At 39.1% G+C, this 144,179-nt stretch overlaps 9 protein-coding genes and 1 pseudogene across 10 annotated transcripts in view; 9 read left to right on the top strand and 1 right to left on the bottom strand.

The window, feature by feature from the left end:
• The window catches only part of LOC310650050 (olfactory receptor 12D2-like), a gene marked incomplete at both ends in the record, with an annotated part of 6,140 nt that extends 5,116 nt beyond the window's left edge, over positions 1-1,024 (top strand). The window contains one exon of the mRNA XM_083378887.1: positions 943-1,024. Within this exon, the coding sequence (XP_083235013.1) occupies positions 943-1,024 (82 nt within the window). The remainder of the gene's footprint in view (positions 1-942) is intronic.
• Positions 1,025-3,303: 2,279 nt separating this feature from the next.
• On the top strand, positions 3,304-4,245 carry LOC310650049 (olfactory receptor 12D1-like; the record flags this gene model as incomplete). The annotated part of the gene is made up of 1 exon (XM_083378886.1): positions 3,304-4,245. One exon carries the CDS (start codon positions 3,304-3,306, stop codon positions 4,243-4,245), a length of 942 nt encoding a protein of 313 aa, XP_083235012.1.
• Positions 4,246-6,023: 1,778 nt separating this feature from the next.
• Positions 6,024-6,967, top strand: LOC310650048 (olfactory receptor 12D2-like; annotated as a pseudogene). Its single transcript has one exon. The product of its transcript is annotated as an olfactory receptor 12D2-like (transcript).
• Positions 6,968-27,959: 20,992 nt separating this feature from the next.
• Positions 27,960-28,901, bottom strand: LOC310650047 (olfactory receptor 12D1-like; the record flags this gene model as incomplete). Its single annotated transcript, XM_083378885.1, has 1 exon — positions 27,960-28,901. The coding sequence occupies one exon, from the start codon at positions 28,899-28,901 to the stop codon at positions 27,960-27,962; it is 942 nt and encodes a 313-aa protein (XP_083235011.1).
• A 16,348-nt stretch (positions 28,902-45,249) lies between these two features.
• LOC310649223 (olfactory receptor 12D3-like) lies at positions 45,250-137,357 on the top strand (the record flags this gene model as incomplete). The annotated part of the gene is given in 4 exon segments (XM_083377528.1): positions 45,250-45,311; positions 45,766-45,836; positions 136,424-136,599; positions 136,602-137,357. Coding segments are annotated over 2 exon segments (930 nt in total). The 5' UTR covers positions 45,250-45,311; positions 45,766-45,836; positions 136,424-136,425.
• On the top strand, positions 45,768-79,001 carry LOC310650046 (uncharacterized protein; the record flags this gene model as incomplete). The annotated part of the gene is given in 6 exon segments (XM_083378884.1): positions 45,768-46,395; positions 46,398-46,556; positions 71,040-71,452; positions 72,567-72,691; positions 73,746-73,825; positions 78,064-79,001. Coding segments are annotated over 6 exon segments (2,343 nt in total).
• Positions 91,847-92,785, top strand: LOC310649227 (olfactory receptor 12D1-like; the record flags this gene model as incomplete). Its single annotated transcript, XM_083377532.1, is given in 2 exon segments — positions 91,847-91,930; positions 91,934-92,785. Coding segments are annotated over 2 exon segments (936 nt in total).
• On the top strand, positions 100,849-101,799 carry LOC310649226 (olfactory receptor 12D2-like; the record flags this gene model as incomplete). Its single annotated transcript, XM_083377531.1, has 1 exon — positions 100,849-101,799. The coding sequence occupies one exon, from the start codon at positions 100,849-100,851 to the stop codon at positions 101,797-101,799; it is 951 nt and encodes a 316-aa protein (XP_083233657.1).
• LOC310649225 (olfactory receptor 12D3-like) lies at positions 116,141-117,079 on the top strand (the record flags this gene model as incomplete). The annotated part of the gene is made up of 1 exon (XM_083377530.1): positions 116,141-117,079. The coding sequence occupies one exon, from the start codon at positions 116,141-116,143 to the stop codon at positions 117,077-117,079; it is 939 nt and encodes a 312-aa protein (XP_083233656.1).
• LOC310649224 (olfactory receptor 12D3-like) lies at positions 127,678-128,613 on the top strand (the record flags this gene model as incomplete). Its single annotated transcript, XM_083377529.1, has 1 exon — positions 127,678-128,613. The coding sequence occupies one exon, from the start codon at positions 127,678-127,680 to the stop codon at positions 128,611-128,613; it is 936 nt and encodes a 311-aa protein (XP_083233655.1).
• Positions 137,358-144,179: the final 6,822 nt, after the last annotated feature.

The following is a 144,179-nucleotide window of genomic DNA, read 5'->3' as shown; positions in this document are numbered from 1 at the left end:
CCTTTGCAAAAAAACAAATAAACAACCAAGCTCAGAGACCCCTCATTTCAACCCTGAACTAAAAATATTCTCCTTTTTTGGTACAACCTTACTGTGTGTCTACAAGATTCCATAGCTAGGATGCACTCCAGGACTTTAATATGAAGTAAGTCCTTTACATCTTCACTTAAGTTTACATCCATGTCCTCTGATTCTATAAGATTGTGTTAACAGTGGCATAGTAATCACATGTTGTTGCTGATATTGGGGAAGAAATAACAAGAAATAATAATTTTAGCTATGAAAACTGAGAATTATGGATACTTATCCTAATTCCAGATTGTTCCTGGGTTATATCTGAATGTGTTTTCAACAATTATAATTATATAAGAATTATTTCTGTTTTTTTAAAAATACATTTACTCTGATTAATATCCAAAATGTCTAATAAAATGAAGAAGTAGGATTTCAAGTCAGAAGTTAAATTATAGTTAAAAAGTAAACAAGATAAATACAACCATTTCTCCAGAGAGCCAATTAGCCATTTGTTTTCTAAATAAAGAAACTCTCTCATGACTCCTGAATTAGAAAATATTCCAAGATTTAAATTACCTCCACAGATATTCCTTTCTCCTAATATATCTCATGTTTTAAAGAGTCACCAGTACTGATAACGTGGTGTTTTTAAACAGAACAGAGACAATACAATTTCTTTTAATTTCAGCAGTAGAATAGAAACAACAATGTCTTACTGTGATTCTCTGAATGCATTGATTTATGAATGAACAAAAAATTCAATCTATCGAGGTATGAACTATAAGAGCAAATCATTTCTTACTTAAGGCTGCTTACTTAAGACTGCTTACAACTCTTTGATTCCCCCCCCCATTGTGAAGGTTTACACTTTTCATTTTATATGATTCACATGTTCATTGATGTCTTTTCTTTTATTTCATATTGTAGAAAGAAAGGAATCAATCATAAGCTAAAAGCATTTTGTTGCCATTTAGAGGAAGAAAACAATGGAGTAGAAACCTCAATTTAGGTTTTGTAGACTACAAGTAACTGAGGGTCTTCAGAAATATATGTATGGATGTGTGTTTGAGTGTGTGTGTGTGTGTGTGTGTGTGTAATTTCACTTCATAAACTTGCATAAAACTGCAAGTTTTATGGTGGAGAATCAGAAAAACAGATATGGTAAGCATAAGCTTGTAAACATACAGTAGAAAGAATGTAAACTGATGAAGTCCACCACTTTCTGATGCTCTCTTTTCCAAAAGTCCATAGTAAAGAATAAATTTTCCAACTGTTCAGTAACCTTATTAGATCTTAAACTGCAGGTTAGTTCACAGAGGTTAATGGATTATAACATTGAATTCCACTTTGCTAAAAACTTTTCCTGAGCAGCTATTTGCATTAAAAATGTGTTTATACTGCTAGAGCAAGGGTGTTAAACTTGCAACATTATGTGATGTGTCGTGATGTATCATGACTTTTTTTACATTGCCGGCAATGGGGTGGGTGAGATTTCGCTATAACGCATCTGGCCTGTGGGCCGGCAGTTTGACACTCCTGTGCTAGAAGAATGATTTGGAAAACAGGTGTTTTCTTTAACTATGGGATCATTCACTGGATAAGATGAGAAAAAAATGTCAGCACGAACCCATAACCATAGATTGTAACTGTAAACCAAGAATACAGTGTTGAAAACTCAACTTTAGCTTCCTTACTGAGCTTGCTTGAGATGATGGGCATGGGTTATTACCATTATACCTCATCCATTCAGGCAGAGGAAATCTTAGACAGTGCAAGAAGAAGGCAAAAATCAGAAGACACATCATTCTGAATGCCACCACTTAAGATCAAATGTTGATTAGAGGATATTCTGCAAACACAGCAGTTGTCCACTTTTGGGGATATGTGTGTGTGAAAGAGAAATAAGAGAGGTTTGATAATCAAAACTATGACATAGTTTTAAGGTTAAAAATAAATGCTGGAAGTCATATTCAACATAGGTAAATTGTAGAGAACATTTTCATTTCCTTCTGCTGCACGTTTGAAGAGCACACTAAGAGCTGTGGTTTGAAAATTGCACAAGGAAGTTATGATCAGTATCTCATCTAGAATGGACCTTTTTATTATTATTTCACATATTTAAACTCAATGTGGTTGAGTACAAAGAGTAGAAACTGCTGGGGGACATTGGACTGACCACTTTCTTTTGATTCTATACTAAAAAATCAAAAGACATTTATCTGGTAACACATCTTCATTCTGTATCTGTCTTTCTCTTCTTCTCCCTAAATTTTAATAAGAAAGGAAAATGTAAAGATTTTATTGGAAAAAAATACAGAAAATGATGGACATTTTATAAACATTTAGTGAAATTATTATGGTTGCACTGGTATGTTTCAAATGAGCAGAATTAAAGTAGACAATTATTTGTAGAGAGCCAGTTTTGTGTAATAGTAAAGGATTAGATTAGATTAGAAACCAGGAGATTGTGTATTCTAGTCCTGCCTAAGGCACAAGGCTGGGTGGCCTTGGGCCAGTCACTTATTTTTAGCTTTATGACTGAATTTTTGTAACACATTGCACATTGGGCCTCCCTTGAAGACAATCTGGAAGTTGCAGCAGCATAAGCAGTAATGGGAGGTTTCCACTTCTGAAATCTTACTAAGAAAACTGCAGAGATTAATCCAGGCACTTGCCAGAAATTATTTGAAGACAATAATAATAATAATAATAATAATAATAATAATAATAATAATAATAATAATAATAATAATAATAATAATGATGATGATGATGATGATGATGATGATGATGATGATGCATCAAGAAATTGCAGCTTCCTGCAATAACTCCAGCAAAGCTACAAAAAACTGTGCTACTTGGAACATCTTACATTTTAAGGAGATACCTGGTTGATACCTAGGATGCTGGCAGCAACCCGTGTCAACCATTAGTGCCAGTCAATTTCAATGTTCAGTTGACTGAGGTTCATGTTTAATGAATAATAATAAAACATATGTAATATTACAAGCATTCATCCTACTTATATATCAGTTATCTTCCTTAGCTATGATTTCAATTTTGTCTAATGAGAGTATTCTATTTATAATAGTATATGAATACTATAATATGCTAGTATTCTATAAGAATACTAGTAATGTTTATTATTCATCATAATTCAGGTAAGAGAAAGAGTTTCAACATTTATACCCATCAGAGCACAGCCATTTTCTTTAAAAGTGTCTCCTTCTGCTATGGAACTATTTTCCAATATTCACGGTGTTTTGTTTTGTTTTCATTCATACAGAAATGGAAAATTGGACGGAGGTGTCTGAATTCATTCTCCTAGGTTTAACAAATGACCACACACAACAACAGGTTCTCTTCACAGTTTTCCTACTGCTGTACCAGACTTCCCTGTTTGGAAATGGAGCCATCTTAGTAGTTACTTTTGTTGAACCACGATTACACACCCCCATGTATTTTTTCCTAGGGCATCTGTCATTTTTGGATATATGTTGTTCTACAGTAATTGTCCCAAAAATGTTGACTGGGTTCATAACAGGGCAACAAACTATTTCCTTTGTTGGCTGCCTCACTCAGCTGCATTTCTTTCACTTCCTGGGCAGCAGTGAGGGCGTGCTTTTGGCTGTCATGGCATTTGACCGTTATGTAGCCATATGTAATCCTTTGCGCTATACCATTATCATGAATAAATTGACTTGTGTTATGCTAGTTGGGGCCACCTGGGCCACTGGTTTCTTTCATGCCCTGATGCATACAGTGGTGACCTCCCAGGCATGGTTTTGTGGTCCTAATCTTATCCAGCATTTCTTTTGTGACATCAAACCTCTCCTCATGTTGGCTTGCAGCAGCACAGTTCTAAACCTCACACTTCTTAATGTTGTCACTAGTGGTATTGCTCTGACCTCTTTCTTCCTTACTCTCTTGTCCTATCTTTACATTGTCACATTCCTCTTTTTCAAAACTGGGTTGTGGCAGAACCTTTGGAAAGCTTTCTCCACCTGTGCTTCCCACCTGACAGTTGTGGCTCTTTTGTACATCCCTGTTATTTTTAATTATATTCTTAGCTCTGCTGCTGAATCTTCTGAAAGAGAGATGAGCATGACTCTGCTGTACAGTGTCTTCACTCCAGTTTTAAATCCTTTGATTTATACTTTGAGAAATCAAGAGGTCAAATTTGCTCTAAGAAAAATCCTATGGAAAAAAGCTCCTTCTAGAGGGACATAAACACATAGAGGAATGTTACAGATGTAACATTAGAATTTCTTTGAATGGGAAAACTCAATTTTTGGAAGTCTCATTGGAAACATGAAAAGTATGTCACCTTCAGTCCCTGAAGCTGGTTGGGCCTTCTCGAACCAATCTCCCACCAACAATCGCTCACTTACCTTTCAAAGATCTCCAGAATTCAATATATCAGGAAAGGAGAAGAGACTGAGTTATGCATCATGCAGAAGCCACACTCACCCCAGCTCTGGCAATGTTAAAAAAGTTGTGATATGTTGCAACACGTCACACGACATGGCACGTTTGACACCTGTGCTCTATTGTATATTCTGAAATAAATTTTGTATACAACTCATCCTATTTTGCTGTGTCCCTTCAATTGTTTTTTCAAAAGTTTGAGCAAAGAATGGAATGGTTTCAGAAGGCATTCATATTTCACCAATGCCCATTCGAGGGATACAACAATTTGCTTCTGTTCAGATCCTTGGTAATTTTCCTTTATTTTTCATATTGGAGTACTTTAATTATTATTATCTCCCCTGAGTTTTAATCAGCTATATTTTCCAAATCTGTTATAGCATATATATGTCCCAAGACTCAAAAAGCTCTGTTAAATTAGTGTTGTTAAAAGGTATTGTAGAAAATGACAGTGGCTTTTTTGTATATTTAATTTTATTAAATATAAACAGAGGGAAACATTTTGATTGTGTTTATTTGCATATGTGTGAATGACTACGTACAGAAAACCATGACCTATCCTGGTAGGAGCTGAAAATTCTACCTATCCTTCATGTTCACAGAATTGTAATTGCCTTGAGCATGACCAGCATGCAGATTGTTTGGAATTGCTAAGAAAGAGAATATCTGCAGAATCATTCATGTTGCCATGTGTCCCCAAGGGAAAGATGAGATATGAATATTATAAACTAATAGATATTCTTTCCTTTAAGTTTCATCTAATAATTCATCCATAGCATAGTATCTACTGAAAATGGTTGGCAGAATATATCTTCATGCATAACATACAAAGCTGTTACCAAGAAACTGAGTGTTACCCTTTTTATCCCTGAACCACAATTGCTGATAGATATGAAGAAAGATTGCACAAAAAGTTGAGTTTATTATATCTATCTAGGGGAACTTAACTCCTATATTTTAAAAGTTTGTAAATAGTAAGAAAGAGCCCTTGTTATTTGCATCACAGTTTCCCATTTACAATGTAATCTTCAAATCCTTGAAATGGACTATAAAAATAATTGATGTACAGTAGAGGGACACAACATTTACAAGTCTATTGCATTAAATAAACACACATGCAAACAAGCACAACAAATCTAACAGCAAATGTAGGAAGTCATAAACTTTTGTACAGAGTGAATTTGAATATCTCTGTGTGTCTTTACTCTCCCTTTATCTTTACTTCCTTTTATATCACAATCTTAATTTTGACAATGAAACAAATTTGGATAAAATGAATCCTTCCGTGATCTGTACCATGCACTCATAAGAAAAAAGACAAAAAGTAGAAAGCAAGCAGGTCACTTCCTTCAATTTCATTTTACAGTAAATGAAATTAATTTTAGACAAACAAGCAAACAAGAACCTAACCCCAAAACAAAACAAATCTAATATATGAAAAAGTAAAGTTTTTGAAGCGAGTGAATTTTAATAAGGTGTCACGACTGAATGTCAAATACTGTTTAGAAAATAATTTTACATTGCTGTATCTAGCACTGTGATGCTTTTTCAAATAACTATTATTTTTCCTATTTATAGAGATGAAGAACTGGACAGAGGTATCTGAATTTATTCTCCTGAGTCTAACAAAGGATCATAGGCTGCAACAGGTCCTCTTCACCCTTTTTCTGCTTTTCTATATAGCCTGTTTATTAGGAAATGGGGCCATCCTGGGAACCACCCTAGCTGAGCCTCAGCTCCACACCCCCATGTTTTTTTTTTTCTGGGGAACCTTTCTGGTTTGGATATATGCTACTCAACAGTGACAGTACCAACAATGCTAAGTGGTTTCCTTAGAAAGAATCAGTCGATCTCCTTTACTGGCTGCCTCACTCAGCTGCACTTTTTCCACTTTCTGGGCTCTAGTGAGGGTATGCTTCTAGGCATCATGGCATGTGACCGTTATGTTACTATCTGTAGACCATTGCATTATACTCTCCTAATGAATAAATGGACTTGTCTTACACTAATTGGGACCATGTGGGCAACTAGCTTCTCTTATGCCTTGATGCATACAGTGGTGACCTCTCATCTATGTTTCTGTGGACCTAAACTAGTCCCACATCTTTTTTGTGACATCAAACCCCTCCTTAAGTTAGCCTGCAGTAGTACAGCACTCAGTTTTATTTTGCTGAATGTTGTCACTGGTTCTTTTGCTTTCTGTTTGCTCTTTTTCACTCTTCTCTCCTATTTTTACATCATCTCCTTCCTCTTTCTCAAAGTCCAATCATGGCAGAATCGTTGGAAAGCCTTTTCTACCTGTGCATCCCACCTGACTGTTGTGGCAATGTTCTACATTCCAGTATTGTCCAACTACATACTTGCTTCTGCCAGTGGTTCTTCTGAGAAAGACCTTATCATCTCTTTGTTATATACTGTAGTTACACTAGTTTTAAATCCTCTGATTTACTGTTTGAGGAATCAAGAAGTCAAATCTGCTATAAGGAAGATTCTAACTGAAAACACCCTATTTAAAAGGACCTGAATACTTCTACTTTTGGAGAACATAAGAAATAGTGATGAGCATCTTCAGAGCAGTTTAATTGTTTTGTGTGGCTCCTTTCTACAAGACCAGTTCCAATCAGTGTTAACAAGGAGTGATAATTCCAGCTTTGTATTCTCATTGCTCCTTTTTAATATATATATGAAACCACTGGGTGAGATCATCTGACACTCTTGGATGATGACACACAGCTTTACATCTCCACCCTGGCGAACCTAACAATGTTGTGGCTCCCCTTTTTCAGTGCCTAGAGGCTGTAAAGATCTCAATGAGGAACAACAGGCTTAAGCTTGCACCTGGAAAGACAGTGGTGTAAGACCCAGTATATAACTAGATCCACAACTCCTATTCAATTTCAATTCAGAATATAGCTGGAATGGACCTTGGAGGACTTTTAGTCCAACCCTCTGCTCAAGCAGGAGACCTATACTATATCAAACAAGTATCTGTCCAATATCTTCTTTAAAACCTCCAGTGATGAAGCACCTACAACGTCTGAAGGCAAGCTGTTCCACTTTTTAATTTGTTCTCACTGTGAGGAAGTTTTTCCTTAATTCCAGGTTGCTTCTCTCCTTGATTAGTTTCCATCCATTGTTTCTTGTCTTGCCTTATGGTGTTTTGGATAGTAAGTTGACATATACTATTTATAAATTTTCCGCTGAGGCCCTGACCCTCAGGAACATTCTACCACTAGAGGTCAAAAACGTTTGCACCCTTTTGTTTCTTCCGGTGGCTCCGCGGCGACGGAGACAGCCTTCCCGGGCTGCCCGCGGCTCAGCTGTGTGTTTTTTCGCCCGAAACAGCGCCGATCAGCTGTTTGGGCGAATTTGAAGCCCCCTCCTCGGGAGAAGAGGAGGGGGTGAGGCCCCAGGTAGGGGTCGAGTTCTCCGGGGCCGCCTGAGCTTGGAGCTTGGGCGGCTGAAGGATTGAACTCCCCCGAAGCCTGGGTTGCTCCCAGCTGGCCAGCGTCTCTGCTCCGGATTTCTTGGAGCAGAGCCAGGCGTCTGCGACCACCCCTGCCTGAAGAAAGGACTATGGATTAAAGGAGCAGGCAGAGCGGTACAAGAGGAAAAGGTGAAGAGGATTATTTTATTATACTCTCGAGCTTGATGGACTTTTTAAACTTTAAGTGAAAGTGCGTCACAATTGAAAAGTAAAAGATGGTGGCTAAACCTCCCCCTAAAACTCTTCGGAGTGGTGGATCTTCTCCGGTGCAACAATCATCATTACAGGCGTTGCACCCTCCTGATGTACTGACACCGAAGGACTTACGAGATGCTTTGGATAAACATGCCCAGGTACTTTTGGAATCAATTAATCAATCAATGGGTGATAAATTTGCACAGATGGAGGAGAAATTGGAGAAACTGGAGGAGAGAATGGAAGAGAGGATGGAACAGAAGTTCAACGTGATGAAGGTAGACATTTTGTCTTCAGTGCATAAAGTGGCGGAATGTGTGGAAGATTTAGATGAAAAAGTGGATGATCTGACTCAAAAGAATGCAATATTAGTAGTTAAAGTACGGGAGAATGAAAATTTAAGAGACAAAATGGAAAGGGAGTTAAGCCTTGCCCAATATTATCAGATGCAGTTTGCTGTTAGAATCAGAGGTTTAAAAGAGAACATTAAGGAAGATTTAAAGCAGCTGGTTTCTGAGGCTTTTGAAGTGGTATTGGACCAGCCAGCATCTGAAATAAGAGCAGCTATGGATAAAGTGTTCCGTGTAAACTCATGGATTGCCAGACAGAGAAAGTTGCCTAGAGATGTGGTGGTTTACTTTGCAAAAAGAGAAATCAGAGATGAAGTTATACAAGCTGCCTATGATGCTAAAGTTGTGATTGCTGATCAAGAAGTCTTGGTTTTAAAAGAAATCCCTCCAAAGATTTTAAGGAGAAGGAAGGACTTTACATTTCTTGTGCAAGAGCTCAAGCAACAAGACATAAGGTTCAGATGGGAGATTCCAGATGGGCTGATGGTGATGTATGAAGGCAAAAGGTATCGGTTGATTACTGTGAAGCAAGCACGTGATTTCTACAATACTGTTTTAAAAGCAACCCCATTAACACTTCTGGAAGCTGCAAAGGGATCTGGAGAAGGAGAAGGAGAACATCAAGAGGATGAAACAGAGGAAAATGGTGCTGGAGGAGATCAAGCTATAACTTCTTTGGATGATCCTAGAGAGCAAAGGGTAACGTGTGCTGCTTTAAAAAGAGCAAAGAAAATAAAAGAACAAGACCAGCAAAAGTCTTCAGAATCTTCACAACGTACTCATAGCCAAGCAGTGGGAGGAGCACGGCCTAAAGAAGATAGTCCTATCAAAGCAGTGCTTCAAGAGCTTTGGGAGGATATGCATGGCAACTAAATTTTTGACTTGGAACGTTAATGGACTAAATTCACCACAGAAGAGAAAGAAAGTTTTTCAATATTTAAAACAATTCAAGAAAGATGTTATATGTTTGCAAGAAACGCATATTAGGGCTATGGACCAAAAGTTTTTATTGAACTCAAGACTGGGTATGCACTTTGTTGCCTCTGCAATGAATAAGAAAAATGGAGTGGTTGTTTATATTAAAAGTGCCATAACAGCGGACTTAATTGAAGCAGATAAGCATGGAAGATACGTACTGATAGACTTGTTGCTAGAAGGCAAAAAGACGCTTCTAGTTGGACTGTATGCCCCTAATCAACAACAACAACAGGCTGACTTTTTTAGTTTACTTTATACAAAGCTTACCCAGTTGGATTATAAATCTTTTATTTTTATGGGGGACTGGAATGGTGTTATGGATGTACAGATGGATAAGGCTGGAGCTTTTAAGCGCATTCCAAGTCATGCTAGACTGCCTAAATCTTTTTTTGAAATGAAGGATGACTTGGAACTGCGAGATATTTGGCGTGAGAGACACTTGCAGGAAAAGGATTATACTTTTTATTCTGATAGACACCAATCTTTTTCGAGGATTGATTTTATTTTGGTGACTAATGACTTTTTTTGAGGACTAAAAAGGTGAAGATTTGTGCAAGAACTATTTCTGATCATAGTCCAGTTTGGTTAGAGATTGATAAGGAGAAAAGAGACAGGCGCTCGTGGCGCGTAAATGAGAATTTGTTTAGAAATCAGAGAAATGTGGAAGAATGCAAACAGCGGATGAAGGATTTTTTTGAAACTAATATGAATAAAGGTACTTCTATGGATATGGTGTGGGATGCTAGCAAGGCATACATGAGAGGGGTGTTGATATATATGAACAACAAACATAGACGTGCTGTGGAAGTTAGGAGGAAAGAACTGGAGAATGAAATAAAGGAAAAAGAAAAGGCTTTGATTTTGAACTCAGAGGATGTGAAGACTAAGGAGGCTATTAAATTGTTAAGAGGACAATTTGATAAATTAATGGCTGACCAAGTGGCAACCAATCTGCAGTTTGCCAGGCATAATACTTTTTGCAACGCTAATAAACCAGGTAGATGGTTAGCTTATAGATTGAGGAAAAAACAAAGGGCTTCTAATATAGACAAGATTGAGCATAAAGGAAGGGTTGTGTTTCAACAGGACCTTATCAAGGACGCTTTTGTGGATTTTTATTCTAAATTATATGCTAAGGAGAAAATTAATGAAAAAGACATTGATATATATCTGGAAAATGCTAGCATCCCGGTTCTTACGCAAGTACAAAAAGAGGGGATTAAACAACTGATCACAGAAGAAGAAATTTTTACAGCAATTAAGGAATTGAAGGTGGATAAAGCACCAGGTACGGATGGCTTGACTGCGGCCTATTACAAAAATTTACAATTAGAAATGATAAAACTGTTAAAGGAACTGTTCCAGACAATCCAGAGGGGGGGAAAGGTGCCACCGTCTTGGAGAACAGCTTTTATCTCTTTGATTCCGAAGGAAGACCAAGATGCTACTCAAGTTAAAAATTATAGACCGATATCGCTTTTAAACACAGATTACAAGATATTTGCTAAGGTTTTGGCTAATAGACTGATGAGGGTTCTGCAACAGGTGATTCATGGGGATCAAACAGGGTTTATTAGTGGTAGGCAAATGAAAAATAATGTGAGGCATATAGTTGATGTGTTAGAGTTTTTGGAAAGGAACAACCAGATTGCTGCGGTGCTAATTTTTTTAGATGCTGAAAAAGCTTTTGATCAATTGAATTGGAAATTTTTGTTGAAAGTTTTAGATAAAATGGATTTTGGGGAAATTTTTTTACAACCGATTAGGGCATTATATCAAAAACAAACTGCCCGAATTATAGTTAATAATAGTTTGACAGAAGCATGTAATATTGAGAAGGGCACAAGGTAAGGGTGTCCGTTATCGCCCTTGTTATTTGTGTTAACATTAGAGATATTATTGGTTAAAATTCGGAATTTGGAAAAAATTAAGGGGGTTCAAATTGGAGATCAGGACTACAGATTGAGAGCATTCGCAGACGATCTGGTTGTTACAGTGACCCAGCCAGAGAATTCTGTTGTGGACCTGATGGAGATAATAACACAATATGGGAAGGTTTCTGGATTTAAGGTTAATGTACAAAAAACAAAAATTTTGGCCAAAAATATGACAACACCGCAAAAGGCCCTTTTAGAAGGTTTAACTGGATTTGAGATTGTTAAAAGGGTTAAATATTTGGGGGTGATTTTGTCGCCCTCTAATACAAAGCTATATAAAAATAATTATGAAAAACTATGGGGGAAAATTCAAAAAGAATTGAAGAGTTGGGAAAAATTGCAATTGTCTTTGTTGGGACGGATTGCAGCAGTAAAAATGAATGTCCTGCCTAAATTTTTATTTTTATTTCAAATGATACTGATTCTTAAGAAAGATTCTAATCTGGAGGAATGGCAGCGAGGTATCAATAAATTTGTGTGGGCAGGGAAAAAACCACGAGTTAAACTTAAGATTATGCAGGATACTCGTGAGAGAGGTGGCCTTAAATTGCCTAATTTTAAATTATATTATGAAGCTGCTGCATTAGTAGGAATAAGTGACTGGATTAATTTGACGCAAGGGAGGTTATTAAATCTTGAGGGCCACGATTTGTTGTTTGGCTGGCATGCATATTTGTTGTATGATAAGAAGGTGGACAATGTGTTTAGGGTGCATATTTTAAGACAGGCATTGCTGAGAGTTTGGAAGAAGTATAGACATAAGTTAAGTTGCAAGATACCATTGTGGGCAATTCCAAAACACGCAATAGAAAATATACATGCTGGCTTCAAACATGATCTGACTACGTACAAGGAGATTCTCAGTTTGGAAAGAAACGTTTGGTGTTTGAAATCATATAGCCTCTTGCGAGAAGAGAAGGTTGTTCAAAATTGGTTTCAATATACTCAGTTACGGGCCAGGTGGAAAGAAGACCAGAAAAATGGATTTACAATGACTGATGAAAATTTGATAAAGCAAATTAGGAATCAGGGACCAGCACATATCAAACGGATATATCTTGCATTGATAGAGATTGACTCAGAAACAGAGCTTGTTAAGGATTGTATGATAAAATGGGCCCAAAACATCCAGGAAGTTATCACAATGGACACGTGGGAAAAGATTTGGGTGAGGAACGTAAAATTTACACAAGCTCAAAATCTAAGAGAGAATTTTTACAAAATGTTTTACAGATGGCATTTAGATCCTAAAAAGCTTGCAAGTATGTATCCGAATTATCAGCCTAAATGTTGGAGGTGCGGTGATGAAGATGCAACATATTTTCATATATGGTGGACATGTAAAAAGGTTAAGGCTTTTTGGATAAAAGTCTGGTGGAACATGCAGAAGATTTTTAAACAGAGGATAAAGTTTTGTCCGCAGCTTTTTTTGTTGGGAATAATTGCAGATGCTACAGTTGTGGACATTAAGTTGATGCTGAACTTAATTACGGCGGCAAGACTTTTGATAGGCCAATATTGGAAGAAAGAGGAACTGCCGACCATAGAGGAGTGGACTTTAAAGGTTTCCGACCTGGCAGAGATGGCGAAGATTTCGGCCTATTTGAAAGATCATTCAAAGAACGCTATATTATGGAATGGAGAAAATGGATTGATTTTATCCAGAACAAGTATAGGGTTAAGAAGTTTTATGTAGCATTTGAATAAGTCTTCTTTCGTTTTTTTTTCTTTTCTTATCTTAATTTCTTTTTATACATATTTAATATTATTAAGGTTTGTTTTATCCTATATAAGCTAGAGAGTGATGGATTTTAGAGTTTATAATTGTTAGTATATGATTGTTTATGATTGCTTTTTATATATATACCTTGTACTTAGCTCTGGGAAGTCGGGGGGAGGGGGGGAGGGGGGGAGGTAGGGAGGGGGGAGGAGGGAGGGGGAAGGGGGGATTCTTAAAGGAAAACTGTATTTTAAAACTTTTCAATAAAAAAAACACGTTTCCACCCTTTTGACTTTCTGGAAGGGTATTAATATGGTTTTATCAGTTGCCTTAAGGGCCCTAAGGGGCAAACACTGCTGGAGGTAGTTGATGGGATCTCATCTCCATGCCATCTATATCTCACTCTTTACTTTTGTATAATTTTAAATTTTTAATTTGCATTGTTTTAATATTTTAATTATTTTTTCTATATGTCTTTTTATACTCTGCAAGCTTTATAAGGGAGATGGGCCGCATTAAAATTTAATAAAGAAATACTGTTAAATACAATACATTCTTCAGAATTCTATTTTACAATAAAGATATTCTGTTGGTAACTCATGCAACAGATAATATTTGCCACTGTAGAACATTATTGTGGAATCTTATAGGCTTTGATTCTAGTTGCTTCTATTTATGGGACAAATAGAGAAAGATACAAAGAAAGTGCAATGTCGCGTGGTCGCACACAGAGACGGACACTCAGCTGGGTAGTAACTCTTTATTTGAGGTCAGGAACGAAGCTGGGGAAAGGTTTTGCCTGGCGTATCTTTATACCTGCCCAGGTGAATGCCATCCAATGGATTCAACCCTGGGCTTCCCGCCAGTGCAGGTGGCCAATAGATTTAAACCCTGGCTTCCTGCCAGAGCTGACCATGCCCCCGGGCTGTCAGGCTTGTTTGAACCAGGCTTTCCCGCCAAAAGGAGTTATAGCCTGGAGCTGTCCAGCCCCCTGATGTGCTGACATCCTGTGTATGCTTTTAGTCGCATACACTACACCCCTTTCTCCATAGTGAGGGTTTATCCCCTTTCCATTCCTTCTTACTAACTATATACAATTTTATTAACTATGTACAATTTGTTACATTACAATATGTTACATTCTATTATTATTTTGACATTTCCAACTTCCTCATCCCTTAGGAACGGACATAGTCAGAGAGATAGCTTGGAGCCTTGTGGGCCCTGCTTGACCATCTTAGGACTGGTTCACTCGGTGGTGCAGTGCTGTCTCCTGGTTCTTCTGGTTGCTGTAGAGGTGGTGGATTGTGGTGTGTGTGTGTGTGTGTGTGTGTGTGTGTGTGTGTGTGTGTGTTGTCATTCCAGGGAATTGTGTGTTGCTGGGGTTTAACTGGCTGCTTTGATAGTAATGCTGTTCCCTTTCTTTGTTTGGGTTCAGTGTTTCCCTGTCTCCACTGCTGGTGTCCTGCCTGGCGTAGTGTTGCCCTTGTGACCCTCTGGCAGCCCTCCTGTATGCTTGTGTAGGTGATTCCTCCTCTGTGTCAGACCCCAGTGTGTCCTCAAAAACCCTTTCAGGAGCCCTCTTCCTTAGCTGGTCCAGATGCCTTTTCCACAGGAGTGGAATGCTCCACCCTTACCTTGTAGGATTTATTTATTTATTTATTTTAATTCCATTTATATCCCGCCCTTCTCCGAAGACTCAGGGCGGCTTACAAGCTTAGCAGTAGACTTCATTCTATGTATATGCCTGCTTATTAGGGCTTTCACACACACACCCCAAGCGGCATTATTACAAAGTCAGCTTAATTGCCCCCAACAATCTGGGTCCTCATTTTACCTACCTCGGAAGGATGGAAGGCTGAGTCAACCTTGAGCCTGGTGAGATGCGAACCTGCACTAATTGCAGGCAGCTGATGTTACTTAAGGAGGCATTAGCCCACTGCTCCACCAAGGCTCTTGGATAGGGGTCCTGTTTGGTCTAGTATTACCCCTGGCATCCATGGGTGACCTGAGCTATAGTTCCTTGCCCAGATGGAATCCCTGGTGTTGAAAACTTTCCTGATATTAGGGGTCCCGACATCTGCTGCTACTCTGTCTGGGTGTAGCCTGTCCAGTGTTGTTATCAGACTGCCCCATCTGAGTTCAGCTGGGCTCTTGCCAGTTGCGGAGCAGGGTGTTGCATGTTGGTGAAGAAGAAAGGTGGCCAGCCGTTGCTTCCATTCCCCCTGAACAATGTGCTTGAGGGCATCCTTGGTTGTGAGCACAAATCTTTCTGCCAACCCATTACTGGCTGGGTGGAAGGGGGCTGAGGTGGCATGTCAAATTCCAAAGGACCTCAGGAACACCTGAAAATCCGACGAAGTAAATTGTGTTCCATTATCTGACACGATTACATCTGGAAGACCATGGGTTGCAAACAGCCCCCTTAATGCCTGAATGGTTCCTGCTGAGGTCATGTTGCCCACAGGCACCACCTCCAGCCATTTAGAATGGCTGTCTACCACTACCAGGAATGTGTGTCCTTGGAATGGGCCCGCATAGTCTATGTGCACCCTGGACCATGGGGTGTGTGTTTCCTCCCACTTGTGAACTGGTGCATGTGGCTGTTCAGGCCATGACCTCTGGCATATATAGCACCTAGCTACTAACCCTTCTATCTCCTTGTCTAAACATGGCCACCACAGGTAGCTCCTTGCCAGAGCCTTCATCCTTACTACTCCTGGGTGGCCCTCGTGCAGTGACTGAAGGACTCTTTCTCTTAGCCCTTTGGGAATTATGACTCTAATCCCCCACAAAAGACATCCCTTGTGTGTTGATAGTTCATGTCTTCTGGAAAAGTATGCAATGAACTCTTGCCCTGGTGATTTGTCCTGCCACCCACTGCTCACCCACGATTGTACCCTGCTCAGGACTTTGTCCTTGGGGGTCTCTGTGGCTACGTCCTTAGCGTTGAGGGGGCATTCTGGCAGCTCCTGTATTTCCAATATTTGGACAGCAGGTACGGGGTCTGTCTCAGTATCCCTTAGGGGAAGTCTGCTGAGGCCATCTGCGTGCCCCATCTCTTTGCCTGGCCTGTGTACCAGCTTGCATGAATATGCTGACAGAAAAATGGACCAGTGTACCATCCTGGGTGACAGAATTTGTGGTGTCTGCTTTTCAGTTGTGAACAACCCTAACAGTGGCTTATTTATTTATTTTTTATTTTAATTCCATTTATATCCCGCCCTTCTCCGAAGACTCAGGGCGGCTCCATGTATATTAGGAAGTCCCTACCATACAGGTAATCATAGAACTTCTTTACTCCTACGACCACTGCCAGTGCCTCCTTATCGATCTGTGTGTAGTTCCTTTCTGCAGCTGACAAGGTCCTGGAGTAGTATGCGATGGGGGCTTGAGTTCAATCCTCCTCTAAATGGCTGAGGACTGCCCCAATCCCATAAGGGGATGCATCACACGCAATACAGATTGGCTTGTTTTCCCTGAAGTGTGTAACCATGGCATTGCCTGCTAACAGGTTTTTTTAGTCTGTTGAATGTGTTTGTGTGTGGGGCAGACCAGACCCAGGGTGATTGTTTGTCCAGCAACCTGTGTAAGGGCTCTGCTATTCCTGCTTTGTGTGGCAGGAATGTGTGATAAAAGTTGAGCAGGCCCAAGAATGCCTGCAACTCTGACTTATTCTGTGGAATTGGGGCTTCTTTGATTGCCTTGACCTTGGATGCAGATGGATGGATGCCTTGAGCATTGATCCTGATCCCTAGGAACTCTGTCTAACCCCTTGGAGCTCCAGATGGCCTCAGATCTCCGTTCCTTTCATCACAACCTTAAAACATGGCTTTTTCAACAGGCCGACCTGGGCTGATGGAAGGGAGGCCAAAAAAAAAGAAAAGAAAAGAAAAGAAAAGAAAAGAAAAGAAAAGAAAAGAAAAGAAAAGAAAAGAAAAAGAAAAAGAACAGGGAGTCTATTTTTTCTGAAACAAAGTCTCCAAGGTCCTTCAAAGGAATGTCTGGGCATACAGCCAAGTTTCAGGCATAGATATCTTCGTTGAGGGAGGGTGGATGTAGTTTTCAAATTTTGCCAGTAGATGGCACTAACTGTCCATTCCCACCCATTTTGCTGAGAGAGATGAAAAGGATATATAAATATATAACTTTTGATTTTAAAAGGTTTAAAAAATATAAGTAAAAAGTAAAAATAAAAAGAGAGGGAAGAAAAGGGAAAAATAGAAGTTGTGATGGCTTTCAGCAAAAATGCCCAGTTCTGTCAAAACATAAAGCTTCCCAAACTTTTATGTCACAGACAGCCTTGTAACAAGGTGAAATTTTCACTTAGACAAAAGCTTAAACCACCGCTTATAATTCAGGAGGGAGAGGATGAAAGGAAGAAATTCCACCCCCTCCTTAATAGTAAGGGCTTCATTTTCAAGGGCTAGAAAGGTGCTTTCCACTAAAGATCTTGGCTTGTAGGAAGAGTGAAAGGAAAATTTTCACCCAGATCAGCTGATTGCTCTTTCAATTGCCATTCTTCTGTCTCCGCTAAACAGCTGCTAATGGTGGTCCACCTTTCTTCCTGCTGGTTTCAGGGGCTTTGTTGGCACCAGCAGTCTGGCTACCACCTAGCCACAGTCCTCAGACATTCGCCCATTGGGGGCGAATGTAACAGGTGCTCACTCTGTTATGCAGCACTCAGGATTCGACCCGCCAAACTGCTGATCATCTGGTCGACAAGCTCAGTGTCCTAACCCACTGAGCCACCACGTCCCTTATAATCCATATATTTGGATACAAAACCCTAACTATAACAGTGGTATAAGCATTTTAGAGATGTGGTGGCTCAGTGGGCTAGGATGCTGAGCTTGTCGATCAGAAGATTGGCAGCTTGGTGGGTCGAATCCCGAGTGCTGCGTAGCAGTGAGCACCTGTTACTCGTCCCAGCTTCTGCCAACCTAGCAGTTCGAAAGCACGTAAAAAAATGAAAGTAGAAAAATAGGGACCACTACGGTGGGAAGGTAACAGCGTTCCGTGCGCCTTTGGCATCTAGTCATGCCAGCCACATGACCACGGAGACGTCCTCGGACAAGCGCTGGCTCTTCGGCTTTGAAACGGAGATGAGCACTGGCCCCTAGAGTTGGAAACGACTAGCATGCATGTGCGGCGGAACCTTTACCTTTACCTTTATAAGCATTTTAATTGATCCATGAAAATTAACAATATAGATAGGATTAAATAAATATACAACTGGCAGAATCTAGAAGTACCACAGTGTCATTGAACAGAGTGCAGGATTTTCAAGTTATCTTGAAAGTATCATATCATTCAGAGCAAATTTTCCTAATGCTGCAGTCTGAAAAGTGTCAGGTGTTCTCTGTGTGTTTTGGAATGAAACCAAAGTTGAGCAACCTTCTTCCTAATCAAAAAGGCCAGTCATGGCAGAACCACTGGAAAGTCTTCTCTACCTCTGCATCTCATATGACTGATGTAGCTATCTTCTACATTCCTTTAGGGTCCAACTACATGCTTGATTTTGCCAGTGATTTTTCTAGAGAAAGACTTTGTTATCTCTTTGTTATAACCTGTACTTACACCAGTTTTAAATCCTTTGATTTACTGTTTGAAGAATCAAGAAATCAAATCTGTTATAAGGAAGATTCTAACTCAAAACATTCTGTTGAAAAAGGCCTGATGATTTCTACCTTTAGAAAATATAAGAAATGGGGATGAGTATCTTCTGAGCATTTTAATAGTTTGTCTGATGAAATATGATATGTTTCTTCACAATCCCCATTTTATAGTTAGGTTCCTTTGATAATTCATGCAATAGACAATATCTTTCATTGTAGAATATTATTGTACAATTTAATAGGCTTTGAATATTCTTGCATCTATATAGAGACAGAGAGAAAGTCACATACACAAAAAATGCACACAAGAAAGAAGAAAAACATTACATATATAAAAATTTATAGCTGCCAGTTGTTTAGATGGTGTTGGGTTTCCTATATATCAAAAATTTCTCAAGAACCTAGTATATGTGTGGATCTAAAGTCATTTGGCCTTTTGTAATTGATAAATGTAATTTCGCCAATGCACAGCTTTTCTAAATGGCAAATAATGTTCTGATAACCACTGGAACAACTATGGCTAGGTTTTCTATAATGTTACAACTTTTATTCTTTGTATTGTATTCCATTGTTTTTTGGTATTGCCACATCAACCATTTGGGAACCTCATACAAAAACTCATAAGGATTTCAGACAACTTAATAAAACAATGCATAGTACAGTGATGGTGTCCAAACTGCATAGTACAGTGATAGTGCCCAAACTGCAACCCAAAACCCACTTATTTATTGCAAGGTGCCAGGGCTGCATCAGCATTATGGTGTTCTCAGGGAGAGCGGGGGTGGGGGCGTGGCTCACTAGGTGGGCATGGCTGCTGGCTAGGCATAGCTGCGGTGGTCACAGCTACAGAGTTCACGGCAGACTGGGTGGGCATGGCCAGACTTGACCTGGAACAGGATGGTGGGGTCCAGTCCCTCGCCATCTCCATGGCATCCCCAGGGGGCCAACACCACTTGCTCGCTCACTTCCAAATGCCATATGCTCGCTACTCTGGCGAACTCTGCTGGGGTGATGGTGTGCATGTCCACAGAGAGGGCTCTGAGTGCCGCCTCTGGCATAGTCAAACAATTAGTTTCTGTAATGCCACATGGTAGCAAAGAAATTATAAATATTAAATTTCAAGGATCCAGGCATAACTTTACCTCCTGGAGCAACTTGGAGAACAAAAGTACATTAAGTGATCAGCACAGGAAGAAGAGTTGCATAAGAGCAATCCAGTCTAAGACCTCTGACACTTCTCAATTCCAGGCTGTGACCAAAGTCTCAGTCAAGATGCCAACAGATTATCCAGAAATGTAATAGCCCTATGCACCTCACAGTTAATTTATGGTATGTTGATCTGGCATTCAGCAGCAGCAAACAGAGCTTGGCACCACTGAGGATCCAGTAATCTTGCCTAGAGTTGATTTGAGTGCAAAATTCCTCTCAAACAACAATCCCAACATTGCTGAGAATGGCCTGACCCTGGATCCTGCCATATGGGCTCTCCCAATACAATGTTTATGTTCATTCTCTGTAAAATATTTTTTTCACAAAAGGACATATTCCTGGTAGTTGGTAACTAGCAGGAATTTACAATTGTTGAAGTGTTCCAGATTCACATGATCACCACTTGAAATTTTCCCAGCCAGCTTCTGATAAGTATGGTCAATATAGTAAACTAGATTTGCTTATTTACATTTCAATTTTTTTGAAGTATATTTGAAAATTATAGTAAAATAAAAGTAACTTTTCTGTCTATATTTAAAGAAATCAATTGAGAATAATATTTATATAAATTTAATGAGTTGGAGAAAATTAAGCATAAAGGCAGAAAAATATTGCCTTTTCTGATAATAATATACTGTAGTGTATATAGAATAATTGCATATAGAAATGTTTATTATTTTCCATTATAATTCTATTTTATTCTAAAAAAAAGAGGGATGCAGCTAGCATTTATATGGAATTTCACATCAAGCAAGAATTTAAAGGAAATATAACATGTCTTAAAAGTTTTATCTTTATGTGACTTTAAAGAAGTTATCAATAAGAATAATGGTTTCTCCACGTTGAATTTTTTTATATACACTACTTTATTTATTTATTTATTTATTTATTTATTTATTTATTTATTTATTTATTTATTTATTTATTTATTTATGGGATTTGTATGCCGCCCTATCTCCCAAAGGACTCAGGGCGGCTAACAACAATAAAAACACAAAATACAAACATTAAAAGGTATTAAATCAAATTATCCCATAAATAGACCAATTAAAAACATAATAAAACAAAATTAAGAAAACCTCCCTTCCATCAGTCCAGGTCGGCCTGTTGAAAAAGCTATGTTTTAAGGTTGTTGTCAGGACCCACCCCAAACCACGTCTTAGGAAGACAAAAACTCTTGGAGTCAGGATTTTAGTCCAAAAGAAATCTTTACTATGGCGTGCTCGGTTGTAGGAAATGAGACAGGGCTTAATATTTCCACGATGTAAACCCTTATAAAGAGTTCCCGGTTTAACCCCCCTTAATCCCCATTTGGTCAGTCCCCCCCCATCCTTCCTCTCGTATCATCCATCTCGTGGGAAAGAGGAAGTTAGGACCCTTTTGTTTATTGCTGTCTACCGTGACAAAACCCAGATGCTAACCCCCCCTTTTGTTTCCCCAGTTCAAAAGGCTTCTCCTTTCCTTTGAAATGCCTATTGCCGGTTCAATACACATCTATCCTCTTCTCTTCGGGAGATGACAGAATCCATGGGATAATGTTTGAAACATTCCATTTATGAATATGATATAAATGGATTCTGACAGTCCGCTCTCCTTAGAAGAAGGATGTGTCCATCTGTAGGGGGAGAAAAGAAAAGAGAAGAAAAAATAACATGTGTAAATGTTAACTCGGTTTGTTTGGATATTCTGTATGAAATCTCTTAAGCAGCTTTGGTGCTTTAACGTGGTGTTTGCTGACCCATTCATTTTCTGAGGAGGGGAGGTGTTTCCAAGCCACTAGATATTGAGTTGTTCCATGATGTCTCCTGGAATCCAGAATTTCCTTCACCTCGAAATGTTGTTCTCCTTCCACCATGATGGGAGGTGGTGGTGGTGGAATTTTTGTTCGTAGGGGAGATTGTTGTTCTCTCTTTATTAGACTGCAGTGAAAGATTGGGTGTATTCGTCTAAGATTTTTAGGTAGTTCTAATTCAACTGTTACTGGGTTTATGATTCTTTTAATTGGAAAAGGTCCAATGTATTTTGGTCCTAGTTTTTTACAGGGTTGGAGAGACTTAAGGTATTTTGTAGACAGATATACCATCTCTCCCACCTTGAACGGTGTGGGATCAGATCTTTTCTTGTCTGCCTGTGTCTTGTGTGCTAATCTAGCCTCTGTTAATGCTTTTCTGACAATAGGCCAGGTGTATTGTAACTGAGCAATCCATTCCTTTAGTTCTGGAATTACCGGTTCTTTTGGGGTTAGGTCAGGTATGGGGTTGAAGCTCTGGCCTGTGGCTACTTGAAAAGGAGTGTAACCTGTGCTGGAGTGAATTGCGTTGTTATATGCCACTTCTGCGAAAGGCAGCAGGTCTGTCCAATTGTTCTGCTGAAAATGTACATAACATCTTAAATATTGTTCAAGTACAGAGTTAGCCTTTTCTGCTTGCCCATTACCCTGAGGGTGATGACTAGATGTCAGTCCTTGGGTGGTTCCTAACAGAGATAAAAATTCCTTCCAGAATGCTGAGGTAAATTGCACCCCCCTGTCAGATATGATGCGTAGTGGTGCTCCATGCAATCTGTAAATATGTTGTACAAAAAGTTTTGCTAATGTTTTTGCAGTAGGAATTTTTGGGCAAGGTATGAAATGGACTTGCTTAGAGAACAGATCAGTAACAGTCCAGATAACGGTGTTTCCGTTGCTTTCTGGTAGTTCCACAATAAAATCCATGGCTATTTCTTTCCATGGGGCTGAGGGATTCGCCACTGGTTGTAACAGTCCTGGCGATTTCCCTTGTAACCTCTTGGCCATTGCGCAAATTTGACAGCTACCCACATAGCTTTCTATGTCCTTTTTCATAGATGGCCACCAAAATTGCCTTTTAGTTAAGTGTAAGGTTTTTACAAAGCCAAAGTGTCCTGCTGATTTTGTATCATGGCACAGTTGCATGAAATTGATTCTCTGTGTGGCAGGTATATATAGCTTCTCCCCCACCCACGGCAGTCCATCTTTAATTGTGCACACATGTTTATTTTTCTGGAACCATTCATCACTTTCCAAAGATTTCCTGAATTCTATTCCAGTTTGGCTATCTACCTTCGGTTTCATTTTTTCTTGTGCCCTGGTGGTGACTGGTGCTGCCAGTTGTTGTTCCGGTACAAGTGGTTTAAAGTCAGTAACTCTTGTGCTGTTATATTGGGGCATGCGGGATAATGCATCTGCCAGGAAGTTCTTTCCCCCCGGTAAGTGTTTGAGAGTGAAATTGAATCGGTGAAAGTGTTGGGACCAGCGGGCTTGCTTAGGAGTGAGCTTCCTGGGCGTTTTTAGTGCTTCTAAATTTTTGTGGTCAGTCCAGACTTGGAAAGGTATTTTATTTCCTTCCAAAAATTGACGCCAAGTTAATAATGACCACCTTAATGAGAATGCTTCCTTCTCCCATATTGGCCATCGTTGTTCAGTTTCTGTAAGTTTCCTGGATGTATATGCGCAAGGTTGCAACGCCCCCTCATCATTTTCTTGTAGTAATACGGCTCCGACTGCTACGTCGCTCGCATCTGCCTGTATTACAAAAGGTTTGTTGGGATCTGGGTGTTTAAGTACAGGTTCCGCAGAAAAGAGTCTCTTTAGCCTCTCAAATGCTGCTTGACATTCCATTGACCATTTCAGAGGCTGGCTGGGTTTCACGGGTGACCCCCCCTTCGTTTTCAACAAATTTGTGAGGGGCATGGCTATTTGGCCAAATGCAGGGATGAATTGGCGGTAGAAATTTGCAAACCCCAGGAAACTTTGCAATTGCTTCCGTGTGCGGGGGGGTGCCCACTCTAGTACTGCCCTGACCTTCTCTGGGTCCATTTCGATGCCCTCTGGGGATATGCGATATCCCAGGTAGTCGATTTTTTCCTTATGAAATTCACACTTCGATAATTTAGCATATAAATGGGCAGCTCGCAATTTCTTCAGGACTGCTCTGACTAGTTTGATATGTTCCTCTTTGGTTTCTGTGAAGATAAGGATGTCATCGAGGTAAACCAGGACCCCCTTATATAGGTGCTCTCTCAGTACGTCATTAATTAATTGCATAAAGACTGCGGGGGCCCCTTGCAGTCCAAATGGCAATACTTTGAATTGATAGCACCCCATTGGGCAGTTGAATGCAGTTTTCCATTCGTCTCCTTCCTTAATCCTAATACGGTAGTATGCTTCCCTCAGGTCTAGTTTGGTAAAGATCTTTCCTTTCGATAGGTGGGATAGCATATCCTTCATTAGGGGAAGGGGGTATAGATTACATTCACTAATTGTATTTAGGTTCCGGTAATCTACAACCAAACGAAAGGAACCATCCTTCTTCTCCCTGAACAGAACCGGGGCGGCTACTTTGGGTTTGGCGGGCTCAATAAATCCTCTTTCTAAGTTTTTCTTTATGAATCTTTCCATTTCTGCCATTTCCCTTGGGCTCATGGCATACATCCTGGGTTTTGGGAGTTTTGCCCCAGGTTTGAATTCTATGGTGCAGTCTGTGGGGCGGTGGGGGGGGAGCTCATCTGCTCTTTCCTCACTGAAAACCTCAGCCAGGTCCCTGTATTCCTCCGGTATCTCTGTTAGCCCCTTCTCTTCCCCCACTGCTGCTTTTTCCTCCCTCTGAGCTGTCTTCCGAGGTGTCCACCGCCCCTGCAGTGTAGGCCGGAGTCCAATCCCAGGTTTTGGCAGAAATTGTGGACTCTACAGCCTCTGTCCCCTTCATGGAAGATTCTTTTGGGTTGCCTTGAGACTTCCCCAGCTTTTTGGAAGATGGTGCCTCTGTTTTGCGTGGAGGGGCTTTCGAACGACATTCTGCAGCACGGTGGCCCTCTCTCCCGCAATTGAAACATCCCTTTGATTTTTTAGCCGTGGCCGGTGGGTTTTCCCCCTCACGTGTTTGCTCGAGTGGCAGGCGGCCCCATGGTTTTCCTCTGCGTTGTCTTTTCAATAGGTCTATTTCCACTTCCTCTGCCAGGACATACCAGTCATCGAGATGGTAGGGGTCTCCCCAAGGCAGGCAAGCGTCATACAGGTCGTAGTTTAGACCGTCTTTGAAATGGCTGAGGAGGATGTCTTCTGGCCAGTTCAGCTTGCTGGCGATGGCTCGGAATTCTTGGGTATATTCGGCCACTGTTCTCCTGCCCTGCCTCACCGTCTTGATTCTCTCCCGGGCCTTCCGGTCAGCCAAAGGGTCCTCAAATTGTCGCCTCAAGGATGACATGAATCGGTTGAAGTCGTTGAGTTCTGGGGCGTTGGAGTCATGCAGGTTCACCACCCAGTCTGCGGCCATCCCGTCCAGGGCAGATTGCACAATTCGGATGCGTGTTTTGTCACTGGGGATGTCCCGTCCGTACTCTTCCATGTAGCTGAGGACTTGGGTTAGGAAAAATCCCAGTCGTGATGGCTCCCCCTTGAATTTTGCTTCCAGGGGTGGGAATCTTTGGCTGGATCGTTGTCTGCGCCGCGGAGTGTATCGCTCCTCATCTCGATCCCCATCTGTGGGTCTGGGGGGGGTACCGCTGAGTCAGCGGCTCCTGTTCCATTGGACAGCCCTGGGGTTTCAGGTGTTGGGTCCCTTCCGTTACCCCTCCAGTTGCGACCCCAGGTGTTGTGGTTTCCAGCTCTCTCCTCCCTTAGTGAGCTCAGGGTTGTTTTCATCAAGTCAATAGCTTTTTCCAGAATCCGCTCTTCCTCACTGGCGTGCAGGGAGTTCTCCATCTCTTGTTTCCATTCCGGTTGGTGGTCGCTCCGTCTCAGGGTCACTTCTCTCGAAGCCTTTTTCCACTCACTTTTCCTTCCAACGCCCATCGACCACCGGGGTTTTTGTTCGTGCTGCTCCGCCGTTTCCTCCCAGGAGGAATATGATGCCTCAGTTTCCCAATGTTTCTGGGAGTTCGGCTGGGGGGAAGGCTCCTTCTCCGTGGGGCTTTCTTCCCTTCTTGCTTCATCGTCAGACATCATATTTATTTGCAAAGTCCCCCGGTAAGGTTCTTCTTCCCGGGTTGACTTTCGTTGCAAGCCCTGTCTAATGTCAGGACCCACCCCAAACCACGTCTTAGGAAGACAAAAACTCTTGGAGTCAGGATTTTAGTCCAAAAGAAATCTTTACTATGGCGTGCTCGGTTGTAGGAAATGAGACAGGGCTTAATATTTCCACGATGTAAACCCTTATAAAGAGTTCCCGGTTTAACCCCCCTTAATCCCCATTTGGTCAGTCCCCCCCCCATCCTTCCTCTCGTATCATCCATCTCGTGGGAAAGAGGAAGTTAGGACCCTTTTGTTTATTGCTGTCTACCGTGACAAAACCCAGATGCTAACCCCCCCTTTTGTTTCCCCAGTTCAAAAGGCTTCTCCTTTCCTTTGAAATGCCTATTGCCGGTTCAATACACATCTATCCTCTTCTCTTCGGGAGATGACAGAATCCATGGGATAATGTTTGAAACATTCCAATTATGAATATGATATAAATGGATTCTGACAGTTGTGATGAAAGGAACGGAGATCTGAGGCCATCTGGAGCTCCAAGGGGAGTTGATTCCAAAGGGCAGGTGCCCCCACAGAGAAGGCCCTCCCACTGGGGGTCACCAGTCGACATTGTCTGGCCAATGGCACCCTGAAGAGGCCCTCCCTGTGTGAGCGCACAGGGCGATGGGCAGTCATTCCTCATAATGCTGCATTCAAAATTATGGAAAAATAGTAGAATATACATATTGTTTGAATAAAAAAGTAATCAATATAGTGAAGTGAAAAATATCAATTTCAGGGTCAAAGAGGCCATGCATATCAAAATTGAATAGTCCTTTCTCAACAGAGGGCTATCTCCAGTTTACAACATAGTCCTTTCAATAGTTTCAAGAAGGCTCCACCACTGTTTGCACTACTCAGGTCACCCTGATGACACAGGTAAACCTCCATGTGGCATCAACGACTCTCTGAAACAGGCATGTCAAACTGCCAGCCCGTGGGCTGGATGCATCACACTGAAACTGGGTCCTCCCAATTTCTGGCAATGGGGAAAAAGTAATGATACATCATGCAATGTCAATTGATGTCGCGAAGTTCGAATGCAAATGACCAGTTGTTTGCAAGGAGTAAAAATCCTTCCATTCCCCACCATCCAGTCAATCCTGAAGAAGGTTCTTGGATAAGAAGTGAAAGGTCTTCAAAGAAAAAGAAGAAAGTCCAGTTGCCTTGTACAAAAGCATCTTTGGGATACCAATTTAGGGATACACATAAATTGCACATTTGGAAATGAACAAATGTGTATGGAGTATATTTCCAGGATTTTCTTTCTCCAGAAAGTAAAAATCTTTATGCTGAGAACTTTTTACACTGATTTTTTTTTAAAAAATCTTTATTTCTAGTTTTATAAACATGTAGATCTACAGGGAGCATAACCATCATGTATATCTTTGGCATTGAATAAATTAATTTATTTAATAAATAAATTAAAACAAACACACTTCTCAAAAGATAACTCAGTAAACAAAGGAGGCTCCTACAGAATTATGGAAGAATAGGAGATACAACCTGAATTATTATAAGATAATATCAAGGGGCGCGGTGGCTCAGTGAGTTAGAACGCTGAGCTTGTTGACTAGATGGTCAGCAGTTTGGCGGGTCGAATCCCAAGTGCCGCGTAACAGAGTGAGCGCCTGTTACTCGTCCCAGCTTCTGCCAACCTAGCAGTTCGAAAGCACGTAAAAATGCAAGTAGGAAAATAGGGACCACTACGGTGGGAAGGTAACAGCGTTCCGTGCGCCTTTGGCGTCTAGTCATGCCGGCCACATGACCATGGAGACGTCCTCGGACAAGCGCTGGCTCTTCGGCTTTGAAACGGAGATGAGCACCAGCCCCTAGAGTCGGAAACGACTAGCACGCATGTGCGGGGGAACCTTTACCTTTACCTTAATATCAAAGGAGGGAGAGCATAGAATGAATTTTCTTAATAAATTCAACCTCAAAAATGCTTTGAAGATAGTCATAATCGTTTCTTTTTTCTTTTTCACACATAAAGATATTTAGGCCCTTTCAAAAAGAAGATTTTTGTTTAAAATCTTTCTTATAGCAAATTTGAATTCCTGATTCCTCAATGTGTAGATCAAGGGATTTAAAACTGGTGTGATTATACTGTATAAGACAGAAATGATCATATCTTTTCTGGAAGAATCACTGGCAGAAGCAAGCATGTAGTTGGAAAGTGCTGGAATATAGAAGATGGCCACCACACTCAGATGGGAGGCACAGGTAGAGAAGGCTTTCCAACAGTTCCGCCATGATTGGACCTTGAAGAAGAGGAAGGAGATGATGTAAAAATAGGAGAGAAGCGTAAAAAAGAAGGGACTCAGAGCAATAAAACTACTCACAAGGTTCAGCAGAATGAAATTGAGTGTTGTGCTACTGCAGGCTAACTTCAGGAGAGGCTTGATATCACAAAAAAAGTGTTCAATGAGATTTGGGCCACAGAACCACACCTGAGAGGTCACCACTGTATGCATCAAGGCATGAAAGAAGCCAGCAGCCCATGTGGCCCCAGCTAATGTAATACAAGCCCATTTACTCATGATGAGAGTATAATGCAGAGGATGACAGATAGCTACATATCTATCATATGCCATGACACCCAGCAGCACAGCCTCACTACTGCCCAGGAAGTGGAAGAAGTGCAGCTGAGTGAGGCAGCCAATCAAGGAGATAGACTGATAGTTTCTAAGGAAGCCACTTAGCATTTTGGGCACAGTCACTGTAGAGTAGAACATATCTAAGCAAGAAAGATTTCCTAGAAAAAAATACATGGGGGTATGGAGCTGAGGCTCTGCTAGAGTGATTGCCAGGATGGCCCCATTTCCTAATAAACAGGCAATATAGAAAAGCAGGAAAAGTGTAAACAGAACTTGTTTCAAACTGTGATCATTTGTTAGACCAAGAAAAATGAATTCAGACACATCTGTCCAGTTCTTCATTGCTGCAAGTAAGAAATAAATATAATAGATATGAAAATTAAAGCCCGTGTTTTGGAAGACATTTTTCATTCACACAGGAATCAATAATTTGCATTAATTGATGTTTCATTATCATTTAAAGGCAGTACTTTTTTTGTAAAAGAAAAAGGTGCGAGAACTCACACATGTCATACAATCCACCTTGCCTACAAGGTTCCATCCAAAAAAGGTGCCAGAACCCCGTTCTGAGTGTTCTATGACAAAAAAAGCCCTGTTAAAGGTAAAGGTGTCTCTGTCAGCGGTGTCCAACTCTAGGCCAAAATGCTCATTTCTGCTTCTTGGCCAAGGAAGCCAGCATCGTCTGAAGACCATTTCTGTGGTCATGTGCCATTGTGGCTATAGGCACACTGGTCTAACCAAAAATGAATGTTTCCAAAAGAGATAATATTTGGAGAAACCATCTCCTTTACAAATGATGGATTATTTTCTTCAAATTTTCGATTAATGTTTTGTTCAGGTTATGCATACGTCTGCTGATTGTCTATACAAAGGAGATTAAAAGGAGCTTTACAGATGATTTTAAATTTACAATGAAATGCAGTAATAAAAAATATTTTTATAGTTCATTTCAAGGATCAGAAGATTTAATTGTTAATGGGACTCTGAGATACATATATCAAAGTCTATGTGACAATTTTACTATTTACATATTGTCTAATTCTAACGAATGGTGTGGCTGTTTAAAAGGCAACATTAAAACCTTTAAAATACAGCAGTTTGGTTCACCTAGACAGATGTAATAGCGCAACTATTTTTGCAATGATTCTCCACAATGTATCTGTCAGCTCTGATAGTTCAGGGATAAAAAGGATGGAACTTAATTTCTTGGTAGTAGCTAATGACATTTTATGAATGAAGATATATTCTTCCAACAATTTTCAATAGATACTATGGATGGATTATCCAATGAAAATTAAAGCAAATAATATTCATGTATTTATTAGTTTATGATATCTAGGTCCCATCTCAGAGATAACATAAATGATTTGGCAGATCTTCTATTTCTTAGCAGTTCCAGACAATCTGTATATTGGGAAGGCAATGCAAGTTATGATTCAATGAATGTGAAGAATAAGTAGAATTCTGAAAATAATTCATGTTTCTCTTCAGCTCCTACCTGCTTATGTTATGGTCGCCTCTATGTAGCCATTCCCAGATCTGCAGTTCAGAAGATCAAAATATTTCCATTTGCTTATATTCCAGCAGAATATGCCACTGTCATTTTCTACATACACACACACAAAAAAAAAAAAAAAACAGCACTCATTTAGCAATTATTTCATGTGGGAAAATGACTCAGGAGATAACCTATGTTTGCTATAATAGTTCTGAAAAATATAACTGATTAAACCTCAGGTGAGATAATAATGATTAAACTGTTCCATTAGGGGATGTAAAGGAAAATTGCCCTGGATCTCAATGGAAGCAAATTGCTGAATCTTCTAGGATTAATATTTTTGAAGTGAGGATGCCCTCTGCTAGCATTCCAACCTGTGCTTTATGTTTTGGGAAATAATAAGGGTTGGGAGGAGATGAAAGAGGATGAGCTACATATAAGCATTGATTTCAAGGATACTCATTCCTCACAATCTGTAGCCCATAAAAAGTATATGAGAAAAAGTATTAAATGTATAATGTATCACAGAACAGTTGTCAGACTCTTAAAGCATGCATCAAATTTTAAAATCCTAAAATTCAATATATTTGGTATTGATATTTGATATTTGGTAAATCTGTATTTTAGGGAAATGTGTCGGTATTTTTTTCATTCTTTTATCCCCCACCTTTATTAGTTTTATAAATAATGCAAGTCGGCAAGTATACCTTATACTCCTTATACCTTATACTCCTTTATAGTCCTATTTCTCCCATAAAAACAAACCAATGAGATAGGATGGGCTGAGGGAGGGTGAAGGCCAAATATACCTGACATGAAGCCCAAAGATTACCTACTGTAGATCCCTTCCAAAAAAATATGGGGGGATTGAACCCTTAGAGCTGCTGTCTGAATGTTCCTGGATAGTTTGAAGGGGCTGAAGGGTTGAAGGGGCTTTAAGTAATATCTTTTGTATGTTTTCCATCTTTTTTTTTAAAAAAAATATTTTATGTGGATGGAAGGGGAGAAGGTTGTGTCTGATCATCATGTAGTAAGCAAGGATTGATAGTATTAGATACACACTGTCATTTGCAGAGCATCTGGAAGTGTTGGACCTCAATCAACATTGGAAACCTGGAGGCCTCTTGGATCAGCATCAGAGATGGAGGTTGCCTTGGATACAGAGCTCATGACAATGGTGCAAAGGAGGCAGCAGCACAAGGGCAGTGTTGTTTAGGTCCTTTTATCAGTGGATGATCTGTGCCACCTTCAAATAATCTTGTGGTGCTAAATTTTTGACAGGAACTGGAGACTGGCCCTTTGACTCCCACTATTAGATTTGGGGACTGGCATCTTTGCCTTTTAACCTGTTATTATATTGTGTTCTTGGGGATACAATATCCTTGGAGATGTGGGGTAGAGTTGATGTTGTGTTTCTGTAGGGACTGCCACTGCCTCCTAAGTGCTCCATCATTATGTTATTGAGTGACTAAGTGACTGTCTTGGGGTTGTTGTTCTACAATGCAGATGGTCTTATGTTAATCTTGTGGTATTTTTGGTGGCTGTAGGATTTATTGTGATTGTTGGGTGACTGAGTAAGATGAAAGAGGAAAATTGGGAAGGAAGGAGTGAGGGGATCATGGAGGAGAGGAAAGGATAGTTCTGAACATAAACACTACATTGTGAAGAGAAAGTATGGCAAGATTCCATGGGTAGGTTACACACAGCAGTGATGGGCTTCCTGTTTTAGAGGAATTCTGCCATTCAGTCAAAATAATCTAATTTTCAGGCAAAGTTACTGGATCTCAGTGGTGCAAAGCTCTGTTTGCTATTGCTGAATCTCAGATCAACATGCCATAAATTGACTATGAAGTGCTATAATCCTAGAAGGAGGAAAGGGTTGGCTACATTGGCTTGACCAGAAAATTGATGATCACAGATGATTCCATAAGAAGTATGGAGTATTTCTGGAAAGTCTGGTGACATCTTGGTTGAGGTCATGTCATAGCCTAGATTTTAGAAGTGACACAAGCCTTAGTCTGGAGTGGTCTTATTCAACTCCTCTTTCTGTGCTGATGTCTTACATACTTTTGTTCTCTGAGGAGCTCTAAGAGATGCCGATATCCCTGGATCAATGAAATTGAAACATAATAATAATAATAATAATAATAATAATAATAATAATAATAATAATAATAAAGTTAGAAGGGACCTTGGAGGTCATCTAGTCCAACCCCCTGCTCAGGCAGGAAACCCTATACCATTTCAGACAAATGGCTGTCCAGTCTCTTCTTAAAAACTTCCAGTGTTGGAGCATTTAGAATATGGTATTTATTCAGTTGTGTGTTGTTTTATTCAGTTGCTGGGAATTCATGCAAAGTTGCTTTGTATGAAATTCCAAAATATTTGATGTAGCAATGCTGAGAGATACTAAGAAGACAAAGAATTGGAAAAGATCACAAAGTATCACAATCTGAAAATTGTGAAAGATTATGGCATAAACAATGCATATTAAAACATTGGGCATCATACTATAAAAACCTTGAATGCACTTTGCAAAACTACATAGGTAAAATCCCTCTCTCAGTCATAAAAGACCACATGTCTTGGATCCACATACATATATATCCTGGTTCTTGGCAAGTATTTGATGACTATGAAACCCAATATCAGCTAAAGAACTGGCTGATATAAATACACAATTTTCTATATATAATGTTTTTCTGCTTTCTTGTGCACATATTTGTACACAAGATGCAAGGTAAAGATCTGATCATGGTGCTTATCTATGTAAGTACATGGCATAACAAAAATATGATAAGTTCTTTCTCTGGAAATATCACTGGCAGAAGCAAAAGCATGTAGTTGGACTCTATAGGAATATATAAGATTGCCACAAAGGTAGGTGAGATGTAGATGTAGAGAAAGCTTACCAACCACTTGAAAAGCTCCTGTTTCATGGTTCGTGTTTGCTCTCTTTGCTCTGTGTTTTTATGTTAATAAATTTGGCAGGCTTAATTCCAGCCTCTTGCCTTCTTGTAAAAGGGGTTGTCCCTGCCTTTTTCTGCAGGGCCGGTAGCAGGCTGGTACAGAGCATGCTCCACCAAGGCTCTATTTACTGGGGCTAAGAGAGAATGACTGGACGAAGGTCACACAGCTTGCTTTTTATGCCTAAAGTGGTACTAAAACTCACAATCTGCCAACTGTTAGCCTGATACATTAACCACTGAATTGTCTTTACAAAGACAGACGCGAGACCGTAGGCAAGGTTCAAAAGGTTTATTCGGTTCAGCTCCCGGCAGCTGACTGTCAAAACACTCCGGGTTTATATAGGGAACTGTCAAACGACTCAACCAATCAGGTAACTGTATTTCCCTGCCGTTCGGAGAACGGCCAATCAACAATCAGTACTTTGACAGCTCGGCGGCTGTCAGGGAATTCCTCTCAGCTGAGCGCTTAGCTCAGTTCGGAGGACCGAGTTGTAGACTGCGGATTTGACAGTTCCGGGAACTGTCAAATCTGGCGCGTGCGTGTTGGCCCCCGGCCGCTCTTTTGACAGCTGTCAACGGGAATGGTGGCCGGCCGGGCGGTGCACATGCGTCGTTGCTTCGGGCGGCCATTTGACAGCTGTCAACTGTCAAATGTCTGCCGGCCCGGCTTTTTCTTGCGGCTTGGAAACTCCTGGTTTCCCAATATGATTCACCCCCTTCCCCCCCCCTGAACAGGTATGTTATGCCTAACAACATTTGAACGTTTTAACACAGTATGGTTAACAGATTTTTTTGACAGATGGAGGGTTTCCCTTCCATTCAAAGTCTGCGAGGTATGCGGGGGGTCTTCTGGCTAGGCTGGACCGTCGGGGACAGAGGGTGCTTCCTTTGGGTTGCGTGGCTGGAGGAGTTGCTTCCAGGTGGGGCTCGGTTGGTGGCTGTGGGTCCTGGGGAGGGAAGAGTTCATCAGGTCCGGGGGTGTCGGTTGGTGAAGGTTCGCCCAGAGTTGGTTGTAGAGGGGGGTTGGGGAGTGACCTTGGTCGGAGCTGATCTGTGTGTCTGCGTTGCGTGAGTCCTGCCCCAGTGTCCACTGTGTATGATAATGGTCCTGTTTGGTCCAGGATAACCCCCTGAACCCACTTATCCTTTCCCCCATAATCTCGGGACCAAACACTTTGTCCTTTGGCGAATGTTTTTGGCTGGGTGTTTGGTGTCATTTCGGCTGCCGGTCTGTCAGGGTGGAGTCTGTCGAGCCTTGTCACCAGGCGGCGGCCCCATCGTAGTTCGGCTGGGCTTTTGCCGGTGGAGGTGCAGGGGGTAGAATGGTGGGCTAAGAGAAATTGTGTCAAGCGACGGTGCCAGTTCCCCGTGATGATTCTTTTGAGGGCGTCCTTGGTGGTCCTCACCATAACCTCTGCAAGGCCGTTGGACGATGGGTGGAAGGGAGCCGATGTCGAGTGTCTAATACAATTGCTCCTCGTGAAGATCTGAAAGTCATGAGAAGCGAATTGAGGGCCGTTGTCTGATATAATTACGTCGGGGAGACCGTGTGTTGCGAAGATTCCCCTGAGAGCTTGGATGGTTGCGGCAGAGGTTGTGCTGTGAACCGGGAGAACCTCCAGCCACTTGGAATAACTGTCTACAACTATGAGGAAGACCTGCCCTTGGAAAGGTCCGGCATAATCAATGTGGATGCGGGACCAGGGGTTTTTTGTGAGTTCCCATTTGTGAATTGGGGCTCTGGGTTGGAGTGGGCGAGATTCTTGGCACAAATAGCAACCTGCGATGTATTTTTCTATGTCTTGGTCTATTCCCGGCCACCAGACGTAGCTGCGGGCCAGGGCTTTTGTTTTTACGATGCCTGGGTGGCCCTCATGTAAAGTGTGCAATACTTTTGGTCTGTGTTTAAGTGGTACGATTACCCTGCACCCCCATAGCAAACATCCCAAGTGTGACGTTAACTCATTTTGCCTTGAGAAATACGGCTGAAATTCTGTGCCTGGACAGGAGGTTTGCCAGCCAGTGTGTACCCATGCTAACACTCTGCTAAGTGTTTTGTCTTGGGAAGTTGCGGCAGCGATATCATTCGCTGTCAGTGGGCATTCTTGGAGTTCTTGAATAGCTAGGATGTTGCTTGCTGGGGCCGGGTCTGGTTCTGTGTGGGGTAGGGGCAACCTGCTGAGGCCGTCAGCGTGACACATTTGGTGTCCTGGCTTGTATATTAGCTGGTAGGAATATGCTGCGAGGAATGTTGTCCAGCGCAACATCCTGGGCGACAAGATTTGGGGGGTTTGACGGTCCCAGGTGAATAGTCCTAACAGAGGCTTGTGATCTGTGTAGATCACAAAGGGGCGGCCATAAAGGTAATCGTGAATTTTTTTTTTATTCCTGCCACAATTGCCAGGGCTTCCTTATCTATCTGGGCATAATTTCTTTCCGTTTTGGAAAGAGTTCTGGAATAATATGCCACCGGGGCTTGGGTGCCGTTGCTGTCTAAATGGCTTAAAACTGCTCCAATCCCGTATGGGGATGCGTCGCAGGCTAGGCAGAGGGGTTTGTCTTCTTTGTAGTGGGAAATAGTGGCGTTGCTGGAAAGCATTTGTTTGAGTGTTCTAAAACTGTTTTCATGGGCTGTTGTCCACTGCCAGGCTGCCCCTTTGTCGAGCAGCCTGTGTAGGGGTTCTGCGATCGTTGCTTTCCCTGGCAGGAAGGCATGGTAAAAATTTAAAAGTCCAAGGAAAGCTTGGAGCTCGGTTTTATTTTTTGGGGTAGGGGCGGCTTTGATAGCAAGGATTTTTGAGTTCGTGGGGTGGATTCCCTGCGAGTCAATTTTGTAGCCTAAGAAATCTGCAGATGGGACGCCTATAGAACATTTTTCACGTTTAAGTTTTAGCCCCGCTTTCCTAAATCTTAATAATACTTCTTGTAGCCTGTCTGCTAAGTTGTTTTCTGATTCCCCTGCGATGAGTATGTCATTGAAATAGGGGCATACACCTGGGATTCCCTTTAATGTTTTCTCCATGACTTCCTGGAAGATGCCAGGAGCCACTGAGATGCCAAATTGGAGGCGGTTCACCTTGAAAGCGCCGCGGTGTGTGACAATGGTTTGTGCTTCAGCTGTCTCCCGGGTGACAGGTAGTTGGAGGAAGGCATGCGCTAGGTCGAGTTTGGCGAATATTGAGCCGGACCCAATTTCTGACAGCACGTCCCTGACAGCAGGCACTGGGTATGCATGGGGATTTAATGCGCGGTTTAGAGTTGCCTTATAGTCCGCGCATATTCTCACGTCACCATTTGGTTTAACTGGTGTGACTATGGGAGTTTCCCAGGTTCCCCCGTCTGTTGGTTCCAGGACCCCAAGGCTGACTAAACGGTCTAATTCGGCCTCAATTTTTTGTTTCAGCGCAAAGGGGACCCTTCTTGCCTTGATGCGGATGGGACCTACCTCAGGTTTTAATTTGAGGTCTATAGGGGTGCCTGTGTATTTGCCAAGCGTTCCGTCGAAAACGTCCGCGAACGCCTGGCAAACCTGTTCTAATGTTTGGGATTGTATACGGTTGTTGCCCTCTAGGTGGATGCCCAGAGCCTCAAACCAGTCTAACCCAAGGAGGGTGGACCTGGGTGCCTCAGTGATCTGAATTGTTAAGTGCCCCAGGAATTTTTTGTATTCTACTTTTACTTGTGCCTGCCCCTTTAATTGAATAGCGGCTCCCTGGAAATCTGCGAGGAGTATTTTGGAGGGCTGCAGGGGAATACGGCGTCTATTTTTAAACCCAATTTTTTTGAGAGTGTCCCAAGACATTATTGAAACTGAGGAACCGGAGTCGACCTCCATTTCGCAGGGCACCCCTTGAATTTTAACCCAAATTTTAATTTTGGGTTGTAACTGATGGATGGGCGAGATTTTTGTTTTGGCTCGAATGGACAAGACTGAGGGCTGGGGAATTTCTTTGGCTGGGGAAGGGACCTGGGTCCTACCTGCCGGAATTTCCTCAAGCTCGTGGAGGGTTTCCCGGTTCAAACTGCAGCATGCTGAGCGAATGTGCCCGGTCTTCCCGCATCCGTGGCATTTGGCGTTTCTGAAACGGCATGTGGCTCTGGCGTGAGCCCCGCCGCAACTGGCACACTTTGGTTTCGGCCCTGTGGCGGTGGGTCTTGAACCCGGACCGGCTGGTCTGGATGGCCTGCGGTTCTTTCCGTGGTCGGCGCTCATTTTGCTGAAGCGGGACATGATGTCGTCGACGCCGGTGTAGGTCTCTGGTTGCTCGTCGTCCGGTTCCGTGGCGTGGTGGACTGAACCGGCCGGGCTGCTTCTGTACACCGGAGAGCCCTCACGGTGGCTGTCTTCGTAGGCCATGATCTCTAACGTGAGTTGAGCGAGGTCCATCGTGGGCCTGGCTACCAGCTTCCGCTGGAGCCGCTCGTTAGAGAGATCGACGATAACCTGGTCTCTGATACGGTCTTCCAGGTCGGGAAATTGGCACCTGCGGGCGGCGTGACGTACCCCCATGATGAAGGCTGTGGTAGTTTCGCCCGGTTGCTGGCGGCGGCGGGCGAAATGGAGGCGCCAGTATAGCTCGGACTGACTGGGCATGAAGTGCTTGCTGAGGCGGTCAGTCAGCACGGCGTACGGGACGGTCGCGATGGGGTCAGGGCTGCAAAGCCCTACGGCGATGTCATAGACGGCGGGCCCGCTGAGACAGAGGAGGGCGGCAGCTTTGTGGCGGTCCTCTGTTATCTTATTGACAACGAGGTAGCCTTCAATTTGTCCCCAGTGCGACTCCCATCCCTCAGGATGGCGGACGTCGAATTCTCTGACGTGACCTAAGTTTGCCATGGTCTGGGTCCACAGTACTGTTCAAGCTGCTGAAAAGGGTTCCTTTGCCCTCCAAGTGGCTTCAGCAGTGACTTATCAGCGGGAGGGATCGGAACTCCTTCGCGGTGTGACTCGGCTCAGTTGGCAGCTCTATAGTACCGGGATCCCACCCTCGTCGCCAGGTGAATTGTCTTTACAAAGACAGACGCGAGACCGTAGGCAAGGTTCAAAAGGTTTATTCGGTTCAGCTCCCGGCAGCTGACTGTCAAAACACTCCGGGTTTATATAGGGAACTGTCAAACGACTCAACCAATCAGGTAACTGTATTTCCCTGCCGTTCGGAGAACGGCCAATCAACAATCAGTACTTTGACAGCTCGGCGGCTGTCAGGGAATTCCTCTCAGCTGAGCGCTTAGCTCAGTTCGGAGGACCGAGTTGTAGACTGCGGATTTGACAGTTCCGGGAACTGTCAAATCTGGCGCGTGCGTGTTGGCCCCCGGCCGCTTTTTTGACAGCTGTCAACAGGAATGGCGGCCAGCCGGGCGGTGCGCATGCGTCGTTGCTTCAGGCGGCCATTTGACAGCTGTCAACTGTCAAATGTCTGCCGGCCCGGCTTTTTCTTGCGGCTTGGAAACTCCTGGTTTCCCAATATGATTCAACCACTATACTAAAGTGGCTCTATTACTTGTTGTTGTTAGTTGTGAAGTCATGTCCAACCCATCGTGACCCCATGGACAACTTTCCTCCAAGCCTTCCTATCCTCTACCATCTTCTGGAGTCCATTACTTACTTACTTACTATATTTACAACTCTACCTACCATAAGAAATGTGTTTCTGGGAAGTATACAACAACCTAAATTGCTTTCAGAAATCAAAGGAAACATAAATGTAGAATCCAGCTAAATGAGTCTATTTTGTTTTCAACTATTTTATTTCCTGGTGCCTTTAATATCAAAGATTAAAATATTTTGCTGTCATTGTTTTGTAGGTTGTTCTTGTTTCTACTAGAATATAAGTCCTGGAACAGGGAGGCCTTTGGGATAATTATATTTTCTGAAGTTTTCTGTGGAGAGCCAAATTAATCTTAACATGTGTAAATCCTGGTGTGTGCTGAAATGGTAAGAATACAGAAACTGTGTTCCTCCTGAAATTACTGTACAATAAGATCAGGAATAGATCATTATACATAAAGCCCTAAGCTTAATTATACATAAAGCCCTAAGCAACATGACTTTGGGTTACATTAGGAACTCTCTTGAAAAAGCTGATTGTTGGCCAGGTCTTATTGTCTGCCTGCCCAGAATTCTAGTCTTACAGAAGATAAGACCATGAGAGAGACATTTTCAACTGGAGACTCTTCCTGTGCAGTAAAGACAATTCCTTACATGTAAATATCCATTAATCTTCTTCAAGTAGGAAAGACATTGAGGATAGTCTTTTCTTGAACTCTTTGGGCCTTGAATGAAGATTACTGTTGGCCAGTTCACTTCTTTATATAATATTCAATTCATTTTCCTTACTTTGTACTGTATTGTAAACTGCTTGGAATAACTTCAGCTGGGACATCCTATACACTTTTGAACAGGAGAGAAAAACCAAACCTCTGTAAATGAATTTCAACTTTGTTCCTGCGTAGTTCGTCCTTGACCCCTGACCACAATTGAAACCATATTTCCATTACTAAGCAAGACAATTTGTTAAGTGATTTGCTCCCAATTTTATGATCTTTGTTGTGAATCACCATGGTTGTTAAGGAAATCTAGCTTAGTACATTGACTGTGCTTGTCTGGAACACAGTAACAATTGCAAATAGCTGCTGTTTACCAAGTGCCAGAATTGTGATCATGTTAACGTGAGGACTTTATAATGGTTGTAAGTGCAAGGACCAGTTGTAACTCATATTTTCATTGTAACTTTGAACAGTCACTAAACAAATGGTTGTAAGTTGAAGGCTACCTGTAACTTACATATTCTATATAAATGCTTATGTACAAGTGATATGATTCTGGTTTACAGTTACCATTTTCTGATTGCTGAATTGCTGCTCCATTTCTGATCCTATCAAAGCTTTATTTTTTTCTGCCAAGAGTGGAATCAGAAAAACCATAAGCACCCCTAATAACAAGTAATCAAGCAGACATAAATGCTTTAAAACAAAACTTATGAATTAGATTTATTTGCCTCTCATATCATCAATACCTCTGGGTGGCTTAATACTTTATGTCGCGCCCCGTGGGTGCGACGCCCAGCGGCGCCGCGGGCGCGACAATCACCTGGCTCAGACGTCCTCGGTGGGGCCCGGGCCGAGAGAACATCCAGACGGCTGCGGCAGCAACAACGGCCGGCTGACATCTGCGCTTCCCCACACATGCACGCTGAGCCGGCTGGAGCCTCAACGGTGTGCGCGTGAGTCGTGCAGCCCGGCCCAGCCCTGCCGGCTACGGTGGCCTTGCAGGGTCCTGGGCCCAGCCTCGTCCTGCTGGCTACGGTGGCCTCGCAGGATCCTGGGCCTAGACCAGCTGGTGACTCGGCCTTTGCGGTGCTGGCGGACGGGGCCCACGGCAGCGGAGCCCGTTTCCAATACAAGAGGACTGGGGGCTCGCCAGCTTTGCGAAGGGGCGGCAAGCGGCAGGGTGAAGCTGTATTTGGTTGCCGGGTCCAGGGACAGGTGTGGGGGTGGCGTCTAGCGGCGTCGGGACGAGCGTTCGTGAGGGAATTCAGCTGGGAGGTGGAGGGTGCTGGGTGGCGGGCGTGTCGCAAAGGGAGGTGTTTGGGAGAAACGGGAGTTAAGTAGGGGGATGGGCGGAGGTGGGTGCGGCCGGGTGGGGTGTGGGTGTGTACCTGCAATGTGTATTTAACAGCGTTGGATGCAGGTAGCAGCCAACGCTGGCTTTGTTCCGTTTGAAGATCGTTTGCTTTTGCTTATTAAACCGTTTTGGAAACTCAGCTTTCGTCTTGGTTGCTTGAATCTCCTGCTCTCCGGACGAGGTTTGAGACTTTATCTATCTATCTATCTATCTATCTATCTATCTATCTATCTATCTATCTATCTATCTATCTATCTATCTATCTATCTATCATCTATCTATACCTCACATTTATACAGCTGACCATCTCTCAAACATGACTCCAGGCAATGTGCAATAAAAAACAGCTACAAAAAGACCAAAAACATTTAAACATTCCAAAATAAAAGGCATTAATACTGATTTTGAAAAGACTAAAAGACAGCATTTTTGTATTGCAAACAAGTAGCCATGTCAGCAATTCTCCATTTTCTTGAGATTCCCAAGCCTTTTTGTAAAGCTATGTTTTGGGGGATTTCTGCAAACCTACCAGGAGTAGGGCTAGTCATATTTGGAAGAATTATGTTCAGTGGGGTGGGGTGTGGGTTGAGGTCCATCATGGTAGAAAAAGCCCATCTCCCCAGTCCCATCAGATACAACTCATTAACCCAAAATATTCCACTTCAACTGTATTGGATGGGAGGGACAGACGTTATTGGGAAAACACAAATGCTCTCTAAAAGTCCAAAATAGCACCAGGAAGAAAACTGAAACCAGTTCACTGAGCAGAGATGTAACATGCCTCATTCTCAGAACACACATGAGCCTTTGCCTGTGCCACCGCATTTTGTACCAGCTGAAGTTTCAGAGTACTCTTCAAGGGCACTCCAGGACAGCACATTACTATAAGTTTTATTATGAATTCCTTATATATTTTTTAAATAATTTTAATTTATATTATCACTACATTTGCAACTTTAATTTTTTGCTTCCTGGTGCATACCTTGAATTGGATGGATGTGTGTGTGTGTGTGTGTGTGTGTGTGTGTGTTCTAGTCAGTTCCAATTCCTGCAGCTGTCTGAACAAGATCCTGCAATTTTCTTAGCAATCATTTAGTGTGCCATGGACTTCTTCCTGGGGCTGAGAGAAAATGAAGGGCCCAAAGTCGTCGAGCTGGTTTTGTTCCTAATTATGACTGACACCCACAGTCTCCCAGTTTCTAACCCAGTGCCTTTAACCACTACACCAAACAGGATCTCTGTATAAATTATAAAAACAACAACAACAACAATATAGAATCAATGAATGAGTATCAATTAAAGTGTGAAATAAATAGTAAATAAATAAATCTCTATTTCCCATTTTTCAAAGAATAGGTAAAAAGGTAAAGGTTCCTCCACACATGCGTGCTAGTTGTTTCCAACTCTAGGGGCCAGTGCTCATCTCTGTTTCAAAGCCGAAGAGGCAGCACATGTCCGAGGACATCTCCGTGGTCATGTGGCCGATATGACTAGATGCCAAAGGCACACAGAACGCTGTTACCTTCCCACCGTAGTGGTCCCTATTTTTCTACTTGCATTTTTACATGCTTTCGAACTGCTAGGTTGGTAGAAGCTGGGACGAGTAACAGGCACTTACTCTGTTATGCGACACTCGGGATCTGACCTGCCAAACTGCCAACCTTCTGATCGACAAGCTCAGCGTCCTAACCTACTGAGCCACCATGTACAAATATGGAATAAGTCTTTCACAGGTTGAGCTATTAATTTTGGAATGATGAGGAAAAGAAGGAGAAAGTAGATTTCAATGACTGTTCCAAGACTGCAAGGAACATTCCTAAAATTCTGTTTTCTGTCCTGAGTTGATATTATAAAGCAAATAAAATAGTTGTCATTTCTCAATCAATTTAAGTATGGAAAGGTAATTATTTTTGCACTCTGAATATTTTAGTAGAAACCACTATGGTAGATCCATATATGGAACTTCATGTGCTTTTGAATGTGTTTAATGGATACAAAAATTAATAAAATAGACATGGTTAGAAATACAGCAGTGCCATATCACTGTGTGTCAGATGTTGAAGTCATGAACAAAGTGTTTTATAATTCAGGGCAAATTTTTCTAATATTCAGTTCATAATGTTGGACTCTTAAAAATCTTCATTATTTTCTCCACAGCCTTTGGAATGAAATGAAAGTTGGACAACATTTCCCCTAAATAGAATAGAATAACAAAGCTGGAAAAAGCCTTGGAGGTCTTCTGGTCCAACCCACTGCTCAAGCAGGAGACCCTATTCAATTTCAGACAAATGGTTGTCCAGTCTCTTTGTAAAAGCCTCCAGTGATGGAATACTTACAACCTCTGAAGGCAAGCTGTTCCATGGGTTGATTGTTCTCACTATCAGCTATTTATTTTTGCTTTTCTTCTTGCTTAGTTTCCATTCATTTTTTCTTGTCTTGCTTTCTGGTGTTTTAAAAATACTTCTTTGTAGTAGCCCTTCAAATATTGAAACAGTCCTATTATGTCTAGTCCTGCTTTTCACTCAACTAGCCATACCACGTCCTACAACTGTTCAAATGTATTAGTTTATAGCTCCCTAATCATCTTTATCACTATTCTCTGCACTCTTTCCAGAATCTCAACATCTTTTTTATATTGTGGTGACCAAAACTGGATGCTGTGTGTCATTATTAAGGCTTTATGAGGTGGTACTAATATTTCACATGTTCTTGATTCTATCCCTCTATTAATGCAGCCTAGGATTGCATTGACTTTTTGGCTGCTGCCACAGACTGCTGTCTCATATTTAAGTGGTTGTTTACTAGGATTCCAAGATCCCTCTCACAGCTATGTGTACTGAGTCAGGTTTCACCTAATCTGTACCTAAACAATTTGGTTTTTTTGCCTAAGTATAAAATCTTACATTTCTCTATACTGGATTTTATTTTTTTAGATAGAACAAAATAGTAGAAGGTGTGTATTATCCAATACATAAAAAAGAATGAAGGATTTTTTTTTGTTTGCTTATTTTGCTTTTTTTCTGTTTTAACTATAATTTCCATGAATTGTATAATGGCCATGGGCAAGTGCTACACCAAATCCAAAATAAGTAATACTCAGCTATTATTATTATTATTATTATTATTATTATTATTATTATTATTATTATTATTATTATTATTATTATTATTTCTTAAAAATACCAAAGGCATTAATGTCCACATCAGGAATAAAGTACAGAAGACTCTCTTGATTTGAGTGGTAAAAGAGAGTATGATGCTTTGGGAGAAAATTCTTAGCCTTTACCAAACTGAAGCAAAGTCAAACCAGACACCCCTCTGCATTATTAATTAGGTGACTAAACTGTTTACAGCTTCAAATAGAACATATTTATCCCCACATGAGCACACTGCTTCATCAATTTCTAATTTTCTCTTAATGGTGGCAAAAAATATTTTATAAACCAAATACATGATGCAATTCACAAATCATTCAGAACATATGAACATTATTTCATTCCCAAATCTAAGTAGCTGATTTCATAGCTCTTAGGCAACTTTTCAATTTTACGTAATTGGATGGAACATTTTCTCAAGGTAAGAACTATCTCAACATATAGATTTTCAACATTGACATTTTATTAAAAGCTAAGAATTTTCTGTCTGACAGATAGTATCTATTTTATCATTGGCATTTTATTAAAGGATCTCAGTTTCACCTACTGTATACTTTCCTTCCATTGTGAAAATGCAAAAACAAGTATTTCTTAAATATGATAAGATACATGAGTGAATATAAGAATCTAATGGTAAGCAGGAGATGAGAAAAGTAACTTCCCCCCCAGTTTAGAGTCAAAAGAATGGCACAGAATATGACTTCAGATAGAACAAGGGTATGTAACTGCAGATAAACCATTTCATTTGAGATTATAAATGTGCATTTCATTTTCTATTGGACAATATTCTTTGCATTAGCTGGGTTTATGGAACATGCAAGGTTCAAATAAATCACATTTATTATCCTAGTTCATGTGCCATGATAAGAAAATGCTTCTGTTGCAAAAATATTGAATTAAAAATGTTCCTATCCAATTTTAAACAACTTTAATATTTTGTACAATAGCACATTTTGTGAAGACACATTGCATTTGGAAAGACTGGGAACACTAGGTCACAGCCTGATAGGTAAAGGTAAAGGTTCCCCTGCACATGCATGCTAGTCGTTTCCAACTCTAGGGGCCGGTGCTCATCTCTGTTTCAAAGCCGAAGAGCCAGCGCTTGTCTGAGGATGTCTCTGTGGTCATGTGGCCGGCATGACTAGACGCCAAAGGTGCACGGAACGCTGTTACCTTTCCACCGTAGTGGTCCCTATTTTTCTACTTGCATTTTTACGTGCTTTCGAACTGCTAGGTTGGTTTCGAACTGCTATTTTTCTACTTGCATTTTTACGTGCTTTAGAACTGCTAGGTTGGTTTCGAACTGCTATTTTTCTACTTGCATTTTTACGTGCTTTCGAACTGCTAGGTTGGTTTCAAACTGCTAGGTTGAATTAAAAATGTTCCTATCCAATTTTAAACGTCTTTAATATTTTGTACAATAGCACATTTTATGAAGACAAATTGCATTTGGAAAGACTGAGAACACTAGGTCACAGCCTGATAGCTTGAATCAAATGGAATTATGTAAGTACAATTGCATTTATTTTTGTGGCATTGTTCACTGGAAACAAATGTTCTTTAAAGCAGATGTTGTATATAAGCAGATACAGTCTGGGTATGTGTTGCCCGGAAGGAGAAATCTCATACTATGAACAAGAACAAATGAAAAAGAATGCTATGGATTTGATAGACTAAATTGAGAGAGGGGAAAGTACATGCAATAAATCCTGAACTGAATACTTGTTTAGGACTTTGTTTTGCCAAGTATAGGGACTCCAAACTGAGCTACATATCTATTCTATGAAAATGCACACACAGAGACTCAACACAAAACAAATTTAATGGTAGTATATGAGATAACCTTTTAAAAGAGGCAATTCTTGACTGAATGCCAATGCCTTTTAGAAAATTATTAACATTGACATATCAGGTACTGTAATGCTTTCTCAAATCACTAACTTTTTTTTCCTATTTGCAGAGATGAAGAACAGGACAGAAGTGTCTGAATTCATTCTTCTGGGTTTAACAAAGGACTACAGGCTACAACAGGTCTTATTCACATTTTTCCTGCTGTTCTATGTAACCTGTTTATTAGGAAATGGGGCCATCCTGGTAGTCACTCTGGCTGAGCCTCGGCTCCACACACCCATGTATTTTTTTCTGGGAAACCTTTCTTGCTTAGATATGTTCTACTCTACAGTGACTGTGCCAAAAATGCTAAGTGGCTTCCTTAGAAACTATCAGTCAATCTCCTTGACAGGCTGCCTCACTCAGCTGCACTTCTTCCACTTCCTGGGCAGTAGTGAGGCTGTGCTGCTGGGTGTCATGGCATATGATAGATATGTAGCTATTTGTCATCCTCTGCGTTATACTCTAATCATGAGTAAATGGGCTTGTATTACATTAGCTGGGGCCACATGGGCTGCTGGCTTCTTTCATGCCTTGATGCATACAGTGGTGACCTCTCAAGTTTGGTTCTGTGGCCCAAATCTCATTGAACACTTTTTCTGTGACATCAAACCCCTCCTCAAATTAGCTTGCAGTAGCACAAGCCTCAACCTCATCCTGCTTAAACTTGTCACAGGTTCTATTGCTCTGAGTCCCTTTTTTTCACACTTCTCTCCTATTTTTACATCATCTCCTTCCTCTTCTTCAAGGTACAGTCATGGCAGAACCGTTGGAAAGCCTTTTCCACCTGTGCATCCCATCTGAGTGTGGTGGCCATCTTCTATATTCCAGTACTTTCCAACTATATGGTTGCTTCTGCTAGTGATTCTTCTGAGAATGATATGATCATTTCTGTGTTATATAGTGTAATCACACCAGTTTTAAATCCCCTGATCTACACACTGAGGAATCAAGAAGTCAAATTAGCTATAAAAAAGTTTCTAAACAAAAATGTTCATTTTGAAAGGGATTAAAGGTTGGTACATTTGAAAATAAAGGAAGTGTTGATGAATATTTCAAACCATGCTTATGGGTTTGATCCATTAAAATTCTTTCTATACTATTCATGCACTGATGTCATGTTATAGTGACTCAGAGTCCAACATGAGGGATTTCAAATGCATTACTACATGAATGTTATTACATGTTTCATTCCTACTTCTTTGGTAAATTTGTACAACTGTTCATTTTAATTTATTTGCACATTGTTGTTGTTGTTAGTTGCAAAGTCATATCCAATCCATCACGACCCTATGGACAACGTTCCTCCAAGCCTTCCTGTCCTCTACCATCTTCTGGAGTCCATTTAAGCTCAAGCCTACTGCTTCAGTGACTTCATCCAGCCACCTCTTTCTCTGTTGTCCCCTTCTTCTCTTCCCCTCAACCTTTCCCAGCATTAGGCTCTTCTCCAGTGAGTCCCTCCTTCTCACTAGGTGGCCAAAGTATTTGAATTTCAGGATCTGCCCTTCTAAAGAGCAGTCAAGGGTGATCTCCTCTAGGACTGACTGGTTTGATTGCCTTGCAGTTCAAGGGAGTCTTCTCCTGCACCATAGTTCAAAGACCTCAACTCTTTGGCGCTTAGCCTTTCTTATGGTCCAACTTTCACAGCCATGCATTGCAACTGGGAAGACCATAGCCTTGACTATATGCACATTTGTTGGCAAGCTGATGTTCCTGCTTTTAAGTGTGCTGTCTAGATTTGCCATGGCTTTCCTCCCCAGGAGCAAGTGTCTTTTAATTTCTTGGCTGCAGTCCCCATCTGCAGTGATCCTGGAGCCCAGGAAAATAAAATCTGTCACTCTCTCCATTTCTTCCCGATCTATTTGCCAGAAATTGAGAGGGATAGATGCCATGATCTTGGTTTTCTTAATGTTTAGTTTCAACCCAACTTTTGCACTCTCCTTCTTCACTCTCAAGAAGAGGCTCTTTAGTTCCTCTTCACTTTCTGCCATTAGAGTGGTATCATCTGCATATCTTAGGTTGTTGATATTTCTCCCAGCAATCTTAATTCCAACTTTTGATTCATCTAGCCCTGCCTTTCTCATGATGTGCTCTGCATATAAGTTAAATAGGCAGGGCAACAGTATACAGCCTTTCCGGACTCCTTTCCCAATTTTCAATCAATCAGTGGTTACGTGTCCAGTTCTCACTGTTGATTCTTGACCTGCATATAGGTTTCTCAAGAGACAAATAAGATGGTCTGGTACTCCCATCTCTTTAAGAACTTGCCACAGTTTGTTGTGATCCACACAATCAAATTCTTTAGCATAGTCAATGAAGCAGAAGTAATAATAATAATAATAATAATAATAATAATAATAATAATAATAATAATAATAATAATAATAATAAATAATTTAATTTTTATACCGCCCTTCTCCCGAAGGACTCAGGGCAGTGTACAGGGCAATACAATAAAATACAGTAGAGGTTTTTCTAGAACTTCCTAACTTTATCCATGATCCAGCGTATGTTAGCAATTTGATCTCTAGTTCCTCTGCCTCATCGAAATCCTGCCTGTACTTCTGCTAGTTCTCGATCCACATACTGCTGGAGTCTAGCTTGTAGGATTTTAAGCATAACTTTACTAGCATGTGAAATGAGTGCAATGGTGCGATAGTTGAACATTCTTTGGCACTGCCTTTCTTTGGAATTGGAATGTAAACTGATCTTTTCCAATCCTGTGTCCACTGTTGAGTTTTCCAAATTTGCTGGCAAATTGAGTGTAGCACTTTTACTGCATCATCTTTTAAGATTTTCAATAGCTCAGCTGGAATACTGTCACCTCCACTAGCTTTGTTGTTGCTCAGCTTTCCTAAGGCCCATTTCACTTACATTCTAAGATTTCTGGTTTGAGGTCAGTGACCACCTCATCGTGGTTATCAGGGATGTTAAGCTTGTTCTTGTATAGTTCTTCTGTGTAATTTTGCCACCTCTTCTTAATCTCTTCTGCCTCTGTTAGATCCCTGCCATTTTGGTCCTTCATCATGCCCATTTTTCCATTAAACATTCCCTTCATCTCTCCAATTTTCTTGAAGAGATCTCTGGTCCTCCCTATTCTATTGTTTTCTTCTATTTCTTTGCCCTGTTCATTTAAGAAGGCATCCTTATCTCTTCTAGCTATTTTCTGGAATTCTGCATTCAATTGGGTGTATCTTTCTTTTTCTCCCTTGCCTTTCACTTTCCTCCTTTCCTCAGCTATTTGCAAAGCTTCCTCAGACATCCATTTTGCTTCCTTACACTTCTTTTTCTTTGGATGGTTTTAGTTGTTAGCTCTTTTACAATGTTGTGAACCTCCGTCCATAGTTCTTCAGGCACTCTGTCTATGAGATCTAATTCCTTAAATCTATTTGTCACCTCTACTGTATACTCGTCAGGGTATACTTGAGTGGCCTAGTGCTTTTCTGTACTTTCTTCAGTTTAAGTTTAAATTTTGCAACAAGAAGCTCATGTTCTGAGCCACAGTCAGCTCCTAGTCTTGTTTTTACTGACTGTATAGAACTTCTCCATCTTTGGCTGCAGAACACATAGTCAATCTGATTTCTGTGTTGACCTTCTGATGATGTCCATGTGTAGAGCCTTTTCTTGGGTTGTTGGAAAAGAGTGTTTGCTATGACCATCATATTCTCTTGAATAAATTCTGTCAGCCTGTGCCCTGCTTCATTTTGTACTCCAAAGCAAAACTTGTCTATTATTCCAGTTATCTTTTGGTTTCCTAGTTTAGCATTCCAATCCCCCATGATGATAAGCACATCATTTTTTGGTGTTAGTTCTATAAGGTGCTGTACCTTTTAATCTAACTTTCAACATCTACGTGTGCATGTTTCTCAGTTTCTGATAATTGCATATAAGTGTGCATGTTTCTCAGTTCAGTTTTTGTAAATGTGGGTAGATTAGTGAATGTTGCTTTATTCCAATTTTAAAATAGCATCTTCCTAAGAAAATAATCACAAATATACAATAGAAAAAAACAATACAATGGTTTGTTTGTTTTTTGCTTTTTATCTAAATCTACTTTTGTGTAATTAAATATGCTTCTCTCCTACATGCCTGGAAATGAATTTTCATTTCACCTGCTTTCTACTTTACACACACACACAATTATTGTGAGAAATTGTTCCATCCATATGTTTTGTTTATGTGTGTCATCCTTCAAATAATTGTTGACTCCTGGTGACTGCCCAGATTAAATTTTGCAGTTTTTGAAACAATATTTCAGAAGTGGTTTTCCATTGCCTGCTTCTTAGGACTGAGAGAGAATAACTGGCCCAAGTTCACAAAGCTGGCTTTTTATGCCAGATTAAAACTCACAATCTTCCAGGTTCCAGCTTGATACCATAACCATCTAAAGTGGTTATTAAAGTATTTTTTAGAGTTACAAGGTGGAACTACAACTCAGTCTCCTAGATTCTATTTATTTATTATTAGATTTATAAATCTGCCTAACACAAGAAATATAATTCTGGGCAGTGTAGTACAATCTAAGTTGCTATCAGATATCAAAGAGACAGTAAAAGAATCCAGCTAAAGGTTTCAATCCTTATAGGCTTTAATATCAAAGATTAAAATATTTTGCTGCTGCTATTTTGTGGGTTGTTTTTGTTTCTACTGGAATATAGGTCCTGAAACAGGGATACTTTCATCTTCTGAAGTTTTCTGCAGAAAGCCAAGTTTATCTCGACATGTGTAAATTCTAGACTGTGCTGAAAGAGCTTTCCTCCTGAAATTACTGTCATATAAGACTTAGTATGGAGGTTTGCTACACTCCAAGAACTTGCCTAGGTTTCTAGCCTCAAGGGCATGGGCCAAAGGGCAGAGTTCAAAGGGCATGGGCCAAGAGGCATTTGGAGAATCTTCCCTGTGCATTAAAGGCCATCCATAGATAAAGATGTTCCTTAGTCTTCTACAATTAGCGAAGATATTATGGCCATTTTTTGTCTGAACACTTTAGGGCCTGAATAAATATTCATATTTACGTAATGTACTATTGATTTTACTTACTTTGTACTGTATTGTACACTGCTTGGAAGATCTGCAAGATTGGGACAGTCTATAAGAAATGAAAAAGGAGGAAAGATCAAACTTCTGTAAATTCCTTTTTTTAAATATATATATATATATATACAAATATTAACTTTGTAACATATATTCTATAGGCACGTACAATATGATTCTGGTTTTCTAATTGCTACAAAGTTGGCTCTTTTTTCTTCTTCTTTGTCTCTGAAAGCAGAAATGACTCTGATTCCCCTAATAATCCTTTTAATTATTTTTCTCAAACAGTGACATTAGGGAAAGAGAGGCATCACTAATGACAAGAAATCAGTACAGATACATTCTTTTTCATATCATTTTAACTGTTGTGGATTTCTTATTTAATTTTAATCTTCTATTGAATTTAAACTTTTAACTACTTGGTTCCTGACAAGAGTACTGTATAGATCCTTCCTTCCTTCCTTCCTTCCTTCCTTCCTTCCTTCCTTCCTTCCTTCCTTCCTTCCTTCCTTCCTTCCTTCCTCCCTCCCTTCCTCCCTCCCTCCCTCCCTCCCTCCCTCTCAAACTACCTGAAAAAAGTTGCTGCAGATTTTGTAGCAAAAGGCTGAGAAAGAATGACTGGTTCAAGGTCACCTAATTTTACTTAAAGCAAGACTAAAACTTTATCAGTTTCTACCCAAATGCCTTTTATCATTTCTAATCTTTGAATGAACCATAACAAGTGCAAAATCAATCAGTAAATCAATCAGTCACTAGCATAGTTTCATTCCGCTTTTTTAAAAAATAATAATAATGAGGAAGCATTATATAATTAGGCCAGTAAATTTAGAATGATGAGAAAAAGAAATACAGTGTAGATTTATGCACCATACCATTTTAAGCATCTTTAAAAACACAGATTTTGCCTTGATCTATGTATTTGAAGAGCATGATTAACTATAATGGGGAGATGAAAAACATTGTGCTTGAAAGTGTGAATCAAAATGACCTATTGTCAATTCTCAAATTAATGCAAAATTGAAGAAAATTTAATTTTTGTATTCTGCAATTCTCTTCAAACTCCAGTCCAAACCAGTGTTTATTTTTTAAAGAATGTATATTTAAGAAACAAATAGTGAAAAATAATTGTGAATTTACTTCTATGTGTTTATGGTGTGCAATGGATCCATGTAATTTAGTATAGACATTATTACATTTATTTGTTTGTTTGTTTGTTATTTAATATTTATTTATTTATTAATAAAAATTAGTAAACAATTAAAGCAGTTAAAACTATAAATACATTTAAAACATACAGGAAAGTGCATCTGAACATATACATGCAACTAGGAAGGTTTAGAAATACAGCAGTGCCATCTCATTTTGAAATCATCAGTGTCTTATCATCCAAGCTTCCTCAACTCTGCCTTGCAAGTGCCAGACTATCAGAAATAATCAAATGACCTGAAGCACAATATGCTAGAAGGTGCATATTACTCCGGCCTGGTACGTTAGTGATAAAAATGTGTCTATCTAATATATAAAAGGTACTCTTTTTTGCCTTTGTTTTTGTTATGTACTGGGCTTGTGGTGTTACACCACATGAGTTGCTGGAGCAGCTAACGGCTCTCCAGCAACCCAGACTAGCTGTCTCCGGTCCTGCAATTGGTTAGCCCCAGGCAGCAAGAGTGGGTTCAAACCCATTGGCTGCCGCCTAGGGGCTAGACTATACATTGTGGCTGGTTGCAGCCCAAGATTCCAGTACAGTTCTGGCAAGAATAAAGCATGTGTTATCTTGTACTCAGCCTCGTGTCTTCCTTCCAGCACCCAAGAGCCCATGACTTAACAGTGGCGACGAGGATGTGATCCTGCTTTGCTGATTAAGAGCTGTAGTCAATGAGGGGTTGGCAGCACACGCTGGAGGGAAGAGGTATTTCCCCCCCAAAGGCCGGCTAGTAAGTCACACTAGTGGCCTCATGCTCAGTGGACGCATTCCCTGAGCCTAGAAGCAGGATCTGAAGATTGCAGGAATCTGAAGGAAGAATGCCGAAGGTCAGCAAATTAAGAGAGTTTGATGTGAAGCATCCGGAAGAATGGCCATCTTACCTTTCGCAAGTAGAAAACTATCTGAGAGCAAATCAAATTGCGGAGGAAGGCCTGAAGGCTGCCACGTTGCTTTGCGTGTGCAGCCCAGAAACTTTTGACCTAGCAGAGTATCTTTTTGTGCTGATGCCCATTGAAGCAGTATCATACGCAGACCTTAAAAAGAAGCTAACTGGGCACTTCCAGCCTAAGATGTCGGAGATGGTGTGGCGATTCAAATTCAACCAAAGAATGCAGCTACCCAGGGAGATAGCCTTGGAGTTCATTGCGGGCCTAAGACAGGCCACACGCCTTTACAAGTTCTCAAAATTAGAAGAACGACTAAGAGACCAGCTCATCTGTGGCCTTCGGAACAGAACGCTTCAGCAGAGACTGTTTGCTAGACCCAACTTAACATTTTCTGAGGCACAGTATGAGGTGATGGCCGGCGAAGCCACCAGGAGCACAGTGCAGGCAGTCCAGCCTACCAAACCTTCAAAAGTTGAAGAATCACTCCATCTAGAGGTCGTGAAATGCACCAGAGAATTCTCAAAAAAGAAGAACCCGAGATCAACAGACTTCAAAGGCAATCTAATGCACAAAACCACAACAACCACCAGCGAGAGGACGGTTACAAGGCAGTTTTCTTACCAAGATGTAAGGGGTGCAGAGGCAACCATCTTCACGCCAAATGCAGATTTCACTCGGCCACGTGTAGAGCTTGCAGAAGAACAGGCCACATCATGGTGGTTTGCAGAGCCTGCCAGAGAGACCAGCCACCCAAACACCAGTCAGAAGAACCGACTAGGAGAAGTACTGGTGCCTAGGATCTAGTTAGTGTGGGATTCTTCAGAAGCTGTAGAAGCGTGTGCCACACCGGGGCTCAATGCCCCCTCAAACCCAAACTTAAGCTCTTGGTAGAGCTACAAGGAGTTCCATGTAAGATGGAATTAGATTCCGGCTCTGCACTCTCAATCATTTTGCAAGACACATTTGATTTTGTGTCTAGGCGCAGTAATAATTGGGCTAAACTAAGACCCTCAGATATCATTTAAACGGATTTTCAGAATGCTCACATTAAAGTTAAGGATGAAGCCACATTATTGGTAAAATTTAAAGGGGTTTTGGGGCACTTGGATGTAATAGTAGTAGGGGGCCAAAGAACGAGTCTAATTGGACTTGATTGGTTTGATACCTTAGGTATTCAGATTACTGGTATAAACCAGACACAAACTGCAGACCTCATGTCAGTATGCGAAGAATATGTGGATGTTTTTGATTCAACCCTGGGGACATACACAGCCCTGCCTATTTCTTTTAAGTTAGATCCTAATGTTGTTCCAATTAGGGTTAAACCTTGCAGGGTCCCCTTTGCCTTAAAGCACAAAATTGATTCCGAAATTGATAAGCTTGTTGTACAGGGCATGTTATAGCCTATTGATGGGGGGGAGTGGGAAACTCCTATTGTCACCCCACTTAAGTCCAATGGGGAAGTTTGTATTTGCGCTGATTATAAATGCACATTAAATAAGGCCCTCAAGCAACACCCTTACCCGGTTCATGTAGTCAACCATATTTTAGCCTCCTTGCAAGAGGGAATCATTTTTGCTAAACTTGATTTAGCACAGGCCTATCAGCAATTGCCAGTTGATGAAGCCACAGCCACGGCTCAAATGATTGTGACTCACAGAGGGGTGTTCAAAGTTAAATGCTTACAGTTTGGAGTCAGTGTTGTACCGGGTATTTTCCAAGGAATTATGGAACATACACTTAAGGGCATCCAGGGCATCTGCCCTTATTTTGATGATGTTCTTATTGCAGGGGAATCCCCAGAAGTGTTGGCCGGAAGGCTCAGGGCTGTTTTGCAGAGGCTTCATGAAGCAGGCCTCAAATTTAAAAAGAACAAGTGTAGTATTGGGGTTTCATCAACATAATTCTTGGGGTTTTGAATTGATGCTAACAGCATTCACCCCGCTGATTCTAAAGTGAAGGCCATAAAGATGGCTCCTAGGCCCAAATCAAAAGGAGAGCTGCAAGCATTTTGGGGTCTCCTAAATTTTTATCATACATTTCTACTGCATAAGGCAGCAATAGCAGAGCCCCTCCACAGGCTACTTGACAAAAAAGCTCCTTGGAAATGGACTAATTTACATGAAAAAAGTTTCCAGGACTTGAAAGCACTACTGTCTGAAAACTCCATGGTAACTCATTACATAGAGTCTAAACCTGTATGTCTTGCATGTGATGCATCTCCTTATGGAGTGGGGGCAATCTTAAGCCACTTAGAGAAAAAATGGGAAACAGGCTCCCATAGCATTTTACTCAAGGATTTTGTCCTCTGCTGAGCAGAACTATGCCCAGATTGACAAAGAGGCCCTGGCCATAGTTGCTGGAATTAAAAAAAAATCATGATTACTTATATGACAGGGATTTCACTGTCTACACTGACCACAAACCTCTGTTGGGACTGTTCACAACAGAAAAACAACCCCCCCCATATACTATCTCCAAGAATGTTGAGATGGTCTATTTTTCTGTCTGCATATAATTTTAAACTAATTCACAAACCAGGGAAGGAAATGGGCCTCACTGATGGCCTCAGCAGACTACCACTGCCACTAATGGATCTAGATCCAGCTCCTGCTGCTAGAATATTGTCCATACAGGACAGTCCTGAGTTTCCCCTCCATGCAGGGGACATTGCTGCTGAAACTGCAACAGATAAAATACTTAGTAGAGTATTGTCATGGGTGTACATAGGTTGGTTGGAAAAAAGTCCAGGCTCTGAGTTTCAAAGTTTCTTTGTCATGAGACATGAGTTGTCTGCACATAAAGGGTGCATTTAATGGGGGGGACAGAGTCATAATTCTCACTTCCCTAAGAAACAGGGTCTTACACTCCTTAAATGAAAGCCATCCAGGCATTGTCAGAATGAAAGCCTTAGCTAGAAGCTACCTTTGGTGGCCTGGCCTTAATAAGGCCATCAAGGGTCAAATCCATGGTTGTTATACATGACAGCAATCGAGGCCTGAAATGCCACAGGCCCCAGTTCACAGGTGGGAGGAAACACACACTCCCTGGTCTAGAAGTAATTCCAGTTCCTAAGATGACTACTGCTAGGACCATCCAGGTGCTGAGAAAACTCTTTGCAACACATGGGTTGCCTGATGTCTTAGTTTCTGACAATGGGGCCCAATTCACTGCTGCTGAATTTCAGGCTTTCCTTAGAGCTAGTCTCATCAGACATGCAACGTCTGCACCCTTTCATCCATCGTCTAATGGTCAAGCTGAACTCTTGGTGAGGACAATGAAAGAGGCACTCAAGTGCATTGTCACAGGTGACTGGCATCACAGATTGGCAGATTTTTTACTCTGCCAGCATTCTACACCCTTCATGGCCACAGGTAAAAGTCCTGCAGAACTATGTTGGGGGAGGCATTTGATTACTAAACTGGACAGGTTGCACCCAGATAGAGTGGCAGCAGAAGCCTCTCGACCAACGCTTCTGAGGGGGCTGCACATGGGTTATTTGGTTTGGGCCAGAAACTATGGTCAAGGGAATTTATGGGTTCCTGGTCAAATAACCAATCTTATGAAGTGGGGTTGGAGGGAGGGAGAGTTGTCAGTAGACATATTGTTCAACTCAGGAAAAGGTTTCCAGAATGGCCACTAAGTGAGGACTGCATCATAAGTCCCTCCCAAGGTCCTCAAACTTGCGGCGAAGCCAGCCCTTACTTGAACCACCAGGGTTTTTCCTTCTCAGCGGAGATAGAATCTGAGGAAGAACCAGGTAGCACAGGAGTGCAACATGGAACCCCTGACCAAGTGAGCCAGCCGAACCTCAGCAACTGCTCTGCCTACTCTGCAGAACAAACTGATTCTGGGGTGGGCCAATCTGGTGAGGCCAGCCAGAGTGTTTCAATTCCCCTTGACATGGAGCACAAAGGGACATGGTCTACCCAGCCCACTGGGCAAGCTGGTAGACCACAAGGTGATTGGAACTCCAAGACGTTTCTCTAGGCCACACAAGCCTCCTGCGTACCTCACAGATTACATTGTAAAATAAAGTGATGTATGGTGTTTTCAAACTTGTACCACTAACTACAGAAACTTGGGCAATGTGAAACTGCCATTACTGAAATGAAAGCCTGTTCATTTGACGTTGTTTAATCTCATTGTAGCCACAGTGAAATTATTATTATTTATTATTTTTATTATTATCACTACAGTTGTATGTGAGTTGATTAATAAGTCTGGACAGCTGTCAAGACTAAATCGTGGTTGTCATAGTCTGAACTAAGGGGGGAAGGGGTGTTATATACTGTGCTTGTGGTGTTATACCACATGAGTTGCTGAAGTAACTAACAGCTTTCCAGCAACCTAGACTAGCTGTCTTCAGTCCTGCAATTAGTTAGCCCCAGGTGGCAAAAGTGGGTTCAAACCCATTGGCTGCCGCCTAGGGGCTAGACTATACATTGTGGCTGGTTGCAGCCCAAGATTCCAGTACAGTTCTGGCAAGAATAAAGCATGTGTTATCTTGTACTCAGCCTTGTGTCTTCCTTCCTGTTGTGTAGTGGGTCCGACGCAAGGAAGAGACGCCAGCCGGAGTGTGAGTTCAGCTCTTTATTGGAGGGGAGTAGTGAACTGGGGAATGAGTGTTACCTGGCCTCCTTAAATACCTAGCCAGGTAAGCGGACAGCCAATGGGGTTGGCCCTAGGTTTCCCGCCGAAACTGGGTTTCCCGCCAAAACCGTTCAGGCCAACGCCCCCTGGTGGCTGTTGCTATGCAGGTGCCTGCATACATAACACCCTTCCCCCCTTAGTGAAGAACCACATAACAATGAACAACTAACTATAACTATATACACTGTGTGTTAATGATAAAAAAACAATGCAACTGTGTAGGGGTCATTTGCACACATAGTCCGACAGGTAGGCAGGTGTCCTGTGGGGCCGGGTGGACCGTCTGGGTGTGGCCTGGCCCTGGGCTTGGATGGCTGGTTCCTGGGGCCTCTGTACTGGGTTGAACAGAACTGGGTTCAGGAGGCCCTCCTCCTCTGGCTCCTGTCCTGTGTGGTTTCCGGTTGGGCTGGCCTCTCCTGGGGTGTGGCTCTCCAGTTGGGCATGTGTGGTGCGCTCAGGGACTCTTCCTCTGAGCTGGTCAATGTGTCGCATTATGTGTCTGTCCCCCTCCACCCCCACAATGTAGGAGAGAGGTCCAGTTATTTCAACCACTGTTCCTGGAACCCATGGGTGCCCTGCCCCATAGTTCCTTGCCCAGACCAGGTCCCCCACGTTGAGAACTCTGTGTGCTGGTGATGATGACGATGAAGAGGATGATGATGCTGATGGTGGTGGTGACCTAACCGTCTCGGCTGCTACCCAGTCTGGGTGTAAACGGTCCAGCTTGGTGATGAGGCGCCATCCCCATCGCAGCTCTGCTGGGCTCTTCCCAGTAGCAACGCATGGTGTAGTGTGCTGGGCGATTAGGAATTTGGCCAGTCTGTGGTGCCAGTCCTCGCTAATGATGTGCCGGAGTGCGTCTTTGGTCGTCCTTATCATCCATTCGGCTTGCCCGTTGGTCGATGGATGGAAAGGCGCAGAGGTGGCGTGCCTAATCCAGTTCACCTTCAAGAACGCCTGGAAATCAGCCTGGCAGAGATGGCAAAGATCTCGGCTTATTTGAAAGATCACTCGCAAGAACGTTATGTTATGGAGTGGAGAAAATGGATTGAGTATATCCAGAACAAATATGGGACTAAGAAGTTTCATGTAGCATTTGAATAAGTCTTCCTTTCTTTTCTCCTTTTTTTTCTCTTTTTTAATATATTTTATATTAATAGTGTTTGTAGTTATCCTATATGAGCTAGAGAGAGATAGATTTTAGAGTTTATGGTTGTTAGCATATGGATGTTTATGATTGCTTTTTTTGGTTTTTTATACCTTGTACTTAGCTCTGGGAAGTCGGGGGGGAGGGGAGGGGGGAGGGGTAGGGAGGGAGGGATAGGGGAGGGGTAGGGGGATTGTTAAAGATAAAATGTATGATAAAACTTTTCAATAAAAAAAAAAGAACGCCTGGAAATCAGTAGCGGTAAACTGCGGCCCATTGTCAGACACAATTAGGTTGGGGAGGCCGTGTGTGGCAAAGAGAGCTCTGAGCACCTGGATTGTCCTCCCCGAGGTCATGTTGGGCACTGGGACTACCTCCAACCACTTGGAGTGGCTGTCCACCACTACTAAGAATAGCTGGCCCTGGAATGGCCCTGCATAGTCAATGTGGATGCGGGACCAGGGTGTGTGTGTGGCCTCCCACCTGTGCACGGGTGCGTGTGGCATTTCTGGTCTGGATCTCTGGCATGTGTAATAGGCCTTGACCCATTCCTCAATGTCCTTGTCCAGCCCTGGCCACCAGAGGTAGCTTCTGGCCAGGGCCTTCATCCTAACCACCCCCGGGTGTCCCTTGTGTAAGGAGTCCAATACCCTGCCCTGTACTGCGGTGGGAATGATGACTCTGCTTCCCCAGAGGAGGCAGCCCCTGTGTGTGGAGATCTTGTTGCGCCTGGTGAAATAGGCCTGGAACTCAGGTCCCGGGGACTTGTCCTGCCACCCTGTGCAAACCCAGGAATGTACCCTGCTCATGATGTTGTCTGTGGCTGTGTGGCTGGCAATGTCCTTGGCATGAACTTGGCATTCTGGCAGCTCCTGCAGTGCTAGGATCTGTGTGGTTGGGGCTGGGTCTGGATCAGGGGTGTCTATGGGTAGCCTACTTAGACTGTCTGCGTGGCCCATCTCCTTCCCTGGCTTATGCACCAGTTTGCAATTGTAGGCTGCAAGGAAGATGGACCACCGGAGCATTCTGGGGGACAGGATTTGTGCGGTCTGCCTGTCTGTTGTGAACAGGCCCAGGAGTGGTTTGTGGTCCGTGTAGACAGTGAACTCCCTGCCATACAGATAATCGTGGAATTTTTTGATACCTGCCACGATTGCCAGGGCTTCTCTGTCAATTTGGGCATAGTTTCTTTCTGCTCCAGACAGCGTCCTGGAATAATAGGCTATGGGGATTTGCACCCCATTGGGCTCAAGGTGGCTGAGTACTGCGCCCACACCGTAAGGGGATGCATCACATGCGATGCAAATGGGCTTGGACTCGATGAAATGGGTTATTGTGGACTTATCCGACAGTAGTGCTTTCAAGGCCTTGAAGCTATGGTCGTGGGCGGCAGTCCAGACCCATGCTGCCTGCTTGTCTAGTAGCCTGTGGAGTGGCTCTGCAATGGCTGCCTTGTGTGGGAGGAATGCATGGTAGACATTCAACAGGCCCAGGAATGCCTGTAGCTCTGTCTTGTTCTTGGGTGTGGGTGCTAGCTTGATGGCCCTCACCTTGGATTCTGTGGGGTGAATTCCCCTGGTATCTACTCTGAACCCCAGGAATTCTGTGGAGGGCACCCCTTTGCTGCATTTCTCCCTTTTGAGTTTAAGTCCAGCTGTGTGTAGCCTGGACAGTACCTCCCTGAGCCTACCTGCTAGTTCTTCTGCTAACGCTCCTGCAATCAGGATGTCATCAAAATAGGGGCAGACTCCTGGGATGCCCTTGAGTGTCTTCTCCATGACTTCCTGAAAAATGCCAGGAGCCATGCTAACTCCAAACTGCAGCCTGTTCACCCGGAATGCCCCCCTGTGTGTTACTATAGTTTGAATGTCAGCTGTAGCCCGTGTGACTGTGAGTTGCTGGTACGCCTGCGCAAGATTGAGCCTTGCAAAGATGGTGCTGCCTTGGAGGGAAGCACGAACATGGCTGACCGTGAGGACCGGGTAAGCGTGCGGGTTTAGGGCACGGTTCACTGAAAACTTGTAGTCGGCACAGATCCTAATTTCTCCATTGGATTTGAGGGGAGTGACGATTGGGGTTTCCCACTCCCCCCCGTCAACGGGCTCTAAGATTCCCTGGGCCACTAGCTTATCTAATTCATGCTCTATTTTTTGTTTGAGCGTGAAGGGGACTCGCCGCGGCTGGACCCTAATTGGGGGAACATTCGAGTTAAGCTTGAATGATATGGGGGGGCCCTGTGTACCTGCCCAGTGTCCCGTCGAAGATGTCTGCGAACTCCTTGCAGACGGTCTCGACGGGGTTCCCCTGGATCCAGTGGATCCCGGTGACTGCGATTCCCAGGGCCTCGAACCAGTCTAGGCTGACTAGGCTGGCTCTCCGGCCTTCCACTACTACAACCCCCAGGTGCTCTTTGCGACCCTTAAACCCCACCGAGACGGTGGCCTCCCCTCTTACCTTGACCGGTGAGTTCTGGAAATTGGTCAAGGTTAAATTTGTAGGCTGTAATTTAATCTGCTGCTTGCTCCGGCTATTTATGTAGTTAAGGGTCTCGTCCAAAATGATCAAGACTGCTGATCCGGAGTCAAGCTCCATGCTGCAAGGGGTGCCTTGCAAGCAGATTGTTAATCTAATTTTAGGCTTGAGTAGCCGGCGGCTACCCGTGTGATTAATGGCCAGCCGTCTCTCAACATAGCCAATTCGCGTTTTGGTCGGGGCCCCAGTACCTTCGAATGGTGATTCCTCCGGCTGCAGCTCGTGGATCTCCTCTCGGGGGTGGTGGCTATGGCAGACCGTGGCTATGTGGCCTGTTTTCTTGCAGAGAAAACTTGCAAGAGGCTGTGCACGTGGTTCCCACCACACCCTGCACACTTCTGAGGGTTGGCAGTGTTGCTGGGAGGCCTGGGCTTGTCTGGCCATCTGGCTCGCTGGTCTGGGGTCGATTTCCGCTGGAGGAGGTCGATGCTCTGGTCGTCCTCCTCCAAGGCAAATTGCTCATGAATGCTGGTCACCTGGTTGCCACACCGGGTTTCCTGGCAGGCTTGGATGGCCCCGCAGGCCGCTTCGTGGGCGAGGATGGCATCCTCGGCTTCCTGGAGCGAACCCTACTCTCTCTCAAACAGGCGCTCTTGCAGCCGCCTGTCCCGTAGACTGCAGATAAACTGGTCCCGTAGCCACTCCTCCAAGTTCGTGAACCTGCAGGCAATGGGGGCTTCTCATAGGGCAGCGAGGAAATCGGCACCCATCTCATCGGGACGCTGGTCCCTTTTTTCGAATTGTGACCGCGCGGCCACCTTGGAGCGCCGGGGCTTGAAATGGGTGTTGAGTCTGGCCATGAGGTCCCAGTACGTGACGGTGTTGATGGCCTCCTGGGGGAACAGGTTTGTGGCAATCTCCAGCAGCGCTGGCCCCCCGAGGCAAAACAGTGCTGCCGCCTTCGCACCGTCCTCTGATATCTGGTTGAACTGCATGTACAGTTCAACGTGAGCCAGGTAACGGCCCCAGGTCTCGGGGTGGCAGGTGTCGAACTCGCAGGTTTGTCCGGCTCTTGCCATGGTGGTGCGTTTGCGGTCTCGGTCGCGGTGCGGTGTGCGGTCTCGGTTTCAGATGCGGCGACCGGCGTGGACCAGTCGGCTGGTCAGCTGGCGGTCGTGGGGGGAGAAGGAAGGAAAATGCCTTTTCCTTCAGCTCTTGGTCGGCAGCAATCCCACCTTCGTCGCCACTGTTGTGTAGTGGGTCCGACACAAGGAAGAGACGCCAGCCAGAGTGTGAGTTCAGCTCTTTATTGGAGGGGAGTAGTGAACTGGGGAATGAGGGTTACCTGGCCTCCTTAAATACCTAGCCAGGTAAGTGGCAGCCAATGGGGTTGGCCCTAGGTTTCCCACCGAAACTGGGTTTCCCGCCAAAACCGTTCAGGCCAACGCCCCCTGGTGGCTGTTGCTATGCAGGTGCCTGCATACATAACACTTCCTGCACCCAAGAGCCCATGACTTAACAGTTTTCATCATAATTTCCCTTCTGGCCTGTATAATAGTGGTGGACAAGTACTGCAGTAGATTTGCAACGATAACATTGAGGTAACTTCATATGGTAATAGTAAAACGTAATTATTATTCATTTTACAACCAACAAAGGTATTAATAGAAACCACACAACATACAAATTATTGCAGGTTCCCCTGTTGGGAAGGGGAAAAAATATTCCTTTGGGAGAAATATTTCTATAACTTAACCAAACCAAACCAAATCAGACCAAATCAAACCAACCAAATATCCTTCTTTGTTACTAATTGGATGAACAAATTGCTTACAGCCTTAACTGAAAATATCTATTCCCACATAAGCACACTACTTCATTAATTTCTAACTTCTCCCCAATGGCACCAAACCATATTTTATATACCAAGCACACAATGCAACGCACAAATCATTCAGGACATATTCTGATTTGAGGTTTGGCTTCCTATATTCTGTCTAAATGTACCTACTTGATTTTCCAGCTCTTAGGCAACTCTTCAACAATCATCTTTATTGAACTGAGTAGGAAATTTCCATAAGGTAAAAACTGCCACAATATTTTATAGATATTAGATACTTACCTAATAAATGTTAGATATTGGCATTTTATTTGCGGATCTCAGTTTGATCTATACATTCCTTCCATTATGGAAATGCAATGGAAACTATACAAACTCTAGTGTGATATACCTGAAGATATGTCTAAACAACATTTCAAAAGAAAAGACAAAGGAACCTTTATGCTTTACCAGATGGAGGCACTTCTATATATATAAAAAAGGGTCCATGCTTTATCTACCTTTTGAGAATTTTTTTAAAAAAATGAGATTAAAACATGCATTGCCTAATTCATTTAAGTTTTTTAGTTTATAGTATGAATTTAATCTGTATGAAGGCATGGAATCAAGTTCAAATATTGAACAAATGGGCCTGTTGCTCATCTCCTCAGTGCTGGCCAGTTTCCTGTGATCATCCATAAAACAGGTTTTAGAACTATAATTAGTAATGTGTGAACTTCCAGCAAGGTAAATATAATGGTTTAGAGTAAGACTTCAAATTGAGTAGTGGAAACTTTAAATAAACCATTTTACCTGACATTATGAAACTGTAGTTGGCTTCCTGGGTTTGGACAATATTCTTTGCAATAACGGGGTTTATAGAACTTCCAAGACTCAAATAAATCCCATTAACTATCCTGGTAAATGCACCATCTAAAACCAATAGTTTATAAGGAAGCATTTGAGCACAATTACAATCTAGATTTAGTGAATATTCTCCAGTCATAAATGTTGCCAGTAACTCTGGATATATTGGAAATGATTGACCTTTGAAGCAAATATTTCACATAGCACCATTTGTTGCCCTGAAAAACAAAGCACAATACTTAGAAAAACGAAATAAAATGAAGTGTCATGAACACTCATAGCCTATACTTGGAGAAAGTAGTTCAACATATGCTGAATTTAACTCATATTCAGAAACTTTGGACTCATGGCAAAAAAATCAGAGTTGTATTTCTCTTCTTCAGAGGCGAAAGCAATTTTACATTAACTCTATATTCTGCAGAAGCATATTTGTACTAGTAAATGTTAATAAATCCAGCAAAGTCCTCTCTATTATAGTACAGATGTAGATAAGCTGCTAAACAGTATTAATAAAATAACAATCCTGATTTATTCAAATATCAATAACTGGTCTCTTTTTTTTCTGCAATGGTCTTCACTTCAGTTGGAAAATTTGTTATGTTTTGTTGAGTCTGTTGATCTCTTTATCACTTAGTGCTTTCCTTGATTTGACCACCAGAGTTCCAAGGATGAATACATCTCAATAGATTGAAACCTTATAATTTATGTCCCTTAAATACACAAGGAAAGGTATGGGAAAAGCCAACATATCATCCATCCTTACCCTTCCTTATTTGCCATTATGTGAATAGATTCATCATTTCTATTATGTTGAGTTTAATTTTTCAGAATTTACAAATTATTTCTAAATAATGAAAATTTGCTTTAAAATTATAGTTCAAATTTAGCATTTGAATAAGTGCTGATGTGATATTTATATTGCTTGCAGTCATTTTATAAGAGTTAAAGTGCGATAGATTTAATAGTCTATTGTTGTTTGCATATGGTAGATTATGATTGTTTCTACTTTTATACCTTGTATTTCGCTCTGGGAAGTTGGGGAGGGGGGCGGGGGAGAGAGGGAGGTGTCGGGGAGGGTTGGGAAGAGGGGAGGGGGTCAGGAGGGGTTTGTTTTTTTATAAATAAAATGTACTGTAAAACTTTTCAATAAAAAAAAATAATGAAAATTTGCTAATATTTCACACTATTTTGCTCCTTCATCATGCCTCCAATTTTGTTTGTCAACATCCAGACTGGTGTAAAGACACCAAATGGTTTTACATGTCTTGAAAATTAAAGTCTAATGATAATATATTGAATAAATGCATGAAGTATTTGTATGGATTGAATTTAATTACAAGATTTATGATTGAATGCCTGTATTAAAAATGGCTTTTTTGTTGTCATTTGTATAGCACTGTGAAAGTCTCTCAAAACACTCACTTTTTTTCCCTACTGACAGACATGAAGAACTGGACAGAAGTATCTGAATTTATCCTCCTTGGTCTAACAAGGGACCACAAGCTACAACAGGTTCTCTTCATACTTTTTCTGCTGCTCTATATAGCCTGTTTATTGGGAAATGGGGCCATTCTGACAGTCATTCTGGCTGAACCTCGGCTTCACACCCCCATGTATTTTTTTCTGGGAAACCTTTCTTGTTTGGATATATGCTACTCAACAGTGACTGTGCCAAAAATGCTAAGGGGATTACTTAGAAAGCATCAGTCTATTTCTTTTATTGGCTGCCTCACTCAGATGCACTTCTTCCACTTCCTGGGCTGTAGCGAGGCTGTGCTTCTGGGCATCATGGCATGTGACCGCTATGTGGCTATCTGCAACCCATTGCGTTATACTCTCATCATGAATAAATGGGTTTGTATTACCCTATCTGGAGTCACATGGACTACTGGGTTTTTTTATGCCTTGATGCATACAACTGTGATCTCTCAACTTGTTTTCTGTGGCCCCAATCTTGTCCCACATGTTTTTTGTGACATCAAACCCCTCCTGACATTAGCTTGCACTAGTACAAGACTTAGTTATGTCCTGCTAAATCTTGTTACTGGTTCAATTGCTTTTTGTTCTTTCTTTTTCACTCTTCTTTCCTATTTTTACATCATCTCCTTTCTCTTCCTTAAAGTCCAGTCATGGCAGAACTGTTGGAAAGCCTTCTCCACCTGTGCATCTCACCTGACTATTGTGGCAATGTTCTACATACCAGTATTGTCTAACTATATGTTTGCTTCTGCCAATGGTTCCTCTGATAAAGACCTGATTGTCTCTCTTTTATACAGTGTAGTTACACCAGTTTTCAATCCTCTGATCTACTCTTTAAGAAATCATGAAGTAAAAAATGCTATAAGAAAGATTCTAATTAAGAATGCCATTTTTGAAATTATATGAGTGCTTCTATTTTTTGTAAAAGAGATTAAATGCTGCTCAAGGTACTCTAATGCTTAGTTCCATGTTACACAGAAGAATTATTTCTATATCTTCTCCTTCTTTTAAGGTCATCCTATAATTACCTCAAGTTCCTGAAGCTGTTAAAGTGGTTTAAAATATGCCACCAAATGGACCTAATTTCTTTCTTTTTTAATGTGTCATTCCATGGGCTTTCTATTTTTACCATTGTAATTTATTTAAATTAAAATGCAGGATTTATATTTTTAATTGGGTTTATCCTTTTATTGCATATTACTGAAAGACATTAGGAACTAGTAGGATCAAAATCTGAAAGAATGAATACAGCTAGAATTTTATATTGTAAATAATTTTTATTTCCCCCATTACTTAAAAAAAATACTACTGATGATTCTGGCATACTGTACATCTGTAATTTCAATAAACTTTCTCAAGAGTGCATAACAGGAGGTTCTTTCAAAAGTAAAAGAGAAAATGAAGATCTTCAGCATGGTTTTAAATTTAAATCAGTTAAATCCCAATACCTTATGGTGAATAAAGCATTATGGTGGATTTGAAAGAAAAGTTATGCACATTTTTCTTAGTTCTTTTTACCATTATTCCTTTAGCTGGAATTTCAGAAATTGGATGAGAAGCATCTCTACATATGTATAAATATGTACAACTACTGCTATTTGTGAGCTAGGGAGATGAAGCCCCACCCAGCCTAGGAGTTGTTCAAATTGCTTCATGAAATATAACAGACTGCTTCACGAGCATGTTTGTCCTCACTTCAGAACATACAAAATAGTTGATTGACATTTTAAAGCAACCTTTTTAGAGTATTCCTTTGCCTGATGTTTTTAAGAATGTTCTTTTTCACAGTCCTGCTTTTGATTGATCACTGAGGATAATAATAATAATAATAATAATAATAATAATAATAATAATAATAATAATAATAATAATAATAATAATAATAATAATAATAATAATAATAATAATAATAATAATAATAATAATTTTATTTATATACCGCCCTTCTCCCGAAGGACTCAGGGCAGTGAACAGGGCAAATATATAAAAAATACAAAAATACAAAAGTTAAAAGAAAATTAAACATATGCCCGACTAAAAACAGTAAATGCAAATATTAAAAATGACCATAAAACCCAACCCATCCCCCATCAGGCCTGGCCGGCTTGTTCAAATAAGAGTGTCTTCAGATTGCGACAGAAGGAGTGAAGGTCGGGATCAGGGCATTCCCTTGATAACTAATACAGCAGATAGCACATGTCAGGGCAAAAGCTTACTTTGGTACTTCATGGATCTTGGTTTCTACTTGTTTCTTTTTATTTATTTATTTTCCCCAACTCTTCCCATACATATCAACAAATATACTATAATATTTTATCAAGTATTAACATACATTCTTTTTACATTCTTATCTATCAGATACCCTTAATAATATAAATACATACACATAAATTTTGGTGTTGCTCGTCCATTTCCCCTTTCACTGTACACACACTCCTTCTCTCTCTTCCCTCTTCTCTACCTTCTTTCTCCCTTTCTTCTCTTTCTTCCCTACTTCCCTCTTCTTCTTCTCCTCTCCTCTTTCCTTCACCACTCCCCTCCCATTTCTCCTCACTTCTCCTCCTCTTCTCCTCCAACCTCTCTACTTCCTCCCCCCTCCTCTACTCTTTTCCCTCTCTCCTCTCCTTTCTTCCCTCTCATTCCTCTTCAGATACAGTTCAGGGGTAATGCCCGAGCAACTCTTTCCCTAGATTTTCAATATCTATATTAGGTATAATAACATTAATTTTCTATTACATGAATACTTCTATAAATCTGACCTTCTCAGTGTATCCTTCTACAAATAATTATAGTACCTCCAGTTATCCAATACTGTATTGCCTGGCTCTCCCTTCTTATCTCCTCCTTTTTCTTCCATCTAAATTAGTGTTTAACCATATTCTCTTCTCACCCAATCATAAAATTTTCCCCAAATTTCATAATACTCTGACTCTGTCATATCTTTAATTATCATTGTTAATCTGTTCATTTCCGAGCATTCCAATATTTTCCCGATCACCTCTCCCTCTGGGGTTTTTTCAGTGCTTTCCAATTTTGTGCAAACACAATCCTAGCTGCAGTGGTTATGTGAATAATCAAATATGTTTTCTCTGGGTTTCTACTTGTTTCTATGTATGGGGTAGATAGTTCTTACACAAAGAGAACCAATGAGAGAGAGACAGAGAGAGAGAGACAGAGACAGAGACAGAGAGAGAGAGAGAGAGAGGAAACTTGATTAGATACAGAAAAAAAGATTTTTTCTTTTGTTTTTTATGAAAACTTGATAAGAAGAGTGATAAGTCTTCCAAGGAAGTAAGATAAGAAAATAATGCAGTTAGTAAGGTATGGTACAAAAATGCCATCATGTAAACTTTAAATCTTGTGTTTCTTTTTTCTTCTTCTTTGTTTATATGTCACCCATGGCACTGGAGCGATTCAATATAATATAATGCAAGATAATATAATCCCATACTGATGTAGGTAGTTTTACCCACTTCAAACAACAGCTGTTGAAGGAGAGGAAGAGGTTGATGTCACATTCTCATCTTTTTCCTATTTTGTGTTGGTGGCTTTCATTTGTTCTTAAAGTGGTGTGTGCAAGAATATTCCATGTCATGTCGGTAGGCAGAGATAATAGGAAAACCTCCTTGGAGTGTTATAAATACAGAATTATTCAAGGGGATTCTTGTCTTTTGAATGGTTGGCTAGAACCACATTGATTCCTTTAAGTCATTATCTGAGTTTCATGTCTGTGTTTCTTTCCTTGACAGATTATTTCATGAATCCCTAGTCCTTATTACTGCATCAAACAATATTTTCAATCATCATTGGCTTATACCTGAATATGTCCTGTTCATTTTTATTGAAAATAAAAATAGAATCATGGCCTATTTTAACACCTGGGGGAATAATAAATTAATCCATTGAGATTATAGTTGAATAATTGGCTGCAAATAATAGTTGAATAATCAGCTACACAATTTATATGCATAATCAATTTCAACAAATGTATTTCCTCACAACCAATTAAGAATAATAGGTTCATTGGGTGATAACTTTTTTCCTCTAATGGCAAGAAATGAAGTTTTATAAAGCAAACATGTTTTGCAAAGGTGAAAATCATTCAAGATACTTTCTACAAGGAAGATTGATTATTTGCATCCCTTCTAATTACACTCTGTTGTTTCCTTTGACTCTTGGGCAAATTTGTCTTCAGTTATAATTTCCTCTTATTTAATGGAAAAGATGTCTCAATGAGGTATGAATTATCTAAATATTTAACTTGGAGTCAAAATATTACAGTATGTTTGACAAATAATATACAGGAACCTATTTTTTTGAGGCAGGCAAACATACAATAAATGTGCCTAAGGAAAAGAACAAAGAGAAAGCAAGTATTCATCATGATATGTGAAGACCTAACATAGATTAATCCAGAAGGTAGTAGTTGTATGATATAATTATTATTCTGACCAACAGAGATTTTTAGAAGATTCTGTTTGAAGGACAGGCTTTCTCAACTTTCTTGCTAGACAAAGAAACTGTCAGAAAAGAAATATGGGTATATTTTGAAAGGTCCTGCAGAGATTTCACACACCAGTTTCAGTTGTTGACTTTAAAAAATGGAATATTGCACATCAAGCATGTATTTTTTTATTTTTTATTTTCCACCTTTTTAGCATTTTTATAAATAACTCAATGCAACAGACACACCTAATACTCCTTCCTGCCCCTGTATTCCCCAATGCAATAATCCTTCCTATGTTGAGATTGGGCTGAAAGAGAGTGACTGGCTCATAGTCACTCAGCTGGCTTTCATGCCTAAGGTGGGACTTGAACTCATATGCTCTCATGTTCTAGCCTGGTGCCTTAACCCCTGCATCAAATTGGCTCTTTTTATAATTCCATCGTATGTAAAAAAAATACGTTGTAAATCAAATAGCTGAGCAATGAGTCTACTCTTGGCAATACTGTAGTAGCTTGCTATCTTTTTGGATATTCATTCATACAGATAAAACAAAAAGCAAAACCATTCATACCTTAGTTGGCAAGGAATTGAGGGCTGTGAGTGTTATACGAAACCATTATTGTAGGAGAAGAAGAGTGGCGGGTATTAAAGGGGGAACCTTTAAAAGAATTTAGGAAGGCTCTGAGGAAAAGAGGCTTGGAAATGGGATTAACAGCTGGTAGCTTTCATTACATGCCAACAAAGTTCTATGGCATAATACAGTAGGACAGGTTCAAAATCTCTTGCATCTTGTAATTCATCTCTAGCCTTTCACGTTGTCAAAATAAATTCTCAACATCTCCATGACTTTTATTTTTTTAAGAAGGTGGCCTTTCCCCCCCAATGTTTGCTGATAATGTTTCTCACTGATTTGTGAGCACTAAAGGCACATCTCAGTTAATAAATAATTTTAGAATCTGGAAACCTAGAAGACTGTGATCTAAAGAAGAGAACAAAAACCAGGAGTGTTAACCAAAAATAGTGAGTTGATTAAGTTGAGTTGAAGAAAGCACTTTTCTCCTTCCATAGTGACCAAAATCATTCTACTATTTCTGCAAAGTGGCAGAGGCAAACACTTTTTAAATACATGCTTAGATGACTCCATTATTTTCGCCATTGTACGTAGCTCTGTCACTGATGGTAGCGCCATCCACAAAATTGTCTTTATCTACATATCTGTGTCATATTACATTGTCTCTGTCATGCTCAGAAATGGGATTGAGTTAAAACAGATGAGATTTAATGCTTTATAGATATTTATCTCTTTTTTTGTTATTTTCTTTCCTTCTTTTTTAGTGATGGAAAACGAAACAGAAATGAACAAATTCATTTTAATGGGCTTGACCATTCACTCCAACTTTCAGTATCTTGTCTTTACAATCTTCATGCTTTTGTATCTGGCTACATTAATGTGGAATGGTGCTATTATAGTTATACTTTTAGCTGTACCACACCTTCACACTCCTATGTATTTTTTCCTTGGAAACCTTTCCTGCCTTGATATTCTCTTTTCAACAGTCACTGTACCAAATATGCTAGCTGGATTTCTTTCAGAGCTGCACACAATATCCTTCAGAGGCTGCATGGTCCAGCTACACTTTTTCCATTTCTTGGGAAGTAGTGAAGTCATTCTCCTTGGAATCATGGCCTATGACCGTTATGTTGCAATATGTGATCCTCTGCGGTACACCCTCATCATGAGAAAAGAGGTTTGTCTCCTAATGGCAGCAGCTGCCTGGTCTGCTGGATTTTTTCATGCCTTGATGCATGCAGTGGTGACTGCTCACCTCCCCTTCTGTGGATCAAATCATATTGAACACTTTTTCTGTGACATCAAGCCTTTGTTGAAACTGGCCTGTGGTAGCACATACCTGAATCTTATGCTCCTCAGTATTGTGACCAGTTGTATTGTTATGGGTCCTTTTATTTTCATACTTCTCTCCTACCTCTATATTATTACTTTCCTTCTTTTAAAGGTTAAGTCCTGGAGTGGTTGGCAAAAAGCCTTCTCTACCTGTGGATCCCACCTAACTGTGGTGGCTTTACTTTATGTTCCTGTATTGTTTAATTATATGATTCCCACTGTGGGTAATTCATCAAAACAGGATATGATAATAACCCTTATATATAGTGCAATTACTCCAGTTTTAAACCCACTTATTTATACTTTGAGAAATCAGGAGGTTAAGCTAACAATGAAGAAAGTATGGAGAAAAAGCAACCTCTTTTTGGTTAATGGAAATTTTGGAAAGATATTGCAGTTATGATGGTTCAATATCACAAGTGGACCTTCTATCATTTCTCAAGCTACAGTTTTTCAAATAAGCTCTTTTAAGTTTCATAAGGAATATGAATAAATAAGCCTCTTTTCCTAACCACTCTTAGATAAACTAATTTACAGCTAAGGAGAGATTTTCTGAGTGGCAGGATAAAAAATTCACTTGATGAGTTATTTTTTTCTGAATTAGAAAGGAATAAAGATTTTTTTTTAAAAAAAGACTTAAAACATTTGTCAAAAAAGCTTAAAAAGTAGTCAGTGTAAGAAAATTTAAAATAACCTTGACAATGCCATGCTCCATTAGGTCATCATTTCACAAATATTTCTTTATCTTAACAAAGAACCAGAATAACTATGTGTGGGCAAAAAAGTAGTGGGAGCAAAAGGGACTTCTGACTGCCTGCTGGCTTCGCCATCGACTTTCTTTGTGGAAAGTTGAAAGGTAGCATCAGAAATCTTCTGTGCTGTCCTACTTACACCCACCCACATTTTGAGGAGTTAGGAGTCTTTATTGAAGATTCCAACTCTGAATTAATATTCCCAAGAAATTCCCTTCATTAACAAACAAAACACCTGCAATGAATTCAACCAAGGCAGCTCCACTGTGTCAGGACAAGTCTGCAAAACCAGAACAAATCCCCAAATCCAAGGCAAATCCACAAGACAAAGGGTAAGTCCAATAACCAAAGCCAATTCCACAAAGTCAAAGTAAATCCAAAGGTCATAAACAAGTCCAGAGTCCCTGAAACACAATGCAAAGCCCAAAACAAGAGTTACAAGCACAGGAGCGCACTTAGTCAGGAAACTGACACATTGTTCGCAGCATTGCTCCCTTCTTCCATTTTGCTAAATAGCCAGCTCCTGGTACAGATCATTAAGAAGGGACAATGATGCCACCTCACAAGTAGTCAGACTGCCATCCATTGTTCCTGTCTTTTCTTTGCCCTATGTGCTCTCAGTTCAGGTGGAGAAGGAAGTTCTTCTTCCTCATTGCTGACAGCTTTGTGCTCCTCCATCCAAAGCCTCAGGGATTTCCTAGTGTAGCTGCACCTCAACTATCCAACTTTCAGATGGCTGCTCATCTGGTTGTTCTCCCTGCAGCCACTCCACCTCACTTGGATTCACAGCCCCAGTATTGGAGCCATTGGCTCCCCTCCTCATATGCCTGGGATCAGCTCATCCTCCTTTGAATGAACATCAAAAGAGGCATCTGGGGAAGGGTCCTTCCTTCCTTCCTTCCTTCCTTCCTTCCTTCCTTCCTTCCTTCCTTCCTCCCTCCCTCCCTCCCTCCCTCCCTCCCTCCCTCCCTCCCATCTTCCTTCCCTCCCTTTCCTGCCAATTTCCCCATTTATTTATTTGAAAGAAATTTGCAAGAAGAAATTTAGTGAGCAAGTAAGTAGAATTGTAAATAGCTGCTGAATGGTGGAAAAATGAGCAAGAGAGTGCAATTGGGTGTGAGTTCACAATTGTGCATGGGGTGTACAAGAAGTGGTACTTGGGTTGGGAAGCTGCATGGATAAGATGATTCCCCCTCTCACACCCTGCCAGACCCATGAAGTATCTCTTGCACTTTTATTTTGATTAGAATCCTGTTATGGATTTTGCATAAAACTGAAAAAAATGAATTCATTATTTTAATAATTGTAGAATGTTATATGGCAGGATCTTGGAGGATGACTTTTTCTGCTGATGTACCTGCTCTATGAAACTTAATTCTCTCCAAGGTCAGATGGCCACAACTTTGATGGTCTTTCAGAAGGACCTGAGCATTTGGCTTTGCTATCTGCCTGGGAAATAGAGAATGGTGAGCAGCCCATAAAATGGCTATATTGTTCTTGAACTCCTGGTGACTACTGTTGATTAATTGTTTTTGAAGTTTGTATTATTTGTACTGCTGTTGTATGTTTTGGATACTGTTTATGTTTTGATTGTAAACCACACAAAGTCATGAATGTGAGATGGTTGGCTGTATAAATTGAATGAATGAATGAATGAAAACTTCATGCCAGAAACTACTATGTTTATAAAAGGGAATTAAATCACTCTTTTTTCAGTGTCTGCAAGATATATACTGTAGATCTTGATTTCCTTAGGAGTCAACAACTTTCAGAAGTTAAAAAAAATCAACTGGATAGAAATCATCAAAAGATGGAAATAATGCAGTAGCAAAGTAAATGATCAGTAGACTATGTGTGTGTGTGTGTGTGTGTGTGTGTGTGTGTGTGTGTGTTTGGCTTGCTAACAAAGAATTGTTAGCAAGCAAAAAAAAAAATTACACAAATATGAGCTGCCAGTCCTGTGGATACTGCCTGTAGATGGCCTTGGGCTAGGCTGAAACAGGAAAGAAGATTTGTCCCGTGTCTGGGACTAAGCAAGTGTATTCTGAATGCTTAACAAACAATTAACATATATATATATATATATATATATATATATATATATATATATATATATATATATATATATATGTATACACACACACACACACACACACACACACACACACACACACACACACACACACACACATATATATATATATATATATATATATATATATATATATATATATATATATATATATATATATATATATATATATATATATATATATATATATATTTGTGTAAATTACTAACAAAGAATTAAAGGGAAACTGAGATGCATTTCTGACTCCTTAGTCGTCCTCAGCCAGCCATACCCTTCTGAGATTCGAACCAGGGCTGATTGCATATGAGGCAGTGTTATTTGCCTCTAAGCCACAAGGTCTCTCTCGCTCTGTTAGCTTTTTTTCTGCAAGGGAAGATATGTTTCAAATGTTAACTATTTAGATTACCTTGCTAGGCCCCAAACATGGGGCAAATCTTTATTTCCTGTTTTCAGCCTTATATATATGTTTTCTGAGGTTTTCGCGGGTGTTTGTATGTGGATCTTTGGTTATTCGGGTTTTTTCCCGTGTAGAACTAAAGGTGTAGGCGCAACGTTTCGACGGAATCCCATCCGTCATCATCAGGCTGGTGGCTTTAGCTTACTTCTTCTGGGAGAAGCATGTGGCTGTTTGTTCCTCTTTTTTAAACTGCCAGAGGGGGTGTGTTCTGTGGGTGGAGGTGTGCTCTGATTGGGTGGGGGACCAAGTGTGTTCTGATTGGGTGGGAGTGTGTTTTGAATGGTGGGTGTGTTCTGATTGGGTGGGGGTGTGTTCTGTTCCAGCCCATATACTCAGAACACACCCCCACCCAATCAGAACACACCCACCATTCAAAACACACTCCCACCCAATCAGAACACACTTACTCCCCCACCTAATCAGAGCACACCTCCACCCACAGAACACACCCCCTCTGGCAGTTTAAAAAAGAGGAACAAACAGCCACATGCTTCTCCCAGAAGAAGGAAGCAGAAGCCACCAGCCTGATGATGACGGATGGGATTCCGTCGAAACGTCGCCCCTACACCTTTAGTTCTATGCGGGGAAAAACCCGAATAACCAAAGATCCACATATGAACACCCGCGAAAACCTCAGAACATATATACATATACATATACATATACATATACATATACATATACATATACATATACATATACAAGCAAGGGAGATATGTGTTAAATGCTTGTTAACTTATTTAAATTACCTTGCTAGGCCCCAAACATGGGACAAATCTTTATTTCCTGTTTCAGCCTAACCGAAGGCCATCGACAGGCAGTAGTCACAACAGTGACAGCTCATATTTGTGTAAATTTGTGTAGATTGCTAACAAAGAATTAAAGGGAGACTGATATGCATTTCAAACTTATTTGTTTTCATCAGTCAGCCATACCCTTCTGAGTTCAAACCTGGGCTGATTGCACATTAGGCCGTTGTTTTAACCTCTAGGCCACAAGCTCTATCTCACTTTGTTAGCTGAGAAGCAAGGGAGATATGTGTTAAATGCTTGTTAACTATTTAGATTACCTTGCTAGGCCCCAAACATGGGACAAATCTTTATTTCCTGTTTCGTCCTAACCGAAGGCCATCGATAGGCAGTAGTCACAACAGTGACAGCTCATATTTGTGTAAATTTTAGATTGCTAACAAAGAATTAAAGGGAGACTGATATGCATACACACATACACACACACACACACACACACAGAGAGAGAGAGAGAGAGAGAGAGAGAGAGAGAGAGAGAGAGAGAGAGATTGGGCATTAAGGTTCAAATTCATGAGTAATTTATGTTTAACATTTCCTTCAGTTTGAGAAGGCAGAGATTTTTTTATTTGTTTGGATCCATAATTTAAAGCAAACTGAATAACCTGAACCTCTCAGATCAACATAAGAACTGGAACACAATTAGGCCTTGGTTACTTCACTTCTCTCAATTTTACAACACAAATCGGTTTATTTTGAAGAATGTGGTATCTGGGTGATATAAATAGTAAAATAGATGTGAGTTATTTTATATCTGTTTTAAATCAAGGGAAATTAACTGAATATACATGATTAAAAACATCTAAAGTTACCAATGAATCTAAATAGTACCACCCCACTGTTTTTGTTAATTTTGTAATTCTCCTCCAAGCAGATTAATCCCACTGCACACTTTTCACACTTAAGTGTCATCACTTTCATCTCAAATATCTTTAGTCCTCTCTGTAAATAGTACTAGGAAGCACAAGTTGGAGAGAAATGGTGAGACATGTTGGACAGAACATCTAGACATACAATAGTTGCTACATATTGTGTTGCATCTGGCCCTGAGGTGATTATTTTCAAACTGAATAGGATCCCCATACTGATACCCAAGATATATTATGCAGTAGCATGCATTGAGAGGGTGAATACTAAATAAGTAGAATATCTAAATTATTTGCCACATCCCTTGTTTTTAATCCTAAATTAAAGGTTAATTTCAGTTGTCACTGGAATATTATTATAACAGACTCTCCTACCTTTTTTTTCTGTCTTCATATTCCAAAATATTGGTGGGGGGAATGGAATGGGAGTATTATTTTTCTACTGAAATTATAATTGATTAATTGGCTGCACAAATTATGTGCATGCTCAAAATAGATAAATATATCCTCATAAGAACAATCAAGAACTCTATTCCACAGATTACTCCTTTTTTCCCTAATGGCACGATATGTTTATAAATGAATCACGTTTTTGAAAACATGCAAATCATTCTGAGTGAGTTTTACAAGGAAGGCTGATTACTTGCATTCTTTCTAATTACACACAGCTGATTTTTTTTTTTTAACTCTTGGGCCATTTTATCTTCAGTGATCTTTCTTTATACCCTAGTAGGAAATAGGTCTTATCAAGGTATGAACTGTTTAAAATTAATTAATTAAAAATGAGTATCTGATGAATCTTGTACAGTATGAACAGCCTAGACTGATCATACTGTAAAAAAGCTATTTCCTTCTTCTAAGAAAACAGTATTCAAATTTCCTCAATGTCTTCAGATTCTGTTTCTCATTCTTATAGTTTTATCACTCTGATAAGTAACCACTTGTCAGAACCAACAACAATAGTTTCCTAAGAGGTCATGTTTTGGGGAGTGATAACTTGTGGCATATAGCAACAGCTAGAAATGTTCCTTTCTTCTCGGCAGAATCTGTGAATTGAACAAGCAATCTATACTGAACACCTGAAGAGACTTTTAAAATGGCAGATAATACTAGAATTTGGTGACCTAGATCTTTATAATTAGGAAAATGGAAAGGATCTTAATTCAATAATATTTTAGCAGATTTAAATTCAAAGGATAGAATTCAGGAGGTCATTGTTATTTTTTAAGTCATCGTTCTATTATCAGGGTCAGGTTTACATTTTATAAACTTACCTCTGCTTGGATGGTTTTGTCACTGTAGCTATGTCACTTTGGCTTAATAAATGAAATAGTGTCATTATTTATCCAAATGTCTATGTTCCAATATTATCTGACTCAGAAGATGGATTTAGTTTGGTAGATACATATGTAGTGTACTTAGCTACTTTAAATATAATTTGTTAACATTTAATTTATCCTGCATAATCTTTTTTTTATTTTAGTGATGGAAAATCAAACAGAAGTGAGTGAATTCATCTTAGTGGGGCTGACAAATCTCTTCAAACTTTATAATGTACTTTTTATAATCTTCTTGCTATTATATCTGGCCACATTAGTGGGGAATGTTGCTATAGTTGTTGTTATTTTAATTGAACCACATCTTCAAACTCCCATGTACTTTTTCCTTGGAAATCTTTCCTGCCTGGACATCTTCTATTCCACAGTTACTGTTCCAAAAATGTTAGCTGGATTTTTTTCACATCTGCACATTTCCTTCAAGGGCTGCATAACCCAGCTGCATTTTTTTCACTTCTTGGGCAGCAGTGAAGTCATTCTCCTTGGAGTCATGGCCTATGATCGCTACATTGCAATATGTAAACCTTTGCATTACACTCTCATCATGAGAAAAGAGGTTTGTCTCCTGATGGCAACAGCTGCCTGGTTCATTGGTTTTTTCCATGCCTTGATGCATGCAGTGGTAACTGCTCATCTTCCCTTCTGTGGACCAAATCATATTGAACACTTTTTCTGTGACATCAAGCCTTTGTTGAAATTAGCCTGCGGTAGCACATACCTTAACCTCATGCTCCTCAGTACTGTTACCAGTTTTGTTGCTATGACCCCTTTTATCATCACAATAATTTCCTACCTCTACATTATCACTTTCCTTCTCTTCAAAATACAGTCCCAGAGTGCTCGGCAAAAAGCTTTCTCCACATGCGGATCCCACCTGACTGTGGTGGCTTTACTTTATGTTCCTGTGCTGTTTAATTACATGCTCCCCACTGTGGGTGCCCCATCACAACGGGAGATGACATTAACCCTCATATACAGTGCAGTTACTCCAGTTTTAAATCCACTTATCTATACATTAAGAAATCAGGAGGTTAAAAGGGCGATGAAAAAAACTGTTAAGAAAAAGATTTTCAGTTCCTCATGAAAACAAAAGCTGGAATGATATTCTTTCCAGGATGGTTCAATTTCACAAATAAAATTTCAAATTTGCCAAAACTGGCATTGTTCCAATCCATTCAGTTAGATTGATTGATATGATTGTATAAATCCACCCATAGATGTTTTGATATGCAATGGGCACCAAATAATTTAATAAATAAATAGTCATCTCACCATTTTTTTAACATTTTATACCAGCAAAAATAATTGAGATGACATTGACATGACAATATGCTCTGAGCAGTGAGCTTTTTTGTGTGTGTGGCTGATTTCTACAGTCCTATTTCTACAGATTGATCCTTAAAAAATTCTCCATCTCTCCTAACCTCTCAATTCTCATTTATTTATTGGATGAAAATCATTTGAAGCCTGTTTGAATTACTTATGATGGGAAAGACTGATTTGCAAGCATACTATTAATGTACAATAATACTTTGTTTTATAATAAAGAATCAAATCGCACAACACCATAAATGCTCCTTACTGGTCTCAATATGACTTACTTCCCCCCCCCCCAATTAAACAAAATTAAATGTTTAAATTACACTCCTTTGAAAAATTATTTCAGCTCATTTGAAAATCTTGCTGATGAGCTATTAGAATGCCATCTATAAATTTGGTTGAGTAAAAGTATGTGTCAACCGGTTCCCCAGAAATATAATTATCTTGACATGTGTCCCAGTTGAAAGGAGTATCTGGAATTTAGGATATAGTGTGACAACTGTTTTTATAGGGGGGAAAAAACAACAACTGCTCATGCTGCCGCATTCTGTACCAGCTGAAGCTTCTATATGTACTTCAAAGGTAGCCCTTATAGAGTACATTTTAGTAGTCCATCCAGGAGATGATCAGGCATGAATAACTGTGCAAACTCTCGTAATCCAGGAATGGGCACAACTGGAGCACAGCAGAAGTCATGCAAAGGCACTCCTGGTTATGGCTTCCATCTGTTCCTCAGGCAGGAGTTATGAAGCCAGAAGGACCAGGTTGTGCATCTGATCTGTTTGGGATAGTGCCACCACATCCAGCACCAAAGATGTTTAAGTCCCAGATTAGTAAGGCCTTAAAACCTCTAGCCATTCAATCCTGCCAGGGTTTAGGCAAGTATCCTGTTGTTCCCCATCTAGACTCCTACATTCTACATTATATGACATTTGAAGCACTACTATGGCATTTCTAGGGGCTCAGAGATATAATTGTGTCTTGTTAGTATATATATGATACTTTATCCATAGTGATAGATGAGCAGTTTCATGTAGATGTTAAACAGATCAAGTAGAACCAGGATGAATGCATTACCCACATCCCATTTCTTCCAGAAATCATTTAAAACTATGAGCAAGGCTGTTTCCTTCTGTGACTGAATGACCACTCAGTGACATCTGGCTTATTAACAAGGTTTATTCAGAACAAGGCAAGAAGGTACAGACGGGCTCGGCTTTTGTAGCCGGCAGCCAGCCAGCTGGTCCAATCAGAGGCCAGTCTTTTTGCGCCACGGTTCTCTCCTCCAATCGTCTCCGCGTTTTCTGACAGCTCTCTCTCCTCGTGGCTGGGCGGTTCCGCATTGTTTTGACAGCCGTGAGCTGTCAACCGGTTTGCGCTTGCGCTTTGCTGGGGAATTTTGACAGCTGTCAAAATTCCCGCGTGTTCTCCTGTCAGACGGCTTTACCTCATAACTTTAACACATTTAACATTAATAATAACTTATTTACATATAATACAGTCCAGGCATGAAATTTGACTGAAAGGTATCTAGATAATTCACTTCATCTAGGGTTCACTGAAGCTGCTGCATGACCACCTTCTCCACAACCTTCCTTAGAAAACAGAGATTGAACACTGGATTAAAAATGTCCATTATGGTGTGATTCTGCAATGCCTTCTTGAGGATGGGGATGAACTTATGTCTCCTTGAAAGGTGAAGGAAAACTTCCTCTCTCAAAGATGAATTAACAGTTGCCAGAATTGTCCCATTCAGGGCAGCAAGCTAGCAAACAGAGGCATGGTTCTAAGGAGAAGGTGGTGTGGTTTGCAATCAAGTTGATCCCATCTACTTCCTGAGCCCAACAGATTCAAACCATTCCAATATAACAGGGTAAGACTATGCCTAGATATCTTTACCAGAACTTCACTCAACTGGTATCTAACTGGGAAGAAATTTGGGCAGTTTTGTCCAACAAATGCTCTGAAAATTCCTCTTTCTGGCTCTGCACATGAATCACTGAGTTCCCCTTGTTCAAATGGGCTGGGGTCAAAAAAAGCCAGGCCAGAAGACAGCAATCTGCAGACACAATAAGGAAATAATAATAATAATAATAATAATAATAATAATAATAATAATAATAATAATAATAATAACAACAACAATAACAACAACAACAACAACAGCAACAACAGAAAAATTGTTGCAAGCTGTGAAAACAGAGAGCATTATCAAAATAACAGAAACAAAGGCAGAATATAAGGAAAAATGGCTGGATGATAAATTAAATAGATGGAAAACCAAAGTTTTGCATGGACAACATTTGAAAAACATTGAAGGAAAATATGATAACAACTTGACATGGGTATGGCTTAAGATGGGAAATATCAAGAAAGAAACAGAAGGCTTAATACTGGCTGCTCAAGAATAAGCACTACAAACTAATGCCATGAAAGCGAAAATACAAAAATCTACTGACAATCCAAATTTCCAACTTTGCAACAACAAAGCTGAAACTGTTTCACATTTAATAGGTGAGTGCAGCAAAATCACACAAACTGATTACAAAACTAGACATGACCAAGTTGCTAAACTAATGCACTGGGCATTGTGTAAAAAATGCGACTTGCCTGTGTCCGAAAAGACGTGGGAGGGTGGAAAAAGTTGTCGAGAATGAGAGGGTGAAGATCTTGTGGAACTTCTGAATACAGACAGATCACCATTTATAACACAACACACCAGATATCACAATTGCAGAGAACCAAAACGTACAGCTGATTGATATCACTGTACCAGGAGATGCCAGAGTTGAAGAAAAAGAACTGGAAAAAATTACAAAATACTGTGACCTGGCCATCGAAACTGCACAATTATGGATAAAACACTTAATAGTGATACACATTGTCATCGGGACACTGGGAACTATGTCCAAAAACTTTGCAAAATACATCAAGAAATTGCAGCTTCCTGCAATAACTCTAGCAAAGCTACAAAAAGCTGCGCTACTCAGAACACCTTACATTTTAAGGAGATACCTGGTTAATACCTAGGATGCTGGCAGCAACCCATGTCAACCATTAATACCACTCAATTTGAGTGTTCAGTAGACTGAGTATCATGTTTTATGAATAATAATAATAATAATAATAATAATAATAATAATAATAATAATAATAATAATAATAATAAAAAAAAAATAATAATAATAATAAAATAATAATAATAACAATAATAATAATAATAATAATAATAATAATAATAATAATAATAATAATGGTGGTGGTGGTGGTGGTGATGATGATTGATGATGATGATGATGATGATGATGTTGGAAGGTACCTTGGAGGTCATCTAGTTTAAGCCCCTGCTCAGGCAGGAAACCCTATACCAAATGGCTGTCTAGTCTCTTCTTAAAAACTTCCAGTGTTGGAGCATTCACCACTTCTGGAGGCAGGTTGTTCCACTAGTTAATTGTTCTAACTGTCAGGAAGTTTCTCCTGACAGCAATCTAGGTTGCTTTTCTTCTTGACTAGTTTCCATTCATTGCTTCTTGTCCTGCTTTCAGGTGTTTTGGAGAATAGCTTGACTCCCTGTTCTTTGTGGCAGCCCCTGAGATATTGGAACACTGCTATCATGTCACCCCTCAACCTTCTCTATGTTAAACTACACATACCCAATTCCAGCAACTGTTCTCTATATGTTTCAGCCACCAGTCCCCTAATCAACTTTGCAGCTCTTATCTCTACTTCTTCTAGAGTCTCAACATCATTTGTTCTGTTCCCCCTCCCTCAAGGTACAAACAAACAGACAAGCAGGTACGAAAAAAAGGGTTAAGTCTTTATACCACAATATAATTGCTGTCCGATAAAGTCTTGGCAACAAGCTACCCACAGTCAGCCAAAATAGGCTAGTTATCTTAAACATTCACTGACATGAGATAACTGCCAACAAGAAAGTCCAAGAAAGTCCAGACAAACAAACCAAAAAGCTGAGATGAAGAAGCGTAGGAACGAAATCTAGACCAGGGTTCACACAGGTAGAGAAATCCAACAGGCATGACCAGAAGCTGTGGTGAATTAAATTGTTTGTCACAAAGTTCTGAGAGCAGCCACACCCCCTTTTGTACCTTATGGGGTGTGGCTCAATGACTCAGCTACTCCCTGGCCCTCCTACTAAACCTACATTGCTGCAAACGCTTGGCCCTGTGTCTTTCTTGAGGGTCCAGCCACGAGTCATCTTCACTAGACTGTATTTCCTGCAGCTGCTTGAGCTCCCTCCCAACCTGACTACTCCCAGGCTGCTCCTCTCGGCCTTCAAATGGAGATGGAGGCCTTGCCAGAGAGGAGGGCCCCGGTGAGGAAGGCCTTGCCAGTTCTTCCCCATCATCCTCAGAGTCCTCTTCCTTGGTTTGGACAGGTGCGGGGGTCGGGTCCACAACATCTTTTTTACATCCTGGTGGCCAAAACTGGATGCAGTATTCCAGGTGTGGCCTTACCAAGGCATTGTAAAGTGGTATTAATACTTCATATGATCTTGATTCTATCCCTCTGTTAATGCAGCCAAGCACTGTGTTGGCTTTTTTGGCAACTGCAGCACCCCTGCTGGCTCATATTTAAGTGATTGTCCACTAGGCCTCCAAGATCCCTCTCACAGTAACTCCTATTGATCAAGGTACCACCTATACTATACTTGTGCATTTGGTTTTTCCTGCCCAAATGTAGAACCTTATTTTTTTCACCATTGAATTTCATTTTGTTAGATAGTGCCCAGTGTTCAAGATATTCCTGTATGTTAAGCCTATCTTCTGGAGTATTAGCTATTCCTGCCAGCTTGGTGTCATCTGTAAATTTGATGAGTTCCTCATCTATCCCCTCATCCAAATTGTTGATGAAGATGTTGAAGATCACTGGGCCCAGAACAGAGCCTTGGGGCACCCCACTACACACTTCCTTCCATTTAGATGTAGTTCCATTGAGAAACTACACTGATTACAGCCTTACAGTCAGCTACGAATCCATCTCGTGGTGATGCTGTCTAACCCACATTTTTCTATCTTTTTTTTTATTAAAAAGTTTCACAATACATTTTATCTTTAGCAAACCAAAAAAAAAGAAAAAAAACCCTCCCAACCCCTTCCCCCCCACCCTCTTCCCCCTCCCCAACCCTCCCCAACCCCTCCCTCCCTTTCCCCTCTCCCCCCCCCCGGCTTCCCAGAGCAAAATACAGGGTATAAAAATACAATCATGATCTAACTTACGCAAACAATCCTAAACTATTTAAACTACCGAACTTTAACTCATATAAGAAAACTCCAAACATATATATATATATATATCATATCAATAATTATACAAATACAAAATAATACTTTCCAATCTAATACCAAAACACAGGATATAAAAATACAAACAAACAATCATGATCTAACTTACGCAAACAATCCTGAGCTATTCAAACTATCAAACTTTAACTCATATAGGTAAATTCCAAACATATATATATATATATATATATATATATATATATATATATATATATATATATATATATATATATATATATATATATATATATATATATATATATATATATATCATATCAATGATTATTCAGATACAAAATAATACCTTAAATTCATATTATCCTAATATATTATACAAATTAAAATACCATAGATTACTTCCAAACTTAAAAAAAATTATATATATAATCACATCATTCTTATATTCTTATATTCTATTACCTACTCCAATATTGCCCATAAAAGTATTACAAATTAATTTCAATCACACATAAAACAATTTATAACAACCTTTCCTTCTCCTAATATATTATACAACTTAAAATACCATACACTACCTTCCAGGCTTACAACTTTCCATCCAAATAACAAAGCATAACCTACAGAATATCAATAAACACTACTACAAATCTTCCCAATTAAATTTTCATAATCATCTTCAAACTAAAGCAACACAAAATATTATATAATTATTTTATAAGGGTGAAAAATGAATCCCCACATACTTAATCCTTCTAGCATCCTTATTACATTATTATCTCTTGCAATTATGCAACTAAATCCTCAGGTTTGCTTCATTCTTCCAGAAGCAGCACACCTCTTCCAATTTCTGGCCTTCTCCCGTGGTGATGAAATTTGACCCACTCCTGTAACTTTCACATCTGCCTGCGTTAACCCTTCAACATCTTGTGGATTCTCTCTGGAACGTTGAGGCTCTCTGTCACCTTTTTTCTTTGTAGACTCCAAAGACGATATGGGGACTACTTTTAAAACATTACTGTAAAAATCACGTGCCTGAACCACCGTGGTAAGACAATGCCTTGTACCTCCATAAGTCACCACCATACCCTCTGGTATTTGCCATCTAAACTTAATATCACGTCGTCTCAATTCTTGTGTCAAAAAAGCAAATTCCTTCCTTTTTCTTAAAATTCTTGCAGGAATCTCTTTTAAAATCAAAACTTTTTGCTCATCCATTACAAAATCAATATTATAGGAGGCCTGGATAACTTCATTTCTAATCTTTCTCTTTGTGAAATAAACCACCACATATCTGGGTAATTTCCTTTGTCTTGCAATCCACGAATTAACACGGAAGACTTTATCTATATCTTCCATTATTTCATCTGCTGGTCGCTCCAACACCCCTTCCAAAACCTCAGAAACCATTTTCTCCAAATTTTCCTTAGGGTTTTCTTTAAGGCCTCTGATTCTCAAAGCAAGCTCCATCTGAAAATACTGTGTTGAAATCAAGTCATAATCCATTTTCTCTATTACATTTTCAGTTTCTGTCATTTTGGCTTCCAATCTAATATCATTTTGAGCAAGATCTTCCACTCTGTCCTCCAAAATCTCAATACCTTTAACCATGCCCTCTATTGCAGATGTAATGTCTGCTCTCATTTCTTTTAATTTCTCTGTAAACTTCTCCTCCAACTTTTTCTCCATTATCTCAACAAATTGCTGCATTTGCTTTTCCATAATCTCGTGCAACAGACTCTGCAAATCTTTTGCTGTAAAAGCTAATACAGATTCAGATGCAGAGGACAATGAAGTTTTCAGCGAAGACTGCTGCCTCAGGGCAGGAACTTTAGAAGATATAGCCGTCATTTTCACCCTCTATTGTTAACTACGCACTTTCACATGCAGATTCAGCAAAGTCCATTGAGTTAAAGATCAAAGCATCATCTTCACCAAAATCTCCTGCATTGCTCTGCCTGCGTCCTCGTTCTCAAAAGCTCTTCCTTGCTAGCAGGGATGGTTGCGAACGCCCTGTTCTGCTCCAAAAAACCTGGAGCAGAGGCGCCTCGCAGTCCGGAGCATGCCCAGGCTTCGGGGGGGGTCAATCCTTCCGCCGCCAAAACTATAAGTTCTGGCAGCCCCGGAGAGATCTACCCCTACCTGGACGCTCACCCCCTCCTCTTCTCCCAAGGTGGGGGCTTCCGAGCCGCCAAACAGCTGATCAGCGCTGTTTTCGGTGGCTCTACGGAGCTGCGAGGCTGACAGCTAAGAAATGGCTGCCTCCAGCGTCGCCTTGCCATCCAGAAGCCCCCACATTTTTCTATCTTATCAAGTAGTAGGTTGTGATCTACTTTATCAAATGCCTTACTGAAGTCCAAGTAAATTATATCCACAGCATTCCTCTGATCCACTAATTTTGTCACTTGGTCAAAGAATGCAATAAGATTTGTTTGGCATGATCTGTTTTTGATAAACCCATGTTGGCTTTTAGTAATGACTTTGTTTGCCTCTAGGTGTTCACTGATTCATTGTTTGATTATCTTTTCCAGAATCTTCCCAGGTATTGAGGTTAGGCTAATAGGTGTGTGATTTCCTGGATCCATTTTTCCCCTTTTTTGAAGATGGGACCTACATCAGCTCTTTTCCAGTCCTCTGGTAGATCCCCAGTGCTCTAGGATCTTTGAAAAGTATAGTTGAGTGGTTCTGAGATCACACCTGCCAGTTCCTTGAAAACCTTGGGGTGTAATCCATCTGGTCCTGGTGCTTTGAACTTGTCTAGGCTGGACAGGTGCTCACTTACCATTTTCTTGCCTATCTTAACTTGTGTTTCTTTTCTGTTTTTTATGGCACTATTTTTTATAGGCTGGTCTGTTTTTTTCCCCTTTGTGTAAAGACAGATGCAAAAAATAAGTTAAATAGTTCTGCTTTCTCCCTGTTGCTTGTCACCTTCTTTCCACTTTCCCCCACTAATGGACCAATCATTTCCTCATTTTTTTTCTTGTTTTTTACATGTTGAAAGAAGATTTTTTTTGTTATTTTTGACTTTGGTCACAAGTCTTAGTTCATTTTGAGCTTTATCTTTTCTCACTTCATCTTTGCAGGTATGGGCTATTTTCTGATATTTTGCCTTAGTTATGTGCTCCTCTTTCCACTTGTTATATGTGTCCTTTTTTTCTTTCAATTTATCAGAGAGTTCTTTATGCATCCATGCTGGTTTCTTTTGAGAGCTGTTATTTTTTCTTCTTTGTTGGTATTGTGCTACACTGGGCCTTTATTATCTCACTTTTCAAAATTTCTCAAGCTTCTTGAGTTGTTTTCCCCTTTAGGATTCTCATCCATGGAATCCTTCCCAAGCTCTCTCTAAGTTTATTGAAATTAGCTCTCTTAAAGTCCAAGACCCTAGTTTGTCTGTGTTCTATTTCTTGTGCTTCCAGAATATTGAATTCCAATATTGCATGATCACTTCCCCCCAAGGTTCCTGTGTCTTCAACACTTTCTATCATTTTATCTTTGTTACTGAGAATTAAATCCAATATGACTAATCCCCTAGTTCCCTTCTCTACTTTTTGGGAGACAAAGTTGTCTGCTAGGTTTGTCAGGAATCTGTTTGATCTTCCACTTGGTTCAGAGTTTGTCTCCCAGTTGATATCAGGGTAATTAAAGTCCCCCATTACTATTGTAATGTGCTTCCTACAGACCTTAGTTAGCTGATTAGCAAAAAAAAATCATCTATTTCCTCTGTTTGGTTGGGCGGCCTATAGTATATACCTATGGAAATGTCATTTTTCTCCCCTTTATATTGACCCAAATGCATTCAAGTTTACAGTTTTCATCATTGTTGTGCTCTATTTCTGTAGAGACAAAGTTATTTGTTATATTGAGAGCAACTCCACCTCTTCTTTTGTTTGGTCTGTTTCTTTTAAATAATTTAAATCCCTCCAGCTGTGTGTTCCTTTTGTGGGTTTCATCCCACTATGTTCCTGTAATGGCAACAATATCATATCTGCCCTCATTTACCTGAATTTCTAGTTCACTCTGCTTACTGTTCATACTCTGTGGATTGGTGTATGGACATTTGAGTCCTTTATGACTGACCTTGTGTTTACTTGCTACTTAACTTGTGTGGTGCCTGAGTTTCCCTATTTTCTTAGATTGCCGGGGACAGTGATGTTCTGTATCAATTATAACTCACTGTCCCCATTGTTTAGTTTAAATATTCCTCCAGAAAAGCTTTGAATTTATTGCCAAGTAACTCAGTCCCTTTCTTGGATAGATGCAAACCATCTCTTTTATACATTTTTTCATTGAACCAGCTACAGACATCATGACTAATATAACCAAAGCCTTCTCCTTTACCACTCCTTTAGCCACATATTTTATTCTGCCATCCCTACCATCACAGGCTAGGCATTAGTAGCTGCTCTCACCTATGCTTGGTTATGATCTTTTATTGACCTCTAGCAATGCTTTGAACATCTTTTCTACCATTTCATCTCATGCAGCAATTCTGTAAACCACGGAAAGCAATGGAATCGATAGCAAAAATAAAATCATACAGGGACAGTCTGATCCAAGGTATTGTCACCCTCATAACAAAACCTTCTAGATCATACAGATCATTAGGAACAATCTCCAGCTCTCTCTGGAATCTTTCCAGCTCATTCAGTCATCAGGGTAGGACCAATCAAATTAATCCCATATCTATGTGGCTTGGGGTGGATCACATGGTCCCCAAGGCATTAGCTCACCAGTGCAAGGGAATCACAAACAGCTCCCTCAAATCCAGATCACTTGATCACTGCTTTGACAAAAAAATCAAATCAGGTCACCATCCCATGTCTCCTGAGCTATTATAGACTCCATTCCCAGGAAAGACAAGTTGAAATCCCCCAGGACCATAAGCCTGTAAATTCTACTGCCAACCCTGAAATAGAATCAAGGACCTCAGACAGGAAGGTTGCTATTCAGCAAAGAGGCTGGTGCCATAGAATTCAACTTAAGTTGACTAGATCCTAAGGCTGTTGACTAGATCCTAAGACTGTTAGTTGCAGAAAAACTGATTCCTAGAATATTGCTGGGTGGCAGGATAAATTAGGATACCCACTTTCAACTGTATTTGGTATCTGTATCTAGTTCTCCTTTGCCTGGAAAACTGCCTGTTGTATAAAGGGTATGTATGATTATTTTTTAACATGATCTTCATACATTTTGAATTTTCATTCATCCCTCATCCTTAATACTACTTAAAATGTTAATTTCAATCCTCAAGTTGTTATATATTAGAACATACTCTCCTACATTTATTATTAAACATACAAAAAATTAATGCCTCTATTCTAATGCCTTGGGAAACAATTTTATTCATTAATGTTAATTAGCTACTCTCATCCAATACTTTTATCCCTATATGGGCAATCAAGTTCATGAATTGTATATTTTTCCCTAGTGGTCAGAAATTATGCTTTATAAGACAAACACATATTGAAAAAAATAAAAATCATTCAAGATGCATTCTGCAAGAGAAATTGATTAATTATATCCTTTCTTGTATATTGTTAATTTTTGATTCTTGGGCCATTTTATCTTCAGTTACCATTTTCTTACAGTGAGAGCCAATTGGTATAGTGTTTAAGGCATCAGGCTAGAAACCAGGAGACCAGGGACAAGTTCTAGTCCTACCTTAAGTACAAAAACAGCTGGGTGATCTTGGACCAGTCACTTTCTTTCTTTCTTTCTTTCCTGGAAAGGAGGCATGGCCAACCACTTCTGAAAAACCTTTCCAAGAAAACTTTAGGGACATGTCTAGGCAATATCTGAGAACTGGACATAACTGAAGTAAAACAACAACAACCAATTCCTCATATTTAGTTTCAGAGTCTACTGTTGCTCCATTTTGCTTCCTCATGCTATAGATGCTTCTTCCCTGACATTTTAAGAAACAACCAAAGAGGCTGGATATGGATGCATAATTTTATTTTTCTTTATAATATATGTGAATATTGGTATTATCTGCAGTGTAGTAAAGCCTATCACCACTAATTAAACACATATTAAAGGTGAGTCGGCTTACCATGAAAATAGTAACATTTTCCATAAACTATGTAATAGTGGAGATATTGCTATATTCAGATCAAAACAAATATTAGCTTTCTTTGTGTCCTGCATCTCTTTAAATTTTCTACTTCATTTTTAAAATAAACATTTTAGTGGAAAACAAGTCTCATCCAGGTTTGAACTTCCTAAATATTTAACAGATGTAGACTTTAGAATTGACATTTTATTTAGGGGATTTCTGTTTGACACATTCCATTTGTTGTTGCTGCTGTTGTGTTGCTGCTGCTGGTTTTTTTCATGGTAATGTACAGATACTGCAATATGCAAATATGACCTATGAGGCAGGTAATCATTTAATAAATCTGAGTAAGAAACAGGACGAAAGTAGAATACTTACCATTATGATACAACAATACTTTAGACACATTAATCCTGCGAGTAGTATTTATATTATGTACTCATTGCTTGATCCAAATAAGGATTTTTTTTGACATTCTAATAAAAAAATAATCCTTCTTAGGTTTTCTGCTAGATGAAGGCACTTTCAGAAAGCAAAGATTCACTCATTGATTATCTATGATCAACATTTAAAAGAGGATGAGACAAAAACAAATACAATATAAAACAATGTAATAAAGTAGCAATAACATAAATGTTTTACAGAAAAGCCTGAAGCAATTACCAACGTAAAAGAGAGGTTACACTTCTGCAAGCCATGACTATACTAAAAATTTAGCCAGTTTGGTAATAGTTGAAAGTTGTTTCTGTAGGAGTGTAATGGGATTTAAGCTGAAGCAAGAAGAACCATGGTAACACCTTAAATTACTGTTCTATTTGATATTTTTTGAACAAATATATATAAATTGAATATAGAAATAAATATATTAAGTATACTTATTAAAAATCTATATTTAGCTGCTCTAATGTAGCTTGATTGGATCCATTGTTTAGGAATATTTCATAAAGAATGGAATCATATGCCCTATCTGTGCTGCTTGATAATTTATTAAACAATTTGGGTATGCCCCTGCCTCTGCTTTTGCAGTGTACAAAGAAACGAATATGAACATGGAAATGAGCAGGGAATGGAGAATAAAATTCTGGTTTAGCAAAAATTTAAAACATGTTAATTTATAAATGAAACAATAATGAGAGTACAGTTTAATCATGTTTTACACATTTTATTAATTTTATGAATCATCCCAAATTTTCACTAGCCAGTCACATCATTATTTTCTTTTCTTTTTTTGTTCTTTACCTGCATCTTGTAAAGATGTCATTTACTTTGTGATTTTCTCTTTCCTTTTTAGTGATGGAGAACCAAACAGAGGTGAGCGAATTCCTCCTAAGAGGGCTGATTAACCTCTTTAAACATCAAAATCTTCTATTTACAATCTAACTGCTGTTGTACCTGACCATATTGGTGGGGAATGGTATGATTATTATTTTAATCTTAACAGAACCACACCTCCACACTCCCATGTACTTTTTCCTTGGAAATCTTTCTTGCCTTGACATCTTCTTTTCAACAGTCACTGTACCAAAGATGCTAGCAGGATTTCTAACAGAGCTGCACACAATTTCTTTCAAGGGCTGCATGATCCAGCTGCATTTTTTCCACTTCTTGGGAAGTAGTGAAGGCATTCTCCTTGGAATCATGGCCTATGACCGCTATGTTGCAATATGCAATCCTTTGCATTACACTCTCATCATGAGGAAAGAGGTTTGTGTGTTAATGGCAGCAGCTGCCTGGTGTGCTGGATTTTTCCATGCCTTGATTCACGTAGTGGTGACTTCTCGCCTTTCCTTCTGTGGATCAAATCACATTGAACACTTTTTTTGTGACATCAAGCCTTTGCTGAAACTGGCCTGCAGTAGCACATATCTCAACCTCATGCTCCTGAATATTGTAACCGGTTCTATTGTGATGAGCCCTTTTGCCTTCATCGTTCTCTCCTACCTTTACATTATTACTTTTCTGCTTTTCAAAGTACAGTCCCAGAGTGGTTGGCAAAAAGCCTTCTCCACTTGTGGGTCACACTTAATTGTGGTGGCTTTACTTTATGTTCCTGTGTTGTTTAATTACATACTTCCCAGTGTGGGTACCTCATCAGAACAGGACATGATGGTAACCCTCATATATAGTGCAATTATTCCAGTGTTAAACCCACTTATTTATACACTGAGAAATCAGGAAGTTAAAAGAGCAATGAAAAAGATTATAGACAAAAAAAGAGTAACTTTCTGGTGAATTGAAATGCTGGAAAGATATTACATCCATTATACTTTTCTTTCGGAAGTAGAAGTCTTTTTTTAAAACAAGTTTTATTAATTTTCCAATTTTACATCCAAATATATATGAAGCAACATGGTGATTAGGTAGTCAAAAGTCCAATAACAAAATATTTTTGTACATATCTCAGGTTACATAAGCAAAAAATCCCTCTCCCTTAATTACAATAACACAATCAAGTTAATACAGTTCTAATTATAACATGGTCAGTGGAGACAATTATCAATATATTTTTACTTATACTTATCCATGTCCTGTTTTTAAATTTTGCCTAATTTCAATTACAGTGCTCCAAATTACTCTTTAGTATCCATAATACTTGCAGGGATGCGGTGGCTCAGTGGGTTAGGACGCTGAGCTTGTCGATCAGAAGGTCGGCAGTTTGGCGGGTCGAATCCCGAGTGCCGCGTAACAGAGTGAGCGCCTGTTACTCGTCCCAGCTTCTGCCAACCTAGCAGTTCAAAAGCACGTAAAAATGCAAGTAGAAAAATAGGGACCACTACGGTGGGAAGGTAACAGCATTCCGTGCGCCTTTGGCGTCTAGTCATGCCGGCCACATGACCACGGAGACGTCCTCGGACGAGCGCTGGCTCTTCGGCTTTGAAACGGAGATGAGCACCGGCCCCTAGAGTCGGAAACAACTAGCACGCATGTGCGGGGGAACCTTTACCTTTTACCTTATCCATAATACTTAGTTTTCGGGCAACCAAAATTTCCCCTATTTCATTACATAGTAATTATCGTGTCTAACATACATATATTGTTGCTTAAATACATTCTTATTTTATTTCACAAATTTATTCTATTTCTCATTTTAGTGACTCATCAATTATTAATAAAGTACTTTTATTATCTCAATCCAAGTTCTGTAATAAAATTCAAAAACTATGTTCTAATAGTTAATTTTAATTTCCCTTGCAAATCTAAATCCTAAATATAAAATCAATTTGTATCTTTTAAAGATTCCCCTTAGCCCATTAAAAGAAATTTTAGGCTCTATCATTATAAATCAAAAAAGAAAAGAACCCATTTTTTAAATCTGGCTTTCTTTTTGTGCCAAACAGGCTTCCATACCAGTGCCTTTATGTCCTCAAGTGGGTCTCCCTTCATTCCTACACACATTATTTGTATCAAGGGAGACCATCCGGTTGTCAACTTTTCAAAGGAACTGGCCCCTTTGTAATCATTAAATTGTTGCTCTAATAATAGTATAATTGTCATTAGTTCAGTCCAGTCTTCTTCTTCTTCCAGTTCCATCTGGCTTGGATAAGAGGTCATGTCCAGTGTACTAGTTGTTGTTTGGTTAACTAGATTCTCAATATACTGTGCTTGAAGATCTTTAACACCTTCCATCTTAGTGTTGCTTTCTTTGGCTTCTGTTGTTTTTTGGATTGTGGGTTTTATATTTAAATCAACGATTGGGTGTCAAAGTTCTCAATAGATTGTACTTGTTGTTCTTTAGAGTCCCCTGTTTTGATATTAATTTCTTCCTCTTCTGTTTGTTTTTAAATGGTCAGTTCATCAGTTGAAATCAGGGCTTCATTTGGTAGGTTTAAGCTGGCATCTTTATCTTTCAGTCTGGAATTCATTTGCTCAGTAGCTTCAAGGATTTTTTTAAAGTATAAGTTTATAGTTAAGTTGTGGGTAGTATTCCTCCATTTCTATGGTGTTTACAGATAGGTCTTTGGTGGAGGCTATTTTTGATAAGAGTCACTGAATGTCCACCTCCACTATTCCTAGAAGTTTTTTCTCTGCCAGGTATTTCAAGTTCTTATCTTTAAAAATAGTGCCAAGGACAAATCTAGGCTGCAGCCAGATCTCACAATGAAAGTTTCCTTGCTATACCAGGCTTTGCCACAAGATGTCCTCAATAGGATGTAAAATCTTTTCCCAGACTCAAATTAGGCTTTTATCCAGTTTAAATTGTTTCCATTTTTTCCCCAGCTTAAAAAGTAAGTAGGGTAATAGGTCCCCGTAGAAAATAAGAACTTTTTGGTACTCCAAATATTCCAAAGGTGCAGGCCCAGTTGTTTATTCATTTAGTTTAGTTATGCTTTTCATTTCTTTTGAAGCTTTAATTCCCCAAGTAGGCAGACACCACTATTCCAAAGGGGGAGAAGAAATTTTCAGAACGCTCCCACAGGAAAGTATTGGGGAAATAAGAAAGGTAAGATCTCACCCAAATCCTCCACATTGCTTTTTGTTGTGCTTGGTAGTAATTTTGGCTTTCAGCAGGAGACGGCTTAGTGATCGGCCATGTTAATTTCATTTCATTTTCATTTTATTAAATTTATATGCCACCCTTCTCCCTGAGGACTCAGGGCAGCTCACAACAGTAAAAATTTAAAAACATAGAGTAAAAAATTTAAAAGAGAATTAAACAATAAATACAAAATTACAAAACAATTTAACTCAGTAAAAGCCTAATTAAAAATCGTAGTCAGTCCAGGCCTGCTTGTTCGAACAACCAGGTCTTCAGGTCACGGAGGAAGGACCGAAGGTTGGGGACTGTCCGCAGCTCCGGAGGCAACTCATTCCAGAGGGCCGGTGTGCCCACAGAGAAGGCTCTCCCCCTGGGGGTCACCAGCTGGCATTGCCTGGCCAACAGAATCCTGAGGAGGCCGACTCTGTGGGAGTGAACCGGGCGATGGGAGGTTAACAATGGCAGCAGGTGGTCTCGCAAGTACCCCAGGCCTAAGCCATGCAGGGCTTTAAAGGTTATTACCAGCACCTTAAATCACACTCAGAGGGTAACCGGAAGCCAATGCAGCTCGCACAGGAGTGGTGTAACATGAGAGTACCGAGATACTCCCATAAGCACCCGTGCAGCCGCATTTTGCACCAGTTGAAGTCTCTGGGTGCTCTTCAAGGGCAGCCCCATGTAAAGAGCATTGCAGTAATCCAGGCGAGAAGTCATGAGGGCATGGGTAACCATGCATAGGGCATCTCGGTCCAGAAAGGGACGCAACTGGAGCACTAGGCGATCTTTTCTTTGTCAGTCCAAAGGAACTGCTCTGGATCAAATGGAGGGCTGTCACCCTTCCACGATCAGTTGGAGGGCCTCCTCATTGTCACCCCTCCAGGGCAAATTTTGACCCTTTTCATGATCTCTCAACAGAGAAAAAGCGGATGGCAGAGAGAACACTCTCGCCATGTGTTTGCCAGTGATGCGAGCCCAAACTGGAAGCCAGAAGTAGAAGTCTTCTTCCAAATTATTTTTCCTATCTACTTGAAAGAAATCTGCAATTTTGCTTTAAAGAAAATTAAGTGTCAATACTTGTTATAAAATGGTTTCCTAAGAACACCCTTGCTATATCACCTTTACATTTGTTCTAGATTCGGAAAAATGATGTTAGCTTCTAGATCTTAAACATCTGGATTGGAGGCTAACTTTGTGAAACACTGAATTTGTAGCTTTCTTTGTTTTGAACAAAAATGGTCATGATAACTGATTTGAAAAATTATTGCTTGGGAGAAAATCTGAGATTGCCATTTGAGATGAGATTGTCATTCCTTTATGTTCTCTCATCTTTAAATATAAAGTCTAAACAATATTTTTATATGAATATTCTAAATCTAATTTGGAAAATTATTTTTTTCAATCTTTGTTTTAAACGTTGTGTGCTGTTTAATTACATGCTTCCCATTGTGAGTACACCATCATAAATGGAGATAATATTAACTCTCATATATAGTGCCATTACCCCAGATTTGAACGCACTTATTTATACACTGAGAAATCAGGAAATTTACTTCTTTACCACCTAGGAACACCTGTAATTGCAGTCTTTCATTCACCATGTTGAATGAGATTTTTAGTAGAACTCTTCTATCTTAAATTACAAATGGTGGATAAAAGAACTCTAATAAAGTTAGTTTAGATTTAATTAAAATCCATGCAAGAGAACCATCTTTGCTCTTTATTGATTTCAAAAAATGCATTATATTTAATTAATTTTAGGTGATTAGCCTCTTTTAAAGTACTCCTCTGATTGTTTGCATTTCCTTACAGTGAGCTGATTGAATAAAATCTATGCTTTAAGTGCATTAAGCATTAATGCTTTTCAGATTTTTTAAAACCTAAAATACACTTGACAAGTTACTGGACATTTTCCTTGACTTCACAAAAGAGAGGATAGCTTTGAGTTCCAAGCACCTGGTTATTTGTTTGTTGGTTATTTGTTTATTATTTTGGGGAAATGGCTGGGGACAGGTAGTAATGAAATTGATTTCAAAAATTCCAAAAGGGAGAAGAAGGAATCTAAAATAATATTTTATATTTTCTATTTAAAAAAATAGCTTCACTTATATTTTGAAGTTCTTTGCTAATGCAACCATTCTAATTTAAAGCAGAAACTTTATTTTTTTTTTTTGCCTTTCAACTGAATTTTCATATGTCTAAATGTACCTTTCTCCTGCTTGCTTGGAAACCAGCCTTCAGATCAGAAGGTGGGAAAGAGGAACACTTTCTAATAAAGAAGCATTAATATTTTGTAGTATCAGTGGTTTAGGACACTGAGCTTGTCATTCAGAAGGTCGGCAGTTTGGCGGGTCAAATCCCGAGTGCCGTGTTACAGAGTGAGCGCCTGTTACTCATCCCAGCTTCTGCCAACCTAGCAGTTTGAAAGCACATAAAAATGCAAGTAGAAAAATAGGGACCACTACAGTGGGAAGGTAACAGCATTCTGTGCGCCTTTGGCGTCTAGTCATGCCGGCCACATGACCATGGAGATGTCTTTGGACAAGGTCTGGCTTTTCGGCTTTGAAACGGAGATGAGCACTGGCCCCTAGAGTTGGAAACGACTAGCACACATATGCGGGGGAACCTTTACCTTTACCTTTACCTAATGCTCAGCTATGCCATCCAGGCAGAGAGTAGTAAGACTTTCAAGACTGATGACAGGTCTTCAAGTTAGATCAGGCCAGAAAACTGTCCTGACACATTATTTTATTGATATAGGCTATAGTGACTATCTCATCTTTCTCTTTTTTCCCCCCTCTTATAGTGAAGAAAGTGAGGGAGCCTGTAGACTTTGCTCTTCAGTGTGGAAAGATCAGGGAAACAGACAACAAGATATTGATATAATGGCAAAGCTTGTATACATACGTTTATCCACCTTGAACTTTATTCTCCACAACATAAAGGTAAACATCTAAATTAATTCTTAGGGTACATCTATGATTATACATCTCCTTGGAGTTAGATGATCCATTCAATTTTCTTAAAAGTATTGTGAAATGGGTGGGATAGAAATGACTCCTGACATCTTAAGAAACAACCAAAGAGGCTGGATATAGATGCATATTTTTATTTTTCTTCAGTATATGTGAATATTTGTATTATCTGCAATGTAGTGAAGCCTATCACTAGTAATTAAACACATATTAAAGGTGAGTCAGCTTGCCATGAAAACAGTAACATTTTCATAAGCTGTGTAATAGTGGACATATTACAATATTCAGATTAAAACAAATATTGATGAATAAACTTTCCTTGTGTCCTGCACCTTTTTGAATTTTCTACTGCATTTTTAAAATAAATATTCCTGTGAGATTTTCATTAAACATGTGGATTATTTTGTTTAAAAATTGATTGATATATATTAATAGAACAGACATTACTAAATGCAGATAAAGTTGGCAGGATCTAGAAATACATTTGTCCACCATGGCACCTGATTTTCAAATGATTTCCAAGGTATTTCAACTCCATTGCAAGTTTTTTTCTATTTTGCTTTTAGGATTCCTGACTATAGAGAATTTAGTTATGGCCTTGAGAAAGAGGAAAGAGAAGAGAAATGGTCATTCAGCCCTGGAGAAGTCAAAGCAAAAGAGGGAGATATAGAACACTCCTATCTTGACTTCATTATCCTTAAAAAAGGTAGTGAAGATTTTGGACCTTCCTGATTCAATGAATACATCCTAAAACAATGAAATAACATTACTGAAATTCCTGCTTATGATCTTCCCTACCAAGAAAGGCTGACGTTGAATTTCAAGTATTTCCGACATTACTCATGATCTGTGGTGGTAATGGGACTCATCGTACATGGCTCTTCATACAAAATGTCCAGAAAAACAAAGGGCTGCAAGATTCAATTGATTTAGAGGTTTAAAGGGAAAACTGCCCAAAAACTGAACTTCTGTCCTCCTCCTCCACCACCACGTTTATTTTTCTTTGAGATATTCATCAAACTCTCTTCTTCAATTTTGCAGGCTGGGCTGAGGAATTATACAGCATATCCTGTAACAAATACTGGGTATATTCTCAATTAGTATGGTTCACAGATTATTATAGTTATCTCTAGTCCTTAATATTACTCATGATTTTAACCCTCACAAGATATAAACTGCAGCAGAATCTTCAGTTTTGATTATTAACACAAAACTTATTTGTGATTATATTTCAATTCTTTGGGGGAGAATATATTTGCTATTAAACATATAGGTAAATTGTCTTAATTGGTTAATCAAATAGTTTCTATTCTTAGACTCAGAAAATGTATTCCCACAGGCATACCCTGTTTAATGGATTGTTCTATTTGTCCCCAAGGGCAGGTAATGATGCTCTGTAAGCCAAGAAATGTACACATATATATTCTATTAGGATAGCATATTTTTTTGCATTCTGTCAAAATGCATGGTTTACCTCTTGATTTTAAATGATCCTTATCTTAAATTATTGATCTTATTTGAGGAAAGGGGTTATCAAGGTATGAATCATATGAATATTAAGAAATAGATATCACATAGGGTCGTGTTATATACAGCATTTATTCAGAACATCCAATATTTTGTTCTGTCTTTGAAATTATAGATAGTTCTTTAGTAGCTTACAATATCTTTAAATAAAATATGTTTAAACAAATGATAAATGATAAACAGCAACAGAATGGGGGAGAAAGTTCTTCAAGATATTCCTTTATATATTGTAAGTTACTTCTGCAGTTGTCAAGATTACAGCATATTATTTCATCCTCTATGGGAGGTTCTGAGTTACATTTTATGTTTAACCGTGATTTTCAAGTATTAACATGTTAAAAGTAGTTATTCTTGAATTATAAGTCAGAAAGTAAAACTAGGAAGTTCTTGTCCATCTAACCTACCTATTTCATTTAGACTTTTTTTGATACTTTGAAAAGATATAATGAGCTTTTGACACAACTGACTACCTTCCTTGGATATAAAAATACGTCCCAAAAATTGACATCAAATGAAATGTATTTTTCTACATTTGATATCTAGAATAGTGGAAGTTTGAAGAGATTGAAAATGATGGTTCCTGAATTTGATACACATTTACACTTTTTAAGATTTATGGCTTTAAAATCAAGAGGGAAATCTTCTTCATCAGAAATGACCACCAACATTATGCTATCACTGGTACTATTCATTCTTGCTAACACATTTTAAAGAAGATTTTAAATATAAACAGTAGCCAAGATATATTATAATCTGTCAGGGTCAACCTTGCCAGAAAATGGAGCCCTTCACAAGTTCAAGATCCTAGCCCTGGACACATAGTCAGATTTTCAAGGACTTTCAAAAGGCCAATAAGTTCAGGACCATCCTGATCTTAGGAGGGAGGATGTTCCAGAGAGCATGCATCAGGGCAGAAAAGGTATGACTTCTGTTCCCCACCAGTCATTCTTTGGGTGATGGGACATGGAACATGGCCATCCTGCTGGACCAGTTTAGATGGTTAGAAATATCTGAAATAGGACATTTACAATTTTACATTTCTTATTGTTTTGGAATTAATAAAATTATAGTCTTGATTTATTCAAATAGCTACATTGTTGTTGTTGTTTATTTCTACTGTGTTCAGAATTTTTAGACAGAAAATAATATCTGTTCTTCGTTACTAATGTATACCTTATTAGTCAAATTCAGTTAGATTTTTCTTATCACAATTTCACCTTTTTTTACTTTTTACCTTAAATATCACACATAGACTTTTCTAACTTCAAATGGTTATGTCTTTCCTATTTTATCACTCTCTGCTTCTTCTTTTTTTAGCAATGGAGAACCAAACAGAGGTGGGTGAATTCATCTTGTTGGGCCTGAAAAATGATTTGGAGTTTCAATATATAATATTTTCATTTTTTCTGCTGTTGTATATGGCCACATTAGTGGGGAATGGAGCTATTGTCCTTGTAGTCTTATCTGAACCCCATCTTCATACACCCATGTACTTTTTTCTTGGAAATCTTTCCTACCTTGACATTTTCTATTCCACAGTAACTGTTCCAAAAATGCTGCAAGGATTTCTAGTAGAACTACAAACCATCTCCTTCAATGGCTGCATGGTCCAGCTCTTTTTTTTCTATTTCTTGGGCAGTAGCGAAGGTACCCTCCTCGGAGTCATGGCCTATGATCGGTATGTTGCAATATGCAACCCCTTGCGCTATACTATCATCATGAGAAAAATGTTCTGTGTCTTAATGGCAGTAGCTGCCTGGTCTATTGGCTTTTTCCATGCCTTGATGCATGTATTAGTAACTGCTCGCCTTCCCTTCTGTGGACAAAATCTAATTGAACACTTTGTCTGTGACATCAAGCCTTTGTTGAAACTGGCCTGTGGAAACACACGCCTGAATCTCATGCTTCTCAATATTGTGACCAGCTGTGTTGCTATGGGCCCTTTTATCTTCATACTTTTCTCTTACCTGTACATCATTACTTTCCTTCTCTTTAAAATGCAGTCCCAGCGTAGTTGGCAAAAAGCCTTTTCCACCTGTGGATCCCACTTAACTGTGATATCTTTACTCTATATTCCTGTATTATTTAATTACATGCTTCCCACTGTAGGTAACTCCTCTGAACGAGATGTAATAATAACTCTTATATATAGCGCAGTTACTCCAGTTTTGAACCCACTTATCTATACATTGAGGAATGAGGAGGTTAAAAAGGCAATGAAAAAGATGTTGGTAGCAAGATTTTCCTTTATTGATAAATGGAAATGCTGAAAATATATTTCACAATAGTTCCTGTAACAATTGCATTTGACATTTAGATGGTCTTTAGTCATTCACTGACTTCTTCATTTTATTTTAATCACCAGTTATATTGAAATGCCATCTTTTAACTTTTAATGATTCAAATCATTCCTATTAAAATAATTTTTGAGGTAGTGATTTGAGGTACTCATTAAAGGCCTCTGAATGAGCCATCCTGACCGAAGGTGGATTTGAAATGGGTCTCTCTGGTCCTCACCACTCTCATGCACAGACTTAACTACTAACATTTGACTTATCATTTGTTAGATAACAAGTATGGGATTTTTAGTTTGACTCTCCTGTTTGAACTATTAATGGTAAATAAGATTGTTTTACAGGTTAAACCACAATCTCCAGTAACATAATAAAAATGTAAGCAGTGGAATCACAATTGTTAATTGCTGATCTCAACATTATCTTTGGAGAAATATTTGCAAAAGACATGTCTAAAGCAATATCTCTTAAAATATATCTTTCTTTTCAGAGCCAACTGGGTGTAGTGGGGAAAATAGGAAGAGGAAGGTATGTTGAAAATGTTCACTGCTTTGAGTTATTAGTAAAAAATAATAAAGTCAGGATACAAATAAATAAATAAAATCTTAGAGTGCTAGTATACAGTCATTTAAAAATGAGCCAGCAGTGTGCTGCAGCCACCAAAAAAGCCAATGCAATCCTAAGTGAATGAACGGAGGGCTAGATCACATTAAGTATTAGTACCACTTTATAGTGCCTTGGTAGGAGCAAACTTGGAACATTCTGTCCAGTTTTGGTTATCACAATATAAAAAAGATGTTGAGACTCTGGAAAGAGTGCAAAGAAGAACAACAAAGATGATTAAGGGATTGAGGTTAAACATATGAAGAACAGCTGCAGGAATTGGGTATGTCTAGGCTAGTGAAAAGACATGATAGCAGTGTTCCAGTATTTGAGGAACTGCAACAAAGAAAAAGGAGACAACCATTTTTCCAAAGCACCAGAAAGTAAGACAATGAGAGCAATTAATATGTGGAACAGTTTGAATTTAGAAGTTGTAGGTGCTCCATTATTTGGGGCTTTTAAGAAAAAACTGGACAGCCATTTATCCGAAATGGTATAGGGCAAGGGTAGGCAACTCCCAGAGTTGAAGTCCATGAGTCAAAAAAGAGCCAAGGTTACCTGGTATAGGGTCTCTTGTTTGAGCATCGGGTTGGTCTAGAACAGGGGTCAGCAACCTGAAACAATGAAAGAACCACTCGGAACCAGTTCCCTCACAAAAGGAAAAACTGGGAGCTGCAAAAAATGTGTGCCCATGCGCGTACATGCACGCATGCGCAGAACAGGGTTTGACTGAAGAGTGGAGCCAAGGCGAGATATGCACCTACCCTGCATATTTGAATTGATTGGTTGAACTTTTTTAGTCCCACTTTTTTTTTTCTTGGACTGCACATGGCAGAGGACTGGGAGCCGCAGGAGACGGCTGAAAGAGCCGCATGAGGCTCCGGAGCCGCGGGTTGCAGACCTAGAAGATCCCCAAAATCCCTTCCAATTCTACTCGTATGTATGTATGTATGTATGCATGCATGCATATGTATACACACACATACACATTTTGTGCCACTGCAATAATTATGATAAGTTGTTGGATATGACTTACATATAAAAGGAATATAAAGAAAATAAACATGTATCATAGCATGTGAAGTCTGAACATTGCTCAGGATTCTAGTCCTTTGTCCATGTAATTCACATTAATTCTCATGTATATTTGTTGGTGGCTACGATTTATCTGTAGAGAAAAAATAAACAAATTATAACTCCATTTTACTGTCCCTAAGAAAAACAATTTGTGGCAATATTTCAAGGTCTTGGAAAAATAACCTTGAGCAATAAATATAAAATGCTAAAATAGCATTAATTGGTAAAACAAATTGTTTACATTCTCACATTCAGTAGATTTTCCCCACATGAATACTTTGCTTCAAGGATTATTCCTTCTTTCCTCCCATGTTAGCCAATAATATTTTGAAACCTAAATATCTGATGAAGATCTAGAAATCACTGAGAATACTTTCTGCTCTAGGGGATTATTTTTTGCCTCCCATTTAAATATACACAGTTGAACTCCTGTAGCTTAGTTTTTTTTCTTAGCTTTTATTTTATTTTATTTTATTTTATTTTGTTATTTTAATTCCATTTATATCCCGCCCTTCTCCGAAGACTCAGGGCGGCTTACAAGCTTAGCAGTAGCCTTCATTCTATGTATATGCCTGCTTTATTAGCGCTTTCACACACACCCCAAGCGGCATTATTACAAAGTCAGCTTAATTGCCCCCAACAATCTGGGTCCTCATTTTACCTACCTCGGAAGGATGGAAGGCTGAGTCAACCTTGAGCCTGGTGGGATGCGAACCTGCAATAATTGCAGGCAGCTGGTGTTACATAAGGAGATATTAGCCCACTGCTCCACCAAGGCTACATGTGCATCTTGGTAGGGAGGAGATTTTCTTAAGGTATGAATAGTCTGACTATCTAACAAATGTAAATTAACTGCAAGCAATTTATTTATTCATGGGGATTCTATTTGATCAATTATTTCTTTCCATTTGTGCAAATGTGCAAGTATAACATCTTAAACACTGATACATTCAGAGAAAGGCGCTCATGGGCAGTGGTGGTGGGAAGGGGTGGAATGCATAATATGATAGCATATTTTTTAAAAAAATTCCTACACACATTAATAAAGTATATTATGACATATTTATTGGCTAGAATGAACTAGGATTTTATAAGAATCAGAAGGAAAAAAAAATACCTGAGACTTTTGGTAAAGTTGTCAAGTCAGAAGCTTCTTTCAGGAAGCAAGGATATTTAAATATCTCTCTCTGTGTATGAATAATAATAATAATAATAATAATAATAATAATAATAATAACAACAATAACAATAACAATAACAATAACAATAACAACAACAACAATAACAACAACAATAACAATAACAGGAAATGGCTTAATGATCGGCCATGTTCATGGCCGGTCTCTTCTTCTAAAGGCCAAAAAGGTGCTGCCCCAGATTCAAGTGGAGGGCTGCCACCCTTCCACAATCACAGGAGGGCTTCCTTGTGATGGTCACCCTTCCAAGGCGACTTTTGACCCTTTTCTGGGTCCTCCAATGAAGAAAGATGGGACGGCAGGGAGGGAGCACTTTCTGCATGTCCAAAAGTGCCATGCGCGCAAACCGGAAGCCCTGAGCACACTCTTGTACTGTAGTGAGTCTTGGACCCTTTATGCACGGCAGGAGAGAAAGCTGAACACCTTTCATATGCGCTGTCTCTGATGTATTCTTGGCATCACCTGGCATAACAAAGTTCCAAATAGCGCAGTACTGGAATGTGCTGGAATTTCTAACATGTTTACATTATTGAAACAGTGACATCTACGCTGGCTCGGGCATGTCGTGAGAATGGCTGATGGTCAGATTCTGAAAGATCTGCTGTATGGAGAACTAATGCAGGGAAAGCACCCCAGAGGGAGACCAGAGTTGTGATATAAGGATATCTGCAAGAGGGATCTAAAGGCGTTGGGAATGGACATTAACAGCTGGGAAACCTTGACCTCTGATCACTCAGCTTGGAGGCTAAAGATGCAGCATGGCCCTCTCCAGTTTGAAGAGACAATTGTGCAGCACACTGAGGCAAAGAGGCAGTCCCAGAACGAGCAAAATTCTGGGGGCTGGACAGGGGACAGATTGTATCTGTCCTCAGTCTGGAAAGGATTGCCACTCTGGAATTGGCCTTTTTAGTCACACCAGATGCTGCTTTAGGACCTCGTTCCAGAGCATGATACCATAGTCTCTTGAGACTGAAGGATGCCAATGATTATTATTATTATTATTATTATTATTATTATTATTATTATTATTATTATTATTATTATTATTATTATTATTATTATTATTATTATTATTATTGTGCAAAAAGTCATGGGAACATAGGGTGGAAAAAGTTGTTGAGAATGAGAGGGTGAAGATCTTGTGGGGCTTTTGAATACAGACAGATCACCATTTGGAACACAACATGCCAGATATCACAGTTGTAGAGAACCAAAGCATACAGCTGATTGATATCACTGTACCAGGAGATGGCAGAGTCGAAGAAAAAGAACTGGAAAAAACTATGAAATATTGTTACCTGGCCATCGGAACTGCACGCCTGTTGATGAAACGTGTAACAGTGATACCCTTTGTCATCAGGGAACTGGGAACTATGTCCAAAAACATCAAGAAACTCCAGCTTCCTGCAATAACTCCAGCAATGCTACAAAAAACTGTGCTACTCAGAAAATCTTACATTTTAAGGGGGTGCCTGGTTGATACCTAGGATGCTGGCAGCAACTGATGTCAACCATCGGTGCCAGTCAATTTGAATGTTTAGTTGGAGTTCAGGTCTAATGAATAATAATAATAATAATAATAATAATAATAATAATAATAATAATAATAATAATAATAATAATAATAATAATTGCAGCTGGGCATCATCCAATCATGTCCTACATTTATAGAAAGTCTCTGCAGGCTTAGTTCAATACTATTAATACTACTCTACACTTGGTATCCTATAAGATTCCTCTTCTCACAATATTCAGCTTTTTTTTACATTACAAATTGGATAAAACTCTTGTACAGTTTGTAATATGCAGCAGTAGCATAATGAAAATGTAAGCATTTAAATGATTATATTTTGTTCATATTGAAATAAGTTTTTGAACTATTTGAACTAGCCTCTTTCTAAATATCATTGACTTCACATATAGGGCTGCCCTATGTTCATCCACATTGCACCTATCTTGGATAATATATGGTTGTTGTCAGGGCTTCTTTTCTCATAGAACGCTCAGAACGGCGTTCCGGCACCTTTTTTTACGTGCGCACACGCACACACACACATACACAAACTCCAAACTAGGACACGCGAGTTTGGAGTTGGAGAAGGCAAGCGAGGGAAGTAGGACACGCGAGTTTGGAGTTTGGGAAGGTCAGGAGCTTTGGAATTTCTCTCAGGCTAGTTTAGCTGTTGGAATTGCTCACAAGATTGGAAGCTCTCTCTCTCTCTCTCTCCCTCTCTCTCTCTCTCTCTCTGTGTGTGTGTGTGTGTGTGTGTGTGTGTTTCCTTTCTGTGTTTCACAGCCTCATGAGTTTAATGAGATTTATTCCTAGATATACAGTAGATGTGCAGGACTGGTGTCTTAAAAATAGCTATCCTCTCAGTGCACACATATTTGAAATGTTGGGTAGCATTGGATAGATTAGATTTTTCCTTGTTGCTAAGGATGGCTTCAAGTGGGAATGAGGCAAGGAGCCCAATAATCTTCCCTCCTTTCTCTATTTTTGAAAGCAGAACCAGCCTTTTATGTTAAGGCCCTGCTCACTTTCCCAAACTCCAAACTTGCACGTTCTAGGGCTGCAGAGTGATTTCACTCTCCCCCCCCACCGATCTGAGAAGCAGAAGCATTTTTGAAACTTCTGGAGCTCACATCCATGGCCATGAGGTGATTTTATGATGCTCCAGCAGCCCAATCTGGCCATTGGAGGCCTGCAAAATGCCTCTGCTGCCCAGATCTACAGCTGCAGAGAAATTTCGCTTTCCCCCACATGCACACGGCTGATTTGGGCAGCAGAAGCATTTTGCAGGCCTCCGAAGCCCGGATTGGGGCGCTGGAGCATCACAAAATCACCCCACGGCCATCGATGCGAGCTCCAGAGGCTTCAAAAAAGCTTCTGCTGCCCAGATCAGCTGTGGGGGGGGGAGCAAAATTGCTTTGCAGCTGTAGATCGGGGTGGCAGAGAGAAAGAGACATTGAGCCAGCAGGGAAGCAAAAGTGTGGGGAAAGGAAAGCATTGCAAAGTAAGCAAACTTATAAAAAGGGAATCTCTCTGTCTCTCTCATACACTGTCTTCCCCAACCCCCTTTAATATCATGTCTTCCCCCACCCACTTTAATATCAGTGAGGCTCCTCCAATGGACTATGACCCAGCGTTTGCCCCGGTCCCATCCCCCCTCTGCCGGAGACCATCAGATTTGCTCCAGTCCTGCCCAGCTCAGAACAAGTGCCCCTGACGCAAGTGATGAGCTGGCCACATCCACACAGTACGCCACGCCAATGCCAGATTAACAAGGTGAGAGTTCCGGCACCTTTCTTTTTTTAGAAAAAAAGCACTGGTTGTTGTTAGTTGTGAAGTCATGTCTGACCCATCGCAACCCCATGGACAATATTCCTCCAGGCCTTCCTCTCTTCTACCACCTTCTGGAGTCCATTTAGGCTCATGCCTACTGCTTCAGTGACTCCATCCAGCCACGTCATTCTCTGTTGTCCTGTTCTTCTCTTGCCCTCAATCTTTCCCAGCATTAGGCTCTTCTCCACTGACTCCTTCTTTCTCATTAGGTGGCCAAAGTATTTGAGTTTCAACTTCAGGATCTGCCCTTCTAAAGAGCAGTCAGGGTTGATCACCTCTAGGACTGACCAGTTTGATTGCCTTGCAGTCCAAGGGACTCGCAGGAGTCTTCTCCAGAACCATACTTCAAAGGCCTCAATTCTTTGGTGCTCAGCATTTCTTATGGTCCAACTTTCACAGCCATACATTGCATCTGGGAAGACCATAGCCTTGACTATATGGACTTTTGTTGGCAGGGTGATGTCTCTGCTTTTTAGTGTGCTGTCTAGATTTGTCATGGCTTTCCTCTACAGGAGCAAGCATCTTTTAATTTCTTGGCTTCAGTCCCCATCTGTGGTGATCTTGGAGCCCAGGAAAATAAAATCTGTCACTACCTCCATTTCTTCCCCATCTATTTGCCAGGAATTGAGAGGGTTGGATGCCATGATCTTAGTTTTTTAATGCTTAATTTCAACCCAAAGTTTGCACTCTCCTTTTTCACCCACAAGAAGAGACTCTTTAATTCTTCTTCACTTTCGACTTCCGGTGGCGACGCGACGTCGAAGACAGCCGTTTTCGGGCTGCCCGCTGCGCAGCTGTGTTTTTCCATCTTAAACAGCGCCGATCAGCTGTTTAGATGGATTTGAAGCCCCCTCCTCGGGAGAAGAGGAGGGGGTGAGGCCCCAGGTAGGGGTTGAGCTCTCCGGGGCCGCCTGAGCTGAGAGCTTGGGCGGCTGAAGGATGAGCCCCCCCGAAGCCTGGGTTGCTCCGAGCTGCGCAGCGCCTCTGCTCTGGGATTTTTGGAGCAGAGCCAGGCGTTAGCAACCACCCCTGCCAAAAGGAAATACTTTTGATTATCAAGATGCAGGCAGAGCGGTACAGGAGGTCAAGGTGGACTCTTTATTTTTACTCTCTAGCTCAATGGATTTTATAGCTTTAAAGTGAAAGTGCGTAATAAGTGAAAGTGGGGGAAGATGGCGGCTAAAACTTCTAAAGCTCTTCGGAATGCGGGGTCTTCCCTGGTGCAAGAGACCTCATTGCAAGCTTTGCTTCCTCCTGCATCTCCCCCAGTATTGACGCTTAAGGCTTTACAAGACGCTCTTGGAAAACATGCACAATTGATGTCTGATATGATGGATGAAAAGTTGAAAAAGCTGGAGGAGAAAATGGAGGAGAAAATGGAGAAATTGGAGAAGAAGATGGAAGAGAAGCTGAGAGCAATGAGGGTGGACATCTTGTCTATGGTTGAATCCGTAGCTGAATGTGTGCTACAGCTGGATATAAAAGTGGAGGATCTCAGTCAAAAGAACTCTATATTAGAAGCAAAGGTATTAGAAAATGAAAATATAAGGGATAAAATGGACGAAGAATTGAGCCTTGTTCAGTATAATCAGATGCAGTATGCTATTAGAATTAGGGGTTTAAAGGAGAATGGTAAAGAAGATTTAAAGCAGCTGATTTCTGAGGCTCTGGAAGGGGTACTGGGCCAGTCAGCATCTGAAATTGAGGGAAATATGGACAAAGTTTTTCGTGTAAATTCATGGATTGCAAGACAGAGGAAGTTACCCAGAGATGTGGTGGTCTATTTTACAAAGAGAGTAATTAGAGATGAAGTAATTCAAGCTGCTTATGATACTAATTTGGTAGTGGCTGAGCAAGAAGTTTTGGTTTTAAAAGAGATCCCTCCAAAGATCCTAAGGAGAAGGAAAGATTTTGCATTTCTAGTACAGGAACTTAAGAAACATGATATTAAGTTTAGATGGGAGATTCCAGTTGGATTGGTGGCGACGCACGAAGGTAAAAGACATCGTTTGGTTACTGTGGCTCAGGCACGTGATTTTTATAGTAATATGTTAAAAGCAACCCCCCTATCATTTTTGGAAGCTGCAAAAGGATACGGTGTGGGAAAGCTTCAAGATGTTGCAGATAGACAGACAGAGGACAATGGTGTTGGAGGGGATCAAGTCACAGTCTCCTTGGTTGCTGCAGGAGGCCAGAAGATGATGCGTGCCACCCTAAGAAGAGCGAGACGAGAGCAAGAGCAAGACCAGCAGAAAGTTATGGAATCTCCAAAGCGTGCTTACAGTGAAGATGTGAGAGAGGAGCGGTCTAAAGAAGTTTTGGGGGTCATGACAGAGGTGCTCCAAAAGTTTTGGGGCGTTAAGATTGCTGATTAAATTTTTAGATTAGAATGTCAATGGAGTAAAATTAGTATAGAGGAGAAAGAAAGTGTTTTTTTTAATATTTTACACAATTTAAGATTGATGTTATTTGCTTGCTAGAAAAGTATATTAGGGTTATGGACTTAAAGTATGTGTTGAACTAAGAATGGGTATTTAAGCTCCTAATTAACAACAAGTTGTCTTAGAGATTGCCTAAATCTTTTTTTTATATACTCTTTTTATTTGAACTTTTATTTGAACTTAAGGATGATTTGGAACTGCGAGACATTTGGCATGATACATGCAAGAACTATTTTTGATCATAGTTTAGTTTGGTCGGAGATTATTAAGATTAACAGAGATAGGCGCTTTTGGCGCGTAACTGAGAATTTGTTTGGAAATTAGAGAAAGGTGGGAGAATGCAAATAGCAGGTGAAAGTTTTTTTTCTTTTCTTTTTTTTTGAAATTAATATGAATAAGGACTGGGATTAAGAAAATTTATTTTGAGTAAAGCTCTTTTTCTGTTTTCCTCTTTTTCTTTTCTACTTTATTTGTAATATTAATATTGTTTGTACTCATTTTATATGAGCTAGAGAGAGATAGAATTTATAGTTTATTGTTGATAACATAGGGGTGTTTATGTTTGTTTTTCGATTTTATGCCCTGTATTTAGCTCTGGGAAGTCGGGGGGGAGGAGGGAGTGGGGGAGAGGGATAGGGAGGGTTGGATAGGGGTGGGGGAGGGGGGATTAAAGTCAAAATATATTGTAAAACTTTTTAAATAAAAAAAATTCTTCACTTTCTGTCAGTAGAGTGGTATCATCTGCATATCTTACGTTGTTGATATTTCTCCTGTCAATCTTAATTCCAACTTTTGATTCATCTAGCCCTGCCTTTCTCATGATGTGCTCTGCATATAAGTTAAAAAGGCAGGGCGACAGTATACAGCCTTGCCAGACTCCTTTCCTAATTTTGAACCAATCAGTGGTTCCCTATCCAGTTCTCACTGTTGCTTCTTAACCCGCATATAGGTTTCTCAAGAGACAAATAAGATGGTCTGGTACTCCCATCTCTTTAAGAACTTGCCACAGTTTGTTGTGATCCACACAATCAGATGCTTTATCATAGTCAATGAAGCAGAAGTAGATGTTTTTCTGGAACTCTCTAGCTTTCTCCATGATCCAGCATATGTTGGCAATTTGATCTCTAGTTCCTCTGCCTCTTCGAAATCCTGCCTGTACTTCTCGTAGTTCTTGATCCACATACTGCTGGAGTCTAGCTTGTAGGATTTTAAGCATAACTTTATTAGCATGTGAAAGGAGTGCAACGTGTGATAGTTTGAACATTCTTTGGCACTCCCTTTCTTTGGAATTGGAATATAAACTTTTACTGCATCATCTTTTAAGATTTTGAATAGCTCAGCTGGAATACTGTCACCTCCACCAGCTTTGTTGTTTCTCAGCTTTCCTAAGGCCCACTTCACTTCACATTATAGGATATCTGGCTCGAGGTCAGTGAACACCTCATCGTGGTTATCAGGGACGTTAATTTCGTTCTTGTATAGTACTTCTGTGTAATTTTGCCACCTCTTCTTAATCTCTTTTGCCTCTGTTAGGTCACTGCCATTTTGGTCCTTTATCATGCCCATTTTTGTATGAAACGTTCCCTTCATCTCTCCAATTTTCTTGAAGAGATCTCTAGTCCTCCCTATTCTATTGTTTTCTTCTATTTCTTTGCACTGTTCTTTTTAGAAGGCATTCTTATCTCTTCTAGATATTCTCTGGAATTCTGCATTCAATTGAGTGTATCTTCTTTTTTTCTCCCTTCCTTTTGCTTCCCTCCTTTCCTCAGCTATTTGCAAAGCTTCCTCAGACAGTCATTTTGCTTTCTTGCATCTTTTTTATTTAGGATGGTTTTAGTTGCTACCTCTTGTAGAATGTTGCAAACCTCCATCCATAGTTCTTCAAGCACTCTATCAGATCCAATTCCTTAAATCTATTTGTCACCTCTACTGTATATTTGTCAGGGATATGATTTAATTTATACCTGAGTGGCCTAGTGCTTTTTCCTACTTTCTTCAGTTTAATCCTAAATTTTGCAATGAGAAGCTCATTTTCTGAGCCACAGTCAGCTCCTGGTCTTGTTTTTATTGACTGTATAGACCTTCTCCATCTTTGGCTGAAGAGCATATAGTCAATCTAATTTCTTTGTTGAAAGTCTGGTGATGTCCATGTGTAGAGCCGTCTCCTGGGTTGTTTGATATGACTATAATATTCTTTTGACAAAATTCTATCAGCCTGTGCCCTGCTTCATTTTGTGCTCCAAGGCCAAACTTGCCTGTTATTCTGGTTATCTTTTGGCTTCCTACTTTAGCATTCCAATCCTCCATGATAAGGACATCATTTTTTGGTGTTAGTTCTGTAAGGTACTGTAGGGCTTCATAGAACTGATCAATTTCATCCTATTCAGCACTGGTGGTTGGGGCATAGACTTGGACTACTGTGATATTGAATGGTTTGCCTTGGATTTGAACTGAGATCATTCTGTTATTTTTGGGGATTGTATCCCAGTATTGCTTTTCCTATTCTTTTATTGACTATGAAGGCTACTCCATTTCTTCTGAGGGATTCTTGCCTGCAGTAGTATACCAGTAGTATATCTGAATTAAATTCACCCATTCCTGTCCATTTTAGTTTACTGATTCCTAAGATGTCGATGTTCAGTTTTGTCATCTCTTGTTTGACCACGTCCAGCTTTCCTGGATTCCTGGATCTTACATTCCAGGTTGCTATGGAGAAAATTTTTTACAGCATCAGACTTTCCTTTCACCACCAGATACATCCACAGCTGAGCGTCCTTTCAGCTTTGGCCCAGTTGCTTCATTCTTTCTGGAGCTACTAGTACTAGCCCTCTGCTCTTCCCCAGTAGCATCCGATCTGAGGGCTCATCTTCCAGCACATATCTTTTTGCCTTTTGGTACTGTCCATGGGCTTTTCATGGCAAAGATACTGGAGTGGGTTGTCATTTCCTTCTCCAGTGGATCATGTTTTCTTAGAACTCTCTGCTATGACCTGTCCATCTTGGGTGGCCCTGCATGGCATAGCTCATAGTTTCATTGAATTATGCAAGCCCCTTCACCATGACAAGGCAGTAATCCTTGAAGGGGGGATAATATATGGAATGGTTCAATTCCCTGGAGAGAGAGAAAAATGTCCATTTAAAATATAGACATTTCTGATAGATAGTGTTTATCCCAAAGTTGCTTTTTTCAGGAGGCAACTAGACTTTCTTGTTTTTCTTGGAAGACATTTTACTTCTCATCCAAGAAGCTTCTTCAGCTCTGACCTGATGGTGGGGAATGGCCACCATCACTCATCACTTCTTGGGTGATGCTTCTTGGGTAAGAATCAAAATGTCTTCCAAGAAAAACAAGACATTCCAGTTGCCTTGTGAATAAAGCACCTTTGGGACAACCATGACCTGGATGATTGAGAAACTCCATATATATATAAAGATAGTGTTTACAGATAGTGTTTACATTCTTAAATTCATGTATGTATGTATGAATGAATGAATGAACATTAACCAGACTTCATTAATCAAATGTAATTGAATATTTAAAAAATGTATTCCTTTTTATATCCAACTCAACTCCCAACAACTTTTCATTATTATACCAATGGCACACAATCTAAATAAGAATTCCAGTTGTAGAGCTGCCCACTTTTATAATGTGACTACAATGTTTATGCACTTTGAGATCAAACAAAGAAAAACAAAGTCTGATCTGTCTTGAAAAATGAACTTTTCCCTCTATGGCTAAACAGAAGAGAATAGATGTGTGTACATACATGTGTACACACACACACACACACACACACACACACACATGGAATGTTTCTATCCCCTACACAGAGAAAAAATTATCCATTAAAATATGGAAATTAATGAAAAATAGTGTTTACATTCTTAAATTTAATGGGTATATCCCCATAGGGGATTATGCATCATGATTTGTTCCTTTTACTCCCAGTGGCACCAAGAAAAATTTATACACATGCTGTAAGGAAACAAATCTTACTGATGCATTATATTTTACAAGTTTCTTTCTTGCAAGTCATCTAACTGCACAATGTTGATCTTCTGCTTCTCAAACTCTACTTATCTTTAATTTTTCTTCTTAATTGGAGAAGAGATACTCTTAAGGTACAAACTATCTGAAAATCTAATAGAAATTAATATTACTTTGGGGATTTTATTTGAGAATTTCTTATTTGATACATTCTTTCTTTTCACCATGAAAATGTGCAGGTATCCCTTTATGAGATAGTTCAGCAATTGATGATTCCACTGAAGTACATAAAAGGAATCATTATGATAACAGACTTCTCAAACCCAACACATATTAATCTAAACTATGTATGTCTATGGTTTATTTGATGATTGGTCTAAACTAGGATTTTTTAAAAAAAAACAAAAATGAAAACAAAAATCTTCCTGAAACTTTTTATATTGATAGAACCCTTTTTCAAAAAGTAAAGAGGTACAACCTTGACTTCTAAGAATTTCACTTTAAAAAGAAAAAAAATGCTTAATATTGTCCAGGTTATGTCTTCACTTTAAATTAACTATTTCTATAGTTACCAGATGACAGGACTTTAATGAGAAATCTGGGGTATTTTCTGAAACATGCTCAGTTACAATTTATTTTTGAATGTAGTTTCCAAATTTACCCAAGATTAAATCTAGTTTACGTATTTCTATGTTTTGTATTAGTGATCAAAGACTAAAGATGAAAATATCCTAATTAATTCCTCCCCATGTAAAACACTTTATAACATTTCACAGCTTTAATAAAGCAGTGGGAGTCTAAACAAAGTTAGTTCAATGTCAGCTTCAGATTCTTGTTTGTTTCTCCTTGCTGTTTCTTTACTAATATGGCAGGTCAATTTGTACTAGTAGATTGCAAGAATGCCACATAATTTCTAGCAGCTATAAACAAGAAAGGCATACTCTATTTATTCCTCCAGGGAAAGATTGAAGGCAAATGAGGTCCAGGCAGAAGAAGAATATCATGGCTTCAAAATCTAAGGAGCTGGTTTGGACAAAACTCAGAAACACTTTTTTGTGCAGCTGCTGATAAAAATAACTAAGCCTATCCCTATTGTGCAAACTGAAGATATCTAAAAGATACTCATTGATTCCATCATGAGCACTCTGAGGCAAATTTCAAATGAAATGAAATCAAATCAAATGAGAAAAAAAATCCAAGGATGGTGGAATTGGGAAAAGATAATAAAATATACTGGAGTTAAGTTACTTACACATGTAGCCATTTTAAATGCAAGGCAGTAAATTCAGAAAATCTTTTTCTCTATGAGGTAACAAGCAACTTTGTGTATCTGAAGTATATGAAATACTAGAAAGGTTAATATAATTACTAAGAATGTTTTTGTGAATTTAGCCATTGGAGATCTCAAAATATATTTGCATTTAAAAATGCCCACATTTATCCAAATTCTAATAACCTTTTCCTTAATTTTACCACAGTGAGAACAATGTTATGCCTAAAATAAATAGTTAATTAACCTATCTTTTATTTATTATGTCTATCTTATTAGACAAATTCTACAATTATTTTCTTGTCACTTTTAGCCTCATCTGCTTTTCTTATTTGCAAAATCATTTTCAAATCTTGAGCAACTATTTCTCTTCACATATCCATCTTTTTTTTTAGTGATGAAGAACCAAACAAAAGTGGAAGAATTCATCTTGTTGGGCCTGAACAAGGATTTGGAGCTTCAGTATATATTCTTTGCAATTTTTCTCTTACTCTATATGGCCACGTTAGTGGGGAATGGAGCTATTGTGATTGTAGTTTTAGCTGAACCTCGCCTTCACAGCCCCATGTATTTTTTTCTTGGAAATCTCTCCTGCCTTGATATATTTCACTCAACAATCACTATTCCAAAGATGTTGTCTGGGTTTCTAACAGAACCACAAACAATCTCCTTCAATGGTTGCATGGTTCAGCTATTCTTTTTATATTTCTTGGGCAGTAGTGAAGGCATTCTTCTTGGAATCATGGCCTATGATCGCTATGTTGCAATATGCAACCCTCTGCGTTATACCATTACCATGAGAAAAGAGTGTTGTTTTTTAATGGCAACTGCCACTTTATTGACTGGTTTTTTCCATGCCTTGATGCATGTAGTGGTGACAGCTCATCTTCCCTTCTGTGGGCCAAATCTAATTGAACACTTTGTCTGTGACATCAAGCCATTGTTGAAACTGGCTTGTGGAAGCACATACCTCAACCTCATGCTCCTTAGTATTGTAACCAGCTCTGTTGTTATGGGTCCTTTCATCTTCATACTCCTCTCCTATCTCTACATTATCACTTTTCTTCTCTGTAAAGTGCAGTCACAAAGTGGTTGGCAAAAAGCCTTCTTTACTTGTGGATCCCACTTAACTGTAGTGGCTTTACTCTACATTCCTGTGTTGTCTAACTACATGCTTCCCACTGTGGGTAACTCCTCTCAACGAGATATGATAATAACACTCTTTTATAGCACAATTACTCCAGTTTTGAACCCACTAATATATACATTAAGAAATCGGGAAGTTAAAGTGACGATGAAAAAGTTTTTTGGCATAAAGTCTTACACATTTTGGTAAAAGGAAATGTTGGAAATGTATTCATATCTAAAAAGATAATTATATAAGTGTACCATATATTCCTCCCAAAGCTAGCATTTTCAAAAGCTTTCTGTACTATACATGTAAGAATTTCATTCACTATATTATAATATTATTAATTAAGAAATTTAATATTAATTTTAAATGATGGTTTTCCTTCATATTGTGCCTACAAAATTTGTTTTTAAATAATTTGGTGTGGAAAACCAAGAAAATGAGTAGTTCAGGTTTCACTAAAAAATCACTTTAATTGAGATTTCCTGAATGAAAGTGGACTTGGTCATTCATTCTGATTTCTCAGACCAATTAAAGGTCAAAATTGTCTCTTAAAAATACCCTGCTATGCAGATGTTTCTTACCATTTCAGGAAAGTTAGGTTAGGTTGGGATCCCTGAAATACAGATAATAATAATAATAATAATAATAATAATAATAATAATAATAATAATAATAATAATAATAATAATAATAATTTAATTTTTATACCACCCTTCTCCCGAAGGACTCAGGGCGCTGTACAGGGCAATACAATAAAATACAATATATAAAAGTTTAAAAAAATTAAATACTACAGCCCAATTCAATAAATTAATACAATAGCGTTAAAATACCCCTAAACTCATCAGACCAGGCCGGCTTGTTCAAATAAATATGTTTTTAGGTCACATCGGAAGGAGCGAAGGTCCGGAGCCATCCGGAGCTCCACCGGTAAACGGTTCCAAAGGTCTGGCGCGCCCACAGAGAACGCCCTCCCCCTGGGGGCCGCCAGTCGACACTCTTTGACCGACGGCACCCTAAGGAGGCCCTCTCTGTGGGAGCGCACTGGATGAAGGGAAGTTGATGCCGGCCGCAGGTGCTCCCATAAATAACCCGGACCCATGCCATTTAGGGCTTAGCCTATGAAGGACATCATATTTGTGATTGTGTTTTTCCCCCCTTTTTGGACATTCAATGATAATGAAAACTAATCTGAAAACTTATCATGTGTTGAGGAGGAAATACATCTTTCTGTTCTCCCATTTTAAAAGATTCATTCATTCTCTTTTTAATGCAATCATTCAAGAATTATCTAAAATACAGGTAAATATTTTAGATACCTTTTCTAACTTTATATTTTAATATGTATAAAAATTCTTATGTGCATCAAAGTATGTCTCTTTCCTTCATGTGCCCTATTTTGGTACATAGGGATAATTCCATGATATTAATAAAAAACATTATCTAATGTAGTGATTTGGGGTGGACATAGTCAAGTTGCTTTCAGAAGTTAAGGATAAAGGCCATAATCTATTTAACATTTTATGCCATTTTAATGGCAAATATTTAAATATGCTTTTTTCTGTTATAGATATTGACTCTTGTTTGTCTTCACTGAAATCCATTGACTTTGACAAACATTTAAATATCAAAATGCTACAAAAAATAAAAATAAAAATCCTACTCCATAATGGTTATTATTGCATATTCTCTCATTTCAAAGCATAAAGTTTCATTCATATTTTAAAGTATATATATACATATACATATACATATACATACACACATACACACACACACACAAATCAATGAGATCTACAGCCTACCCACAAAATAGATATATTCAAGATTAAGTGCTATCCTATATCAGAAACACCTCAATGTATGCTCAGATGAAGATTAAGAAAGGTTCATTTTCATACTAAATTTTACTTTAGTCTAAGTCTTATACTCAGAGCTAGATTCATCATTTACGTGAAATGAATGGGTTGAGCCCAGAGTTTGTGTTTTTGTTATCCTACAGTCAGCAAAATAAAACAAACTTTGAAAGTACCTAGATTTTTTTTATTTTGCCCATTACAATTAGGTTATAAGATATTGGATCTATTTTATATAAAAAATGAAATAAGTAGATGATTTTTAATATGCAGCTTATGAACTCTAGCTAGTTATTATACTGGAGTATTTTACCAAATTGTTTCAGTAAACACACAAACTGATTAACAGACCAACCGACAGACAGACAGACACACACACACACACACACATACAAACACACACACAAACACACACACACACACACAGAGAGAGAGAGAGAGAGAGAGAGAGAGAGAGAGAGAGAGAGAGAGAGAGAGAGCGCAGGGTGTTTGTATATTGTTTTGACCTTTTATTAAATAAACCATAGACTTATTTTGTTTTGATGATCAGTCAGGAACAGGTTTGTGGTACAATTATTGCCTTGGAAAATTAATCTTGCCTAGTTAAATATTATCATTTGATAGAACAAATAGTTTACATTCTGAAATTTAGCAGAATTCTCCGCAAAATAGCACATTACTCCATGGATTGCATGTTCTCTCCAGTTGCAGCCAATAATATTTTGTGATGAAATATAGGAAATGACTGGGAATATATTCTAGTTTGACAGTTTATTTCTTACAACCTATTTAATTATACATACTTGATCTGCTTCTTAAAGTAACATAACTTCAAATTGCGCAAGATATTTTCCTTTGGTAATGAACTATCTAAATATATAAGAAAAATAGATATTTGATTTGGTCATTTTATTTTCAGAATTTTTATTGATCTTTTTTTTCTTTGCATCTTTGGTATCCCTTTATAGAATATCTTAACAATGGATACATTCAGCTGCAGAGAACCATAAGAAAAATATTGAATACACCATGGTAATACACAAACATAATCCTGGGGTCACTGATGATGATGAACTCACCTAACTGACTCAGGCATATTCTGAAATGGCAAAATATTTATAGTTATTCTGTTTCATTTATTTCAGTATAATCTGTTTTGAGTCAGCTAATATATTTGAAGTAATCAATGTACCATCATAAAAGATAGAACACACACAAGACAAAAACAAAGTAATTTAAAAAACATATATAACCATTCACGTGTTTATCTGTGTGATGTGTTGTTGTTGTTTAAAAAAATCAGTCCAGAGTAGGATTTCAAAAGTATCTGAAAGAATTAAAATCCTTCTCAGCCTTTTTGGAAGGCAACCAAGATAGCAGCTCCCTTTCAGAAAGCAAATATAAGTAATTTCTATCATGTACTTTTTAAAATGAAAAAAGATTAATATTGACTATCAGTGATGGTAAACCTTTTAGAGACTGAGTGCCTCAAAAATGGCCCAGCCCTGCTCGCCTCTGCCCCGCCTGCCCACAGGGCCACTCACTGCCTCCACGTCTTGCTGCAGATCCCCCAGGTGGCCCAGCAGTGCCATGGCAGCCACACCCTCTTCCCACACCCCGCAGCATCATCTGCACGCGATGGGGCTTGAGGGTGGAGTCTTGTCCCTGCTGCCCAGCTGCCATGTCCTTGGCTGCACTGCTCCGTGCGGGCCATGCTTGGGGGCAACTCTCCTCCAGATGGCTGCTAGTGACGGGGGAGGTGGGGCTAGGGCAATGGCACACATGCCCACAGAGAGGGCTCTTAGTGTCGCCTCTGGCACATATGCCATAGGTTCCACCTCTCCTGTACTAGATTATCTCTTTTTGCTATAATATGCATATTACACATTATTTCTAAAGCTATCAAATTTGTGGTACTTTAATGAAAAATTGAAATGTTTTCAGAATAAAATCTACTTTTGGATACATTTTACACCTTTAATCTAGACTAAATGAAGTATTATTTTTAATATATTTTTCATTAATAATTAAAGCTTTTAAAACTTAAAATTTATTAATCATGTCCTTCCTGTACAATATATATGCCAACATTACAGCTGGGTGTCAACCAGCCAATGGTGTGTCAATAAGTATTATACAATTATGTATTGGTTTGAATTGAGAACGGTTGTTATAATCAGTTGTTGTGATGTTTGAAAAAAGCCTCCAACTGTTTCAGAGCAAACAACTAGTCTGCAATTTAACTGGGAAATTGTGCTTTAAAATGATTGGTCTCCGCCTAGTGGTGGCAGAGTATAAATAGATGACAAGTGGTTGTCAAAGCAACTTCTGTGTTTCCTTCAATAAAAGAGCAGTTAACCTTTGGTCTGGTCAATGCCTCATCGAACTCAATACACAATAGTGGTGACGAAGGTGGGATGCTGCTAAGGAAGAGCTGAAGCACTTGAATCAGAAGTCACTTGGGTTGGAGACCAGGCACAATAGCCCTGGTAGGGACACATCCCCACCCTGCCTGCCAGTAAGCCACACTGGAGGCACAGTCTTCCTGAGGGATCCTTCCCCAGGATTCACACAGTAGCTCCTTAGCAGCAGAAGGCATTTGTCCAGGACCTAGCAAGTGTCAGCTATGGCCAAAGTGGGCAGGCTGAACAAATTTGATGTTTCTCACCCTGAACAATGGAGCTCCTATGTCTCCAAGGTGGAGAACTACCTGCAGGCCAACCAGGTGAGAGACGATGGGCTGAAGGCTGCAACCCTGCTCTGTGAAGAACCTGATTGCCCCAGCCAGCTTAGAATCAGTCACCTACGCTGATCTGAAGAGGAGGCTAGAAGAACATTTTGAACCCTGGCTGTCCGTTATTGCTTGGCAGCATGCATTTGAGCAAAGAGATCAACAGGTACGGGAGTCAGCAACTGAATTCATGGCTGTACTAAGACAAGCATCAAGACTGTGAGTTTCCTGACTTAGAGGATCGACTCATAGGCAGACTCATGTATGGCCTGTGAATTGCAGCAGATGCTTTTCGGAAAAAGAAATGCTGACATTCCAGGATGCATTAAAAGAAGTCATGGCAGATGAGGCTGCCAGTGGGGCAATGAAGGCTCTATGACCTCAGAAGATTCCTCTCAGCCAGACAGCTGTACACCACAAAACTTCAGAAAGACTGGAAGACCCAGACAAGGGTGATGAGATTGACCAGTTACAGAAGCAACCCATCAGACGGCAATGTCCCATTGACAAGGCAGTTCTATTCCCTAGCTGTGCCAGTTGCAGCAAACAGCACAAGAGCTCTAAGTGCAGATTCTGCACTGTGGTGTGTCGTGCTTGTAGAAAATAAGGGTACATTGCCTGAGTCTGTAAAGGTTGCCAGGAGAGAAGTTGTACCCAAAGATGTCCCATGTAAATGGGCCCTGGGACAGAACAGGGTTGGTTATTGCTCTGGAAGGAGAAATATCTTAAGGACAGTAGCCCAATGCCCTCTCAAAGAGAAGCTAAGACTTAAACTCAGGCTACAAGGGGTCCCTTGTTCTATACAACTAGACACCAGGTCAGCCCTGTCTATAGTCTCGAATAAAACTGAAGTGGCAGACAGACCACTCAAGACAGCTGGTAACTTCAACAGGTTTATTTAGAACAGAGCAACTGATTACAGAAACGTTCGGCTTTTTATAGTCTGCAGCCGGCCGGCTGGTCCAATCAGCGGCCGGTCTTTTCCCACTTTGCTTTCCGCTCCAATCAGCTTCGCGGAGCATCTGACAGCTCGGCTCCTCGTGGCTGGGCGGCTTTGTATTGCTCTGACAGCTGAGAGCTGTCAGCCGGTTGCGCCTGCGTATTGTTGGGAGTTTTGACAGCTGTCAAAACTCCCGCGTGTTCGGCTGTCAACGCTTTACCTCATGTTCCTTTTGTTATAGTTTTAGTGAACTAATGTTAACACTTTAAATGGAACTATTTACATATAATACAAAAACATTTAGCTACATCTGCAGACAAGGCAGGAAACAAGTCCAACTCAAACCATCAAGCCTTGTTCTGACAGACTTTCAAAATTGTCACATAACAGTGAAAGGCGAAGCCACAGTAAAAGTCAGCTTCAAAGAGTTTGAAGGTCCCCTTAACATCATAGGCATTGAAGGCCAGTGTACCAGTTTGATTGGACTGGATTGGTTTGATGCCCTGGGCATTAGAATAACCAGCATCAACTGCACACAAACAGCAGACCTAGCAGCTGTTTGTCATGAATTTGCTGATGTGTTCAGCCCTCAGTTAGGTCAATACAAGGGAGCACCAATCTCCCTTAACCTCAATCCAACAGTAACTCCTATCAGGATCAAACCTTGCAGAGTGCCTTTCGCACTTAAACCTAAAATAGTTGCAGAAATAGATTTTTTTTTTATTTTAATTCCATTTATATCCCGCCCTTCTCCGAAGACTCAGGGCGGCTTACAAGCTTAGCAGTAGCCTTCATTCCATGTATATGCCTGCTTATTAGGGCTTTCACACACACACACCAAGCGGCATTATTACAAAGTCAGCTTAATTGCCCCCAACAATCTGGGTCCTCATTTTACCTACCTCGGAAGGATGGAAGGCTGAGTCAACCTTGCTCCCTGCTATACTAACTTATCTAAACCTAGATAAGTTAGTATAGCAGGGAGTGCTTCAACCTGTAGATAGTAGCAAGTGGGAAACCCCCATAGTAACTCCAGTGAAGCCCAATGGGGACATTCATATATGTGCTGACTATAAATGCACAATCAACAAAGCTTTGCAACAACATGCTTACCCAGTTCCAGTGGTAAGTCATTTTCTGGCATCACTGCAGGAAGGTTGTGTATTTGTTAAACTGGACCTTGCACAGGCATATCAGCAACTCCCTGTGGATGATGCCACAGCAGAAGCACAGACAATAAATACACATAGAGGGGCATTCAGGGTTCAAAGCCTGCAGTTTGGGGTCAGTGTTGCCCCAGGGTTGTCCAGAGCGTAATGGAAGGTACACTCAAGAATATTCCAGGAGTGTGCCCTTACTTTGATGACATTCTGATTGCTGGACAATCTGCAGCAGTTTTAGCAGAACGTCTCAAAGCAGTTCTTCAACAGTTCCATGAAGCAGGGTTGAAATTAAAAAGATACAAGTGCCAAATTAGTGTGGACTCTACTGAGTTCCCAGGATTCAAAATAGATTTTGCTGGAATCCACCCTTCTGACTCTAAGCTTAAAGCTATACAACAGGCTCCTAGACCGAAGTCAAAGGTAAGAGCTACAAGCATTTTTAGGACTACTTAATTTCTATCATTCATTCCTGCCACACAAGGCAGCATTGATGAAGCGGCTTCATTGGGTTCTGGATAAAAAGGTACCATGGGTGTGGACAAATACCCATGAAAAAGCTTTTAAAGCAGTCAAATCACTGCTATCGTTGAGCTCAGTACTAGCTCACTTCAATGAGAAATTCCCTGTGAGTTTAGCATGTGACTCAGGAATTCTGGGAGTTGAAGTCCATGAGTCATAAAAGAGCTGAGGTTGCCTACCCCTGCCATAGATCCTTTCTCCTAGGATACTGCAATGGTCAATATTCATGGCTGCCTATTCTTACAGGCTAATTCATAAGCCAGGCAAGGAAATGGGCCATGCTGATGCACTCAGCCGACTGCCTTTGCAACACACAGACCCTGACCCAGCACCTGCAGCTCACATCCTGGTAATCCAGGATCTCCCTGAGACTCCCCTTCATGCAGGAGATGTGGCTAGTGAAAACACTCAGTTTTGTTCTAAACTGGGTTTTGAGGGGGTGGCCTGATAGCAGACCAGGTCCAGAATTTCATAGTTTCACTAGCAGAAAAGATGAGCTGTCAGCTCATAAAGGTTGTGTGCTTTGGGTAGTAGGGTGATAGTCCCACCCACATTGATAGCAAGATTTTTAGCATGAGGGTCATCCAGGCATAGTTAGGATGAAGGCAGTTGCTAGGAGTTACTTGTGGTGGCCGGGTTTGGGTAAAGTGTTACCATCTTACTATTTTCAGGCCTTTTTATACTTAATGGGTATCTTTATTTGTGAAATCAAAATATTCTGATCTCACAAAGCATAAGCCCCACAAATGACATTTTCCTTAACCACTTTACCATACTAACTTTTCTGATTCATAACTAACTTCACAGATTCATAGTCCTGCAATCAGAGCAAATTAACTTAAAATGAATAAAGTGGCTTCAGTCAGAGAGTAAGTTTACTAAAAGAGTAAAAGTGATATAGGCAAAATCAGTTTATAAAAATTAAATACATGTTTTGTGACGTTGTAATTTTTTTAAGTTATTGGATGTGATTTATAAATAAAAGAATGAAGATTTAACATGCATCTGAAGACTGCTTTTCTTTTTCTAGTCCTTTGTTCATGTAAAGTTTAAAAAAGGGTAAAGGAGTCCCTGTTGATTTCATTCTGCTAGCCATAGCCAACTTTATGGGATGGTGCTCATCTCTGTTTCAAGGCCATTGAGCCAGCACTGTCTGAAGATGTGTTTCAATACTCATAGGACCAGCATGATGTCACAAAGTGCTATTACATTCCCACCAAAATAATTCAGTTTAATTTCCGTGTACATTTTGGAGGGCTATGAATAAATAAAGAAAATGAACACATTATAGCAAATTTCTTGTTTTTTATTGTCATTAAGGAAAAAAAATGTAGCACTATTTCAAGGCCTTGGAAAACAACCTTGGTAATTAAAAATATACTAAAATAGCATTAATTGCTGAAACAATTGTTAGTAGATTTTTTTTCCCCACAGGAACACATTGCTTCAAGGATTGTTCCTTCTTTCCCCCATGGCATCAATAATGTTTTTTAAATTAAATATGAAGAGCTAGAAATCACTGGGAATATATTCTGCTCTAGAGATTTGGTTTTGCATACTATTTAAATACACACAGTTGAACTGTCACTTATGCTTAATGTTTTTATTCTTGACATGGAGGAGATACTCTTAAGATATGAATAGTCTGTATATCTAACAAATGTAAATTAGCTACAGGCAGTTAATTTACTCATGAGGATTCTATTTGATCAATTCTTCCTTTTCATCTTGTGCAAATATGTAAGTATCATTTTTGAAACATCTTAAAAACTGATTCATCAAGGAAAGACACAGGGGGAAATGGAGTGCACACCATGATAGCATATTAAAAAAACTTCTACACACAATAATATATACCATGTATATTATAACTTATTCGTTGACTAGAATGTCTCTTTCTGTGTACTGTATGTTTAAGAATAATTTTAAAAATAATACTATCCAGGTTACAGTGTCTCTCCATGTTAGACTATACTATGCATCATTTCTGTATTATTACAATAATAGCATTTTCATAAAGATATGGAACCCAGTTACAGTCTATTCTTGGATGCAGTTTTCAGTTCTTACCTACATTAAATGTAGTATAAATTTTATGTATTTGCATAAAAATACAGGGACAGGGCAAGTTCATTGTTTCTAACAAAGAATGCATGCATAGCTTTGTAATATTATGGCTCTCTAAATAATTCCACATATTTAATTTATGACCTGATTTATTCAATTATTTATGCTACACTACAATATTTCTACCATTGTGAGAACTAAGTTTTGCTTCAGTTATATATTCTTTTTAACCTATCCTTTTTAACCTAACCTTTGTTTCTTAGGTGTATCTTCTTAGTTAATTTCCATTACTATTATCTTGCCACATATTTAATCTCTTTGCCATAGCTAGACATGAGAGTCAGGCATAACCTTCATTTCTTTTCAAGGTGACATCTATAGTTCAGTGGCTACTCTTTCTAATTAGGATGATCTTTAAAAAAATTGATGTTACATATTTGATCATCTTATTGCAGATATTCTAATCTACCGAGGAATAAAAGAGTTGTATTCTAGCCTTTTTGGAATTAAATAGCTATATAGCTGAATTAACAAAGGAGGAATTTCACCCTCCTAAACTTGACAGGAACAAACAGAGCCATTTCACCAAAGACAACAATAGTGACAAAACATTTTTTCTACTACAATGTTAAATGGTGTATTCAAAGCTCTCAGATGTTATTTACTCTTTATTTTTCCATGAACAGTATCACAACCTCAGTTTATTTTGATTATAACAGTGTTATGATCTACTTTTTGCTCTTTCCATGTAAGAAAATCCATGTAAAAGTCTTCGACATTACATAGCATATAAATCTGTATAACCGCACTCAGCTTTCAATTAGAAACCTTTTATACTCACCAACTCCTTGCTCAGACTTGTTTAGACAGTCAAATCTACAGCCTTTTATTTGGCTCATTTCAATGCATTACCCTCACCAGTAACAGATAAGATGTTCAGTAAGATTCTATTCATGGACACCTTCTGTCCTTGTGGTCAGAATGAACCACAGATTCTTTATCTAGCATATCCTCTACACCAATTTTGACACAGTTGTATCCTTACTATCCCCATATTAAACCTATGTTCTAATATGGGGGAGGCAGTATGTTTTATAACTGGAGATTGGCATCCTAATTACCCTTCATAAAATTGTTTCTATCTGTAGCAATTTTAATAAACAGGACTAAGATATCCAAATTTTGGAATGATGACATTTTGGCATGTTCTTCCTAATTTTTTAATACTGTACTTTTATTTTACCCTATTTCTATTTTATTTCATGTTTTATACTGTTATACTATATTTAATTGAAGTATCTTTTCTCCACTTTCTGACTCTTAATTTATAAACTGATATAACTATTATATTGTTCTTCTTGTACAGTATATGGCTATGGTTTTTTTAGTTGTTCTTTTTATTTATATTACTGGTCACTGACAGTAATTAAATAAATGATCTATTCTTCAACCAAGTACTACATATGTTAAGATTTAAGGGTTACCTCTCTGCATATTTATGACTTTCAACTTCCTTTTTAGTGATGGAAAACCAAACCAAGCTTGGACAATTCATCTTGTTGGGTTTCAACAATGACTTGGAGTTTCAGTATATAGTCTTTGTAATTTTTCTTCTATTGTATATGGCGACATTAGTGGGGAATGGAGCTATTGTCATTGTGGTCTTAATAGAACCTCAGCTTCATGGCCCCATGTACTTTTTCCTTGGAAATCTTTCCTGTCTGGATATTATTCATTCCACAATAACTGTTCCAAAGATGCTACAAGGTTTTCTAACAGAGCTGCAAACCATTTCCTTCAATGGCTGTATAGTCCAACTCTTCTTCTTCTACTTCATGGGTGGTACTGAAGGCATACTTTTTGCAATCATGGCCTATGACCGCTATGTTGCAATATGCAACCCTTTGCGCTACTCTATCATCATGAGAAAAGAGATCTGTATTCTAATGGTAGCAATTGCTTGGACTTCCAGTTTTTCTCAAGCCTTGATGCATGCAGTGATGACTGCTCATCTACCCTTCTGTGGACCAAATCAAATTGAACACTTTGTTTGTGACATCAAGCCTTTGTTGAAATTGGCCTGTGATGACACACATCTCAATCTCGTGATGCTTACTATTGGGAGTACCTGTTATGTTATGGGCCCTTTTATCTTCATACTTCTTTCCTATATTTATATCATTACTTTTCTTCTTTTAAAAGTTAAGTCCACAAGTGGTTGGCAAAAGGCCTTCTCCACTTGTGGATCCCACATCACTGTGGTGGCTTTATTGTATGTTCCTGTGATATTTAATTCCATGCTTCCCACAATGGATATCCCGTTACAACGAGATATGATAATAACAGTCCTTTATAGTGCAGTTACTCCAGTTTTGAACCCACTTATCTACACATTGAGAAATCAGAAAGTTAAAATGGCAATGAAAAGATTTTTGGGAAATAAAACCAGAATTTGGTAAAAGAATATGCTGCAAAAAAGAACACCTAGTAATAGTTGTTCCCTTTAATTCTTTGTTAGTAATTTACACAAATATATGAATTGTCCGGTGTGACTACTGCCTGTTCGATAGCCTTCAAGATAGGCTGAAAACAGGAAATAAAGATTTGCCCCATGTTTGGGGCCTAGCAAGGTAATCTAAATAGTTAACATTTGAAACATATCTTCCCTTGCAGAAAAAAAGCTAACAGAGCGAGAGAGACCTTGTGGCTTAGAGGCAAATAACACTGCCTCATAAACAATCAGCCCTGGTTCGAATCTCAGAAGGGTATAGCTGGCTGAGAACGACTAATGAGTCAGAAATGCATCTCAGTTTCCCTTTAATTCTTTGTTAGTAATTTACACAAATATATGAATTGTCCGGTGTGACTACTGCCTGTTCGATAGCCTTCAAGATAGGCTGAAAACAGGAAATAAAGATTTGCCCCATGTTTGGGGCCTAGCAAGGTAATCTAAATAGTTAACATTTGAAACATATCTTCCCTTGCAGAAAAAAAGCTAACAGAGCGAGAGAGACCTTGTGGCTTAGAGGCAAATAACACTGCCTCATATACAATCAGCCCTGGTTCGAATCTCAGAAGGGTATAGCTGGCTGAGGACGACTAATGAGTCAGAAATGCATCTCAGTTTCCCTTTAATTCTTTGTTAGTAATTTACACAAATATATGAATTGTCCGGTGTGACTACTGCCTGTTCGATAGCCTTCAAGATAGGCTGAAAACAGGAAATAAAGATTTGCCCCATGTTTGGGGCCTAGCAAGGTAATCTAAATAGTTAACATTTGAAACATATCTTCCCTTGCAGAAAAAAAGCTAACAGAGCGAGAGAGACCTTGTGGCTTAGAGGCAAATAACACTGCCTCATAAACAATCAGCCCTGGTTCGAATCTCAGAAGGGTATAGCTGGCTGAGGACGACTAATGAGTCAGAAATGCATCTCAGTTTCCCTTTAATTCTTTGTTAGTAATTTACACAAATATATGAATTGTCCGGTGTGACTACTGCCTGTTCGATAGCCTTCAAGATAGGCTGAAAACAGGAAATAAAGATTTGCCCCATGTTTGGGGCCTAGCAAGGTAATCTAAATAGTTAACATTTGAAACATACATACATATACATATATATACATATATATATATATACATATATATTATATATAATAAAAGACATTGGAATGGTCTTCTTGTTCACCATATTAAATAAAAGAATTGAGATATTTCATTCAATCTTCCCTTTTGCTTTACAAATACTGGGTAATTCCACTTTAGAAGTTGTAAACTGTGTCAGCAGTATAATCAAAGTAGAAACAATTAAATGATTGTTGTTATTTTCTGAAGTTTGTCCATATACACACACACACACACATAATCCTACATGGGAAAAGACCCGAATATGCCAAGACCTACATATCTTCAGAAAGTTGTGGCGACGTCGAAACGTCGCCACAACTTTCTGAAGATGAAAGGAACGCGGGAAGAAACCCGAGACTCTATATATATATATATATATATATATATATATATATATATATATATATATATATATATATATAAACTATTTAAAGTAGCCTTTTTAAAAATATTATTTTAGCTCTTTTCAGCTAAATTTACTATTTAGATGAAACTTGTTTTCAGTGAAATTTATAAAGCTGATTAATAAAATGTTGCCTTTCCTCTTCCCCCAAATTACTCCTGTTAAGAAACATTGCATTACTCTGGTGATCATTTGGACTGCAGGACATGAATATTTAATTAATGGGCTTGGGGACTGGTTTTGTTTCAGTGGACAAAAATAGTAATAAAACAAGAAGAAATATTTGACAAGAAAAAGATTTAAGATTTCCTCCTTCTTTTTCACTAGTTTATTGAAGTAAAATATTTCTTCATGGAACCTTACCAAATAAAAACCAGATATACCAATTTTAGATAAATCTGGAAAACTGCCTGTTATTCAGTGCAAAAAGTTTTATTATGCTGAATTTGAATGGATATTGCCAAGTTATCAAAACAGTCAAGATGTGTTAGAGGAAATAACAGAACTGTGTTTTCTATTAGTTTTAAATTATCAGCGTAGACTGTAATTTGTGTGGCTATTTTCCATCTAATTAGATTGAAAAAAGTGCATCTTCTCCTAAAACGATAAACTGGCTCAAAATTTGAGAGGCAATTAGCAGTAGTTGATTAAAGCAAAGCTGGAAAGTGGAATATTCTAGATTTTCCTTAGGCATGAAATCATCTGTGTAACTTTTGTCTGGTCACTGTCTCTCAACCCACTTGCATAATTAGCCAAGAAACTAGTTCAGCATTTGCCACATGTCAACTTGAAAACACAGAGATGTGCCCATATAGACAGTACTTTCAGGCTTTAGCAAATCACTATATATCATAAATAATCTAAAATGCAATAGAAAGAAAGAAAGAAAGAAAGAAAGAAAGAAAGAAAGAAAGAAAGAAAGAAAGAAAGAAAGAAAGAAAGAAAGAAAGAAGAAATAAAATAAAATAATTATCATTTTGTGCTTCTTCTTCTTCTTTTCTTTTTTTTAACTCCTAGGTTAATTGTCTCTAGAAAGCAGTGCTTTTTTGTAAAAGAAAAAGGTGCCGGAACTCACACATGTCATACAACCTGACTTGCCTAACCTACAAGGTTCCATCCAAAAAAGGTGCCGGAACTCCGTTCTGAGCGTTCTATGAGAAAAAAAGCCCTGCTAGAAAGTTTTATGTAACATCCCTGCCTGTGCTCCTGAAGGCTGGAACATGTCTTCCCTAAGCTTGGACTTTTAGTTAACAGAGGCGTTCATGGCCACATGGTAGTTTGCCCAATTTATTCCTAGTCCTATTCACAAAAGAAGGTACCCTCTCAATTTGGTATTTGCCTTGGTTCATAATCTGGATTTGGGGGATATCAACATCAATCTCTTACCATGAATGGAATACCCTTTCTTAGTCCTACAGTTCTTCACAACTGTCCTCCCACTTTGGACCCCATTTGATAAGCCCACACCACTTATCTGATAGACATACGGTAATTCATTTGCAGAAGGAGCTTGGGATTTTCCCAAAATTATGGCAACTGGTTCAGCAGAGGCCTTAATCAGAATTTGGAATGAGCATACGATAGAAGCCATGGCCTGAATTGGATTTATGCAAACTCTCTATGTGCATGGATCTTAAATAGTATTGTGGTTTACTGAGCAGCTCCAACAAATGAATCAATACAAGAGGATGCCTAGTTCACCACTGGAGGAATATAAGAAGCAATCCCAGTCTATATTAGGGATTACCTTTTGAAGACAAGACTGATAAAATTATTTACTTCTTTGCCCTTATTGCACTAATCCTGTTGTTAGAAGACCAGATTCTTTCTGGATAACGAAGAGTGGGATAAGCTCTTGCAGGGCTGTTTTAAATAGTATAGCTGTAAATAGTATAGATGTAAATAGATAAAGCTGCTCTGAGTTGAGCTTTGAGTGGGCATATACTTTGGAAATAAATAAGACATTTCTGAGGCCTGTTATTTGAGAGAAGTTTAAGCTGGTTGAACCTGATCAAATACATAGGGTTCTTGGGGGCTAAAGCTTGGTCACATGTTCACAAGTGATTGGATTTGAATTATGTATAAAAAGGAATACAGTTTTAAACTGCATTTGGTTAATAAAATCTGTTTGATCTGATTGATCTGGTTGTTTTCATATATACGACATATATTGTATACACAATATATATGTTCTGTGTGTGCATGTGTGTGTGTTTGCATAAAATTGGATCTTTTTCTTTGTAGCAAATAAATAACAATTTGTAACGGAATGCCTGTTTACTGTCAGTAATCAAAACATTGTGGTAATATTGTCGTGCCTTAGGAAAAACAAGCTTGTCCATTAAAATATGCTATAATAATATTTGTTGGTAGAAGTGTTTACATTCTTAAATTCAGTAGATGTATCCCCAAAGGAGTACATACTTCATTAATTGTTCCTTTTTTCCCTAGTGGCAACCAAGAATATTTTATAGATCTGCTGTAAAGAAACAAATCACTGGCAATGTATTATACTATGATGGTTTGTTTCTTGTAAGCCATCTAAATGCACAACATTGATATTCTATTTCTCTGTCTTTATTTATCTTCAAATTTTGGTCTTGATTAGAGAAGAGATATTTATAAGGTATGAACTGTCCAAATATTTAACAAAAATAGATATTCTAGATCAGAGTTCCCCAATGTTTTCGGCTTTGTAGACTGGCAGGGTGGGGGGAGAAGAGATGGCATGCTCACCTATCACACATGCACATGGAGCATGTGTGCACGTGCTCGCCTGCTGTTCACATGAGTGAGGATGCATGTTCACTCACCTGCCACTTCTGCGGCCCAGTTCCAAAAGGCTCAAGATCCAGTAGTGGGCCATTGCTTGGTGGTTGGGGACTCCTGTTATAGATACTTTGGGCATTTTATTTGAGAATGTCTTATTTGATACATTATTTCTTTTTACCATGGAAATGTGCAGGTATCCCTTTATGAGATATCTCAACAATTGATAAATCCACTGAAGTACATTATAAGAAAAAAATAGAATGTTTATTATGTTAACATGCCTACAAATTGACACATATTAATCTATACAATATACGTCTATGGTTTATTTGTTGACTGACCCAAATTAGAATTTTTTTAAAAAATGTGGAAGCAAAAATATTATGGAGACTTTATAACTGAACAGAGCCCCATTAAAAGGGACAATCTTGACTAGTAAGCATTTTGCTTTAGAAAGAAAAATGGTTAATATTGTCCAGATTATCTCTTCATTTTAGAATAGAAATATTACTAGCTGTTTCTGTAGTTAGCAGATGACAGCATTTTTATTTGGAAATCTGGGATGTTTTCTAAAAGAAATTCAATTACAATTTATTTTTGGAAGTACAGTATTTTCCAACCTTACCCTAAGTTAAATGTAGTAGATGTATTTATACATTTTTTATTATTGAACAAAGAATACAGCTGGAAATATCCTAATTAATTCCCTCTCAGGTAAAACACATTCTAATATTTTATTTGCTCTGAAGGATACCCTCCATTCTAAAGTGTCTATGGAAGTCTTGGCATTTTGAACTTTAAATGAATTCAGTTGTTCTTCATTTGCTATTTTGAGCTCATGGAATTGTTATGGGGCGAAAAAGGGGACTTTGTTGCATATGATCAGCTATAATTATCCTATTGTTCTATGCAAACCCCACAATTACCTATCTCATCATCTGTTTTTAGATTCTTACTTAGTTCCTTTTCTCAGAATGATATGGTCAAACCATATCATTATTTTAAGCCTTAAAAAATTATGGATGCTTTTGACACGTTGAATCAAATTCTTAACTTATCTGAGATTGCAAATCATGTGAACTTTAACCCAAAAAAGACTACATTACGAATGCAGCTTACCATCATCCATACAAGATGAATGGGAGAGAATATTATATGTCATATGTTAATGAATCTCATTTTCCCATTGTATTTGTTGAGTAGTTGAATCTTCTATTATAGTATTTGATTGTTCCACTTTTTCTGTAGTACTCTGTATGATTCTTTAGTTATAGTCATAGTTTGAGTTTGCATATCTGGGCTGCCTTCTTGTTTTTTTTTTCTTTAGCTTATTTCATCACCAGCTATAAGGAGGGTTTGAACAATCGCTTGTTCAACTTACAAAGGGTTTGTTCCTGCTCTTCTTCCGGAGTGAAAATCCATTCCTGATCTTCTTCCATAGTAGTATATTAAACTAAAAGGTTTACAATCAGGAAATCCACTAAGTAAGGAGCACAGCTGATGTTTCAAGGTTGTATGTATCTTATCGATTTTCTAGGCTGTAAACCAAGTCTCTTTTAAACAATAACAGGTTGCAACCTCAAGTTTAGCCACAAGCACCAGAGTTATTTTAATCTTTTCAGTTTTTTCTTCTATTTTAAAAGGGGAAAAAAACAGATCTTCAGTTAAAAAATATAGAGTAAAAATTAGAGAAAAATAGAGAATAGAAAGTAAAAAAATCTTTTAATCCACCAATTTTAGGAGATAGAGTTCCGATTAAGATCCCACTATTTTTTCAGCATTTTAAACTCCCCTGGGTAGTCGGTCACTGCTGTTTCTGGAGGGAGGCCTAAAATCCCCCTTCCCTCTCAATGGGGGGGGGGATACTTAGCAGCTTATGCAGGTACAGAAAGTAATTAGGCTTTAAGAGAGGTAGATCTCACCCAGTTTCTTCCATGCTGCTTTGAAGTTGCCAGAGAGTGAGTGTGACTTTGGTTGTCTGCAGCCTAGCGATGGGCCACATCTCTGTGGCTGGTCTTTCGTCCACCAGTTTGGAGGGATTCACCAGCTCTAGCAGGAGAGCTACTGCTCTCCTATGATCCAGAGAGGGCCCCTCCTTGCTGGTCGCCTCTACGGGGTGACTTTCAACCCTTTTCAGGGTTGAATCCAAAACTGTATGAGGGAGACGGAGCTCATCCCCCAGGCTTTCATGGTGGCCACACGACAAATTGGAAGCCGGCAGTACTGCATTCTATCCACTGCACTTCCATGACTCTTAATAAAGCAAGGTTAGGACAAGCAACATTAATTCAATGTCAACTTCATATTGTTTCTCCTTGCACTTTCTTTACTAATATGATAAGAAAGTTGTTTGAATGCAACAATAGTAGTTTCCAAGAATGTTACATAATTTCTAGGAACTATAAACAAGAAAAATTAGCCCGCCTTTTTGTGCAAAATATTTAAGAGACACTTAGTGATTCCATCCTGCGTACTTTGAGGCATATTTCAAATGAAAAGGAAAATCCACGGATTGTGCAATTGATGAAAGATAATAAAATATATTGGAGTTACTTTAGTTGCGCAGGTAGGTGTTTTAAATTCATGGCAGTAAATTCAGGAAACCTTCCTTTTCTATCAGAGATGACAAACCTCTTTATATGCATAAATTATATGAAGTACTGGAACAGTTCATAATAATTATTAAAAATGCCTTTAATAAAAGAGAATATTTGTAGCACAGGGTTGAAATGAGAGGGCCTTGGTGCTCTCTGAGCTTGGTAGTTGTTGCTTTGCAGACATTTAATTGCCCAGACTAGGTAATATCATCAGTTTTACTAAAAAAGTGAGGTTTACTCTAAGTTTATATTCATATGTTTTGCTTTCTCAGTGTTGATAAGGATGGACAGTTTACTGTTGGTTTATTTGGTGGTTCCTTGATTAGAGTATTTTTATTTGATTTTTGGTATGATGCTAATCTTAGAATTAAACTATGCTCATTGGGGTGTTGATTGTTGGTGGGGGGGTGCTTGAGCCTTTTTGTTCCTTTTCTGGTTTGTTGATTGTCTCTTGTAAAATATATAGATATTGTTTGTGTTTATGTATCTATTGATGGCTAATTTGTCAGAGCCAGGCTTCCAGAAATTCCCTAAGTTTTTTTTGGACTTGGCATGGTCACAGTTACCCAATTGAAACTATGGTTAAATCTGTCCATATGTTTTGATATCACCATATATTTGCATAAAAACATTTTGCCTCTTTTATCCAAATACCAATGTCTCATTCCTTAATTTCTACCATAGCGGGAAATATGTCTCAGATAAATAGCTATTTACCCTATCCTTTATTTCTATATCTATCTTAGTAGACATTTTTATGATTGTTTTCGTCTCACCTTTAGCCCCCTCTGCCTTTTTTGCCTGCAAAATCATTTTCAAATCCTGAACATTAATTTCTTTCCTGATTTGTATCTTTCTACTTTCTTTTTAGTGATGAAGAACCAAACAGAAGTGGAAGAATTCATCTTACTGGGCCTGAACAAGGATTTGGAGCTTTGGTATATATTCTTTGGAATTTTTCTTCTACTCTATATGGCCACATTAGTGGGGAATGGAGCTATTGTGATTGTAGTTTTAACTGAACCTTGCCTTCATAGCCCCATGTATTTTTTTTTCTTGGAAATCTTTCCTGTCTTGATATATTTCACTCCACAATAACTATTCCAAAAATGTTGTCTGGGTTTTTAACAGAGCTACAGACCATCAATGGCTGCATGATCCAGTTATTTTTCTTCTATTTTCTGGGTAGCAGTGAAGGCATTCTCCTTGGAATCATGGCCTATGAGCGCTATGTAGCAATATGCAACCCGTTGCACTATATTGTTACCATGAAAAAAGAATTTTGTGTTTTAATGGCAGCTGCTGCCTTATCAACTGGTTTTTTCCATGCCTTGATGCATACAATAATGACTGCTCATCTTCCCTTCTGTTCGAATGTAATTGAACACTTTATCTGTGATATCAAGCCATTGTTGAAACTTGCCTGTGGTAGCATAGATTTGAATCTCATGCTTCTCAGTATTGTAACTAGCTCTGTTGTTATGGGTCCTTTCATCTTCATACTCCTCTCCTATCTCTACATTATCACTTTCCTTCTCTGTAAAGTGCAGTCCCAAAATGGTTGGCAAAAAGCTTTTTCCACCTGTGGATCCCACTTAACTGTAATATCTTTACTCTATATTCCTGTATTATTTAATTACATGCTTCCCACTGTGGGTAACTCCTCTCAACGAGATATGATAATAACCCTCCTTTATAGCACAATTACTCCCGTTTTGAACCCACTAATATATACCTTGAGAAATCGGAAGGTTAAAATGGTGATCAGAAAGATTTTTGGGAAAAAGTCTTGCACTTTGCAGTGAAAATTAATTCTGGGACTATATTCATGTCTAAAAAGTTTATTGTTATAAGTGGACCATATATTTTCCACAATTGTTGGCACTGTCCAATCAAACCATGTGCAGTTTCACTTAATTCCATTCAATACGTACATCAATATTTTGCATTAATTTTTTATGTGAGAATCTACTATCATGCTATAACCAGAAAATTTATTTTGAAATAACCTGAGAGGAAAAAGCAAGAGAATGAGTCACTCAAGGCCCTTCATTGAAATTTCCCAGATGAAGGTGAATTTCATTCTGATTTCTCAGATCAGTTCAAGGACAACAATAATTAACATCTTCCCTTCAGAAACACTCTATTATTTAGGTGTTTCCTATCACAACTCATTCATATTTACGATGGTTTCAGTGTCCCAGGGTCAAGTAATTCCCTTTTGTGACTTTCTGACAAGCAAAGTCAATGGGAAATTCAGATTCACTTAATAACCATGTTACTAACTTAACAACAGCAGTGATTCACAAAAAATGTGGGAAGAAAAGTCATAAAATCATGAAAAACTCACTTAACAAGTTTCTTACTTTAAAACATTAATTTGGGGCTCAATTTTGGTCATATACTTGCTGTTTCATATTCTCCCATTTCAAAGAAGGATGTTTTGCATTTTATGAACTCCAAATACTTTTTATTATATAGGAGTATTTTACCAAAATTCTTTCATATACTTGTCTCCCCCACAGTTCTTATGTATATTGATTTAGTCCACCATTAAATAAACTGTAGCAGACTTACCTTGGTTTGATCATTAGTCAGGAAGAGTTTTGTGGTATTCTTCCAGTGTCTTGGGAAATGAACCTTGGCCATTAAAAATATTTATAAATGGTATCCTTTAATAGAACAAACAATTTACATTCTCAAATTCAGTAGATTTATTCACAGAGGAGCACACTACTCTGTGGATTGCACCTACTTCTCTCCAGTGGCAGCCAAGAATATTTTATAAACATGATGAAATCTAGAAAATCACTGAAATATATTCTAGGATAAAAGAAATATTTCTTGCAACCCATCTAAATAAATGCAATTGATATCTTCTGCTTCTGCTTCTCATAATTCCAATTTCTATCTTCAGATTTCATTCTTGATTGGGCAAGAGATTTTCTAAAGGTATGAACTATCACAATATCTAAGAGAAATAATAGAAATTTGATTTGGGCATGTTATCCTCAGGATTTATTTGATGTAGTATCTTTCTGAACTATCTTAACAATGGCTAAATCCAGATGAAGAGCACAATAAAAAACAGAATGCTCATCATGGTAACATACATGCATACTCACATGCACACAGGTGCACACATACAGACACACAAACACAAACTGGGGTCACTTGTAAAGATGATGATCCCATTTAAACATATTCTGCTCTATTATTATTATTATTATTATTATTATTATTATTAATAATAATAATAATAATAATAATAAAAACTACTATTACTATTAAGAAAGTAAAGAAAAAGTAAAACAGACCAAAACAAAACCAGAACCGCATACCCATCCTTGAATATATGCATATGTACAGCATATATTTTATATTATTGATTCAGAGTAGAATTTCAAAAGCATCTAATCCTTCTCAGCCTTTTTGAAAGGCAATCAAACTAGAGGTTTTCCTTCTGGATGTAAAGATAAGCTACTTACAGTATATTGTATACTTTCTAAAATGAAAAGTTAAATATTGCCTAGATTATCTTGTCATTCTAAACAATATATATTACATGTGCTAAACTATATATATATATATATATATATATATATATATATATATATATATATATATATATATATATATAGTGATAGCACTTTATTTAAAATCTGCAACGGTTTCAGAAAGAGATCTATTTTTGGATGCAGTTTATACTTTTAACCTAGATTAAATAAAGTATTCCTTCTATATATTTCTTATTAATAAGCCAAAAATTAAAACTGGAAATTACTTAATATGATTATCCTCTACAATATAAATGGCAATATTTGAACTGACTGTTTGTGTAATAAATGTGCAAAAATCAGCTCTACAGGTTCCATTCTCCCACCACAGTGCAAATCAAGTCTCCCAACAACTGATTAGCACATTAGGTATCATAGCTTAGCTATGACTTAGAAGTCATCAGGACTGGAACTCCCAGTCTTCCAGTTTCTATCCTGGTGCTTTAACTACTACACAAACTGGCTCTTTGTTGTTGTTACTATGTTTAAATTGTGCCAGTTGAGTGGATTGATATTTTTTTGTAAAATTATGTGGCTATTCCCTACATTAGAAAATGCTAATGAGGTAAGCATCAGGTAATAGTATATCCAGTCAAAGAAATAGGCCAAGCAATACATCCTGCTCACATCCATGAAGGGTTATTTGGAGAAGCAGCTACGTACATATATACCAACCAACAAACCTTGCTATCCACATCAAAGCATTGATGATAGTATCTAGTCTGCTAATGAAATGTCTGCAAGAAAAAGGAATATAGAAAATACCAAAACCCAAAACACAGCTACATTTGTTCTAATCATTACTGCTTGATTGTGTTGCATGAATTCAGTTTGTAAGAATGAAAGATGGCTTTCCTCAAACTGAAGCAGTTGTGTGTGAATGAGCCTTTTGAGAAGCGGCTTTCCTTACTGGAAAATTCATGTTGGCTGAAGTATGTGAGAAACTTCCTGAAGCATTCTGCAGAACTGGTTGGTCTATATGATGGACAGCAAACATGTTTCAGTAATTTTACAAGAGGAAGAAACGTAAGACCTAAGCTGTGGTGTGGCATCTCTTATCCAGGTGATGTTGGTTCCCCATTTTTGGACCATTGCTGGATTTCAGAGCCTGATTCAGAAGGAGTGGCTCATGGCAGGACACCCATTTCTGAACACGAACAATCACTTGAAGAAATCTGACAAAGAGTCTCCTTTGTTCCTGATGTTCCTTGATTGTGTTCAACAACTGCTTGAGTAGTACCCATTGGCCCTTTTCTGAAGCTTACTTGACCATATTGCATGACAGCATACTTTCCTCTTCAATTCTGCACATTAAAGAGTAAAGCAAAGCCCAGAATTCGCCATTAGAAAAAAATATTCAGCTGGGTGATGAGAAAGGCCTGAAATTTCCTTCTGTTTAGGATTAATTAATTTAAAGACTAATTAACCTTAGTCTTTAAAAATATACTTATTGATGGGACGAATAGATTACATTTTCAAATTCAAAATATTTACTCACACAGGAGGATGCTACTCTGTGGACTGTACCTTCTTTTCTCCAGTGGCAGCTGAGAATATTTCATGATAAACTCAAAAAACATGATGAACTAGAAAAAAAAATCACTGGAATACATTCTAGTAAGACAGTTTATTCTTACAATCCAACTAAATACATTTAAGAAATAAACTGTTATAGTTTATCTCCCGCTTCTTAAAGTATACACAATTTAAATTTCTATCTTCAAATTTCATTCTTAATTGGGCGAGAAATTTTCTAAAGGTATGAACTAGCTGAATATTTAAAAGAAACGGATATTTGATTTTGTTGTGTTATCAGGATTTATTTGATGTACTTTTTCTTGCCATCATGGAGATGTGAAAGTATCCCTTTCTGAAGTATCTTAACAATGGATAAATCCAGCTGCGGTTACTTGTAAACATGATGAACTATTTTAAACATATTCTTAAGTAATGAAATGGGTTGTACTTATTCTGTTTATTCAATTTAATATAACATGTTCCAGCTTTGCTTTTGTTTGAATAATCAAAGCTATTTCTAATATTTAGAAAAACAAACATAAAAAAACCAGAACCCCATACACACACACACACACACACACACACACATACCTGTATGTATGTATGTAACTGTATGGTACATATTTTACATTATTGAGTCAGAGAAGAATTTCAAATGCATCTGATGGAAGAAAAATCCTTCTCAGCCTTTGTGCAAGACAACTGAGATAGAGGTTTCCCTTCAGGAAGAAATAATAAACTACTTTTATTGTCTTTTCAAATTAATCTCTCTCTCTCTCTCTCTCTCTCTCTCTCTCTCTCTCTCTCTCTCTCTCTCTCTCTCTCTCTCTCTCTCTCTCTCTGTGTGTGTGTATGTGTGTGCATGCATATAAAATACATATTTATCTAATTGGCGGGATTTTATTGAAAATCTGTAATCTAATTTTGAATGCAGTTTGCACCTTTAAACTAGATTAAATGAAGAATTATTTTGATATAGTTTGCATTAACATGTAACATTAAAATTGGAAATTTCTTAATCATGATCTTTTTGAACAACATATATGCCAATATTTTTAGCCAGCTAGTGATGTGCTGATAAATGTATAGCAACCAGTCCTCTTATAATGCTGCACAGAAAGCATCCTAGCATGCTAGGATAAAAATTCCTCAAAAAATAACAATATTCTCTTGTGACCCATATAAGACATTTCTAGGACATCACTGCTCAGTTCCAAAAAGACATTAATAATAGAATATCGAATTTTATGAATTCAGAATGAATTTTATGAATGATTTTATGAATTCAGAATGATCTCTTTATGAGCTGTTGTGAAATATTTGAAGTTTGATGGATAAAAGAGACCACATATAATTGGATATTAGTTCTCTAACTTTGCTTGGAAAGCTGAAATAGTTTATATCAAAGATCTTATTACTTCCCTAGCCTATTATTAAAAATCACAATTTCTGCTACTGCTGAATTGTTTACAGTTTTAATTGTTGCTAGCACATCTTAGGGAGCACAAAGTGAGCAACAATAAGTTCTCAGTGTTAAAAGCAACCAAGTAAGTTGTACACTATCTATTATAAAGAGAGGAGTTTTGTGCTTTAATAAAATAAGATGGGGGTAAATTAATTTAATTTACTATCTTCCTTTAATCCACAGTTGTTTCTCTTTGTAAGTTCTTTCCTCCCTCTCTGATAAGGTCTACTTGTGTGACAGCAGGCAATAACATGCTAATCAAAGAAGAAGAAGAAAAACAGCCAACACATTCCAAAAAAGCCTGATAGAACGACTACTCTCTATAAAAAACAAACACATTTCTCTATCTCAAAACACTGCTGAGGTTAGTATCCTATTGGTGGCTTCTGAAATGTGTTTAATGTAGGTTCTAATCAGTGCTTTTTTTGTAAAAGAAAAAGGTGCCGGAACTCACATATGTCATACAACCTGCCTTGCCTACCCTACAAGGTTCCATCCAAAAAAGGTGCCGGAACTCCTATAACAAAAAAGCCCTGGTTCTAATCAGTTTTTGATTTCTGGTGACTACCTGGACAAGCCCCTGCTGTTTTCTTGACATTTTTTTTTCCAAAAGTGATTTGCCATTGCTTCCTTCCTAGGACTGAGAGAGAGTCACTGACCCAAGACCACCCAACTGGTATCATGTTTAAAGTGGGGCTAGAACCTTTGGTTTCCCAGTTTCTAGCCTGGTGTTTTAACCACCTCACCAAAGTGGCTCTCTGTTGCTGTTAATGTGTATGAACTGTATCAGTTGTGCTATAATTGGTTGAGTAGATAGATATCATTTTTAAAAATTATATGGTTATTCCCTGCATGAGATTAGCAGGAACTAGATTCTAATCACCACAATAAGCACCAGATAATAGCATGGCAATAAAAAAAAAAAGAAATAACTCAATTAACACATCCTGCCCAAATCCATAAAAGGATATTTGGAGAAGCAGCTTCATATAAATAGGCAACCACCCTCAGTACCCATGCCAAGGGACTGATAATAGTACCCAAACTGTTAATAAAATATCTGCAAGAAGAATGAGCTTAGAGAAAACTCAATCCAGAGCTATATTCATTCTACACTAATGCTACCTATGTTGCATAAACTCAATCTTTATAAATGAATATTATTTCACATTTGGTAAATAATGTCAGATTTGTGATAGATTACAACTGCATGGACTAGAATTGAAGAAATAGGGAGCACATAGATGCAATAATGATTTTCCTTTGAGCTACTGTTGAATGGTTAGGAAATTGTCTGCATATATAATTGTTGGTAGTACAACCTAGGAATCAAGAAGTCATCAAGAATAAGCTCTAAGACAGATGAAATAAGCATAAGTTATCAATGATCACCTGTTGATTAATTTCTCTTACAATATGTATGCATGTTTGTATGTATGTATCATGTTCGTATGGCTGACCATATCATACAAATTGACTCTGGGCAGTGTGCAATAAAAATATTAAAACACTACTTAAACATTAATTAAGCATGAGCAAAAGCAATATTGTGAAAGGGTCAAAATTAGAATATTATATATGTGCAGGTTCCTTGCTGCTTTGGAATCCTCTGGTCTGATTTTTTTTAATCTATGTACTAGCAAGTGTATTTCTTTGAAATTGACATTAGTGATTTCAAAGATCACTTGCATCCATATTTTCTAGAAAATGAAAATAATAAGAGTTATCTCATAGACAATGTGCAAGCAGAAAGTATTTATGAAATGTTTATATGATAGTTCTGTAATGGACAAATTGAAAAATGTTTCAGATTAAATAAAATTCCACTAACTTGATTAGAAGAATTATGGGATTGGGTTTTCCATATGAACTATTGTAAAAGTTCATCTTTCAGAATCAAGGCACACAATTTAAAGTAGCATCCTTCTTTGTCAGATATGACAAAGAACATTATATGACCAATTTAATTCTTACTAATAAGGTTTGATAATGCATGCATAGGTTTTGCCACTGTAGAGCTTTAAGTATTTCTGTTACATCATTTAACTAAATACTTAATGCCTCATCTCAGTTTTTACCATAGAGAG

Source organism: Vipera ursinii (genome assembly GCF_947247035.1).
Source record: "Vipera ursinii genome assembly, chromosome: Z".
In the NCBI taxonomy this organism is placed as follows: Eukaryota; Metazoa; Chordata; class Lepidosauria; order Squamata; family Viperidae; genus Vipera; species Vipera ursinii.
Note: the sequence above shows the minus strand (reverse complement) of the source record. Positions and strands in the feature narration are given on the sequence as shown.